Below are 106850 nucleotides of genomic sequence, written 5' to 3' on the forward strand. Positions count from 1 at the left end.
CCACATTTTCCTGGCTTCTTCTGAGCCCTCCAAACTGTTCCAGCCTCTGCCTGTTACCCAGTTCCAAAGTTTCTTCCACATTTTTGGGTATCTTTTCAGCAATGCCACACTCTACTGGTACCAATTTACTGTATTAGTCCATTTTCATAATGCTGATAAAAACATATATGAAACTGGGAAGAAAAAGAGGTTTAATTGGACTTACAGTTCCACATGAGTGGGGAGGCCTCAGAATCACGGTAGGAGGTGAAAGGCACTTCTTACGTGGCAGTGGCAAGAGAAAAAATGAGGATGAAGCAAAAGTGGAGACCCTTAATAAACCCATCAGATCTCATGAGACTTACAGACTATTATGAGAATAGCACAGGAAAGACCAGCCCCCATGATTCTGTTACCTCCTCCTGAGTTCCTCACACAACACATGGGAATTCCGGGAGATACAATTCAAGATTTGAGTGGGGACACAGCCAAACCATATCATGGCCAAATAATACTTTGAAATGTGGATTTCTTTCTTTTACTCTCTGTAGGGCTCCTCTCCCTTCCATCAAGAAGGGTCTTGGCTTCATTGCCTTGGGGAAGGAATGTAGCAAGGGAGAACACAGATAAAGCTTGAAAGTGGTTTTTTGCTCCTTGTTCCAAAAGCTTACACCCATAGGGAATCCAAGGGGTGGGGCACTGTGAAGGAAATTAAAAAAAAAAAGAACCTGTGTCATCCCCAGACTGGAAAGAGTTTTCCATGGGTAGGGGTAAAGAAGAAAAAACGAGAGGCCGTGGGTTCTAGGAGTGGAAAGGATTGTGCCTGGTTTTGCAACATGGTCACTACTTAGAAAAGAAAACCCTAGAGAGAAAATGGCTGTGTCTAAGTAGAAAGAATTAAAGGAGCCTCGTCAAAGGCTCCCACATCCTGGGCAGGCTAGAAAGGTAGCAGGAAGTTGGAGGACCCAAACGGAACATACGCAGGAGAAGAACACATCCTAGCAGTAACCTGTGTGGACCAGAGCCCAGAGGATCATCCCAATCCGCCTTCCCTCCCATAATCCCCTAACCCCAGCCCTCCAGCCCCACCACTCAAATTCTTAGCACTTGGGAGGCTCCTGAAAATTTAGAAAGGTGTGAGACTGTTTTTCCACCAGCTGAGTTGGGGGAAAAAGGCTCAAAGTCAGAAAGCAAGCTGAGTTATGGAGAATAAAGTCATGCTTTTCATAGACCTGAGTTTACAGCCATGATTCAAGGCAGAGAAGGCAGTGTGTGGCACAGGGGAGAAGGATGTAGGTGGCTTTTGGGCTGGAGGAGGTTGGAGTCTGATTGTGGAGAGTCAGTTTGAGTTCTCCTGGATTAGCCAAACTCCCACCACAGGGAGGGAGTTGAAGACTTGGTTCTCTGCCTGAGCAAAACCTGTATGTTCTCAGAAAAAAAAGAAATGTGTTATTGCTGATCAACAAGATACTAACAATAAAGCACTTTGTTAAACACCTTCATACATGTTTGTTGATATGGTGAATCCTGTAGTGAGAATTGCTAAGATACAGTGTTTACTTAATAAATAAGCAGAGGGAGATTTGGAACTTTGCCTATAAAGGGTGAAATAGATTCATCTGGATAGATTTAATGTTCATGATAATCAACCAAATGAGAAAGCTTATTTTGGCAATGAGTGCAAGGTATTTTTATTGCTCTCCTTTGGTTCTTATTCCTTATTGCCTTTGCAAAATAAATAATGCTGCTTCATGCAAAATAAACTTCAAGCATGCTTTAACCTGATTTGTGTGGATGAGTCAAGATTTCCCCAAGAAGCTATCCTGCAGCAGTCTCTTCTTCCACTAATTTATTTTTGTAAAAAAATTAATAGACTTTCTTTTCTTTTTTAGCAGTTTAGGCTTACAGAAAAACTTAGCAAAAAATACAGAGCTCCCATATATACCTCTGCTCCCTACCTCGCCCCCCAATTTCTCTTATTACATCTTGCATTAGTGTGGTACAATTGTTAAAAAATTGATGAGCCAATACTGATCATTATTATTAACTAAAGTCCATAGTTTACATTAGGGTCCACTCTTTGTGATGTATATTCTATGGGTTTGAATAAATGTATGATGGCATGTCTCTACCATTACAGTATCGCACAGAGTAATTTCACCACCCTAAAAATCCTCTGTGCTCCACCTATTCGTTCCTCTCTCCCTTTCCCCGCTCCAACCCTGGCAGCCACTCCTATTTGCTTTTATTAATACAGCAAATGAAATGAGAATCCAATGAATACACATTTACATTGTATATCTAACCTTTTATACCAGTTTACATTGTCTCTATCTTTATCAGTAGGCAAGTTTATATTTTTCCATAGCTATAATAACTGTGCATATTATTTTCAATTCTAATTGTGTTCAACCAACATCACTTCATAGATCTATTCCTATGTACAAGCAGAGTCCACACACATATCATCTTTTATCTTGCATAATGTCTGAGGATGAATTACCTTATACTTGCTATGATTTTTCAGCATAAATTGGTGATTTCGGAATAAATCACCTACAGTTATGAGATGTTTGCTCAAGTTCTAGCTCTTCAACATAAACAACTGACATTGCCATACAATTTGATTCTTGTGAACTAAATGGTGTCATACAGAGAGGGTCATTTTTCTTCGAAGAACAAGTTTTTGGAGATCTCTCATAATTCAAGATTCATTTTTCCATAGGAATAAATAAAGAGTATGAGAGATGCATTCTGGGGGTACAAAAATCTATAACTATTGCAGCACATTTTTGTTTTAACGCTGTTTTTCATTTTTTTGCACTCTTTTAAATTTTTCCTATAGGACAGTCTCCTAAATTAATAGTATAGTAATAATTAGCATTATTCATACCATTTTCTCATATCTAAATTTCATGCTGGACTTTCTCATTTATGGTTGTATTTTTTCAGTCCATTTTTAGCAACATCATCACTTGAATGACATTTTTATAAGATTTGTGAAATCATTTAAATTATAGTAACAGTCGCTATTAGAATAACAATATAATAAATACTAACCTCACTCATAGAATTTCAGATGTCTTGGAATAACCATGGTTCTCCTGACATGGAGAATGAAGAGGATTACAGTCTGCTAACTGAAGGGGCACTCTCATATGCTAGGCAGCAAAAGAGAACAGTTTACAAGTCACTTCCTTACAGTGAGACTTAATATTTTTATATCATGCTGCATTACATTACTTTAAATAGAGTATTTAAAGTATTTCCACAGCAGAATGCATGCAGCCTTCAGCTGGCCCCGCTGAACTGCATGCACCTTAAAAACAACTAGAAGAAGGCCGGGCAAGGTGGCTCACGCCTGTAATCTCAGCACTTTAGGAGGCCGAGGCAGGCAGATCACCTGAGGTCAGGAGTTCGAGGTCAGCCTGACCAACATGGAGAAACTCCATCTCTACTAAATACACAAAATTAGCTGAACATGGTGGCGCATGTCTGAATCCCAGCTACTCGGCCAGCCGAGGCAGGAGAATCACTTGAATCCAGGAGGCGGAGGTTGCGGTGAGCTGAGTTCGTGCTGTTGCACTCCAGCCTGGGCAACAAGAATAAAACTCCGTCTCAAAAAAAAAAACTAGAAGTTTCCTTATCATCCAAATAAACCAAAAATCTCTTTTGGAACATAAGTTTGAGGTTTTCTTTTCTTTCAACATAAAAAACTTCCAAGGAGCTGGACAACAGTAATTCATTTAAAGAGGTTTCATTCTGACTATGCAAGCCACAGTCTGATTCTTGGCTCCTGACTTTCCTTTCCTTGTGAAGTGACTGCAGATTGTAGGCAAGGCTGCGGCCCTGGTCTAGCATTTCCCACGCAGGATTTACAGCCTCGCTGCTGAAGGGATGCCCAGTGAGAGGCTTTGAAACAGCTTGTTTAGGTAAATGTAGATGCTGCCGCGTCCCAGTTAGCCAGCCTTAGCCGTGACTCTGCAGTCCCTGATAGAGCTGCACTGATAGACGTTCCTCAGGTCAGACCTGCAGACCATCCTACAACAGCTGCTCCATGGAGATTAAAGCTATATAAGCTAGTTTTTTGGTTTTTGTTTTTTTTTTCACTGTTGAGTTGTAGGAATTCCTTATACATGTAGGAGATTAACCCCTTATCAAATAGTTTGCAAATATTTCCTCCCACTTCATGGGTTGCCTTTTCACTCTGCTGATTTTCTTTGCTGCGCAGAAGCTTTTTAGTTCATTGTAGTTTCACTTACTTATTTTTTAGTTTTGTTGCCTATGCTTTTGATGTTATATTGTGAAGATGTGGAAGCACCCTAAATGTTCATCTGCAGATGAACAAATAAATAAAATGTGGTATATATATACAACAGAATATTCTTCAGCCTTAACAAAGAAGGAAATCCTGCCACATGCGACAATATGGACGAAGCTTAAGGACATCGTGCTGAGTGAAATAAGCCAGTCACAGAAAGACAAATACTGTATTATTCCACTTACATGAGGTATCTAAAACAGTCAACTTCATAGAATCAAAGAGTGGAACGGTAGTTGCCAGCCACTGGGGGGAGAAGAAAATGGGAAGTTACTAACAACAGGCATCAAGTTTCAGTGAAGCCAGATGAATAAACTCTAGAAATCTGCCACATTGTACCTATACAATAGTTCCTCCTTAACTGCAGTTTTGCTTTTAGAGGTTTCAGTTACCCAAGGTCAATCACAGTCTGAAAGTGAGTAGCATACAATGCAATATTTTGACACAGAGAGAGAGAGAAACCACGTTCACATTAACTTTTATTACAGTATATTATCATAATTGTTCTATTTTATTATTAGCTATCATTGTTCATCTCTTACAGTGCCTTATTTATAAATTAAAGTTTATCATGGGCATGGCGTCCTAATTAGGGAAAAGGAGTCAGGCTTATAGGACCAGGGGAAAGCTAAGAGATATAGCAAATAAGCTATATGTCTGCCTTTCTTCATGGTCCAGAACATATAAACAAAAACAGGGAGCAGATAAGCTACAGGGCTGCTTTTCTTTATATCCCAGGACATATGGCCCTCCTGCACAGATAGCATACAGAACTCTCAAACTTCCTGCTTACCATCAAATGCTTCAATTTATCAAACACCCCAACTGGCAGAAGAATGCAAGTTAAGCTCCCTGTTGCCTTGGTGTTATCGATCAGCCCCAGTTCCATTCTATAAAATCCTCAGCAAGCCTTTTGACATGGTTTGGCTATGTTCCCACCCAAATCTCATCTTGAACTGTAGTTCCCATAATCCCCATGTGTGGTGGGAGGGACCCGGTGGGAGGGACCCAGTGGGAGGTAATTGAATCATGGGGGCGGTTACCCTCATGCTGATCTTGTGATAGTGAGTGAGTTCTCACGAGATCTGATGGTTTTATAAGGGGCTTTTCCTTTTTTGCTTGGCACTTTTGGGTTCTGCCACACTGTGAAGAAGCACATGTTTGCTTCCCCTTCTGCTCTGATTGTAAGTTTCCTGAGGCCTCCCCAGCCCTGAATAACTGAGTCAATTAAACCTCTTTCCTTCATAAATTACCCAGTCTTGGGTATGTCTTCATTAGAAGCATGAGAACGGACTAATACACCTTTGTTTCCTTGCAGTCTGCTCCTCTTTTGCTGGTTCTGCCTGCTGCCTCCTGGCAATGTATTTTCATACTTCTCTTAATAAATCTGCCTTATCTACAACTGTCTTGGTAAATTCTTTTATCCCCTACTGATATGGGAGTGCTGGGAAGGGAAGAGCGTGGTCCCTTTAAATGATATGAAAGTGAAGAAGGGAAACTGGCGCAGGCCATGCAGGAGAGGGACCACCCGGACCCTGATCGCATAAGGCTGCTCTCGAGCAAGGCGTTGAGCCCTCTGGATGTTGGCAAGGCCATTTCCAAGGCCTGTGCAGCAGGTGGCGCTGGTGGGCTCTTCTGTATCACTGGAATAATCTATGCTATTTTGCTTTGCATTTGGTTGATCATATATATACAGACAACTATTGGAGGGGATTCACGGTGAGGTCTGGGGAGTGTTACTCATTCGGTAATAGTACTGCCCACCCCCACTCCAGATCCTGGAAAATGGGGCAATACCCATGAGCTGAAAAGATAGAAGAGAGATCTTACCACATTACCCTTGGAAAACTTGGCCCTGGGCCTGTCCCTACAATATGGGTTAATGTGGTATCCCCCTAAAGGCAAAAATTCTATGCAAAATTTGTCATGGTTAAGTTCCCAACTTATTTCTTATTCTGGGGATTATATAAATGGTGAAAAAATGATGTAAATAGATGGGAGGTTAATTCTATGAAAAGATTTGAGTTTGTGGGACACAGTAAGATGACAAGGATGTTAAATTTGGTGCCCTATACAAAATTGAAAGTAAAATACTAAAATTAGAAAAAAAGGAAAATTGTTGTACATAGTTATATGATCAATGTTAAAGTATAACCTTACACTTATAAGAGACTGCTGTGCCAGTTCTAAGCCTATAACCAATTGTGCTGCTATAATTGTCCCTATGACCTTTTCCTCAAGACCACACAATGGTCCCGTCTAGCACCCGTAACCACAAGAGCCACCAAGTCTAATATAAGACCTTGTTATGTTAACCACTAAGCTTGCTTATCTAGTTCCATAGAAAGAAGATCAAAATTCTCCAAAAGGGTAACCAAGGAAAGAGGAACAAACTGACCATCCATGAAGAGAACTGTTCTTGATGAACTTCTGAGAATATCCTGATAATCTATATATAATTATGTAATCGCCTGATGCTCTGCTGATGGACAATTGTTCTATAAGATACTATATAAGCCTGTAGTAAAAATCATTCAGGGCTGTCAGCCTTTTGCTGGGCTGCAGTCTTGTCTGTGTCCTCTTGCATGTTGTGTCTGGTGTCTTTATTGTCTCTCGCCACCTTGCCTCTCCCCTTTGGGGTACCTTGGCCATGCCAGGGCTGGACCCCGGCAGGAAACACCAGGCAGAGCAGGGCGTGATCCCTGGCTAGGGCTCTACCCTCACGGACCTAGGTGAGGACAGGCACTTCTGCCTTTCCATCCAAATGTTGCATTTTCCAAGTCCGCCCTGGACCTATAAAAGCCTGAGACCCTAGCAAGGCAGAGACACAAGCAGCTGGATGTCGTGAGGAACAAGCAGGAAGAAGACACAAGCATCTGGTTGTCGAGAGCATGCTGGTGGAAGAGCATGTCGACAGGCACTGGCAAGCCATTGACCAGCAGAAGGACGCGGAATTTGGCCGGAGCAGTCAGAGGCGGCCCGAATCCAGGGAAAAACCATCTCCCTTCTGGCTGCCTCATCTGCTGAGAGCTACTACCACTCAATAAAACCTTGCGTTCATTCTCAAGCCCACGTGTGATCGATTCTTCTGGTATAGCAAGGCAAGAACCCAGGGATACAGAAGTCCCTCTGTCCTTGTGATAAGGAAGGGGGTCTGATTGAGCTGATTAACACAAGCCATCTATGGACAGCTAAACAAAAAGAGCAGCCTGTAACACATGCCCACTGGGGCTTCAGCTATAAACATACCCCTAGACACTGCCGTGGGGTTAGAGCCCAACAGCCTGCCCATCTGTATGCTCCCCTAAAGGTTTGAGCAGTGGGGCACTGAAGAAGCAAGCCACACCCCCATTGCATGCCCTGCGAGGGGGACAAGAGGCCCTTTCCTGTTTCACTACCACTGGCTCAGGTAGTCATTGCCACCCCACAACAATAGGTAGGTAGGTAGTAGGAAGAAACATAGTACAGTCATGTGCTGCACAACAACATTTTGGTCAATAACAGACTACATATACGACAGTGGTCTCATTGTATTTCTACACTGCCTTTTCTATGTTTAGCTCCACAAATACTTTACATTGTGTTAAAATTGCCTACAATATTCAGTACAGTAACAAAATTCAGTACAGTAACTATACAGGCTTGTAGTTGAGGAGCAATAGGCTGTACCCCCTAGGTTTGTGCAAGCACACTCTATGATGTTCAAGAATGACAAAATCACCTAGTGACACATTTCTCAGAGCATATCCCTGTCACCAAGTGACACATGATGTATACATAGGGTTCTGTACTATTCGAGGTTTCAGGCTCCCCTCGGGGTCTTGGAAGGTATCCCCTGCGGACAAGGAGGGACTACTAAAATTAGCAATAATGTATTGTATACTTACAAAATCTGTTAAGGGGGTAGATCTCTTGTTTAGTGTTCTTACCACAATAAATAAAATAAAATAAATAACTATGTAGATTAACACAGGAACATGAACACAGGAAAATACAGACACCTTGCATTGAACACCTGACTTGGCAGATGAAGGCTAATAAAGGAAGATCTTAAAAAAGGAATGACTCCCACACCTTGGAATTATTCAGCAGAGAGTCTGAACTTAGAGAGCCCCCGTGTGCCTCTTGTGTGAAAAGTCCTCACCACGGTCCACAGCCCTGGCTCCTGGCTATTTCTCTGACTGCCATCTGTCACTGTCCACTAGCTCACTTTACTCCAGAGGGAAAAGGAAAGAGAACTCAAGGATTTTGTCAATATTAAAGGGACAAATAAAAGAAGCCATACAAGATCATACTTCTTATAACTTACTTACCTGGTGAACTCACACTGGTTCTTTGATACTTGCTACTCAAGGTGGTGGGGTCCACACACCCAGCAGGCAGCCTGTTAGGAGCTGACTTGTATCTCCACAAAATTCATGTGTTGAAGTCTTAACCCCCAGTACCTTAGAATGTGACTGTATTTGGAGACAGGGCTTTTAAAGAAATAATTGAGTTAAAATGAGGTCATTAGGTGAGCCCTAATTCAATATGATTGATGTCCTTTAAAGAAGAGGAAATTTGAACACAGATGCACGAGCAAAAAACGAAACAAAGGCACAGAGATTGCCAAGGACAGAGATCTCAGAAGGAAAGAACCCCACCAACACCTTGATGTCAGACTTGCAGCCTCCAGAGCTGTGAGATCATAAATGTCTGTTGTTTAAGCCACCTAGGCTATGGCACTTTATGATGGCAGCCCTAGCAAATTAATCCATGGCTGTAGCATCACCTGGGAGCTCCTTAGAAATGCTCAATCTCAAGCCCCAATTCAGATCTACTAAATCTCCAGGAGATGAAACCCCAGAACTTGTGTTCTAGCAAATCCTTTGAGTGATTCTTGTGCAAGTAAATTTTGAGCAGCACTCATCTGAGTGGTGGTTCTTGGCTGCACATTAGGGTCACCTGGGCAACTTTTGAAATAAGCCTTACCTTGAGATTGATTCACTTGGTCAAGGGTTGCCTGGTCAGGGGTTGCAAGGGTGGACTAGACTTAAGTATTTTGTTTGTTTGTGTGTTTGTTTGTTTGGTTTGAGATAGAGTCTCACTCTTCAGCCTAGTCTGGAGTGCAGTGGTGTAATCTCAGCTCACTGCAACCTCTGCCTCCCAGGTTCAAGTGATTCTCCTGCCTCAGTCTCCCCAGTAGCTGGGATTATGGGCACTCGCCACCATGTCCAGCTAATTTGTGTACTTTTTAGTAGAGACGGGGTTTCACCATGTTGGCCAGGCCAGTCTTGAACTCCTGACCTCAGGTGATCCACCTGCCTCGGTCTCCCAAAGTGCCGGGATTACAGATGTGAGTCACCACGCCCAGCCAGCTTAAGTATTTTTTAAAGCTCCTCTGTTGACTCTAAGTTGCAGGCAGGGTTGCCATACCCTGATTTAGTGCCTGCTGGCATAGTGTAGAAACCTACAGAAGAGATGACTGATCGCAGGTACTTTGGGGGTAAACTGAGGCAGTTTACTACCTCCCTAGCCTAAGGAGCTTCTTTAGTAATGTGTGCCTTCAAGAACAAACTGGATATTTTTCTCTAGAGGTAACGAAGCATTCTTCCTCCACCTGCAAATCCTCAGCTTCCTTCTGTGACTTGGGAAGCACCAACGCTGAGGAGGTAAAGGCATTGTCACAAATCAGAGCAGCCTGACTCATCAGATTGGGAGAGGAATTTAGGAATTCTGGATCTGGCACTGCTGTCCTTTTGCCTCATGTGGAACTGGGCAAATGCAATGCCCCTCCCGAATAGTATAAGGATGTATGGTGCTATTTCTCCTAAGGGGTTAGTAAAGCTTATATTCTAAGCTTCTGGGGCTCCTCATTTAGGATTTTATAAACATCCATGCTGAGGTGTAAATGCCTGATAAGGATTAATAAGGTACCTTTTCTGCTGTGTTTGCATTTAAAAAAGAGATAAACCTTTAGGTGGTGGGGAAACAACTCTGGAGGTGGAATTTTTATGAGTTAGCAAACTGGCAAGAGAGATAGGGTTTTGACAGAAAAATAAAAATAGCAATGATAACAATCATTGAGTGTATACCCTGTGCCAGAAATGCCTGTACTCAGAAGCGTTTCATCCATTGTCTCGCTTAATCTTCACAAGCATGCTGGAGGCAAAATCAGAGAAAACCTTTTTTTTTCAGATGGATCTCGCTCTGTTGCCCAGGCTGGAGTTCAGTGGCACGATCTTGGCTCACTGCAACTTCTGCCTCCTGGGTTCAAGCTGTTCTGCCTCAGCCTCTGCGGAAGCTGAGATTACAGTTGTGTGCCACCACTCCTGGTTAATTTTTGTATTTTAGTAGAGGCATTTAAAAAAGAGATAGACCTTTAGATGGTGGGGAAACAACTCTGGAGGTGGAGTTTTTATGTGTTAGCAAACTAGCAAGAGAGATAGGGTTTTGACAGAAAAAAAAATAGCAATGATAACAATCATTGAGTGTATACCCTGTGCCAGAAATGCCTGTACTCAGAAGCGTTTCACCCATTGTCTCGCTTAATCTTCACAAGCACGCTGGAGGCAAGATCAGAGAAAACTTTTTTTTTTTTAAGATGGATCTCACTCTGTTGCCCAGGCTGGAGTTCAGTGGCATGATCTCAGCTCACTGCAACCTCTGCCTCCCGGGTTCAAGCTATTCTGCCTCAGCCTCTGGGGCAGCTGGGATTACCCACTCCTGGTTAATTTTTGTATTTTAGTAGAGATGAGGTTTCACCATGTTGGCCAGGCTGGTCTTGAACTGACCTCAAGTGATCCACCCGGCTCAGTCTCTCAAAGTGCTGGGATTACAGGTGTGAGCCACCATGCCTAGCCAAGATCAGAGAACTTGAACCTACCACATCCACCTCACACTGTACTATGTACCTGAACATGACTTAACATTTTTCCACAGCCTTCACTAGGAAATTCTTCTCCAGGATGATGAAGTTGCAAATAACCTTTATTGTTACTATCCTGAAAGTATTCCACCAGTCTCATCAACTTTCCAAGACTCTGTTGGAAATCGTTTCCTTACAGAGTCTATCAATTCCTTGCCCAATCCTATTCAAGCTCTCCCAATGAAAGACCAGTCCTAGACCGGACCCCTCGAAATCTCATAAATATCCTACATTAACTAAATGCTACCAGGACTCCACTGAGACAGCGAGAGCCCTCTTACCTCAGTAAGCTACAAACTCAGCTTTACTTCATCCACAGGCTATGTGGTGGTGCATTGAGGAGCCAGCACTGACAGGGCTATTCTTCTTTCCATTTTACAGGTGAGAAAATTGAAGCCTAGAGAGGTTAGTTAATTTATCCAAATACACAAATCAAGTAAGTGGTAGGTCCTGCGTTCAAATCCTTTCTCATTCCAGAATGTACAATTCTAGTCACATGTCTACACTGCCTTCCCTGAACATCTGAAATCATATGATGCAGAGTCACTTCTTCTTTCCCCACCTATAGTCAACCATGGGGTAATAATCCCAGAGAAGCTGGAATTTGAAATGGCTGCCTGACTTAGGCCATGTTTTAAGTTTCCTGAAGCCAGGAGTGTGGTGTTTTCCAATGAGCCAAGCTCCGGGACATTCCTGCCTGCTGAGATCGTTATACAAAAAGAGGTATGCTAGCTGAGGTCTGTTATTGCTTTTCTTTGATGTCCACCTGCCTGAGTCACAGCCACCCTTGCCTTTCCACAGAGCAGCTGCCCACCCACCACCATTATGTCCCCGGTATCTGCAGGGGGGAACACTGAAGTCTACAGCTTCTTTCTGCTCCCCAACATACCAAGCCACCTTTCTCCATACCCAGCCCAATGCCTGCCCTGTCTTGCAATCCTGCCAAGGGTGCCCAGCATCCTGGAAGTCCTAGCAGACCACACCTTGGCAATAGAGAGCAGGCAGGCAGGCAGGCAGATGCATGCAGCTGGTGGGTGGGGAAGACACCTGGCAACCCCTTCCAGATGGAAAAGTAAAAGCAATCCAAACTATAACAGAATATGTGTCTTCAGGCTCCCTCCCCTTACTGCCTGTAACGTGTCTCTGCTACCAAGGGTGGCCATGGGCCAGCACTTCCTCAGACAGGCCCTTAGGAAGTAAAACCCTCTGGGAAGAAGGGCAAGAGTTACAGAAGGGAGAAGAAAGGCTAACCACTGAAGACAGCTTGGGACCCTTATGGGCCTGACTGTGATGAGATGCAGCAGGGACTCCGCTTAGGGGCTTGTTGGGCACCCCAAGCATGGAAATAAAGGAAAGATTTTGAGTCCCTTCAAAATACCTGGGAAATTCCAGGCACCTAGCTAGGCTCTGCAACCAGCAATTAAAAAGGTTAACAGGCCAGGCGTGGGGGCTCACTCCTGTAATCCCAGCACTTTGGGAGGCCAATGTGGGCAGATCACTTGAGGTCAGGAGTTCAAGACCAGCCTAGTCAACATGCTGAAACCCCATCTCTACTAAAAACACAAAAATTAGCTGGGCGTGGTGGCACGCACCTGTAGCCCAGCTACTCAGGAGGCTGAGGTAGAAGAATTGCTTGAACCTGGGCGGTGGAGATTGCAGTGAGCTGAGATCATGCCACTGCGCCCCAGCCTGGGTGACAGAGCGAGACTCTGTCTCAAAAAAAAAAAAAAGTAAACAATTCAGTAAGCAAGAAGATAATAATAACCAACCTGGCCACCAGGGTGAAACTCTGTCTCTACTAAATATACAAAAATTAGCCAGGCGTGATGGCTCATGCCTATAGTCACTAAGGCACGAGAATCGCTTGAACCTGGGAGGCAGAGCTTGCAGTGAGCCGAGATCGCACCACTGCTCCAGTCTGGGCAACAGAGTGAGACTCAGTCTCAAAAAAAAGGAAAAAAGAAATGTTTGGGTAAAAAATGTTTTAGTATATATTAACATGTCCATCTTTACACCAACAAAGTCATACAATGTAAGTTTTAATATTATTTTAGGGAAGAAATTAATTATCCAGGAAAGCAAAAGTGCCTTGGGTCCATTAAAGTCACAACGCAGTTTGTACCTGACATCTCCTTTTCAGTGTCTCAAAGGCATCTTCTAATCTATGTGTTCAGAATTGAACACATGCTTCTCCACACTCCTCTTCTGGTCCTCACTCAGTGTCCCCTACATCAGTGAAGGGCTCATTGTTGTGAAAATAAACAAAGACCACCAAATAGGAGCATGCACAGCCTACTTATTTAGAGCTGGCTAAAGCGAGGTAGTCAGCCACATTTGACAGAGACTCAAAGGCAGTTAGGGGAGAGGGGAAGCTTTACAGCAGCAGGGGTGTGGGGAGGCTTTGGATATGCTCTGATTGGAGGCTGCTTGCATGGGGAAGTTGAAGGGGGTTAACTAGAACTAGGGGGTCTTATGTGATTGGCTTAGGGAACGTATTTGGCTTTCTCTGGTTGGTCCTGAGGTAGAAGTGGGGGCAAAAACATAGGCACCAATAAAAGACCATTGAGCCAATTCTGACCATTCTGGCATTATTGTTGCAGAGGCTGTGGTTTAGCTTCCTGGCATGGTTGCTGCAGAGGTTGTGAGGCAGAATTCTGTTGCCATATGTGGCCTCGCTGTTGTTCATTTGTATATTCTGACTCTTTCTCCTTTTTTAAAAAACGTTTTAATTCCATAGGTTTTTGGGGAACAGGTGGTATTTGGTTACATGAATAAGTACTTCAGCGGTGATTTGTGAGATTTTGGTGGACACATCTCCCAAGCAGTATACTTTTATCCCTCACCCACTTCCCACACTTTCCCTGAGTTCCCAAAGTCCACTGTAGCATTCTTATGCCTTTGCATTCTCATAGCTTAGCTCCCACTTATGAGAACATACACTCCATTCCTGAGTTACTTCTTAGAATAATAGTCTCCAATCCCATCCAGGTTGCTGCAAATGCCATTACTTTATCCCTTTTTATGACTGAGTGTCAATCCATCGTATACATATACCACAGTTTCTTTATCCACTCATTGATTGGTGGGCATTTGGGTTGGTTCCACATTTTTGAAACTGCGAATTGTGCTGCTATAAATATGTGTGTCCAAGTATCTTTTTTGTATAACAACTTCTCTTCCTCTGGGTAGATAACCAGTAGTGGGATTGCTGGATCAAATGATAGTTCTACTTTTAGTTTTTTAAGGGATCTCCACACTGTTTTCCACAGTGGTTATGCTAGTTTGCTTTCCCATGAGCAGTGCAGACGTATTCCCTTTCCACTGCATCCACACAAACATCTGTTATTTTTTGATTATGGTCATTCTTGCAGGAGTAAGGTGGTATCGCATTGTGGTTTTGATTTGCATTTCCCTGATCATTAGTGATGTTGAGCATTTTTTCATATGTTTGTTGGGCATTGGTATATCTTCCTTTGAGAACTGTCTATTCATATCCTTAGCCCACCTTTTAATGGGATTTTTTTTTTTTTCTTACTGATTTGAGTTCGTTGTAGATTCTGGATATCAGTCCTCTGTCAGATGTATAGATTGTGAAGATTTTCTCCCACTCTGTGGGTTGTGGTTTACTCTGCTGACTGTTCCTTTTGCTGTGCAAAAGCTCTTTAGCTTAAGTCCCAGCTATTTATCTTTGTTTTTGTTGCATTTGCTTTTCTTCTGAGTTCTTGGTCATGAAATCCTTGCCAATGTCTAGAAGGGTTTTTCTGATGTTACCTTCTAGAATTTTTATAGTGTCAGGTCTTAGATTTAAGTCCTTGATCCATCTTGAGTTGATTTTGTATAAGGTGAGAGATGAGGATCCACTTTCATTCTTCTACGTGTGGCTTGCCAATTATCCCAGGATCACTTGTTGAATAGGGTGTCCTTTTCCCACTTCATGTTTTTGTTTGCTTTGCCAAATATCAGTTGGCTGTAAGTATTTGGGTTTATTTCTGGGTTCTCTATCTGTTCCATTGGTCTATGTGCCTATTTTTATAGTAGTACCATGCTGTTTGGTGACTATGGCCTTTTAGTATAGTTTGATATCAGATAATGTGATGCCTCCGGATTTGCTCTTTTTGCTTAGTCCTGCTTTGGGTATGCAGGCTCTTTTTTGGTTCCATGTGAACTTTAGGACTGCTTTTTCTAATTCTGTGGAGAATGATGGTGGTATTTTAATGGGAATAGTATTGAATTTGTAGATTTCTTTTGGCAGTATGGTCATTTTCACAATATTGATTCTACCCATCCATAAGCATGGGATGTGTTTCCATTTGTTTGACTCTCACTATCTCTCTCACCCTGTTCAGGCTGCTATAACAAAATACAATGAACTGAATAATTCACAAATGATAGAAATTTATTTCTCACAGTTCTACAGCCTGGGAAGTTCAAAATCAAGGCACTGGAAGATTTAATGTCAATTGATGGCTGCTTGCTCCTTCCAAGATGGCACCTTCTTGCTGCATCTTCACATGGCTAAAAATGGAAAAAGGGATGAGCTCCCTCAAGCCCTGTATTAAGGACACTAATCCTGTTGATGAGGGCATAGCCTTCATTACCTAATCACCTCCTAATGACCCCACCTCTTAATACTGTTGCATTGGAAATTAAGTTTCAACATGAATTTTGGAAGGATACAAACATTCAAATTACAGAATTCCGCCCCCAGTTCCCCCAAATTCATGTTTTTCTCACTTACAAAATGCATTCATTTCATTCCAATAGCCCCAAAAGTCTTAACTGAATCCAGCATCAACTTTAAAGTTTAAATCCAAAGTCTCACCTAAATATCATCTAAATCACAACTGCCCCTCCAGCTGTGAACCTGTGATATTGAACAAGTTATGTGCTTTCAAATTACAATAGTGGCCAGGCACGGAGACTCATGCCTGTAATCCCAGCGCTTTGGGAGGCCGAGGCAGGCGGATCACAAGGTCAGGAGTTTGAGACCAGCCTGGCTAACATGGTGAAACCCCCGCCTCTACTAAAAATACAAAAATTAGTGTGGCGTGGTGGTGGGTACCTGTAATCCCAGCTACTTGGGGGACAGAGAAACACTTGAACCCAGGAGGTGGAGGTTGCATCACGCCACTGCACTCCAGTTCGGGCGACAGAGCAAGACTCTGTCTCAAAAAAAAAAAAAAGAAAGAAAGAAAGAAAGAAAAAAAGACAATAGTGGTATCAGCATAGGATATACATTCTCATTCCAAAAGGGAGAAGTAGGAAGGGGGAGTAACAGGTCTCAAGTAAGTCCAAAACCCAAAAAGGCAAACATTAACTATTAAGGCTTGAGAATGATCTTCTTTGACTCCATGTCCCATCTGCTGAACACACTAGGGTTCACCCAGGTGGGCTCACCCCCATGGCTTTGCTGGGCATAACCCATGGTCAGCAGGGTTTGGAGTCATGTGACTGGCTCTCCCAGGTTGACGTTGCATGCTGGTGGCTCTACCAATCTGGGGTCACAAGGGTGGCCCTATTCTCATGGCTCTATTAGACATTGTCCTAATGCAGACTCTCTGCCAACTATATTGTACCTGGGCCCACTGGAGCCATATCTGGGGCAGCTGAGGGGCACTGCACCAGAATTTGTGGAGCAGAAATGTGAGGCAATACTAGGAAGTGGGCCCCAAGGTCCCACAGATGCCCTGGGCTCCTGCTTTAGAATCATTCTGTCCTCAAGGGCCTGGCACTCTGGGCTTGTGATGGGAGTGGCAGCCTTGAAGATCTCCAAAATACCTTTAGGGTCTTTCTTCTAGCCATACTAATCTCCTTACCAAACATTCTCTTGGTCACACTCTTGGTGTTCTCTCCCCACCATGCTTCTCATTCTTTACAACTTGACAAGGCTGAGAATTTTCCAAATCTTTAAGTTCTGCCTCTCTTTTAATTATAAATTCCATCTTTAATTCAATTCTCACTTCTCACATTTTATTACAAGCAGTAAAGAGAAGCCAAGCAGCTCCTTCAACACTTTGCTTAGAGATTTCTCCTGCAAATATCATATAAAGAGAAACCAGGACATGAATACAATGTAACCAAGGTTTTCTTTTTTTTCTCTCTCTCTCTTTTTGCCACTTATTACTTACTTCTTTAGTTTCCACTGCCTTATTCCTCATTTCCATCTGACACTTCACTAGAATGGCCTTTACTGTCCATGTTTCCTTTTTTTTTTTTTCTTGAGACAGGGTCTCACTCTGTTGCTTAGGTTAGAATGCAATGGCACAATCATGGCTCACTGCAACCTCAACTTCCCAGGCTCAAGTAATTCTCCTACCTTAGCCTCTGAGTAGCTGGGACTACAGGCATGCACCACCATGCTTGGCTAGTTTTTTAAAAAACATTTTTAAAAAATACATCTATCTTGGACTCCTGGGCTTAAGCTATCCTCCCACCTCAGCCCCTCAAAGTGCTGGGATTACAGCCGGAAGCCACCATGCCCAGGTTACTGTCCATATTTCTGCCAACTTTCTGGCTCATGACCACTTAAGTAATCTCTAAGAAGAATGAGGTTTTCAGCCAGGCGTGGTGGCTCACGCCTGTAATCCCAGCACTTTGAGAGGCCAAGGCCAGGGGATCACGAGGTCAGCAGATCAAGACCATCCTGGATAGCACAGTGAAACCCCATCTCTACTAAAAATACAAAAAATTAGCCAGGCGTGGTGGTACACACCTGTAATCCCAGCTACTTGGGAGGCTGAGGCAGGAGAATGGTGTGAACCCGGCTGGCGGAGCTTGCAATGAGCCGAGATCGTGCCACTGCACTCCAGCCTGGGCAACAGAGCGAGACTCCCTCGCAAAAAAAAAAAAAAAGATTGAGGGTTTCTCTGCAACTCTTCCGAGTTCTCACCAGAAATCACCCTTAATGCTCTACTGATGTCAATACAGGCTTTTTCTAGCCTGCTCCTTCAAACTGTTCCAGTCTCTGTCCATTACCAGTTCCAAAGCTGTTTTTACATTTTTAGGCATTTGTTACACAGTACTCCTCTCCTGGTACTAATTTTCTGCCTCAATTTTCTTGGGCTACTATAACAAAACACCAAAGACTGGCTAATTTATAAAGAACAGAAATGTATTTCTCACAGTTGAGGCTGGGAAGTCCAAGATCAAGGTGCCAATAGATTTGGTATCTGGTAAGGGCTTGTTCTTTGCTTCCAAGACGGCACCTTCTTACCGCATCCTCACATGGTAAAAAGAGAAAAAGGGATGAATTCACTCCCTCAAGCCTTTTACAAGGCACTAATCCAATGTATTAGGGCAGAGTCCTCCTGACCCAATCACCTCCTGAAAGCCCCACCTCTTAATACTACTGCACTGAGGATTAAGTTTCAACATGAATTTTGGAAGGACACATTCAAACCAGAGCACTCTCTATCCTGTTTCGTAAGCTAGAAATCCAGTAGTTACCTTGAATTCTTTCCTCTCCCACTCCCCATGTATAAACCCATCATCAAATCCCATAAATCTACCTTCTCAATTCTCTCTTGAGCCTGTCACTTCTTACCGCCTCCACCATGGTACCACCAAACTATTTTCACCTTTCAAATGACCTACTAAATAACTTAACTTGGCCCACCCAGCTCCACTGCCCCTTCCCAATTTATTTGTCATAACCAGTTCTTCAAAAGCCAACCCTGATCACATCATCCCTATGCTTAAATTACTTCAATAGCTTCTCTTTGGTTTTAGGATGAAGACTAAAATCCTTAACCCGTCCTCCAGTGCCCTACGTGCTCTGGTCTGGTTCTCGTCCTTCAGCCTCCTCTTGCTTCTCACAACCTCGTATTTCTTGCTGTTTGGGCCACACTGGCAATCTTTCAGTCCCTGATGCATCCTTCCATCCGCCTCAGGGGATTTACTGGAAGGCAGCTCCGGTGTCAAAGGAATAGCTGAAGCACCAGGGTAGGAGTCAGAACAGCGCCAGGGACACAGATAGTAGAAGAAAAATAAAGGCTCGTCAGGGCACCTATAATGGGAAATATCAGCTCCAATTACCCTCCCACGCCATCAGCCTTACCTCACTATGCTTAAGATCCACAGTCCCAGAAGACAGTTCAATGGGTGTGGCTGACTTAGGTTACATGTCCATACCTTGGCTAGGAAACCTCGAATAAAAATCCCCATAAAGCTTTAAACAATGAGGAGAAAGTAATTCTCCAAGAGAAAATGGGCAGTTCTTATTAGATGGAGGAAGAATGAATTCAGAGTGATCCAAAAATCAACAAATGTCCACTTAACATGTGTTCCCACTACCTGGAATGCCTTCCTGTATCCTCTTTGGTTAGTTAGTCCTACTCAATTTTCAGCATCCAACCCAGTTGTTCCTTCATTAGAGAAGCTTTCTCTCACCTTCCTGTGGGATCAAAGTTCTCTATTTTGTTATTTCATAACACTATTTCATAGCACTTGCTAGTGTTGTAATTTTACATTTATTGGTGAATATTCTAATGAAATCATCTCTCCCAATAAGCTAGAGAGTCCGTGAGAGCAGAACCTGTATCTGTTTGGTTCACTATGTTGTCTCCAGTGCCTAGCACAGGGCCTGGTAAAGCAAAGACACTCAACAGAATTTATTTAATGTAAGAATCAAGGCATATTTTCCCCACTGATATGAATTATGCCACTGTGCCCTTAGAAGGCTAACACAGGTAAATTTCTTATTTTTAATTTCAATAGTTTTGGGGGTACAGGTGGTTTTTGGTTACATAGATAAGTTATATAGTGGTGATTTCTGAGATTTTGGTGCACTTATCACCTGAGCAGTGTACACTGTACCCTTTATGTAATCTTTTATTCCTTACCCCCCTACCAGCCTTCCCTGAGTCCCAAAGTCCATTGTATCATTTTTATACCTTTGCATTCTCATAGCTTAGCTCTCACTTATTAAGTGAGAACATACAATGTTTGGTTTTTCCATTCCTGAGTTACTTCACTTAGAATAATGGCCTCCAACTCCATCCAACTTGCTGCAAATGCCATTGTTTTGTTTTATGGCTGAGTAGTATTCCATGGTGTATACATACCACATTCTCTTTATCCACTTGTTGGTTGATGGGCATTTAGGTTGGTTCCATATTTTTGCAATTGTGAATTGTGCTGCTTTAAACATGTGAAACACAGCTAAATTTATTTTCTTGTCTTGTCTTTTTTTGAGATGGAGTCTCGCTGTTTCACCCAGGCTGGAGTGCAGTGGTGCAATCTCGGCTCACTGCAACCTCTGCCTCCTGGGTTCAAGCAATTCTCCTGTCTCAGCCTCCTGAGTAGCTGGGATTACAGGTGTGTACCACCACACCAGGCTAATTTTTGTATTTTTAGTAGAGACAGGTTTCACCATGTTGGTCAGGCTGGTCCTGAACTCCTGACCTCGTGATCCGCCCGCCTCGGCCTCCCAAAGTGCTAGGATTACAGGCATGAGCCACTGTGCCCAGCCACAGCTAAATTTCTAAATAAAAATTTTTGTTTCAAATTTATACTTTATTATATACATTTTATCATCTAATCTTTACAAGAATATTCAGGAACCCATTTTCTACATAAAGAAACTGCAGCACAGGGAGCTAGGAAGTTTGTTTAAGATCACATACCTGGTAAATAATCCATGACAGAGACAAACTCAGGTTCTATCTGATTCCAAAACTCAAGTTCAAAACTATTATGTGGTATTACCCCTCTGTAACACAAAGACCTTAAAGGTAGAGCTCATTCATCTGTAAAATTGGCTTTCAAGTAAGTTCATTTTCATGCAAATCTAGATATGCCCCATAAAAGTTAGTTTAATTTGTAAAATACTGATCTATGGAGAGAATAAAACTCTGGGCAGGTGCAATTTTACAGAGAGTTTTAATGCTTACCAAACATCTTGCTTTTTCTCTCATTTATGGTACGTGACTCTGGCACGAATAAAGGAACAGAGATTGGTGACATCATCATTTAAGGTAACCTGTTCCCTAAATTTCAATTATAAATTGTATTTATAGATTATAAAAAGTATTTCAATTTTTCCAAAAGAACTTCACTTTTTCAGCGTTTTTTCTGAGTAATAAGGGGGATGCTGAAATGACACAAACAATGATTTCATTTCTCAGGACTTACTGGAGAAGGGATTGCGGCAGGATCAGCTACTGGGGAACATGGAACTCACTGGGAAAGGAAAAGCAAAACCCACAAATATAAGGAAGAGTATTTCTTCAGGTCAGCTACAGCAATGAGGCAGCCAAGATGCTTGTGAGGCAACAGTAAGGATAATAAGGCAGTCTCTCATTTTCTCATTTATTGCATGCTGGAGTCCTCAAATCTGCTAAAGATTCAGTGACAGGTAACAGCAACAATTGCTATTTAACGATCATGGTGGTTTTCCCTAAAGGTCTCATTTTGTGGGAGGGGAAGCAAGGAGGGTGAATGTAAACTGACGGTACCACAGCAGGGAACTAAGTCATCTAATACGTGTTCTAGATACATAACCAGGGTCTGACTGTTGTGGCTTTCTGTATTTAACGTGTAATAGGTTGTGACAACTCCCGGATCCTTTGAGAACACCGTGCTTTCAAAGCAGCTGGCTTGGTTTTAAAGACATCTGGATCATAATACACAATATGCACAGGAGCCCTGAAATAGGGGAAAAAGAAATCAACCTGAAATAAGATGAACAGAGAAGGCAACTAATGTTTCTCAAGCATCCACTGTATGTTATGTACTATGATATTATCCCATTTTATTTTCATGACCTCCACTACACAGATGAGGAAATCAAGACTCAGAGAAGTTAAATGAATGATCTATGGACAACTCCAGATTTGCATGTTTCTCAGATTCCAAAACCTTTTCTCTTTCCCCAGAAAGTAAATTCAGGAAGTTGCTCAGTCTTGAACTTGAGTTTTGGAATCAAACAAGCCTGAGTTTGTATCCCCTATGTATCATTTACCATAACATAATTTGGTAATGTTAAAACAAGCCAGATCGTTCTCTGGTAGACTTAAGAAAATAAAATTTTTGAAGTTGGCCCTCTCAGCACCTTACCACAAAATAATAATTTTGTCACCAGGATAAAACTTTGATAATGCACTTGATCATATTCTTCTCTTTTCTTTATTTTTTATTTTTTTGTATTGTATTTTTTTTTGAGACAGGGTCTCACTCTGTCACCCAGGCTAGAGTGCAGTGGTGCGATCTCTGCTCACTGCAACCTCCTCCTCCCGGACTCAAGTGATTTTTCTACCTCGGCCTCCCGAGTAGCTGGGACTACAGACGTGCACCACCACTCCCAGCTAATTTTTTTTGTATTTTTAGTAGAGACGGGGTTTCACCATGTTGCCCAGTCTGGTCTCAAACTCCTGTACTCAAGTGATCTGCCTGCTTTGGCCTCCCAAAGTGCTGGGATTACAGGTGTGAGCCAATGCACCCAGCCTCTTCTCTTCAATGAACAGAGAATGAGCTTCATTTCATCTGATGGCAAATTTATTTTTTTAAAGGATAAACACATTATAGCATTTTAAAAATGTCATTATATATGACTAGCATATTTCCTTTTCCCTGAGCTCAAGACTTCCACAACTTTTTCTGCCTCTCCTGGGTTTTACTAATGATGCTTTAAAAGAGGGATCAGATGTTATCTGTCAAGGTAACAAAATTAATTGAGGCTCAGGCAAGTTAAAAAGTCCTCCAAAAAATAAACAGAAATGAGAGGCAATGTTTTCTTTGTTAACTATATATTCTTATATATTTGAATTAGGCCATACAAGTACATGATGCAAAACACTGGAAAAATACAAAAGCCTATTTACTGAAAAATAAGTCTTCCTCCTATCCCAGTTCCCTAGGACCCCAAAGGCAACCATTGTTACTAGCTTCTTGTATACCCTCTGAGATACTCTAGGCATATGCAAACAAATATATGGCCCGTGTCTTTTCTTACACAAATTGCAACATATTACATGCTGTGCTCTAGAACTTGTTTCACTTAATAATATATGTTAGATAAATAATTCCATACACATACTTATCAGACTGTCTCCTAGATCTTAAATTTCTTTTTCTTTTTTCCTTTCTCTTTCTTAGAGCCAGGGTCTTACTCTGTTGCCTGGGCTGGAGTGCGGTGTTATAGATCATAGCTCACTGTAACTTCAAACTCCTGGGTTCAAGCAATGACTTCCTGCCTCAGCCTCCCAAGTTGCTAGAACTACAAGCACATGCCACCACACCTGGCTAATTTTTTGTATTTTTTGAAGAGATGGGGTCTCACTTTGTTGCCTAGGCTGGTGTCAAACTCCTGGGCTCAAGCGATCTTCCCACCTCTGCCTCCCAAAGTGTTAGGATTACAGGTATGAGCCACTATGCCTGGACAATTTTTTAAAGAATTTTTTGGTAGAGACGGGGGTCTCACTATGTTCCCCAGGGATTACAGGTGTGATCCACCTGCCCCATCCTAGATCTAAGTTGCAATACCTAGTCCACTAACCTTTTAACTGTAGCCTATGTTTAGGGTAAGAAGACCATAGATGTGTCAATAATAAATGTAATGTGTTAAGTAAGATGTTTTTGAAATTTTTTTTGTATTTCTACAACTCTTTCCATTTGCCTTATTAGGTCAACTTTCTCCCTCTCACCAGAACCCCAGCCTTTCCTGTCCCACTTTAGCCTGAAATTGACATACCTCTTATTTGGATTAGCTAGCTCCTGAATCCTGGGTGATGCTTTGGAATGAGTAGCAGCGTAAGATACTGGCCAGTGGGCATCGCGGTCAGGTAGGTAATCTTGATGAACAGACTTGGACTTCGCTAGAGCTATTGTTCGGGGGCTAGGTTTAGCTAGCATGGCAGCAGGAGTTACCTATAGTGGAAACAAAGAGACACAAACATATATCCCAAATTTTACATTTTTCTATGTCTACAGCTGTATCCCTACTTAAGTCATAATCATTTCTCTTCTAGATTACTGCAACAGACTCCTAACTGGTCTCTCTGCTTCCATCCTTGCTCCTATACAATGGGGCCTTCCATGACAGTTACTAAGGGAGAGAATGAACATGTAATGAGTGTGTTCTGTGAGCCAGACAGTGTTGTAAGCTTTACCTAAATCATTCCCACTTAATCATCACAACAACTTCATGAGCTAAGTACTTTCTAAAGCCCAAATCAGATCATGTCACTACCAGGCTTTAAACCCATCCTGGGCCGGGTGTGTTGGCTGATGCCTGTAATCCTAGCACTTTGGGAGGCCAGGGCTGGTGGATCATGAGGTCAGGAGTCCGAGACCAGCCTGACCAACATGGTGAAACCCCGTCTGTACTAAAAATTCAAAAATTAGCTGGGCATGGTGGCATGTGCCTGTAATCCCAGCTACTCAGGAGGCCGAGGCAGGAGAATCGCTTGAACCAGAGAGTCGGAGGTTGCAGTGAGCCAAGATCGCACCACTGCACTCCAGCCTGGCAACAGAGTGAGACTCTGTCTCAAATAAATAAATAAATAAATAAATAAACCCATCCTATTGCTTCCCATTTTGCTAAAAATAATACTTAGGCTCAGCCAAGCACAATGACTTCTGCCTATAATCAATCCCAGAACTTTGGGAGACTGAGGTGAGCAGATCATTTGAGCCCAGGAGTTCAAGACTAGCCTGGGCAAAATGGCAAAACCCCATCTCGAAAAAAAAAAAAAGAGAAAGAAAACAAAAATTAGCTGGTTTACATTCCCACCAACACTGTAAAAGCATTCCTATTTCTCCACAGCCTTGCCAGCATCTGTTGTTTCTTGACTTTTTAATAATCACCATTCTGACTGGTGTGAGATTGCAGTTTTGATTTGCATCTCTCTAATGATCAGTGATGTTGAGTTTTTTTTCATATGTTTGTTGGCCACATAAATGTCTTCTTTTGAGAAGTGTCTGCAGCACTATTCACAATAGCAAATACCTGGAACCAATCCAAATGCTCATCAATGATAGACTGGCTAAAGAAAATGTGGTACATACACACTATGGAATACTATGAAGCCATAAAAAAGAATGACATCATATCTTTTGCAAGGATATGGATGGAGCTAGAAGCCATCATCCTCAGCAAACTAACACAGGAACAGAAAACCAAACACTGCATGTTCTCACTCATAAGTAGGAGTTGAACAGTGAGAACACATGGACACAGAGAGGGGGACAACATACACCAGGGCCTGTCAGGGGCAGGAGGTGTGTAAGGGGAGGGAGAGCATTAGGACAAATAGCTAATGCATGTGGGGCTTAAAACCTAGGTGACAGGTCGATAGGTGCAGTGAACCACCATGGCACATGTATACCTATGTAACAAATCTGCACATTCCGCACATGTATCCTGGCACTTAAAATGAAAAAAATTTAAAAATAAGAAAAAATAATAATTGTGAGCAAAAAAAATTAGCTGGGCATGGTGGTGCATGTCTGTGGTCACAGCTACTCAGGAGGCTGAGGTGGGAGATCACTTGAGCCCAGCGAGGTTGAGGCTACAATAAGCTGTGATAGCACCACTGCTCTCCAGCCTGGGTGAGAGTCAGATCCGGTCTCAAAAAAAAAATATATATATATATACACATACATACATATACCCACTTAGTGTATTCTATTTTCATACGGCTATGAAGAAATATCTGAAATGGGGTAATTTCTTAAGAAAAAGAGGTTTAATGGGGAGTGGCTGGGAGGAGGCCTTACCATCATGGCGGAAGGCAAAGGAAGAGCAAAGGCACATCTTATATGGTGGCGGGCAAGAGAGCATGAGAGCCCAGTGAAGGGGGAAGCCCCTTATAAAACCATCAGATCTCATGAGAACTCACTCTCTATCAGGAAAACAGCATGGGGGAAACCAACCCAATGATTCAATTATCTCCACCTGGTCCTTCCCTTGACATGTGGGATTATTACAATTCAAGGTGAGGTTTGAGTGGGGACACAGAGCCAGACCATATCACTTAGGCTCCTTCTGTGACCTACAAGGCCCTACATGATCTGCCCTCTGACCTCATCTTCCTCCCCTCCTCCCTTTTATCCCTGTGATTCCAGCCACACAGCCCCCTGGACCAGCTCCTTCCATCTCCAGACCTTTGCACTTGCTAGTTCTCCTTAAAAAAAACTTCCCTCAGCCTTAGCTTGGCTGCCTCTCCCTCACTGAAGTCTCTAGACTCATATATCACATTTTTCAAGGAAGTCTTCCCTGACCAGCCAAGACAAGTCAGCCTAATTACCCTCTTCTGCAGGACTTACTTAATCTTCTTCATAGCACATGTCAACACCCACGTCAGCTCATTTATCACTTTGTTATTTCACTTTGTCTGTATTTCTCCCCATTAGAATATAAGCTGCTCAAGGGGAATTACTTGTTTGCTGAAAGCTAAAATTGGCTCTGGCACATAGTTGGTGCTGAATAAACATATATTGACTGACTCCTTTTGGTCTTACTTTGAAAACCACATCTACCAGATTGTCTTTCCGTTATGTTGCTTTATTGGTAAAATATCTAGGATGACATCTACTATTCTCTTTTAAATGCTCACTCAAAAGAATTAGAGTGGGGCTAGGCATGATGGCTCACACCTATAATCCTAGCACTTTGGGAGGTTGAGGCACAAGGATCACTTGAGCTCAGGGGTTCCAGACCGGCCTGGGCAACATAGTGAGACCCCTGTCTCTACAAAAAATTTTAAAAACTTGGGTGTGGTGGCACAAGCCTGTAGTCACAGCTGCTCAGGTGGCTGAGGTGGGAGGATCACTTAAGCCCAGCACGTTGAAGCTGCAGTGAGCTATGATCATGCCGCTGCACTTCAGCCTGGATGACAGAGCAAAACATTGTCTAAATACACACACACACACAACAAAATAATTAGGGTGGACAGCTAACATCACTCTCAGTAGTCTTGGAAGTGTTCTGCATTGCACTGGTGCAGATTTGTTTCAGGTTCTAAGACTATGATTTTCTGCAGTGGTGTTCCTTTTTTCTGAAGACCTTAAAAAATAAAACAAACCCAAGCAATCCTAGCAATTACAGAAAGATCTGCCTTACTTCCATTTTTACATACCAAAAAACTGAGAATAAAGACATTTGCCTGACAGTCACAAGTCACTTCAGTAAACTTAAGACACTCTTCCAAGGGTTTCTGATTCCCAGAATGGTTTTCTTTCCTAATAGAATTCCATATCAAATCCTCAGTTTCCTTGAAACAGGGTGAAACTGGTCCCACCTCTTCTGGCAACAGGATCATTAGATATTTTTTGAAAACCCAACTGGAATAGGGCACCAAGTTGGCACTGCAATTGACGGTGGGGAATGTCAAGGATGAAGAAGGAGGGAAGCCATCGAAGGTTCCAGGCTCTGTGCTGAGTGCCATGACTTACCTGTTACTGCTCAACACAGCAGACGTATCAGTGAGGATGGCTATCTCTAGAATTCCCTAGCTCACCTTGTTCTACCCAACTTCAAGTGCATCCCAAGTTTAGTATTTTGGCATGTAATCTTCCCTTTACTGGAATATTCTTCTAGATCTTCACTTGGTTAACTCCTTATCAGTCAGGTTTCAGCTCAAATGTTCCTTCCTTAGAGAGACCTTCACTGACTACCACAGGCAAAGTATCTTACCACCCCACCCCATAGTCATTCATTTTCTATGTCATTTTCTTCATAGCATTTAGCATGATCTGACATTATCTATTGACTAATTTATTGTTTGTCTCCCCTGATTAGCATAGAGCTCCAAGTTATTCACTGGGATCACTGCCTTGCTCACAGTACGCATCCAAATATTTGTTGAATGAATAAGGCTCAGGAAGGTTGTCCCAACATCATAGAGCTTGGAGTGACGAGGCTGCGATTTGAACCCAGCTCCAAAACTGAACTCCAAAGCCCATGCTCTTGGTGCTCTACTCTGTTCCCCTTCTCCCTATCATGTAGCTAGGTCTCTCTTCCCACCACAGACCACTCTTCCCAGATTCTCTTTTCCAGTGACTTTGGGCTATGCCCTGTAGAGGTAAAATAGCACCCTAGGAGCAGCCAGAAAGGGAGCTGAAGGATACCAAGGCAGTGATGGCTTACAGGACGGATGGGCAGTTCACTTCTTCGTCTTTCATAGCACAGACCCTCTAACTTGATCCTTGGGTGGGCGAGGTCTACAATTCTTGGAGTTGCAATCGCACTCAGGGTAGAAAGTGAAATCTTGGTTTGCATCTAGAGGAAAAAATAAAACAGTACTTGTAAGCATCAAATACTAAACACTATCTAGTTCAAGATTACGAAGTATGATTTGACCTCTGGGCCAGACTTCTCAACACTCCAGTAGAAAGGGTGAGAATCTTGCAGTAACCTATAGTCACAGTTGAAAGGATCAATTTCTATCTTTCTCTAACTAGGTTGCATGGATTCCAACGTGGCTTTTCAAGAACTTAACTGTTAAACTAAAGACATTGAGGCAATAGCAAATAATGTTACATACTGATTCAGAGATAAATGGTAATGCTGATTTGTGGACTGATAAACTCAGCCAGGAGGCCAGGCCCAGCCCCACCAAATGAGAATACTATAAAGCAGTGGTCCCCAACCTTTTGGACACCAGGGAGGGACCAGTTTCATGGAAGACAATTTTTCCATGGACAGTGTTGGAAAAAGGATGGTTTGGGGATAAAACTGTTCCAACTTGGATAATCAGCCATTACATTATCATAAGGAGAGCACAACCTAGACCCTTTGCATGCACAGTTAACAATAGGGTTCATGCTCCTATGAGAATCTAATGCCACTGCTGATCTGACAGGAGGTGGAACTCAGGTAGTAATGAGTAAACCCTCCTGCTCACCTCCTGCTGTGCTGCCTGATTCCTAACAGGCCATGGACTGGTATTGGTCCACAGCCTGGGGATTGGGGATCCCTGCTATAAAGGGTGACTTAGCTTTGTTCTTAATTATTTTTGCCCTTTGGGAATTGGGGCTTATATTATCACAAATCACCATGCTTAAAGTGAATTTAAGTGTCTCCCTTCTAATTGGACTAGATAAGAAAAAGAAGCCAAAGCTAATAAGAAGAAAAGCAGAACCACACATCTCCCCACTAGACTCCCAAGTTATTCTTCACTATCTGAATTGTGGAAATTTGTCCAAATTACATGGTCTTCTATTTAAATTACTTGTATTCAAAATCAAAGCTTACCATAAAACTTTGAAGGAAAATATAATCAATAACTGGAAATAAAATGGGGCTTTAACTGCGGGTTAAAATTCCTTCCTGTGCTGTTTAATTGATGATGATGATGATGGTGATACTAACAGTGATGGTGTTTCACATGTTTCGTGTATTAGTCTTGTGTATTAGTCAAATTTTACATGTTTTGTGTATTAGTCATATTCCTTCTTGTGCTATTTAATTGATGATGAAGATTATGATGATGATAATACACATGTTTTGTGTATTAGTCTATCCTTGTATTGCTATAAAGACCTACCTGAGATGGGGTAATTTGTAAAGAAAAGAGGGCTTGTTGGCTCATGGTTCTGCAGGATGTACAGGTAGCATGGCTGGGGAGGCCTCAGGAAATTTACAATCCTGGTGGAAGGGCAAAGGGGAAACACATCTTACATGGTGGGAACAGGAGAGAGCAAAGGGGAAGGTGCAACACACTTTTAACAACCAAGTCTCCTGAGAACTCACTATCACAAGAACAGCAAGGGGGAAATCCACCCTCATGATCCAATTACCTCCCACTAGGCCCCTCCTCCAATACTGGGGATTATAATTATACATGAGATTTGGGTGGGGACACAAATCAAAATGAATCATTTATTCCTCATCTCGGGCATCATTTTTATTTCTAATTCTCTAAGACAGAAACCAAGGTATTATGAGATTCATTAATTCATTTAAGTTTACGTAGTAAGAGGTAGAGAACATTCAAACTGAAGATCCTACCTCTTTGTACAACACAACAAAGTACTAATTAAGCATTTTAAGCATTTTTAAGCATGAATAAAGCTTTCCTCTCAGGCTCTGGGAAAATGAAAGAAATATATGGCAACCATTGCTTTCAATTAAAGCTTACGATCTAAAAAGACTTAATCATTTACTTATTCAATTTATTAAACAAACATTTCTTAGTCAATTATAGTATGTAAGATACAACAAGGAATAATAAGATACAGTTCCTTTCCTTAATGTAATTTTCAACTTAGAAAGAACCATAAGACTGGGTGTGGTGGATCATGCCTATGACATCAGCAGTTTGGGAGGCTGAGGCAAGGAGGATGGATTGAGCCCAAGAGTCTTTTCAAATAACTATAGATATTCTTCCTTGATACTATGACTTGAAAAATGCTAGTTTCTTAAATGGTAGCTGCAAAAAGTACCACTTGAAACTATGTGAATGAACTTTTTATACTCCATTACCTTACAATCTATTTGCTTATCTTGCACATTGAATGAACCTTTTAGCCATGCATAATTTTGCACTTAATATCTAGTTTTCACACCAGGGATGCAAGAGGTGGTTTAACACACACAAGTCAATAAATGTGATACATCACACAATGAGAATTAAAAACAAAATCACATGATCATCTCAATAGATGCAGAAAAAGCATTTGACAAACTCTCCAAAATCCAGCAAACTCTCAGCAAAATCGGCAAACAAGGGACATAACTTAATGTAGTAAGAGCCCTCTATGACAAACCCACAGCCAACATAATCCTGAATGGGGAAAAGTTGAAAGCTCTCTGAGAACGGAAACAAGACAAGGAGGCCCACTCTCACCACTCCTCTTCAACATAGTCCTGGAAGTCCCAGCCAAAGCAATCAGGCAAGAGAAAGAAATAAAGGATATCCAAATCAGTAAAGGGGAAGTCAAACTGTTACTGTTTGCACGACATGATCATTTACCTTGAAAACCCTAAAGACTCCTCCAGAAAGCTCCTAGAACTACTAAAAGAATTTGGCAAAGTTTCCAGATATAAGATTAATGTATACCAATCAGTAGTAGCTCTTCTATGCACCAACAGTGACCAACCAGAGAAACAAATCACGAACTCCACCACTTTTACAATGGCTGCAAAAAACAAAAGTAAATAAAATAAAAAATAAAAACACACACACACAAAAACAACAAAAAAACCCAAACAACAACAACAACAACAACAACAAACCCTTAGAAATATACTTAACCAAGGAGTCAAAAGACCTCTACAAGGAAAACTACAAAACACTACTGAAAGAAATCATAGATGATACAAACAAATGGAAACACATCCCATGCTCATGGATGGGTAGAATCAATATTGTGAAAACGACCATACCGCCAAAAGCAGTCTACAAATTCAATGCAATCCCCATCAAAATACCACCAGCATTCTTCACAAAATTAGAAAAAACAATTCTAAAATTCATATGGAACCAAAAAGAGCCTGAATAGCCAAAGCAAGACTAAGCAAAAAGAACAAATCTGGAGGCCTCACACTACCTGATTTCAAACTATACTATAAGGCCATAGTCACCAAAACAGTACAGTGCTAGTATAAAAATAGGCACACAGGCCGGGCACAGTGGCTCACACCTGTAATCCCAGCACTTTGGAAGGCCGAGGTGGTCGGATCACTTGAGGTCAGGAGTTCGAGACCAGCCTGGCCAACACGGTGAAACTCTGTCTCAACTAAAAATACAAAAATTAGCCAGGTGTGGTGGTGGGTGCCTGTAATCCCAACTACTCGGGAGGCTGAAGCAGGAGAATCACTTGAACCTGGGAGGCAGAGATTGTAGTGAGCTGAGATTGTGCCACTGCACTCCAGCCTGGGCGACAGAGCAAGACTCCGTTTCAAAAAAAGAAAAAAAAGAAAAAAAAAAAATAGGCACATAGACCAATGGAAAAGAGTAGAGAACCCAGAAATAAGCCCAAATACTTGCAGCCAACTGATCTTTGACAAAGCAAACAAAAGCATAAAGTGGGGAAAGGACACCCTATTCAACAAATGGTACTGGGATAATTGGCTAGCCAAAAGTAGGAGAATGAAACTGGGTCCTCATCTCTCACCTTATACAAAAATCAACTCAAGATGGATTAAGGACTTAAACCTAAGACCTGAAACTATAAAATTTCTAGAAGATGGCCAGACACGGTGGCTCACCCCTGTAATCCTAGCACTTTGGGATGCTGACATGGGCGGATCACCTGAGGTTGGGAGTTTGAGACCAGCCTAACCCATATGGAGAAACCCCATCTCTACTAAAAATACAAAATTAGCCTGGTGTGGTGGTGCATGCCTGTAATCCCAGTTACTTGGGAGGCTGAGGAAGGAGAATCGCTTGAACCTGGAAGGCAGAGGTTGCAGTGAGCCAAGATCGCACCATTGCACTCCAGTCTGGGCAACAAGAGCGAAACTCCGTCTCAAAAAAAAAGAAAAATTCTAGAAGATGACACTGGAAAAACCCTTCTAGACATTGGCTTAGGCAGGGATTTCATGACCAAGAACTCAAAAGCAAATGCAATAAAAACAAAGATAAATAGCTGGGACTTAATTAAACTAAAGAGCTTTTGCACAGCAAAAGAGCAGTCAGCAGAGTAAAGAGACAACCCACAGAGTGGGAGAAAATCTTCACAATCTATACATCTGACAAAGGACTAATATCCAGAATCTACAACGAACTCAAATCAGTAAGAATTAAACAAACAATCCCATTAAAAGGTGGGTTAAGGACATGAACAGATAATTCTCAAAAGAAGATATACAAATGACCAACAAACATATGAAAAAATGCTCAACATTGCTAATGACCAAGGAAATGCAAATCAAAACTACAATGCGATACCAGCTTACTCCTGAAAAAATGGCCATAATCAAAAAATCAAAAAACAGCAGATGTTGGTGTGGATGCAGTGATCAGGGAACACTTCTACATTGCTGGTGGGAATGTAAACCAGTACAGCCACTGTGGAAAACAGTGTGGACATTTCTTAAAGAACTAAAAGTAGAACTACCATTTGATCCAGCAATCCCACTGCTGGGTATTTACCCAGAGGAAAAGAAGTCCTTATTTGAAAAAGATACTTGCACATGCACGTTTTCAGCAGCACGATTCAGAATTGAAAAATCATGGAACCAACCCAAATGCCCATCAATCAATGAGTGGATGAAGAAACTGTGGTATATGTATAGGATGGAATACTACTCAGCCATAAAAAGGAATGAATTGACAGCATTTGCAGTGACCTGGATGAAACTGGAGACTATTATTCTAAGTAAAGTAACTCAAGAATGAAAAACCAAACATTGTATGTTCTCACTGATACGTAGGAGCTAAGCTATGAGGACACAAAGGCATAAGAATGATACAATGGACTTTGGGGACTTGGGGGGAACAGTGGGAGGGGGGTGATGGATAAAAGACTACAAATATGGTGCAGTGTATACTGCTCGGGTGATGGGTGCACCAAAATCTCACAAATCACCACTAAAGAACTTACTCATGTAACCAAATACCACCTGTACCTCAATAACTTATGGAAAAATCACAAAAAAAGAAAAATGTTGAATGAAGAAATCAATCAATCAATCAGTCAATCAATGGACCAAGGAAGAATGGATAAAGCACAATTGTTTTATGCACTGTAAAATGAGTAAGTTGAATGAAAATAAAGTGTAAAAGGTAAATTTATAAAATAAACATTTTAGGGGCAGCTATGTAAAAAAGAATATTTAGGGCTCTTAAAATTAATTGTTACAAACTGCTGGAATTATAAATAAAATAATAAAACTTGCAAGCCAAGCCTAAGAAAAATCAACTTTTAAATTTGAAAATTTAAAAATAAGACTATTGATTATTTATAGCATACCTCTAAACAGTCTTTTCTGCATATAAAAGTATATGGAAAAGCTTACATCATTGGGTGTGGCAGTTTTTTTTAAGTGCCTACAAATTCTTTGACACTTCTCTCATTTGAGAGGTGGGGTTTGTGTTCCTGATCCCTTGAATCTGGCCAGACTTGTAACTACATCAATAAACAGAGCATGTCTACTATAACGTTATGTGACTTCTAAGGTCAAGCCATAAAAACCATGCAGCTTCCACTTGTTCTCTTGAAATATTCACCCTCGAGATACTCCATATTAGTATATTCCTTCTCAGAACAGCTCTCATGACAAGGTCTAAGCCACATGGAGAGACCATATGAAGGAACTCCTATAGATATTCTCAACTGAGTCTATCTAGCTTTTAGGTTATCCCAGCCTGGGCACCACACACAGGTATTATTGTGGACTGACTGTTTGTGTCCCTCTGAAATTCACATGTTGAAGCCCAAATCCCCAGTGATTGAATTAGGAGGTGGGGTGCTTTGGGTAGTAATTAGATTTGGATGAAGTCATGAGACTGGAGCCCCCATAATAGGGTTAGTGTCATTATAAGAAAAGGAAGAGAGACCAGAGATCTTTCTCTCTTTCTCTCTGAGAACCTACAAAGAAGAGGTCATGTGAGTATACAGCAAAATCGTGGTTGTCTGCAAGTCAAGGAGTGGGCCCTCACCAAGAAGAGAATATGCCAGTATCTTAATCTTGGACTTCCCAGGCTCCAGAACTGTTAGTAATAAATGTCTTTTGTTTAATTTACTTAGACGATGGTTTTAGGTTACAGCAGCCCAAGCTGACTAAGACAAGTGTAAAGGAGCCTCCAGATGATTCCAGTCCCCCACCATTTCAGACACCCAAGGCATTACAGATTTCCCAGCTGAGGCCCTAGACATCATGGAGCAGAGAAGAGCCATACCTGCTTGCCCAGTCAGAATTTCTCAGTCATAAAATCCTTGAGCATAATAAAATCATTGTTGTTTTATGCCACTAAGTTTGGGGATGGTTTGGCATAAAGCAACAGACACCTAGATGAGAACTTTAAGGCTGGGTTCTCTGTATTGGTTTTAGATTATCTGGAGTTTGTTTTCCAAACTGATTAGATTTAAAGGCATTAATGATCCTATTGCTAGTGGTGAAAAAAAATACACTGTAGTCCATGGCATGCAGTGGCAAAACAGAAAGAAAGGCTTTGGGTGATGAAGCAGCTGCTGCAAGCAAACATTTTAGTGAAATAAATAAGTACAGTAGGATTGCTTGGTTGCTTCTAAGTGAACTGAAGAACCTGAGAAAAGAAAATGGTAATCTCAGGCCTTTAAAATACAACTGTAGGACAGGCACAGTGGCTCACACCTGTAATCCCAGCATTTTGGGAGGTCAAGGTGGGAGAATCACTTGAGCCTAGGAGTTCAAGACCAGCCTGAACAACATAAGGAAACTTTGTCTCTACAAAAAATGTAAAAATCAGCTGATTGTGGTGGCATGCACCTGTGGTCCCAACTTTTCAGGCCAGGGTAGGAGGATCACTTGAGCCTGGAAGGTCAAAGCTGCAGTGAGCTGTGATCACATGACTGCATTCCAGCCTGGGTGACAGAGTGGGACCTTGTCTTAAAAAAATTAAAAAATAAAATTCCACGGTAATGTCCACATACAGAATCAGAAAGCTTCTATGACTTCCCTAAAATTTTGAAAGCCTTGTCTTCTAACTGCATAGGGCTGAACATTCTGAAAACCAGACCCAGAATCTATTTTGTGAGTGGGTGAATTACAGTGAAAATTGAATTTCCAAATTTGAACGGTCTTTTATGTTAAAGTTAAGGGCAATGATTGGAAAAGAGTGGGGCCTTGAACATTGGAATGGGGATATATGGGCAGATTCCAGTGAAGCTGGGGACTTTAAACACCAAAATACTGCTGAGCCTCCCTTGCTATTAGAATCAATCTTTCCTCCATCTGAAGAGGTTAGACCCTCCTTGCCTAAAGACCCCATAGAGGCTTCCCCTATCATAGACATATTCCAGGGAACTGCTGACTTGCCCCTATTATAGCTCATTGCTTCTAGATGTATAACCAGACTCAAGTCCCAGCTGCCATAACAGGCTTCCACAGGCTTCTCCACCAGTTCCCACAATTGCTGAAGGGCTAATCCCTATAATAAATCCTGTATTCTACATCACCCATAGTGGTTCTGCTTCTCTGACCCAATCCTGACTGATACCTTAGGCATGGAGGAAAGAGTCAGAAAAGTTCATTTGATAAGAGGGAAAAATAAGTAGGAAGAAAGGAAAACATATCTAGAAAAAGAGGGTAGGTAGCATGTTACAAGTCAATCAGAAACTGTTTCTTCCACATGGGCACACTTACTTTTTTTGAAGGATGATAGTTTGGGTCTGTGCCTTTGGCTACTGAGAGTTGTAATATCCGGGGAGAAGGATCAGAGATTCGAAGAGAATCTCTTGCTGAGTTATCACTGAAGGGTCTATATGCAAATGGAAACATGAAATATTACAGCTATTGGATGGAGAAACAACAATTGGATTTTCCATTGCTACGATCAACTTCTAATCAATTATATACACTGCTTCTATCTTAGCAACATCTATCCCACAGTCATGCTCTTTCTATCAGATTAGTGTTTCTTAAAATTTTTTTACTCTGATCCACAGTAAGAAGTACATTTTTGCCAGCACAGTGGCTCATGTCTGTAATCCCAACAGACATCCCAACATGTTTGTAATCCCTCTGCCTTGAGAGGTGGAGGTGGGAGGATTGTTTGAGGCCTAGAGTTTGAGACCAGTCAGGCAAACACGGTGAGATCCTGTCTCTACAAAAATTAAAAAATTAGCCAGGTGTGGTGGCATGTACCTGTAGTCCCAGCTACTTGCAAGGCTGAGGCGGGAGGATCACTTGAGCCCAAGAGGTCAAGGCTACAGTGAGCCAAGATTGCACTGCTGCACTCCAGCCTGGGTGACAAAGAGAGACCCCAGTCTCAAAAAAAAAAAAAGTATATTTTATATTGTGATACAGTACATGCAAATGTGTGTTTGTGTATCTGAAACGAAAATTATTATGAAATAATACCCTACACAATGCATTCCAATTTTAAAATTTTAATTTAATTTCATTATGAAAGAAACTGGAACTGATTTTATGATCTGTTATGAATGAGTTGTGACCTGCATTATGAAAAACACTTCATTTTATACCAATTCCTCCTCTTAAATCTCTGAAATAAAAATTCCAGTCACCCTCTGCAATGGTCAGTCTCCTCTGCAGTATGATTTGAGATAGTGCTGGTCATAATTGCCAGCCACTTGGCCAATTTTCATAGGCTGTTCCCCACATATTTCTTTCCCTAATCAAAAACCTACCAATTAAATGACAAACTTACAAGCCTAATATGGAAAATGTATTTTCTCAAATAAAAACATGATTACTCTCCAGGGGTAGGCTATTAGTTTGGGTTTTGTTTTTTGATGAGATACAATCAACATACCATAAAATTTACCCTTTTAAAGTATACAATTCAGTGGTTTCTAAAATATTCACAAAGATATGCAACCATCACCACTATCTAATTTCAGAATCCTGGGAACCAATAATCTACTTTCAGTCTCTATGGATTTGGATCTATGGATTGGCCTATTCTGGAATTTCTTTTTTTTTTTTCAGATGGAGTCTTGTTCCGTCACCCAGGCTGGAGTGCAGTAGCACTATCTGGGCTCACTGCAACCTCCGCCTCCTGGGTTCAAGAGATTCTTCTGCCTCAGCCTCCCAAGTAGCTCGGATTACAGGCACACACCACCATGCCTGGCTAATTTTTGTATTTTTTAGTAGAGATGGGGTTTCACCATGTTGGCCAGGCTGTTCTCGAACTCCTGACCTCAAGTGATCTGCCCACCTCAGCCTCCCAAAGTGCTGGAATTACAGGTGTGAGCCACTGCACCAGGCCAGGAATTTCAAACAAATAGACTCATACAAATATGTAGCCTTTTGTGTCTGCCTTCCTTCACTTAGCATGTTTAGAAGATTCATATATCAATACTTTCTTTTTTATGGCTGAATAATATTCCATTTTATGATTGCCACATTTTGTTTATCTATTCATCATCCATTGATGAACATTTGAATTGCTGCCAGTTTTTGGCTATTATGAATAATGCTGCTAGGAATATTTGTGTACCAGTTTTGTGTGAACGTATGTTTTTAATTATCTTGAGTACATGTCTAGGAGTCTAATTGCTGACTCATATAGTAACTCCATATTTAACATTTTGAGGCACTGAAAAACTGTTTTCTTTATCAGTTGCAGTATTCCACATTCCCACCAGAAATGTATAAGGGTTTCAATTTTTCCACATCCTCAACGATATGTTATTGTTTTGTTGATTTATTATTTCTTATCATCATCCTTGACATTCTTGTAAGTGTGAAGTGGTATCTCATTGTGATTTTAATTTGCATTTCCAGGAAGGCAAATGATGCTCAGCATCTTTTCATATGCTTCTTGTCTATTTGTATATCTTTTCTGGGTAAATGTCTATTTAAATCCTTTGCCCATTTAAAAAATTGGGTTGTCTTTTATCATACAGTTTTCAGGATTATTTTTATATATTTTGAATATTAGTCCCTGATCAGATATATAGTTTTCAAAAATTTTCTCCTATTTTGTGGGTTGTCTTTTCACTCTCTTGGTAGTGTCCTTTAATGCATAAAAGTTACTTTTGGCTGGGTGCCATGGCTCACGCCTGTAATCCAGACATCTTGGGAGGCCGAGGCGGGCAAATCACAAGGTCAGGAGATCAAGACCATTCTGGCTAACATGGTGAAACCCCATCTCTACTGAAAATGCAAAAAAAAAAAAAAAAAAAAATTAGCCAGGCGTGGTGGCAGGCACCTGTAGTCCCAGCTACTTGGGAGGCTGAGGCAAAAGAACGGTGTGAACACGGGAGGGGAGCTTGTAGTGAGCCAAGATCGCGCCACTGCACTCCAGCCTGGGTGACAGAGCAAGACTCTGTCTCAAAAAAAAAAAAAAAGAAAAAAAAGTTACTGCTTTAGGCAGTTGTCTTTTATGTCAGGTTGAAGAAAAAGAGGTACAAACAAAAATATATACATATTTTCATTTTAATGTAATTATAATGTACTATATAAAATGTGCTACATTCTATATTTACCTATGAAGTTAACTCTTTTTGTGCCCTTTATTTGGATCTGAGTTACTGTCAAATGTCTTTTTTTGTTTTTTTTGAGACATGGTCTCACTCTGTCACCCAGGCAGGAATGCAGTAACACAGTCAATGCAGCTTCAACCTCCCAGGCTCAAGCAATTTCTTCTGCCTCAGCCTCCCGAGTAGCTGGGACCACAGGCATTCACCTCTACACCCCACTAAATTTTTTATTTTTAGTAGAGATGAGATCTCACTATACTGCCTAGGCTAACTGTCCTTTCACTTTAGCCTGAAGGACTTTCTTTATTATTTCTCATAAAGCAGGTCTGCCGGCAATGAATTCTCTCAATATTTGCTTATCTGGGAATGCTGTAATTTCCCCTTCAGTTATGAAGGATAATTTTGCTAAAAAATTCTTTTATTAGCTTACAGTCTTTTTCCTTCAGTGCTTTATTTTATTTATGTATTTATTCTGAGACAGAGTCTCACTCTCTAGCTCAGGCTGGAGTGTAGTGGCGCAATCTCTGTTCACTGCAACCTCCACCTCCCTTTTTAATGGACTAACTCTTTTATGATATAAAATGACCTTTCTCTGTCTCTAGTAACAATGTTTGTCGTAAAGTCTATATTGTCTGATATCAGTTTGGCCAATCCAGGTCTTTTTTGGTTGGTGTGCACGGTATATCTTTTTCCATTTTTTTACTTTCAGCCTATTTGTGTCTATTTTTTTACTTTCAGTCTATTCTTGTGACTCAGCCTCCTGAGTAGCTGGGATTACAGGCATGAGCTACCACTTCTGGCTAATTTTTGTATTTTTTGTAAAGATGAGGTTTTACCATGTTGGCCAGGCTGGTCACAAACTCCTGACTTCAGATGATCCACCCACCTTGGTCTCCCAAAGTACTGGGATTACAGGTGTGAGCCACCACACCTGGTCAATCCTTCAGTGCTTTAAATATGGCATACCACTGCCTTCTGGCCTTCATGGTTTCTGATAAGAAATCACTTTTTAACTTTATTGCAAATCATTTGTATACAATGAGTTGTTTTTCTCTTGCTGCTTTCAAGATTTTGTCTTTGGCTATCAACAGTTTGATCATGATGTGTCAAGTTCTGAATCTCTTTGAGTTTATCCTATTTGGAGTGTGTTGAGTTTCATGGATGTGTAATATTTTTCATCAAATTTAGGAGATTTTGGGCCATTATTTCTTCAAATATTTCTCCCACCCCTTGATCTCTCTCCTCTGCTATGGGATTTCCATTACGGCTACGTTGATACTCTTCAAAGTGTCACACAGTCTCGGAAGATGTGTTCATTTTACTACATTCTTTTTCTTTTCTGTTTCTCAGACTTGATAATCTCAATTGACCTGTGTTCAAGTTTGCTGATTATTTCTTCTACTTGCTCAAATATGCAGTTGAGCTCCTTTAGTTAATCAACTAAAAGATATGTCACAAAGCCCAGGCTCATATCTGTCATCTATTGGACAGCCCTGTGTGTCTTCACTAAGCACTTGCTTTTTTCCTTCACATAATTATAACAAGCTTGGTGATCTGTTTCCAATTCACAGAAGATTTAAAAAGTGGTTGGTTAGAGACTATTCCCTTGACAAAAAGAGAAATGACAGAAATAACTATGAGAAGCAAACATCTCATAATTTGAAAGCACGGAAGTCAGACCATTTAGCCTAAGGAAAATCTTGGCTTTATACTTAAACAGCTCCTGAGATGTTTTCTATATTAAAGTATTATAAAATAGTTGATGTTCATAATAAAGAGCTTAAGCCAATGAACAACGGTTACATGTATGTTCAAGCAGCAGAAAAGTCTACTTAGAAAAGCAGGGAAGGCCGGGCGCGGTGGCTCAAGCCTGTAATCCCAGCACTTTGGGAGGCCGAGACGGGCGGATCACGAGGTCAGGAGATCGAGACCATCCTGGCTAACACGGTGAAACCCCGTCTCTACTAAAAATACAAAAACTAGCCGGGCAAGGTGGCGGGCGCCTGTAGTCCCAGCTACTCGGGAGGCTGAGGCAGGAGAATGGCGTAAACCCGAGAGGCGGAGCTTGCAGTGAGCTGAGATCTGGCCACTGCACTCCAGGCGACAGAGCGAGACTTCGCCTCACAAAAAAAAAAAAAAAAAAAAAAGAAAAGCAGGGAAATATAAACTTAAAAAAATACAAAATGTTTTAACACTAAAGGGCATTTTATTTACATGTAACATCAAACTGAGGTCTCTCAAGAAGTGGCAATAAAGTATTCCTTTGTTTATAACAATAGACACATTACCAAATTTATGTGTATACATAACTACCAAATTTTATGTATTTGGTATGCAGCAGATTTTATTGAACGAATTGATAAATAAGTAATTGAGGAAACTTTGTGGGAAGAATTGTGCCTTCTTTAACAGTATTCTATGACGGAAAAGACTCAAGCTGTCTAGTTCAACCTTTCTCTGAATGCAGGAAGCTTTTCTAAAATCCATGTAAAGTCACAATTCCAGTGTGGCTTGAAAACTTTCAGGGATTAGGGTGGAATGCCTGTTCACCTTCCGTTACTGGACAGTTTCCATTATCTGATAGCTAGTCAGAAAGATTTTCCTATACTAAGCTGACGTCTGCTGCCCTGTCAAAGTTCTACTTCTAGTTCTAGGATTAACATAAAGTAATTTCACGTTCACTTCTTCTTCCTCTTCCAGTTGCCAACCCTTTAAATATTTTAACACAGCTGTCGCCACTTTCTTATTCTCTTTTTTAAACTAAACATGTCATTTCTCTTAACTATTTTTCACACAACATGGTTTCCAGAAGCCCAATATCTCATTTCCCACCTTCTGAACAGTCTCAAGTTTATTATCATTTCTTAAGGTATAACATCCACAACTGCACATACATGCCCAGTGTGTTCTGACTAAAGTAGCACACAGTAGCACTATCAGCTCTCCATAACTGTGCACTGTATATCTTCCACTAATGCAACCTAACATTGAATTAGTTTTTCCAACAACCATATCACAATCTTAGCTCCCATGGAAAATGTACCACCTAGTGGTCTTATAAAGACTAGAAGAAATTCAGCCTTCAAAGCAAAAGGAAGAAAAAGTATCCTCAAAGTCAGAGAGATATAGGAGAACAAATTCCACAAACTGCAAAAACCTGTGGTGTTTTAGTTGCATATTTCCTTTCAACTGGCTAACAATGGTAAGGTTGAGTATAAATTTTAGTTTCACCACAATTTGAGCCAAATGTAATTACTGAAGATGATCTTCTCATTACCTACAATTGCTGCAAATATTTGATTCTTTTACCTGATGCTTTGGAACACAAGTGGACTTTTAGCTCATGAAATTGCACACACTAAAACTAGAAAAAAAATACTGAGACATCTGGCCAAATTAGATTAGGATTTACAGAGATTCTCAAGATACTCTACCTATTTAGTAGACACTGTCTTTTGAATCCACTGGGCTGTGACAGCCTCTGGATCCTTTTGGAGGGTTGTCTAAACAACGCAGGAGGAGTGATCTCCCAAATTACAGACTCTCTTCCACAGCTGTAGTAATATTGAGCCCTGCAAGTTGTAGAAGAGAAAAGAAGTAAATGAAACAAGCATGATTTCAAATTATCATAGTATTTTCCAACATTGATCCCCAGGCCTAGGGGAGCAGGTATGACGGTTTATTATTGATGAGCTGTTTTCCACGTGAGGAGAAATTACTTTAGAAATAGTTATACCCATCTAGGTTTTTGTATTTTTTTTTTAGTAGAGACGGGGTTTCAACGTGTTAGCCAGGATGGTCTCGATCTCCCGACCTTGTGATCCACCCGCCTCCGCCTCCCAAAGTGCTGGGATTACAGGTGAGAGCCACCGTGCCTGGCCGACATCTTCTTTTTTTTCATTGAGAGAGGGTCATACTCGGCTCACTGCAGCCTCAACCTCCTGGGCTCAAGTGATCCTCCCACCTCAGCCTCCCAAGTAGCTGGGATCACAGGCATGTGCCTCTATGCCTAGCAACTTTTAAAAATTCTTTTGTAGAGATGGGGTTTCACTATGTTCTCCAGGCTGGTCTTGAACTTCTGGGCTCAAGCAATACTCCTGTCTCAGCCTCCCAAAGTGCTAGAATTAAAGGCATGAGCCACCATGCCTGGCAATTACATTTTCCAAATAGACCAAAAGATACACAGATGAAGAGAAAATTTGCTTTTAAAACCAAATACTTCCTTTAGCATCTATATATAAATAAAAAGTTTTACATTTCTATTTTATAGGATGAATTGTATTGATACTTGTTAGATAACTGAGTTTAGGAATACATTCTACTTGATGATGTGCATAGAATAATCATTACTGGGGCTTGTTAACTATGATTTTTTAGGATAAGTAATAATATTGTTCTTCTTTTGTCTATTTATTTATTATTTTTAGAAGCAGGATCTTGCTCTGTTGCCCAGGTTGAAGTGCAGTGGCACAATCATGGCTCATGGCAGCCTCAAACTCCTGGGCTCAAGCAATGCTCCTGCCTCAGCCTCCTGGATAGGTGGGACTACAAGTTTGCATCACCATGCTGGGCTTTCTTTTTATATTTGTAGTGATGGGGGCTTGCTATATTATCTAGGCTAGCCTTGCATGCCTGTGCTCAAGTGATGCTCCCGTCTCAGCCTCCCAGAGTGCTGGGATTACAGGCATGAGCCACCACACCCAGCCACCATTGCTCTTCTTATCCACTGTACCCTTCAATCTTTCCTTAACAAAATATATCATCAGTGGAAAAGGAAGTGACATTGACTACCCCCAGACCTGATGTTAACTCAAATTGCAGTCCCACTTTTGCTTCTATTATAAGGACCTCTGTTTCTTTAGGACATTCACAGATACAGATCTGCATCCCTCTGCCCAAGCCTCTGTCTGCTGGTTGCAGCTGTAAATATCGTTTACATCTAGGCTGACTTGTAAGCCTTAATCTGCATGTGAGTCTTTATCCCCCTTGCTTGTGACCACCCAGTCTTGAGGCCTGTCTACACCATCACACACATCTTTTGGGTGGGCTGGAGGCTGCCCAGCCCTGACTCCATTGCCTGATTGCACTGACTCACCTATACACACACACACACACACACACACACACACACACACGCACGGCCTAGCTTAAACAGGCAGGAAATCTCCAGCCCTTACCTGGGATTAGACTTTTGCAGGAAATGGCAGTTCAGTTTGGGAATTAGAGATACAGAAGGAAGTGTGATTTTGAACAATGGGGCACACTGCGGAGACCTTAGACTCAAGCAAGGGGGGGCCACAGTGGTTGGGAAGAAGGTGATTATGCAGCCAATGAGCGGCACAAAGGCAAGATGTGCTTGGAGAGTAGACCTGAGGGGAGAGGCCCAAGAAGTGAGTGAGAAATACAAAAAAAAAAAAAAAAAAAGAAGACACCAAAGACAAATCTGCTACTCAACATACTCTCAGGTGGGAATGGCAACCAACAAATGCCAGGAAAATCTGTACTGACTGTAATACTTATGCCTTATGCTGCCAACACCTAAAAGTACATAGGTGTTCTATAAAATGGAGAAAATAAACAATGTATGGTTTTATGAAGGCTAAACAAGAGAAGTGTATGTTATTTTATAATTCACAAAGCACTATTCAAATGATTCTATTAATCAACTTTTATATTAATTTTTAATTTCATATTTGCATATCTCTTCCTTATAGATGCTGCATATTAACAGAATGTACTGCTGCTGCCCTTGTGTGCCTCTCCTCCTCCCAGAGTCATCCACACATCCAAGTTTCACAGTGCTGGCAACGGAGCAGGTACTCAATTTTTTTTTTTTTTTTTTTTTGGAGATAGTGTCTTATTCCATCACCCAGGCTGGAGTACAATGGTGCGAACTCGGCTCACTGCAACCTCTGCCTCCTGGGTTCAAGCAATTCTCCTGCCTCAGCCTCCCAAGTAGCTAGAATTATAGGTGTGCACCATCACCCCCAGCTAATTTTTGTATTTTTAGTATAGACAGGGTTTTGCCACATTGACTAGCCTGGTCTCGAACTCCTGACCTCAGGTGATCTGCCCATCTCGGCCTCCCAAAGTGCTGGGATTACAGGTGTGAGTCACCACTCCCAGCTTCAAATATTATTTTAATATAGAGTATGTTGCATTTTTCTCATTGTAAAAGGGACAAATATTCAGTATAGAAAACTTGTAAAATAAAGTTTAAGAGAGAGAAACAAAAAGCATACAGTAGTCCATCATTCAGAGATAGTAATGGGTAATATCTTGTAATAATTTGAGTCTTTTTTCCCTCTATTTATACACTCAAAAAATACTTATTGAGCACCAGGTGCTGTGTTAGGAGCACTCACTAGGAGACAGTGGAGAATAGGATAATCACTGCTTTCTTGCAGCTTGTTCCCTATGTCAAGCGGAGAATACCAAATGTAAAATACAGCCAAGCACTGTGTAATGACCTTTTGGTCAACAATGAACCACCTATACGACAATTATACTGAATTGTACTGGAGCTGAAAAATTCCTATTGCTTTGTGATGTTGTAGCCATCATAACATCACAGCACAATGTATGACTCACATGTTTATGGTTATGCTGCTGTAAACAAACCCATCAGCACATACAATTCTGTACAGTACATAATACTTTTTTTTTACTTCCCTGTAAAATCCAGTTTTAAACAGTACATAATACTTGAGAGTGATGATAAACAACTATGTTACTGGTTTATGTATTTACTATATGTTACGGGTTTATGTATTTTTATTGTTATTTTAGAGTGTACTCTTTCTACTTATAAAAAAAACAGCCTCAGACAGGTCCTTCAGGAGGTATTTCAGAAAAAGGCATTTTGGCCGGGCGCGGTGGCTCAAGCCTGTAATCCCAGCACTTTGGGAGGCCGAGACAGGTGGATCACGAGGTCAGGAGATCGAGACCATCCTGACTAACACGGTGAAACCCCGTCTCTACTAAAAAATACAAAATACTAGCCGGGCGAGGTGGTGGGCGCCTGTAGTCCCAGCTACTCGGGAGGCTGAGGCAGGAGAATGGCGTAAACCCGGGAGGCGGAGCTTGCAGTGAGCTGAGATCCGGCCACTGCACTCCAGCCTGGGCGACAGAGCGAGACTCCGTCTCAAAAAAAAAAAAAAAAAAAAAAAAAAAAAGGCATTTTGTCATAGGAGATGACAGCTCCATGCATGTTTTGCTCGTAAAGACCTTCCAGTGAGACAAGATGTGGAGGTAGACGATAGTGATATGAATGATCCTGACCCTCTGTAGGCCTAGGCTAATGTTTGTTTGTACCTTCCTTTTCTGTCACCCAGGTTGGAGAGCAGTGTGATCATAGCTCACTGCAGCCTCAAACTCCTGGGCTTAAGCAATCTTCCTGTCTCAGCCTCCTGAGTAGCTAGGACTACAGGCATGTGCCACTATGCCCAGATAATTTTTTTTATTTTTTTAGAGATGGGGGTCTTACTATGTTGCCCAGGTTGGTCTTGAACTCTTGGCCTCAAATTATCCTCCCATTTTGGCCTCCCAAAGCATTGGGATTACTGGTGCTAGCCACCATGCCCAGGTGGGTGGATTGCTTCAGCCCAGGAGTTTGAGACCAGCCTGGGCAATGTGGCAAAGCCCCGTCTCTACCAAAACAATCCAAAGCAATTAACCAGGTGTGGTGGCGCACAGCTGTAGTCCCAGCTACTTGGGAGGCTGAGGTGGGAGGATCGCGTGAGCCCAGGAGGCTGAGGTTACAGTGAGCAGTATGACTGTGCTCCAGTAAGGGCAACAGAGCAAGACCTTCTCTGAAAAAAAAAAAAAAAGTTTTAAAGTTTAAAATATTTTAAAATAGAAAAAAAAGCTTATATTATAAGGATATATATCAAGCAGAGTCCATTGGATTAAAAAAAAAATAAGGATATAAAGAAAAAATATTTCTGGATAGCTGTATAATGTGTTTGTGTTTTAAGCTAAGTGTTATTATAAAAGAGTCAAAAAGGTTTTTTTTGTTTTTTGTTTTTTTAAGTTAAAAAGCTTATAAAGGCCAGGCACAGTAGCTCACACCTGTAATCCCAGCACTTTGGGAGGCTGAGGCGGGGGATCACCTGAGCTCAGGAGTTCCAGACCAGCCTGGCCAACATGAGGAAACCCTGACTCTACTAAAAACACAAAAGTTAACCGGGTGTGGTGGCGCATGCCTATAGTCCCAGCTACTTGACGGGCTGAGGCAGGAGAATCACTTGAACCCGGGAGGACGAGGTTGCAGTGAGCCAAGATTGCGCCACTGCACTCCAGCCTTGGTGACAGAGCAAGAGCCTGTCTCAGAAATTAATTAATTAATTAATTAACTAATAAAAATTTTTTTAAAAAGCTTATTGTGAGCTAAAGTGAATATATTATTAAAGACAAAATTTTTTCATAAACAGTATAACTTCAGTGTACAGTGTTTATAAAGTCTACAGTAGCATGCAGTCATGTCCTGGACCTTCACGTTCACTCACCACATACTCGTTGACCCACCCAGAACAACTTCCAGTCCTGCAAGCTCCATTCTTAGTGAATGTCCTATTCAGGTGTACCATTTCTTATCTTTTATACCATAGTTTTCTGTGCCTTTTCTATGTATAGATATGTTTAGATACACAAATACTTACCATTGTGTTATAATTGCCTATGGTATTCTGTAACATGCTGCACAGCTTTGTAGCCCAAGAGCACCAGGCTACACCACATAGCTCAGGTGAGTAGTAGGCTATACCCTCTAGGTTTGTGTGAGTGCACTTTATGATGTTTGTACAACAACTAAATCTCCTACAATGCATTTCTTAGAACATATCCCTGTCATTAAAGCAACACATAACTGTAAATAGTTGTGGTGAATACTGTGAAGGCATCAACTATTCAGCAGAGATAGAGGCTTCCTGGGTAGGTTTGTGAGAATGTTGAAAGTTGTGCTGAAGAGAATAGTCACGGAGGGTCTCTGTGAAAAGCTGAGACCTAGGCTGAGACTTAAAGGATTAAAACATCTTAGTGACTTAAAAATGGGGAAAGCATTCTAGGCAGAGGAGAAAATGTGAAAAAGGCCTTGAGATGGGAAATATCTTGGTATGCTTAAGGAATAAACATTTTAAAATAAAAGTAGGATCACAGTATATATACAGTTTTATGTTCAAATTTTTCACTTAGTATTACAGCAGAAATCCTTGGGTCATGAAATACAAATGATAGTATTTTTAAAGTAAATACTTTGGTAAATTAAAATGCTTACAAGAGACTTCCACTTCCAGGCATAATAGAATAATAGGGACTGGGTTTATCCCTAGAATAAAGATATCTCCAGTAACTTTTTTTTTGAGACAGGGTCTCACTCTATCACCCAGGCTGGAGTGCAGCAAGGCAATCATGGCCTCGACCTCCCAGGTTCAAGTGATCTTCCCGCCTTAGCCTCCTAAGTAGCCGAGACCACAAGTGCTCACCACCATACCCAGCTAATTGTTTGTATTTTTAGTAGAGATGGGGTTTCACCATGTTGGCCAGGCTGGTCTCAAACTCCTGACCTCAAGTGATCCACCCACCTGGGCCTCCCAAAAGTGGTGGAATTACAGGCATGAGCCACCACACCCAGCCACCAGTCCCGTTTTTTTTTTGTTTTTGTTTTTTGTTTTTTTTAAATTAAAAGCAAGCCTCAAAAATGGACAAAGGATTTGGATGAACATTTCTCCAAAGAAGGTATTCAAATGCCAGTAAACAAATGAAAAAATGTTCAACATCAAAAATCATTAAGGAAATGCAAATCAAAACCACAATGAGTACTGCTTCACACATAGGAGGACGGCTGTATCAAAAAGATAATAACAAGTGTTGGTAAGGATGTGGAGATATTGGAACTCTCATTCATTACTGGTGGGATTATAAAATGACACAGTCACTTTGGAAAACAGTCTAGCAGTTCATCAAAGAGTTAAATATAGGGTTATCATGTGAAACAGCAATTCAACTCCTGCTATACATTCAAGAGGAATGAAACATAAATTCACACAAAAGCTTGTACACAAATGATCATAGCAGCATTACTTTTGCCAAAATGTAAAAAGAGGCCAATGTCTAACAACTGATGAATTGATAAATAAAATGTGGCAAAGCCATACAATTAAAGATCACTTAGCCATAAAAACAAATGTACTTATACATGCTACAACACAGATGAATCTTGAAAATATTGTGCTAAGCAAATATACCAATATACCACTACACTCCAGCCTGGGTGACAGAGTGACGCTTCATCTCAATTAAAAAAATATATATTATTAAAGAAAGTCCTCAAGGAAGAAGAAAAATACAAAATGAAATGTATAGATTTAATAGATCTACACAAAGGAACGCAGAGTATGGGAAATGGTAAGAACGCAGGTAAATATAAAACACTTTTTCTTATTTTAAAAATCTCCTTAAAAGATTTGACCATTTAAAGCAAAAATAACAATAATATATTGTAAGATTTATAGAAGTAAAATGTATGATCACAGTGGCACAAAGGCCAGAAGTAGGGAAATGGTAATATACCATTATAAGAATCTTACACTAGGCCGGGCACGGTAACTGATGCCTGTAATCCTAGAACTTTGGGAGGTCAAAGCAGGTGAATCACAAGGTCAGGAGTCCAAGACCAGCCTGACCAACATGCTGAAATCCCGACTCTACTAAAAATACAAAAATTAGCCGGTGTGGTTGCGCATGCCTGTAATCCCAGCTACTTGGGAGGCTGAGGCAGGAGAATCACTTGAACCCAGGAGACAGAGGTTGCAGTGAGCCGAGATTGCGCCATTGCACTCCAGCCTGGATGACAGAGCAAAACTCCGCCTAAAAAAAAAAAAAAAAAAAAAAAAAATCTTACACGATACATTAAGTATTATAAATTAGGCCGGGCGCGGTGGCTCAAGCCTGTAATCCCAGCACTTTGGGAGGCCGAGACGGGTGGATCACGAGGTCAGGAGATTGAGACCATCCAGGCTAACACGGTGAAACCCCGTCTCTATTAAAAAATACAAAAAACTAGCCGGGCGTGGTGGTGGGCGCCTGTAGTCCCAGCTGCTCGGGAGGCTGAGGCAGGAGAATGGCCTGAACCCGGGAGGCGGAGCTTGCAGTGAGCCGAGATCTGGCCACTGCACTCGAGCATGGGCGACAGAGCGAGACTCCGTCTCAAAAAAAAAAAAAAAAAAAAGTATTATAAATTAAAGATAGATAGACTGTGATAAGTTGAAGAAGTACATTGTAAGTTCTAAAGTAACTACTAAAACACAAAGAACAACAAGAAGTTGAATCTCTGAATAGACCAATAGCAGGCTCTGAAACGGAGGCAGTAATCAATAGCCTACTAACCAAAAAAAGTCCAGGACCACATGGATTCACAGCTGAATTCTACCAGAGGTACAAGGAGGAGCTGGTACCATTCCTTCTGAAACTATTCCAATCAATAGAAAAAGAGGGAATCCTCCCTAACTCATTTTATGAGGCCAACATCATCCTGATACCAAAGCCTGGCAGAGACACAACAAAAAAAGAGAATTTTAGGCCAATATCCCTGATGGACATCGATGCAAAAATCCTCAATAAAATACTGGCAAACTGAATCCAGCAGCATATCAAAAAGCTTATCCACCATGATCAAGGGGGCTTCATCCCTGGGATGCAAGGCTGGTTCAACATACACAAATCAATAAACGTAATCCAGCATACAAACAGAACCAAAGACGAAAACCACATGATTATCTCAATAGATGCAGAAAAGGCCTTTGACAAAATTCAACAGCCCTTCATGCTAAAAACACTCAATAAATTTGGTATTGATGGAACGTATCTCAAAATAATAAGAGCTATTTATGACAAACCCACAGCCAATATCATACTGAATGGGCAAAAACTGGAAAAATTCCGTTTGAAAACTGGCACAAGACAGGGATGCCCTCTCTCACCACTCCTATTCAACATAGTGTTGGAAGTTCTGGCTAGGGCAATCAGGCAGGAGAAAGAAATAAAGGGTATTCAGTTAGGAAAAGAGGAAGTCAAATTGTCCCTGTTTGCAGATGACATAATTGTATATTTAGAAAACCCCATTGTCTCAGCCCAAAATCTCCTTAAGCTGATAAGCAACTTCAGCAAAGTCTCAGGATACAAAATCAATGTGCAAAAATCACAGGCATTCTTATACACCAATAACAGACAAACAGAGAGCCAAATCATGAGTGAACTCCCATTCACAATTGCTTCAAAGAGAACAAAATACCTGGCCAGGCGCAGTGGCTCACGCCTGTAATCCCAGCACTTTGGGAGGCCGAGGCAGGCGGATAGCGAGGTCAGGAGATCATCCTGGCTAACATGGTGAAACTCCCTCTCTACTAAAAAAATACAAAAAAAATTAGCCAGGCATGGTGGCGGGGGCCTGTAGTCTCAGCTACTTGAGAGGCTGAGGCAGGAGAATGGCGTGAGGCAGAGTTTGCAGTGAGCCAAGATCGTGCCACTGCACTCCAGCCTGGGCTACAGAGCAAGACTCTGACTCAAAAACAAAAACAAAAACAAAAACAAAACCTAGGAATCCAACTTACAAGGGATGTGAAGGACCTCTTCAAGGAGAACTACAAACCACTGCTCAATAAAATAAAAGAGGACACAAACAAATGGAAGAACATTCCATGCTCATGGATAGGAAGAATCAATATCGTGAAAATGGCCATACTGCCCAAGGTAATCTATAGATTCAATGCCATCCCCATTAAGCTACCAATGACTTTCTTCACAGAACTGGAAAAAACTACTTTCAAGTTCATATGGAACCAAAAAGGAGCCCACATTGCCAAGACAATCCTAAGCCAAAAGAACAAAGCTGGAGGCATCACGCTACCTGACTTCAAACTATACTACAAGGCTACAGTAACCAAAACAGCATGGTACTGGTACCAAAACAGAGATATAGACCAATGGAACAGAACAGAGTCCTCAGAAATAATACCACACATCTACAACCATCTGATCTTTGACAAACCTGACAAAAGCAAGAAATGGAGAAAGGATTCCCTATTTAATAAATGGTGCTGGGAAAACTGGCTAGCCATATGTAGAAAGCTGAAACTGATCCCTTCCTTACACCTTATACAAAAATTAATTCAAGATGGATTAGAGACTTAAATGTTAGACCTAAAACCATAAAAACCCTAGAAGAAAACCTAGGCAATACCATTCAGGACATAGGCATGGGTAAGGACTTCATGTCTAAACCACCAAAAGCAATGGCAACAAAAGCCAAAATTGACAAATGGGATCTAATTAAACTAAAGAGCTTCTGCACAGCAAAAGAAACTACCATCAGAGTGAATAGGCAACCTACAGAATGGGAGAAAATTTTTGCAATCTACTCATCTGACAAAAGGCTAATATCTGGAACCTACAAAGAACTCAAACAAATTTACAAGAATAAAACAAACAACCCCATCAAAAAGTGGGCAAAGGATATGAACGGTCACTTCTCAAAAGAAGACATTTATGCAGCCAATAGACACATGAAAAAATGCTCATCATCACTCACCACCAGAGAAATGCAAATCAAAACCACAATGAGATACCATCTCACACCACTCAGAATGGCGATCATTAAAATGTCAGGAAACAACAGGTGCTGGAGAGGATGTGGAGAAATAGGAACACTTTTACACTGTTGGTGGGACTGTAAACTAGTTCAACCATTGTGGAAGACAGTATGGCGATTCCTCCAGGATCTAGAACTAGAAATACCATTTGACTCAGCCATCCCACTACTGGGTATATACCCAAAGGATTATAAGTCATGCTGCTATAAAGACACATGCACACGTATGTTTACTGCAGCACTATTCACAATAGCAAAGACTTGGAATCAACCCAAATGTCCATCAGTGACAGACTGGATTAAGAAAATGTGGCACATATACACCATGGAATACTATGCAGCCATCAAAAAGGATGAGTTCATGTCCTTTGTAGGGACATGGATGCAGCTGGAAACCATCATTCTCAGCAAACAATCGCGAGAACAGAAAACCAAACACTGCATGTTCTCACTCATAGGTGGCAATTGAACAATGAGAACACTTGGACACAGGAAGGAAACATCACACACCGGGGCCTGTCGTGGGGTCGGGGGAGAGGGGAGAGATAGCATTGGGAGATATACCTAATGTAAATGATGAGTTAATGGGTGCAGCACACCAACATGGCACATGTATACATATGTAACAAACCTGCACATTGTGCACATGTACCCTAGATCTTAAAGCATAATAAAAAATTAATTAATTAATTAATTAATTAAAGATAGAAAGACTGTGATAAGTTGAAGATGTACATTACAAGTTGTAAAGTAACTACTAAAAAACAAACAAAAAATTTATAGTGAATAAGCCAACAAAGAAAATAAATTGGAATAATAAAACATCAATTAATTTAAAAGAAGGCAACAGGCCAGGCACAGTGGCTAATGCCTGTAATCCCAGCACTTTGGGAGGCCAAGGCAGGTGGATCATGAGGTCAGGAGTTCAAGACCAGCCTGGCCAACATGGTGAAACCCTGTTTCTACTAAAACTACAAAATTTAGCCAGGCACCTGTGGGCACCTGTAATCCCAGCTACTCGGGAGGCGAGGCAGGAGACTTGCTTGAACCCGGAAGGCGAAGGTTGCAGTGAGCCGAGATTGTGCCATGGCAGTCCAGCCTGAGCAACAAAAGCAAAACTCCATCTCGAATACATACATACATACATACATAAGAAGGCAACAAAGAGGGGAAAGGGGAACGAAAGAAAGATGGACTAAACAGAAAACAACAGCAAGTTGGTAGCTTTAAATCTGAACATATTAGTAATCACAGTAAATGTAAATGATCGAAATACCTCAATTTAAAAACAGAGATTATCAGATTGGATAAAAAACCAACAATTTGCCTATAACAAATGTACTTGTAAAGACACAAATAGGTTAAAAGCAAATGGATAAAAAAATATATGTCATGCTAACAATAATGAAGAGAAAGCTGACATAGATGTATTCACAACAGACAAAGTAGATTTCAGAGTAAAACATATGTTACCAATGATAAAAAGGGTCAATTTGTAATAATAAAGGAGTTCACTGTATCCCTTATTCAAAATGCTTGGGACTCGAAGTGTTTCAGATTTTTAATTTTTTGGATTGAGGAATAAATACATATATGCATAATGAAATATCTTGGAAAGAGTCCCAAGTCTAAACACAAAATTCATTTGTTTCAAATCTACCTAATACATATAGCCTGAGGGTAATTTTATAGTATATTTTAAATAATTTTCTACCTGAAACAAAGTTTGTATACACTGAACCATTTGATTAACTTTCATGGATCTCCTTGCATGGGACTGCAGAAAGGGGACTGCGTCTACTTTCCCTTATGGATGATGAATAAACTATGTGTTGTGTGCTTGTGTTTTGACCGTGACCCATCACACGATGTCAGGTGTGTAACTTTCCAGTCATGTCAACACGGAAAATGTTTTGGATTTGGAGCATTTTGGATTTCAGATTTTTTTATTAGGGATGCTCAACTGTAATTCTGAAGTTTTATGCATTTAATAACAGAGCTTAGAGTACATAAAGTAAAAACCAATAGAATTGCAAGGAGAAATAGACAAATCCACAATTATGGTCAGAAATTTCAATATTCCATCATGATAACTGATAGAACAAGTAAGTAAACAGAATATCAGTAAGGGTGTAGAAAACTTGGACAAGACTACCAACCAACTTGGCCTAAGTGACATTTATAGAACACTTTACCCATTAGAGCAAAATACACATTCTTTGCAAGTGCACATCGAACATTTATCAAGATAGATCATATTCTGGGACATAAAAGAAGTTTCAGAAGGACTAGAATAATGCAAAATATGTTCTTTACCCATAGTGGTATTAAATTAGAAATCAATAGGAAGACATCTGGAAAATCCCCCATATGTTTTGAAAACTAAATAATATACATCTGATATCCATGGCTGAAACATGATATCAAAAAGAGTATTAGAAAGTATTTTCAACTAAATGAAAATGAAAGCACAATATATCAACATTTGTGGAATGCATCTAAAACAACACTTAGAGGAAAATGCACCCCACTAATGACTATATTAGAAAAAATAAGAAAAGTCTCAAGTCAACGATCTCAGTTTCCACCATAAGAAACTAGAAAAAGAAAAGCACATAAAATAAAAAGCAGAAAAAAGGAAGCAATAAAGATCAGAGGAGAAATCAATGAAATAAAAAGCAGTAAAATAATGGAGAAAATCAATGGAACCAAAAACAGATCTCTAGCCAGAATATCAGCAAAAAAAGAGAGAAGCCACAACCTACTAATACCAGAAACGAGGGGTTGGGGGGATCATCACAGGAGGTTGGATAGCTATCAAAAGTAAGAAAATATATGAACAACTTTATGCCAATAAATTTTAAAACGGATGAAATTAATAAATGAGCTGGGTGCAGTGGCTCATGCTTGTAATCCCAGCATTTTGGGAGGCCGAGGTGGGTGGATCACTTGAGGTCAGGAGTTCAAGACCAGCCAGATCAACATGGTGAAACTCCCTCTCTACTAAAAATACAAAGAATTAGCCTGGCCATGGTGGTGCATGCCATGCCTGTAGTCCCAGCTACTTGGGAGGCTGAGGTGGGAGGTTCACCTGAGACTGGGAGGTGGAGATTGCAGTGAGCAGACATCATGCCACTGCACTCCAGTCTGGGTGACAGAGGGAGACTACGTCTCAAAAACAAACAAACAAAAAAAAATCCACAGATTGCGGCTTCAACGAAATTAAATTATCTGAAAGACACACACTGCCAATGCTGACTCAGAAAGAAATAGGTCATCTGAATAGCCCTGTATCTATAAAATAAATTTATAGTTTAAAAACCTTCTCACCAAAATACTCCAGGCCCACATGACTTCATTGGAGAATTCCACTATATAAATACCAATAAATACCAAGTCTATATACTCTCCAAGTGATTCTATGAGGACACCATTACCATAATACCAAAACCAGACAAGAACAATACAAGAAAACTACAAACCGACATCCCTCATAGACATAGATCCAAGAATTCTAAAGTTGTATTGCATCACATACATGTTCAATGTACATAATGTCTATGGATGCTCTGGTGCTATAATGGTAGAGCTGGGTAGTTGCAACAAAGACTGTGTGGCTAACTTTACTATCTGGCCCTGTCCAGAAAAAGTTTGTTAGCTTTTTATTAAAGTTATATATTGAAAGAGATAGAGAAATGGCCACCTTAAACTAGTATTTTATCTAAAACCAGACTTCAGGTAAATAATAGTATCTTCATCCTTTTCTTGTTACGTTAAGCTCCCTCACTGCCTGTACCTATCTCCTTCCCCTCCCCCAACAGTCTTTCCTCAGAGAGCTAACTTAGCAGAGAGCTTTAATCATTCAACCAGCAAGCACCGAAAACAAATTCGAGCATCAAAAGCCTCAACAGCAGGCCAGGCGCGGTGGCTCGCACCTGTAATCCCAGCACTTTGGGAGGCCGAGGCAGGCACATCCTATGAGGTCAGAAGTTCGAGACCAGCCTGGCCAACATGGTGAAACTCCGTCTCTACTAAAAATACGATAAAAAAAAAAAAAAAGAAAAAATATTAGCCAGGCATGGTGGCGTGTGCTTGTAGTCCTAGCTTCTCAGGAGGCTGAGGCAGGAGAATCTCTTGAACCCGGGAGGCAGAGGTTGCAGTGAGCCAAGATCACACCACTGCACTCCAGCTTCCAAAAAGAAAAAAAAAAGAAAAAAAAAAAAGCCTTAACAACACTCTTAGCTTTAGATGCAGTAATTAACTCATGCAATCAAGTCCATGTATATAATTTAAAATTCATGAGAATTTCATGCATGAACAAGTTCATTCACAACAATGTTACATATGCTATAAAAATTGGAAATATACTGTATCTCTAACAATAGAAGAATTACCTGCTTAATAAATTATCTACTCTTCCTTAAAAGTTTAGAAAGATTTTTAAGTGCAAAAAGCACTATATAAATTATATATTTATTATCTCTAACTCTTTAAGTAGGCTATACATGTAAATACATCCATAGTAAAAAAAAAAAAAAAAGACTAAAATATGACAAAATAGTTTCTCTGAGTTGTAAGCCTACAGTAGATTTTTGTTGTCTTTTAAAATATATTCTTATTCTACAGTACAGAATTAAGTAAAATAAAGATATAAGGGAAAAGTCTAAAATAATATGAAGCAAATGTGTTGCACACATACTGCAAATGGTATTCCAAATGGTTTTAGGTAGCACTTGAGTGAATTTAGAGGGAATGAGTGGTATTCTAAGAGTTTTACTAGACACATGTCGTTTAAATACAAATACTGAATAAATAATTTAATGGTACACAAATATGGCAGCTTGTGAAGATAATATATTGATGGCTCAAGTCTGGGGAACACATTTTAAAGGAGAGAAGATCAAGGATTTTACCAGAAAGAAACCACATATAAACACACACACACACGAAAGATTCCTTTTGCATTTTTTTTTTTAAAGGGCAAAAGATACATATATGCATAATTTTATTTATTTTTTCTGGAAGAAATCATAAGAAAATTTAGGATACTTTTAGGAAGATAGACTAGGGAAAGGAAAAATTCAGCTTTTTTCTCCTCCTTGATCCCTCCCAAGTAAATATAATCTCTTCCTTATTGAACTCCAAAGGCTTCTTAGTTATTACTTTAATCTACCTTGTATATCCCCCATAATAGATGATAAACTCCTTAAAAGCAGTAATAGTGTCTTACTTGCCTTTGCCCCGTGCTATAATTTGGATATGTTTGTTTGCCACCACCAAAGCTCATGCTGAAATTTAATTCCCAGGCCGGGTGCGGTGGCTCATGCCTATAATCCCAGCACTTTGGGAGGCCAAGGCAAGCAGATTACCTGAGGTCAGGAGTTCGAGACCAGCCTGGCCAACATGATGAAATCCCGCCTCTACTAAAAATACAAAAATTAGCTGGGCGAGGTGGTGGGCACCTGTAATCCCAGCTACTCGGGAGGCTGAAGCAGGAGAATCGCTTGAACCTAGAGGCGGAGGTTGCAGTGAGCCAAGATTGCGCCACTGCACTCCAGCCTGGGCGACAGAGCAAGACTCCATCTCAAAAAAAAAAAAAAAAAAAAAAAAAGAAGAAGACATTTGATTCCCAGTTTGTTGGTGTTGGGAGTTGAGGCCTAATGGGAGGTGTTGGGTCATGGGGACGGATGCTTCATGAATGGTTTGGTGCCATTCTCAGTAGTGAGTGAGTTCTCACTCTCTTGAGCCGGGATTAGTTTTGACAGGAATGTGCCCATGAGAATGGGTTGTTATGAAACCAGATGCCCCTTGGTTTTCCCTCTTTGTACACATCTGCTTTCCCTTTGATTTTCTTCTTCATGTTATGAAGTAGCATGAAAAGCCCTCACCAAAAGCCGAGCAGATGCCAGCGCCATGCTTCTTATACTTCTCTGTTTATAGAACCGTGAGCTAAAACCTGTTCTCTTTGTAAATTACCCAGCCTCAGGTATTCTGTTGTAGCAAAATATTTGCTGAATTAAATTTAATAGTAACATGCCACCAAACATAATGATAAAATGTCACCAAACATGCAAAGATCATTTCTGTATTTTCTAGAAAGAAGATAAAATTAATCATGTACAACTGGTATTCTTGTGTTAAAAAAAATGAAGTGATCTTCACTAAGAAATTTGAAAATATTATTGAATTCATCTTCTTGAATAAACTTTTACAAGTAAACAAATACACCAATGATTGTAGCCTGTAAATATCATTCTGAAGCAAATATCCACCTCAACATTAGATTAAAAAGCAGGTCTGGCGAGGCGCGATGGCTCATGTGTGTAATCCCAGCACTTTGAGAGGCCCAGGTGGGTGGCTCACTTGAAACCAGGAGTTTGAGTCTAGCCTGGCCAACATGGCAAGACTCCCTCTCTACTAAAAATACAAAAAGTAGCTGGGCATGGTGGTTCACACCTGTAATCCCAGCTACTGGGGACGCTGAGGCAAGAGAATTACTTGAACCCAGGAGGTGGAGGTTGCAGTAAGTCGAGATCAGGCCACTGCACTCCAGCCTGGGTAACAGAGCAAGACTCTGTCTCCAAAAAGATAAAAAGTAATTCAGTTTCAAATATGCTGGCCAGGTACAGTGGCTCACATCTGTAATTCCAGCACTTTGGAAGGCTAAGGAAGAAGGACTGCTTAAGCCCAGGAGTTCGAGACCAGCCTGGGCAACATAGCAAGACAACATCTCAATTAAAAAAAAAAAAAAAAAGATACAAACATGTTGAGTTGGAGATTCCTGTAGCACCTTCTTACAGGGGAAGTCAATAATTCTGAGACAGGAGAGAGGTTTAGGCTGGGAACAGGAGTTGGAGGTCACCACCACAAGAATGGAAGCAAAATTCCTATGAGGACAACTCCACCTTTGGGAAGAGTTTAGAGCAGGAAGAGAAAGAATCCAGGGACAAGACACTGGGCAACAATGGCAAAGAAACAGAAACCCACAAAGGATATTGAGAGGGCAAGGTGAAGAAGATGGGAGGGAAGTCAGGGCGGAGAGTATCACTGAAGCCAAGAGGAGGAGAACTTAGAGAAGGGAGTGGCCAGTCCTCGGCAAGAGTCGCAAGAGTTGCAACAGGTGATTTCAGTATCCCCTGAACTTCTACAGTGTCTTTAATTCTAAAATTGGAGACCCTAACTTGAAAAAATAATGGCTTCTGTAGAATTCTTCAAAGATATCTTGAAGAGATATCTTCCTAACTCTGGAAGTATCCTTGTATAACACCTTCACTTTATTATTTTTTTAATCCTCATAAACCAAAGCATTATAATATATTACAAGTCTGCAATAGTTAAATACTAGATTTTGCTCTGGAAAAGCTTACTTGTAGCATCAGATTGGAAACAGATATAGAATCCCTAATTCTCAGTGAATTCTGACTGCACATTGAACAATTTGTGGCTTTTAGATAAAAGTTCTATGCCCATTTTCCCTAAGAACTCGGGGTAAAGGCCGGGCGCAGTGCCTCACGCCTGTAATCCCAGCACTTTCAGAGGCCAGGGCAGACAGATCACAATGTCAGGAGTTCGAGACCAGTCTGGCCAACATAGTGAAGCCCTGTCTCTACTAAAAATACAAAAAATTAGCCTGGTGTGGTGTGTGACTATAATCCCAGCTACTTGGGAGGCTGAGGCAGGAGAATCATGTGAACCTGGGAGGTGGAGGTTGCAGTGAGCCAAGATCATGCCATTGCACTCCAGCCTGGGTGACAGTCTGAGATTCCATCTCAAAAACAAAAAACAACAACAAAAAAACCTTCTGATAAAGTAACATGATAACACACAGACACTAACCTGTTAGGTACATAGAGGTAGGAAACTTCCTTGGGCTGGGCAAGGTTCTCAAGTCTTTTGGTCAGCTGAGCCTTCAAAGCACCCTGGGAAACAGGGCGAATAGGATCTTGATTTCCCCAAAACAGTTTTCTGTTAAGAAACATACAAATAAAATGGTAAAAAAATTGATTACTAAGGAAAATCTAAAAATTGACTCTTTTTTTCTTTGAGACAGAGTCTCGCTCTGTTGCCCAGGCGGGAGTGGAGTGCAGCGGCTTGATCTCGGCTCACTGCAACCTCTGCCTCCCGGATTCAAGTGATTCTCATGCCTCAGCCTCCCGAGTAGCTAGGATTACAGGCACGCGCCACCACACCTGGCTAATTTTTTAGTAGAGACAGGGTTTCACCATGTTAGCCAGGCTGGTCTCAAACTCCTGACCTCAAGTGATCCACCTGCCTTGACCTCCCAAAGTGCTAGGATTACAGGCGTGAGCCACCGCGCCTGGCCAGAAATGGCTCTTGATGGCTTTTATACTGACTTTACTTCATTTTAAGAACTATATGACAGAATTTTATTATTTCCAAGGATCTGAAATGAATATATTTATGGAAGTTAAACTATTACTGTTTAACCTATTGTCTTAAAATGAGGTGACCAAAAATGAACCTACTAGAGATAGTTCTGTTTCTGCCATCAAGTAAACCTTGTGGTTTATACTCAGGTTGGCATAAAATGAGCATTCTAACTATCTACACTAGCCTCCTGTTTTGGGTGAAGTCCTGTACCGGGTGGTTAGAAAATAAAATAGTAACAGAATGGTATTAATAGCTATAATTTGTGGAATACTTAACCTTTGCCAGGCATTGTGCTAAGTACTTTACAGATATCAGTTCATTTAGTCTCAATGGCCCTGTGAAATTGGGAGGATTACTGAACATGGGATGAACAGAAAAGGAGAAATCATTAAGGAATTAACCTGAAAAGGCTTCATGGAAGAAAGAAAAAAGCACAGATTGCCAGAAATGAGGTACATTCCACGTTGGGATAACAATGGGAAATGGAAATGACCAAGGCTTGAACCAGGAATATTTAGGGGGAAGTAGAATGTCACATTGGGAGGTAATTAAGCAGCATTGCTGAAATGGGTAAGGAGGGCAGGAGAAGGCCTTGAGATGGAGGAGTAAGAAAAAGATACAGGCCAGGCATGGTAGCTCACGCCTGTAATCCCAGCACTTCGAGAGGCTGAGGCAGGAGGAAGGAGGATCACTTGAGCCCAGGAGTTAGAGACCAGCCTGGGCTACATGGTGAAACCTAGTCTCTACAAAAAAATATCAAAAAACTAGCTAGCAACGGTGGCAGCATCTGTAGTCCCAACTACTTTGGAAGACTGCTTGAGCCTGAGAGGTTGAGGCTGCAATAAGCCAAGATCAATCAAACCACTGCACTCCAGCCAGTGTGACAGAGCAAGATCCTGTCTCAAAAAAAAAAAAAAAAACCTCCGTACACTTGTTATGACTTCACACATAATTAAATTTGCCCAACTGATTGAGTCAACCCTTTAAAAAGACCCCTGGTTTTCTTTTTTCAGCTTTGCTTATATTTTTAGATATAATGTTTCTTTCTCTGCTCTGTAAACATCAGTCAGAATTATTATTAGAAACAATAATTAATATCCCTGCTCCCTACCTTCTGCTGATTCCATTTTCTTTTTGTTTCTTTTTTTTTTTTTGAGATGGAGTCTGGCTCTGTCTCCCAGGCTGGAGTGCAGTGGCGTGATCTCGGCTCGCTGCAAGTTCCGCTTCCTGGGTTCACGTCATTCTCTTGCCTCAGCCTCCCGAGTAGCTGGGACTACAGGTGCCTGCCACCATGCCCGGCTAATTTTTTTTGTATTTTTAGTAGACACGGGGTTTCACTGTCTTAGCCAGGATGGTCTTGATCTCCTGACCTCGTGATCCTCCCGCCTCGACCTCCCAATCCATTTTCTAAATATGGCTCAAATCTGTCCATCTCTCCTCATCCCCACTGTTCCTTCTTTTGTCCATACTCCCATTATGTCCACGCCTTTCTCTACGCCACTGCCTGACTGATCTTTCTAAACACAAACTTGATCAAGTCAAGAGTGTCTGCCTCTCCAGCCTATCTATTCTTTCAGATCATGTCTTAGTCTTCTGGGGATTTTTCCTTGCATAGTTTAGTGTTGTACAGAAGTGGTACTCAATACTGTTTGATGGCCTTTTGTCTCATCAAACTCTACTGGAGCCACCTGCAAAAATTTGGGCAGGGATCTTGCTCTCATCGAGTCTGTTCAAGCCAGCACGGCCTGATGTGGAAATATGGCCTCCATACATACTGTCAATGTTGCCGTCAGTATGCAAAGGATAGCGGTTTTGTTAAATTGACTAAGTGATCCTCCTTGAATGGATTATGTGAGGCAGCTACCCAGTGAAAGAAACCATGCTAATTCCTTGTACATGAGATAAATTTTTTTAAAAACCACAAGAAAGGCCGGGTGCAGTGGCTCACTCCTGTAATCCCAGCGCTTTGGGAAGCCAAAGGAGGCGGATTATTTGAGATCAGGAGCTCAAGACCAACCTGACCAACATGGTGAAACCCCGTCTCTACTAAAAATACAAAAATTAGCCGGGCATGGTGGCATGCACCTGTAATCCCAGTTACTCGGGAGGCTGAGGCAGGAGAATTGCTTGAATCTGGGAGGTGGAGGTTACAGTTAGCCAAGATAGTACCACTGCACTCCAGCCGGGGTGGCAGAGTGAGACACTGTCAAAAAAAAAAAAAAAAAAACTACAAGAAAAATCACATAGTGGTTCAATGAATGAATGAATGGTGGGACTCACCTGATGGTGACATGCAGCACATATTAGAGAGGAGAGAATAACCACAGGCAGAATAAAAAGCAAATGCCGATGTTTAGGCCTCAAGTGAAGAGGGCCAGAGGAGGGAGATCCACATAGGGAAGACAGTAACTAGGCTCCCAAAGAAAGAAGTAGTGGGCAGGCTGGGTGCAGTGACTCACACCTGTAATCCCAGCACTTTGGGAGGCCAAGGCGGGCAGATCACCTGAGGTCAGGAGTTCGAGACCAGCTTGGCCATCATGGTGAAACCTCTTCTTTACTAAAAATACAAAAATTAGCCAGGCGTGGTGGCACATGCCTATAATCCCAGCTACTTGGGAGGCTGAAGCAGGAGAATCCCTTGAACCCGGGAGTTGGAGGCTGCAGTGAGCCAAGATCACACCACTCCACTCCAGCCTGGGTGACAGAGCGAGATTCCATCTCAAAAAAAAGAAAGAAGTAGTGGGTAGAGGTGAGAGAACCACATAATAGAAGTCAAAGAGGGGAAGAGTTTGAGAGAAGGATGCATAAAATATATCAAACCAAATATATTTTGATAAACAATAAAATATATTAAAAAGCATCAAATATAACCTAGATATCATAAAAGGATGAGCTCTGAAAAAAATCAAAAGACAATAGGATTTGGCCAGGCCATTATCAGTGGTTATAACAGAGTGAAAAACATGTCTTTGGATAGGGGTAAATATAATAGCTCAGATGGAGAGAGGCTAGAAGAGTCAGGGATTAGGAAGCTGAGGTGATGTGTATATATATACTGGGTTTGCACCCAGTTTCAAATTCAGAGCAAAAATTACCTTAGAAACAACAATGAAATTAAGTGCATAAAATATGGTCCGAATGATGCCCTCCAAGAACTGAACCCTCATGAGATTATAGCTGCTTAAAAATTTTGGCCACAAGTAAATATATAAACTTACTATGTACCCACAATATATTTTTAAAAAAATAAAACAAAAATTTTGGCCACAAGAACTAGAAAACAGAGAAGGAAGGCATTGAGGATAATATACAAAGCAGGATATTTGGCTTAAAGTAAGTTAGAAGGAAAAGACCAGTGGGATGAGAAAGAGCAGAGACTCCACAGTCAAGAAAAATTTGGTGGCTGGGCGTGGTGGCTCACGCCTGTAATCCCAACACTTTGGGAGGCCGAGGCGGGTGGATCACCTGAGGTCAGGAGTTCGAGACTAGCCTGGCCAATGTGGTAAAACCCTGTCTCTACAAAAGTACAAAAATTAGCTGGGCATGATGGTGGATGCCTGTAATCCCAGCTACTCAGGAGGCTGAGGCGGAAGAATCACTTGAAACTAGGAGGTGGAGGTTGCAGTGAGCCAAGAACGCACTACTACACTCCAGCCTGGGTGACGAGAGGAAACTCCATCTCAAAAAGAAAGAAAAAAAGAAAAATTTGGAGGTAAACTTCATCAGGAAGCAGGGAGGCTAACCAACAGGCTAAAGTAGCGTATTGTATACAGATAATGTACCACTGTACTGCCAGCATTTTAGAAATTACCTGTTTAGCAGTTACATGGCTAGTAATATCAAGAAAATAAAAATGTAATCTTCTATGGTCCATATCTAGGACTTGACCAGAGTATAGGATCTTTATCCATACCACACCTGTCTGATGGATCCATGAAACAGAACCAAGTCTGACACCATCACAATTACCCACAGAATTCTAGAATAATGGAACTAGAAGGATTCTGGGGGGTTCAGTGTTCAATCACCCCATTCTGCACAGCTAAAACTCTAGTCTGTTTCAGATCCAGATTTAGAAAACACAAAACAGCTCTCATCAGTCCATTTCCAGAGTTGTACTGTTCTGAAATTCTTTTTTTTTTTTTTTTTTTTTTGAGACAGAGTCTCACTCTGTCGCCCAGGCTGGAGTGCAGTGGCCGGATCTCAGCTCACTGCAAGCTCCGCCTACCGGGTTCCCGCCATTCTCCTGCCTCAGCCTCCCGAGTAGCTGGGACTACAGGCGCCCGCCATCGCGCCGGGCTAATTTTTTGTATTTTTAGTAGAGACGGGGTTTTACCGTGGTCTCGATCTCCTGACCTTGTGATCCGCCCGCCTCGGCCTCCCAAAGTGCTGGGATTACAGGCGTGAGCCACCGCGCCCGGCCTGTTCTGAAATTCTTATAATCTCTCCCATCATAACAAATACTTATTTAGCTTTTATCTCTTTAAAATGCTTTATGGACTTTTTGAATTTAGAAATCAGTCTTCAAACTTTCTTTGCCAGTCTAGTCTAGCCAACCACAAATTCTTGTAATGCTTCCTCATAGGATCCATCTTTCTTTTAATAATTTTCTTCATTGGCCTTTGAGACTCTCTCTTTCTTGGTTCTCTTCTAGCAGCTTCCTCTGTTTCTTGTTTGTTTGTTTGTTTCTTTTTTTTTTTTTTTTTGAGACAGTCTCCCTCTGTCACCTCTGTCACCTGTGCTGGAGTGCAGTGACATGATCTCAGCTCACTGCAACCTCAGCCTCCCAGGCTTAAGCGATTCTGCTTCAGCCTCTCAAATAATTGGGACTACAGGTACGTGCCACCATGCCTGGCTAATTTTTGTATTTTTATTAGAGACAGGGTTTCATCACGTTGGCCAGGCTGGTCTCAAACTTCTGACCTCAAGTGATCCACCCGCCTTGCCTCTCAAAGTGCTGGAATTACAGGCATGAGCCACCACGCCTCGCCTCTCTCTGTTTCTTTAGGTAGCATTTCTTTCACAACTCAAACAATGGCACGTGCTCCAGGCTTCCAATCTCTTCAATATTATTATTATTATTATTATTATTATTATTAAGAGATGGAGTCTCTCAGTCACCCAGGCTGGATTGCAGTGGCGCAATCTCGGCTCACTGCAACTGCCACCTCCCAGGTTCAAGCAATCCTCCTGCTGCAACCTATCTCAAGTAGCTGGAATTACAGGTGCGTGCCACCACACCTGGCTAATTTTTGTATTTTTAGTAGAGATGGGGTTTCGCCATGTTAGCCAGGCTTTCTCAAACTCTTGACCTCAAGTGATCCACCCATCCCAACCTCCCAAAGTGCTGGGATTACAGGCGTGAGCCACTGCGCCCATCCTCAATATTATTTTATTAGTACTAAACGCAATTCCCGAATAAGTGTCTCCAGTTATTCTCAAGTAGTCTCCTGAGTGCTAAATCCATATTTCCAGATACTTATTGAATGTCTCAAAATCATCTGCATGATCTAATGTATCTTCCTCCCAAACCTATCCCCCTCTTGTATTTTCTCTCACAGTTATAATAGTATTCTCTACCTTATTTCTAAAGACACAAAACTAGAAATCATATTTTACTCCTTCCTCAGACTTCTACAATTCATTTGTCACTAGGTCCTGTCCATCTATGTTTTGACTCTAACCTTTGTCTCAATCTTTAAGGCCAATGTTTTCGGATAGGCTATCATTATTTCTCTCCTACATTATTTCAATAGCCCCAAATTATCTTCTTGCCTCTGGTATTCCATGCCATCAAAGGAACTGTGCCTTTCTAAAATAGACAGGGTGATATAATGGAAAGAAATGGGCTTTGTGGTCAACGGATGTAGATTCAAATCCAAGTTGAATTGGGTAAGTTACTTAACTTTTCTAAACTTTATTCCCTAATCAAATAATATCTCCAGTTTTTCTATTGGTTTCAAATAGGGTGGGTTGAGTGATTCAAAATTTTGACAGTTCTAGTAATATTCATTATCCGTGTATACCTCTACTCAATATATATGTGTGTGTTCCTATCCATGGGTAAGAGAGAATTTAATGCATACTATATTTTTAGTTTTAAGCCTTTTAAAACTTAGTCTTCAGAGTATAGCAAAGTTGCAAGATGCAGCATTAATATACAAAAGTCTACTGATTTTTTAATATGCTAACAAGGAACAATTGGACTTTGAAATAAAAAACAGAATGCTATTTACATTAGCATTGTGGAAAAAATTGAATACATAAGCATAATCCTAACAAAATACATATAAGATCTATAAGAGGAAAGCTACAAAACTCTGATGAAAGAATCAAAAAAGAGTTATAAATATTGATAGGTATTCAATATTCATGGATAGGAAGAATCAATATTAAGATATCAATTATTCCCAACTTGGTTTATACATTCAAAGCAATTCCAGTAAAAATCCCAGCAAGTTACTTCATGGATATTGACAAACTGATTCTATAGTTTATATAGAAAGACAAAAGACCCAGAATAGTCAACATAATATTCAAGAACAAAGTCAGAGGACTAACACTATCTTACTTCAAGACTTACAAAGCTATAGTAATCGAGGCAGTGTGGTATTGGTGAAAGAAGAGACAGATGAGTGGGATAAAATACAGATCCTATAAGTAGATCCACACAAATACAGCTAAAGGACTGAAGGCAATCCGATCAAGAAAGGATAGTCTCAGCCAGGTGTGGTGGCTCACACCTGTAATCCCAGCACTCTGGGAGGCTGAGGTGGGCAGATCACCCGAGGTCGGGAGTTCGAGACCAGCCCTAACCACATGGAGAAACCCCATCTCTACTGAAAATACAAAATTAGCCAGGCATGGTGGTGCCTGCCTGTAATCTACTACTCGGGAGGCTGAGGCAGGAGAATCGCTTGAACCCGGGAGGCGGAGGTTGCAGTGAGCCGAGATTGCGCCATTGCACTCCAGCCTGAACAAGCGTGAAATTCCATCTCCAAAAAAAAAAAGGAAATGATAGTCTTTTCAACAAATAGTGCTGGAACAACTGGACATCTACATGCAAAAGTAAATAATCTAGACACAGACCTTGCACTTTTCATAAACATTAACTCAAAATGTGTCTAGATATAAACATAAAATATAAAAATATAAAACTTTCAGGAGTTTTATAGAAAAACACACAGGAGAAAATCCAGGTAACTTTGGGTTTAGCAATGAGTTTAGAAACAACACCAAAAGCATGATTCACAAAAGAAAAAACCAGTAAATTGAACTTCATAAAAATTAAAATTTCTATTTTGTGAAACGCACCGCTAAGAGAATGAAAAGCTAAACTATAGACTGAGAGACAATATTTGCAAAACTAATATCTGATAAAGGATTGGCATCCAAAACATACAAAGAACACTTAAAACTCAACAATAACAAATAGCAAAAATGGGCAGATCTGAACAAACACCTCACACAAATAAGCAAATATGCTCAACATCAGTTCATTAGAGAATTGCAAATTAAAACAATGAGATACCACTACACACCTATTAGAATGGCTTAAATCCAAACACTGACAACACCAAATGCTGACAAAGATGTGGAGCGACAGGAACTCTCCTTCATTGCTTGTGAAAACGCAAAATGGTACAGTCATCTTACAAGAGCTTAGCAGTTTCTTACAGAGTTAAATATACTCTTACCATATTATGCAGCAATTTACCCAAATTACTAAAAACTTATATGTACCAAAAACCTTGCACATGAATGTTTATAGCAGCTTAATTCATAATTGCCAAATATTGGAAGCAACCAGGATGCCCTTAAATAGATGAATGGATATACCTATATCCATGGTATATATGGATATGATACACCTATACAACTAAATAGTACCACATCAATAGAATATAATCTTAAAAAGAAATGAGCTATCAAGCCAAAAAAAATGGAGGTATCTTAAATGCATATTACTAAGTAAAAGAAGCCAATCTGAACGATTTCATACTGTACACTTCCAACTATATGACTTTCTAGAAAAGACAAAACTATAGAGACAGTAAATAGATTAGCAGTGGCCAAGGGTTTGGAAAGGGAGGAAAGATGAAAAGAAACGAATAGTTGGAACACAGGTAATTTTTAGGGCCATGAAACTATCCTGTATGATACTATAATGGTGGATACATTATGCATTTATCAAACCCATAAAGCTGCACAACACAAAAAGTGAACCTTAATGTAAACCACAGACTTTAATCAGTAGCAATATATCAATATTGGCTCATCAATTTTAACAACTGTACCAAAATAACGCAAGATGTTAGTAGTAGGGAAAACTAGGGGGAACGGTGGTAAACATGGGAACTCTGTACTTTCTGCTCAATTTTTCTGTAAACCCAAAACTGCTCTAAAAATTAAAGTCTATTAACTTTGTTTAAGAAGCAATAGGACAGGCATGGTGGCTCACGTCTATAATCCCAACACTTTGGGAGGCCAAGATGGGAGGATCACTTGAGCACAGGAGTTTGAGGCCAGCCTGGGAAACATAAGGAGACCCCTGACTCCAAAAAAAAATTTAAAAATTAGCTGGGCACATGTGGTCCCAGATACTCAGGAGGCTGAGGTGGAAGAATCACTTCAGCCTGGGAGGTCAAGGCTGCAGTGAGCCAAGATTGCACCACTACGCTCCAGCCTGAGCAACACAGTGAGACCCTGCCTCAAAAAAAAAGCAGTAGGAGATCCAAAAAATATTCAAGCTTGACTCAGGAGCCAAAGAAGAAAAAGAGGAGTCCCTTGGCCAAGCATGAAAGGACCGAGGGTCCAGCTTGCTGGAGACCCAGAGGACAGGTGTGCTCTAATAAGAGGTTTAGAGGTATCAAGATTAGTGATAGCAGCCTTAGAGATACAGGCAGCAAAGCTGGACTTGGAGAATGCACAAAAAGTTTCAAAGGGGTGTGGAGTCACACCCTTGAGCAGTGGTTCTCAAGTCTGTCTGCCTATAGAATCATCTGGGGAGCTTTTAACTCCCAAAGTCTATGGCACACCCCGTATCGACTAAATCAGGATTTTTGGGGAAAGCACTCAGTCATTACTAAAGTTCCCCAGGTGATACCAATGTACAGCCAAATTTAAGAACCACTGACCAAGGGTTAGCTTTTTACATGCTGACTACAATGAGGTGATAATATTGGTTCAGAGGATCTAATTAAGTAGAGGTGGATGGATAAATAATACTTACCTATTTGATGTAATAAACACAATCATCACAAACAAGACCATATAATATTGCCTTACCTGTCTGGAGTTCCCCATTGCTTTTTAGGCTTTGAAAGATTTGGGGTTCTCTTCCTAGAAGAAACACTAACAAATATCAGCTGATTAATTCAAAGAGAATGCTTAAGAAATATGGTTACATTAGATGACTCCTACTCAAACAAATCCCATATGAGGGGGGAAAAAAAGAAGAATTAAAACCAATGCTATATTTGATATGATTTGAAGAGTACTGAAAGGCTCAAAGTATCCAAACATTCTTTGGACCCAACATTCTCACTTCTAGAATTACTAATATAACACATAATAAAATTAAGACAATAAATTATGCAACAAACAATGAACATATTGTCTCCAGAAGACCCGAGGTAAAATGCACTTTTTAACAGGAAAAACCTCAATCAGCCTATTAAGGTCATTTGTAGATGGCTTTGTAGCACTGGATTCTGAAGAGATTGTACAGACAAATTTCAGACAGAATATCTGGCTTTGGAAAAACTATGAAATAGGCAAAATACACTTTTGGTACCACTCAACCCCCTCTGTGCCTCACTCTGCTCCCTTGAACCTTCCCTAATTTTTCTTAATCCACTTGTAGCAGAGAGAGTTTGTGTCCTCCAAGTGTCTATGTGTTCCCCTATGTTTCTCAGCCTCCTTTGCAGTGTTTGGAGTGACATAACTGTCACGTCTAATTTCAGCAAGAGTACTGGGTATCACATATGAGCTAGTGTGTCTCTTCCACTTTTCTCTTTCCCTGTTGCAGGGACCTAGAAGTCACATATCCTAGATAGCAGAGCTACAAGGTTGAGAAGGGCCAATCAATTCACACTAGACTCTGGCAGGAGGGAGAAATAAACTTTTATTGTGTTAAGTCATTGAGAGTTCTGTATCTTGTTTGTTAATGTAGCATTGTCTATTCTATGCAGACTAATATACCACCTATGTTGTGGAGACTCATATTACAACTGTGTAATGGCCTTGGTTGGAGTCTGAAGGGCCCAATACATAACAAATCTTTTGGTCCTACCATCTTTAGAAACCAACTGAGGCCGGGCACGGTGGCTCAAGCCTGTAATCCCAGCACTTTGGGAGGCCGAGATGGGCGGATCACGAGGTCAGGAGATCAAGACCATCCTGGCTAACACGGTGAAACCCCGTCTCTACTAAAAATACAAAAACTAGCCGGGCGAGGTGGCGGGCGCCTGTAGTCCCAGCTACTCAGGAGGCTGAGGCAGGAGAATGGCGTAAACCCGGGAGGCGGAGCTTGCAGTGAGCTGAGATCTGGCCACTGCACTCCAGTCCGGGCGACAGAGCGAGACTCCGCCTCAAAAAAAAAAAAAGAAACCAACTGAAAAATAGGCACAGGAGTCAGACAAATAGAATAAAAATACTATCTGTTATTGACAAAACCATATTGAAATGAGTAGTTTGGATCCCTGACACCCCCAAATTGAACTGACATCCCAAAGCTGCAGGCCTCCTCCTGTAGGGGCTAAACTTGCTATGTGATAGAAAGTAGATCACAAAGATCCTTGTACAGATTGATGCACCATCTTACAGATCACTGTGGACAGGCAGGCCCCAAAGAAAAAGGGTCCTAGAAGGGACCAATGCTCTCTCCCAAACCTATCAAACAGATGTCACTCCTACTCCATGGAAAGTCTAACTAAAGAATGAGGCAAGAGGCCAGGAGAATTCCTCAACGGAAATGCTTCAATGTATAATGAGGGAGGTGATAAGGAAAAGCATCCCCCTAACACCTGCCTGAGCTCTTTAATAGGCTCCAAACTCTTTTAGAATAAGCCCTAGCCCTGGTGTCAGGTAGGATTCAGTCACTGACACAGCACATACAAGGCATTATGTGAAGAAATGGCCTTCCTAATTAAGTGGTGACTGATACACTGTGGCAGGAGGCAGCAGGGGAGAGTGGGCTCAATAGTCAGCAGCTCCCAAGATTGCACACTTGTATAACCTCTCAGCATTTTTTGTTTGCTTGTTTGTTTTGTTAGAGATAGGGTCTATGTTACCCAGGCTGGAGTGCAATGGCGTGATCACAGCTCCCTGCGGCCTCGGACTACTACCCAAACTCAGCCTCCTGAGTAGCTGGGACTACGGACACCATACCGGGCTAATTAGGCACAGCATATTTGCATAAAAGCAAACTTTTTAAAGGATACAGGGATAGATAATGCAGATGGAGATGGCACAATTTCCTCACATGACTCCAAATTAACAGAGCAAAGAGAAACAAGAAGCAGTAAGAAATAACAATAATGAAAAACTTTTTTGAAACCACACTCCTCACAGCCTTTTTAAATATAAAACTTTACGAGACACATACTATCCAGTCACAGGAAAGCTTGTTCACTCAGCATACATTATTTATTTTAAGTACTGTGGTATTTTGAGTGGATACTTGGTACTATTCAGTAGATGTTAATTCTACCTGCTCTACTCCTCAGCCACCTGACAACCTTGGGAAAGTGACTTAATTTTGCTGAATTTCATTTTCTCTCAGTAAAATCTAGTTGATATATCTGTCCTATCTACTTTTCAGAATTCTTATGAGAAAACCTATTTTTTAACTGAAAACCATTAAACAAAAATAAGGTAGTAGTATTTGCTGCCTGAATAAGGAAGGGGGGAAAAAACTGGAAAGCATGGTAAATACAGCCAGGTGTGGTGGTTCACGCCTGTAATGCCAGCACTTCAGGAAGCTGAGTTAGAAGGATCACCTGAGGTCAGGAAATTGGGACCAGCCTGGGCAACACAGTGAGATCTATCTTCACAATAAAATTTTAAAAATAAATGTTAAAACATAAAATACAAAATAAGTCTAAATAATAACCATACATGTAAATGAGCTAAACAATAACAATAAATATGAATGGTTTTGACCCACTTCTTTAAAAAGTGGATGAAAATAAAATCTGGTATTATTTACTTTTCATCTACATGAACCATTGATATGAACCCTTGGTGTTTCTCCCTAATGATTTTATAGGATGAGTATCTCTTATCCAAAATGCTTGGGACTAGAAGTATTTGGAATTTTGGATATTTTCAGATTTTGAAATATCTATATACATAATGAGGTATCTTGGGGATGAGACCCAAGTCTAAATACAACATTCATTTATGTTTTATATACATCTTACACACATGCCTGAAGGTAATTATATATATAATATTTTAAATAATTTTGTGTGTGAAACAAAGTTTGTGGTAAGTGTTTATGTGAGAAATTTTCCACTCGTGGTGTCATGTCCATGCTCAAAAAGTTTCAGCTTTTGGAGCATTTGGGATCTTAGATTTTCAGATTAGGGATGCTCAACCTGTATTCTGTCTCCTCTTCTAACTGTATCTTAGCCAAACAATGGGTAAGCGTTGGTTTTCAGGAGGCATTTATTGTTGTGCATTATATGCACATATGCACATATACATTTTTCTTTTCTTTTTTTCATAAAAGGCACTTTCTTGAAAAGTCATTAGCTACCGTACTTCAATTAGAGGCAAGGAAGATTGGGATACATTGAACTGGAGCTTCACAAAATCTGTGATTTGAGATTGTCAATGCAGAATCCCAAATCGCTTAAAAGTTCAGATCTACTAAGTAATGAATCAAGTACCTAGCAAACAAGTGAAAAACTCAGTGAATAGAAGTGTTCTCCAGCCAGGCACGGTGGCTTACCCCTGTAATCCCAGCACTTTGGGAGGCTGAGGTGGGTCGATCACAAGGTCGGGAGATCGAGACCATCCTGGCCAACATAGTGAAACCCCATCTCTACTAAAAATACAAAAATTAGCCAGGTGTGGTGGTGCATGCCCGTAATCCCAGCTACTCAGGAGGCTGAGGCAGGAGAATAATTTGAACCAGGGAGTCGGAGGTTGCAGTGGGCCGAGATCGTGCCACTGCACTCCAGCCTGGCGACAGAGCGAGACTGTCTCAAAAAAAAAAAAAAAAAAAAGAAAAAGGAAGTGTTCTCCTACATCTCAATCTTCTTTCCCACTGTTTAATAAGTCTAAATAATAGCCATACATATAAATGAGCTAATCAGTAACAATAAATATGAATGGTTTTTACCCATTTCTTTAAAAAGTAGATAAAAATAAAATCTGGTATTATTTACTTTTCACTTATATGAACCCTTCGTATTTCTCCCTAATGATTCTATAGGATGAATATCTCTTATCCAAAATGCTTGGGACCAGAAGTGTAACTTCTTAGTAATTCTGTCTTCCTTCATTCCTCTTCCCATAGGAACTGTGATTAGAAAAGGGCCTTATGGGCCAGGCGTGGTGGCTCACACCTGTAATCCCAACACTTTGGGAGGCTGAGGCAGATGGTTCACAAGGTCAGGAGTTTGAGACCAGCCTGACCAACATGGTGAAACCCCGTCTCTACTAAAAATACAAAAATTAGCTGGGCGTGATGGTGCATGCCTGTAATCCCAGCTACTCAGGGGGCTGAGGAAGGAGAATCACTTGAACCTGGGAGGCAGAGGTTGCGGTGAGCCGAGATGACGCCACTGCACTCCAGTCTGGGGAACAGAGTGAGACTGTGTCTCAAAAAAAAAAAAAAGAAAGAAAGAAAGAAAAGAAAAGGGCCTTATGACAAAGGGAAAGCCTAGGAATGTTCTTTTTGAAAACCCCAAGGTAGACCCACGTCAAATGAATCTGCCCCATCCAGACTGGCTGGCCTATTAGTTTAGGTCTGTGAAAACAGTACTATAATTACATCTTACCATTTCCTTACAAAGTCACAGGAAACAGGATTTGCTAAAAGAAAACAAAAGTAAAAGCAAAAATTAGATTCAACAGGAATCAAAAATATGATCAAGATAGCATCAGAAATTAAAAGAGAAAGGAGTTAGAAAAAGAAATATTTGGGGAAATGGCCAACTGAAATATATCATATTATGTACCAAAATAAACCACAGGTAAATCAAGGAGTTAAATATTTTAAAAACTGAATTAGAGGAAATAAGAGAATATTTACTTGATCCCTGGATTTTAATCTTCTAGAGTTAAAGGTGGCAAAACATATAAAGGACAATATAAATAGATTAAAATACTTAAAATTTCTGTGTCAAAAATTAAAACTTAAAGATGATAGAAAACTTTGAAGGAATATTTGGCAATAAATACGATAAAGGGTTAATAGTCTTAACATTTGAGGAGTAAAAATGTACAGATTATAAGAAAACACTAAGGTAAGTGTCAAAATTAAATAGACAAAGGATGAGAACAGAATTCACATATGAAGATATATAAAGGGCTAATAAACGTTAAGTAAAAGTTCATCAGCACTACAGGAAAGGTAAAAAAAAAAAAAAAGAGAGAGAGAGAACGCTCAAACTTGCTTGTAATCAAAACAATGCAAAAAATGAGATTTTTCTTTAAACTAGCAAATTGGCAAAATTTTTTTGCAAAGTATAAAGATATTGGAAGGGATGAAATGAGTCCTCTTGTGCACTGCTGGTAAAAGTCTAAATTAGTATATTTTATGAAAAATAATTTGATAGTGTAAGTCAGTAATGTTTACATGCCTTAGTCCAATTCTATTTATAGAAATGGACCCTAAAGAAATAGTTCCAAGAGTGGGCAAAGATTTATGCAGAAAAATCTTCATTGTGGTATCTTTAACAGTGGGAAATTAGGTAATACTGAAATGTTCAAAACAGAAGAAATAGTTAAGCTGATGAAAAATCTTGTTTAGAAGCTGTTTTGTTTTTTATTTTAATGTGGAAAGATGTAGGTGATCCCATAGGCCTTATAATGATGGATTACTCCAGAGTCTTTTCTTAGGAGTTTTTAATCCCATCTAAGAGTCTAGAATGTTTTTGGTAAAGAAAAGTGGGTGTGCTACAGCATCAGACAGACATGGCTCAAACCTCAGTTTTGTTGCTTACTCCACTGTACAATCTTGGGTAATTTCTCAGGGATTTAGGTCCCCCTTCTCAGATAGGAGGATTAATAGGTCTGTGTAAAGATTAGTGATAAACAGCTGGGCACAGTGGCTCAGGCCTGTAATCCCAGCACTTTGGGAGGCCGAGGCAGGCAGATCACCTGAGATCAGGAGTCCGAGATCAGCCTAGCCAACATGGTGAACTCCCATCTCTACTGAAAATACAAAAATTAGTCGTTCATAGTGGTGCATGCCTGTAATCCCAGCTACTCGGGAGGCTGAGGCAGGAGAATCGCTTGAACCTGGGAGGCAGATGTTGCAGTGAGCTGAGATCACGCCACTGCACTCCAGCCTGGGCGACAAGAGTGAAACAACTCCATCTCAGAAAAAAAAAAAAAAAAAAAAAGCATTAGTGATAAACAAAACAAGATTAGTGTATACATGTATATCACTTACATATATATGTAAAGAATCTTGCATATAGTAGATGAATGGTAGTTACAATTATTGGTTACAACTTCAGTGTATCAATGGCTTAAACAGAGCACTATAGGAAACACAATTAACTATTCAGCCAACTTGTGATTTGGCTCCTATAGGCAAGCATGGTGCCAGTATGGACAGAACACAAATGAGGAAGGTCTCTCGTCTCAAAAAGTTTACGCTCCAGTGGGAGGCAGGCTATGAATTTCAACAAAAAAGTTAATGGAACTTTTAAATTCAGATATTTTCTGTTGTTCAAGACCTAAGGTAAAAGGGAGAGTAGTCTACAAAAATCCCCCTCGTGGCCAGCCATGCTATCACCCATGCAAGTTGCAGCGCTTATTCTGTAGGCTTTTTATGTATTACCAACCTTGCCTTTCAGCTTTATGACCTGACACAGGTTGAAGTCAGTAAAAAACTGAATCAGTCCTAAAAGACCATCTATAAGTACTGATAATGTGAATGAATAACTCGCTATTGTTCTTTTGTGCTATAATTTCTCCCACAGGTAAAGCTTTAACTCTATTTTAGAAAACACACTTTTGATGTTATCTCATTAACTGGCAGGATGAAATAGCTCTCAGGTGGCTGTTGTTAGCTAATGTCCCAAGCAAAGCAGTGTTACAGTGGTTTCCAAATTTGTCCACAGATTAGAATCACCTGGAGATCTCTTACAAACTACAAGTCCCAGGCCACATCTCAGACCAATTTAGTCACAATCTCTGGGGAACGGACACAGGCATCAGCATTTTTTGAAGCAGACAAGTTTGGGAACTGCATTTAATGGCTGAGACCACTGGCTCTGGAATCAGAGTTCCCGGAACCAAATTTTGGCTCTAACCTGTGATCTAGGGCAAGTTTATTTAAGCTCTCTGCAACTCAGTATTTTCACCACTGAGTTCTTGCTTCAAAAAGTTGTTAGAGGAAAGTTACATAATGTGAAGAATGAACTCTGCATAGTGTCCAAAAACACAGTAAATACACAATAAATGGCATTATTTGTTAGGCAGGGATCTAGACCTGACATGGCGGCGCCACCTGGCGTAGCAGGCCCTTTGTTCCAGACTTCCCTTCCTCTTTGAACACACCCGCAGACTTGCATACATCAGAGGTTCCAGCTGGGCAACCACACTCCTCCATGACCTGCAGCTGACCTGCATTCCACAAGTTCGTAAACAGCAGTTTCGGTTAACAATTTCCAAAGACCCCTTCCTCATGACCCTTACTCGACTCCTGCCCTAATAGCTTCAAAACCCCCCAGGCCCTGTTTGTACAACTAGCTTCCCTACCTCTCGGGCTATAAAAAAGCCCCTACCCTCCTCCCTCAGCGCACCTTCCTCGGCCCGCACCTTAGGACCGAGAAACCTCTCCTGCGAGTCCTAATAAAGGCTATTCTCACTGCCATTTGCCTTGTGTGTTTGTTCCCGGTTCAGCTCCAGCCTCAGTTTACCTTTACATTTGGTGCCGAAACCTGGGAGGAGACCCCTCCCCCAGACCCCTGCTGGGTCGGGCAGGCTCCCTTCTCCCCGAGCCAGGACCTTCTTTCCAAGCCAGGAGCCGTTTCACCAAATCCAAGACTCAGTTTGATCACTGCTGGGTAAGTTTTCCCCTGTCCTGTAGGCCCCCTCTGGGAAGTCTCTCTCCGAAAGGCGTGGCCACGTCAGGGGCTCCCTCTGGTCAACTGTGACCTTGGCACCGGGGACAAGAAGACATCCAACCTCCCCGGAAGCCACCGTACCCCACAATCCGTGTGGCAGTGGGAGGATGCTCCCATTGCCTCCGGACTGCCCGTCTTAGGACCATGGGAACTACCCAGTCCAAACCAGACCGAAAATCCCCTCTGGGGTGCCTCTTGGCGAATCTGCAGACTTTAAGTCTCAGCCCAGACATAAAACAAAAGTGGTTCATTTTCTTCTGCACAGTAGCATGGCCGCAGTATAAACTGGATAATCAGTCTCAGTGGCCTGCAGAAGGCACTCTAGACTTTAACATCCTCACGGATCTGACCAACTTCTGCAAGAGACTAGGCAAATGGCACGAGATACCCTATGTTCAAGCCTTTTGGGACTTGTGTTCTCGCCCAGATCTCTGCGCCCAATGCTCGTTAGCTCAGGTCCTACTCGCAAAGTCTCTTCCCTCGAGCAAGGAGAGGGATGATTCCTCCTCTTTTTCTAAGCCTCCTGACACCCTATCCCGGCCACCCCTCCAGTCTTCTGACCAACCTCCTCCTTACCCTGACCCGCCATTATCCCCGTCCTCGTCAAATGCCTCCCCTCCCTTCCACCCCTCATGTGCCCTTACCAAACCCGACAGATTCTGTCTCCCCTACCTCCACCTCCTCCCCTTCCTTGCCTGTCTCAGCCCATACTCGGTCCAGGACCGACCTCCTGTGTCCCTTGCGAGAGGCGGCAGGCGCCGAAGGAGTAGTCCGGGTCCATGTGCCATTTTCATTGGCAGATTTGTCTAAGGGTGAGGAGCGTGCAGGCTCCTTTTCAGCCAATCCTACTTGTTATATCAAAGAGTTCAGGTATCTATGCCAGGCATATGATCTCACCTGGCATGACCTCCATGTCGTTATGACCTCAACCCTGTCTCCTGAGGAGCAGGAGTGCATCCTAGCGGCAGCTAGGCAGCACGCTAACCAGGTTCATTTAACTGACCCCCCCATGCCAGTCGGCACCGAGGCAGTGCCCTTGGCTGAGCCCGACGGGGACTACCAGGTAGGGCAGGCAGGTCGCTGCCACCGAGACATGATGGTTCAGTGCCTTCTTGCCGGCATGCAGGCAGCCTCTAACAAATCAGTCAACTTTAACAAACTAAAAGAGGTTGTCCAAGGTGCAGATGAAAATCCGGCCGTTTTTCTTAACCGGCTGACTGAGGCACTTATTCAGTACACCCGCCTCAGTACACCCGCCTCAACCCTGCCTGCCCCGCAGGAGGAACCGTCTTGGCCTCATTTCATTTCTCAGTCGGCCCCTGATATCCAAAAAAAATTTTAAAAGGCAGAGGAAGGCCCTCAAACTCCCATCCAGGATTTAATCAAACTGGACTTCAAGGTCTACAACTCCAGGGAGGAAGCAGCTGAGGCCCAACGACAGGCCAGGCTAAAACAGAAGGTACAACTCCAAACCCAGGCCTTGGTAGCAGCCCTGAGGCCGGCCGGCTCCAGGAGCTCCCAGAAAAGAGATACTACCCGAGCGCCACCTGCTGCCTGCTTCAAGTGCAGCAACGATGGCCACTGGGCCAGGCAGTGCCATAACCCAAAGGAGCCAACTCGCCCCTGTCCGAACTGTCGGCAGATGGGCCACTGGAAGTCAGACTGCCCCGACCTAAGGATGGTCGCTGCGCCTCCACATGACGACCCTCCTCTAGGTATTGGAGGCGCCTTCCAGCTCCTTGACACCAACGAAGATTGAAGACGCCCAGACTCGGGGACCCCTCTCACTCTCGCCGAGCCCAGGGTTATGCTCCAGGTAGTGGGTAAGTCCATATCCTTCCTTATGGACACAGGGGCTACCTACTCTGTTTTGCCTTCCTTCAGTGGCCCCAGCCACCCCTCCACTGTCACAGTCATGGGAATTGATGGCACTCCCTCCACCTACCACCAGACTCCTCCTCTGTCTTGCCGCCTGGATGGCTCCCTCTTCTTGCACTCATTTCTTATCATTCCTTCATGCCCAGTCCCCTTGTTAGGATGAGATCTCCTCTCCAAGCTAAGGGCCTCAGTTCACTTCCGACCCAACCCCTCCCCACACCTCACGTTCCTCTTCCCCCTTCTCTCACCTGACAAACCCCACCAGGCTGACCCCCCACTCCCATTTCCAGTCCTCATTAACCCTAAGGTGTGGGACACCTCCACCCCGATCACTGCCCAGCACCACACTCCGGTCTGCATCCGGCTAAAAGACCCTTCCAAGTTCCCCTCTAGACCCCAGTTCCCTATCTCCCTTGAACACTGACAAGGACTAAAACCCATCATTACATGCCTGCTCTGGCAGCATATTCTAGTTCCTGCGAACTCACCATGTAATACTCCTATCCCGCCTGTATGGAAAAGCTCTGGGGCCTATCACCTCATATGGGACATACGCCTCAGCAATGAGGCACTAGTCCCTACCTTTCCAGTTGTTCCTAATCCATATACACTCCTCTCACGCATTCCCCCTGACACCACTCATTTCACTGTCCTTGACCTGAAGGATGCCTTCTTTACCATCCCTCTACACCCAGACTGCCACTTTCTGTTTGCCTTCACATGGGAGGACCCAGACAGTCATGTTTCTTCCCAGCTGACCTGGACTGTCTTGCCTCAAAGGTTCCGAGATAGCTCCCCTTTTTTCAGACAGGCACTGGCACGGGACATCCTCCTCTGCCCCCTAACCCATAGCACCCTTCTACAATACGTAGATGATCTATTACTATGTAGTCCTTCCTGGGAGTGCTCCCTTGCAGACACTGCTACACTTTCAAATTTTCTAGGCGACTGAGGTTATTGGGTTACCCCAGCTAAGGCTCAACTTTGCACCCCTACTGTCACCTACCTAGGTATACTCCTCACACCCACTACAAAAAGCCTCACGGCAGATAGAATGAGCCTCATCAAAACTCTCCAGCCTCCTCAGGATGTGGAAGAGATCTTGTCCTTCCTAGGACTGGTGGGGTATTTCAGGCATTGGATTCCCAACTTCGGGGTCTTAGCCAACCCCTCTACCAGGCTGCCAAGGAGACACCCACCAGACTGCTGTCTGACCCCTCTTTGGTTGCCAACTCTTTCAAGAAGCTTCAGGACTGTCTCCTTTCTGCCCCTGCTCTCTCTGTCCCCAACCCCCTTCGGCCCTTTCATCTATTCACCGAGGCGCGCCAGAAGGTAGCCACCAGCCTCCTAGCCCAGCCGGGTGGATCCACATACCAGGCTGTGGCCTATCTCTCCAAGCAGTTAGACCCCACAGTCCAGGGCTGGCAACCTTGTCTGCGAGCCCTGGCGGCTGCCACAGAACTTACCCAAGAGGCCCTCAAGCTTACCCTAGGGCATCCTCTCACATACTCTTCTCACCGACTGTCAGAGCTCATCACACACAAGTGTCTCAGCCATCTCACCCCGTCCCGGCTTCAACAGTTCCACCTGCTATTCATTGAAAACCCTCACATCACTCTCACCACCTCACCCCCTGTAAATCCTGCTACCCTCTTGCCCACTCTAGGATACGATTCCGCCCCCACACATTCCTGCCCAGAAGTTCTCACCACCCTGCCACCTGTCCGCCTCGGTCTTTCCGAACGGCCGTTAGAACACCCAGACCGTACCCTGTTCGTAGACGGGAGTTCTGTCTTAACCCCCAATAGATGCTGACAGGCAGCATACACTGTCGTAACAGCAACCCAAACGGTTGAAACCAGGCCCTTGCCTCTAGGGCAAGTGCTCCCAGAAGGCTGACCTCACTGCCCTTACTCGTGCCTTATTCTCTCCGAAGGGCAGAGGGTTAATATCTATACAGACTCTAAATATGCTTACCTTATTGCACATACTCACTCTATTCTCTGGCAAGAGCGCAGGTTTCTTACCACCAAAGGGACGCCAGTAGTCAATGGACCACATATAAAGAGGTTGCTTGATGCTCTCCAGGCCCCCAAAGAGGTAGCCATCATCCACTGCAAAAGCCACCAGCATTCTAAGGACCCTGTGTCGCAAGGTAACAGCCTAGCTGACTCCACTGCATGGGCCACTGCCCTCACTTCCTCCCCTCCCTGAGCACCTTTACTCTTTCTTTCCCCCACATATTCCCCCGACTACTCTTCCCAGGAACTTCAAAGCCTGATGGCCCACCCCAGTGTTACCCGAAACAAGGATGGGTGGGTGTTCATTGACAGTCAAATAGTGCTCCCTCAGACTCAGGCAGTACATATACTGACCCACATACATCTCCACATAGGACCCAAGGCTATGTATAACTTCCTAGAACCCATCTTTCACCTTCCCTCACTGCAGGCCCAAATTAAGAAAGTACATCAGCAATGTGCCACCTGTTCGGCCACTAACCCCCAAGGTAGGCTCAGACACCCAGGGCCTACTCATCAGCTAAGAGGCCACCAGCCAGGAGAAGATTGGCAACTTGATTTTACCCACATGCCCCGACATAAAAAATTTCACTACCTGCTGACCTTAGTTGACACCTTCTCAGGATAGATTGAGGCTTTCCCCACCACTTGAGAGACTGCAGAAGTCGCGGCAACTATTTTCCTAGAGCACATCGTCCCCAGGTTCGGTCTCCCCCGAACCATCCAATCAATGGTCCAGCTTTCATTTCCAAACTCACCCAGCAGGTGGCAGCCGCACTCCAGATTACCTGGAAGCTCCACATTCCCTACCATCCGCAGTCATCTGGTAAGGTAGAACGCCCAAACGGCCTCCTTAAACTGCATCTAACCAAACTCTCTCTAGAAACCCGCCTCTTGTGGATAACTCTCCTTCCCTTAGCTCTTACTTGTCTCAGGGCAGCTCCACGGGCTCCCTCCTACCTCCCTTACTTAACCCGCCTTCGGAAGCTTCTAAGAAAACACGCGGACAGGTGTCTCCCCACACCCGCTTCCCTAAACCCTAAAAATCCCGCCGTTGTAGGACCAGGAGATCTGGTACTGGTCAAGCAACTGCAGCCCCGAGCCTTATCTCCCCGGTGGGAAGGACCATATACCGTAATCTTTACCACGCCCATTGCTGCCAAGCTCCTCGGCCTTCCCTCCTGGTATCATCTGTCCCAGCTAAAAAAAAGCACCCACCCAGCATGATTCCAGGTGGATGGCTCAGGCTGTTGCCCCTACTAAACTATGACTTACGCGTGCCAGTAACAACCCTCTGCCTAACTTTCCTCAGCTATCCAGTTCTCCTGAGCCTAGGTAAGACTCCTGCCCGAACTCCCCCCATCAACCCATTCCGCTGGAGATTCTATCTGTCGGAGACCTGGACCCAAAACAATCGCTTAAGTTCCCACATCTTAGCCACAGTTGACTGCCGGCCCCAAGGGTGCCAGAGTCAAGTTACCTTTAACTTCTCCACCTTTAACAGTTGCCCTGACTGGTGGAACTCAGTCATATGCTTTCTCTATGATCAGGTAGAATATAACTATCTCAATTACTGGGTAGAAACCAACGGCAGTTGTCCATATCATTATTGTAACATGCATTTTACTTACCTCAACATGTCATACACCAAGTGGCAGCAACCGGCATCAACAGTTCGGTTAGACAGATCATATGGACAAGGAGAAGTGCCTACATTTTTCCTTACCATTCCTGACCCGTAGGACCCACGGTGGGCATCAGGTATAGAGGCTTGCCTTTACCGGCACGGCTACGAGTCTTATCCCGTAACCTGATTCAAGATTTATAGAGCCTACGTCAGGGTCACAAGCAGCCTTGTCAGCCTGGCTTCTGACATCAAACAACAAGAAGAGGTCATCTCAGCTCTAGCCAACCCAGACAACACAGCCAACTCAGACAACAAGCCTCAGGGCAGCGGTAACCCTTTTTCTTGGCTAACCCTAGTCAGAGAAGGGGCCCAGGTAGTACATATGGCCGGGGTGCACAACATCTCCCGTTGTTTCTTGTGTGCAGCATTGAATAAGCCCCCACTGGTTACGGTACATTTACCTAGCCCTTTTTACTCCTCTAACCTAACCCCCTCCTTTCCCCTTCCTGGCCAAACCCTGGGGGAAGTTCCTTTGTTCCAAGACCTGCTTAAACAACAACTCCCCTTTTGCTACTCCACCCCTAATGCTTCCTGGTGCAACCGGACAGGATCGGCGCCTCCAAATCTCACTGGCCCCCAAGGCGGGTATTTTTGGTGCAACTTCACCCTGTCAAAAACTCTCAAGGCTTCCAACACTACCCTATGCGTTCCCATCTCCCTAGTCCCCAGCCTCACCCTGTGCAGTGAAGCCAAACTATCCTCTCTTCTGTCCCTTGCCTGCCCCCTCCAGGCAAGGGCAGTATTCCTTCCGCTAATGATTGGAGTCTCTTTAGCTGCATCCCTCGTGGCCTCTGGCCTTGGAACTGGAGCCTTAACTCATTCTGTCCGATCCTCTCAAGACCTTACGGCCTGATTATAGGTAGCAATCGAAGCTTCGGCAGAATCCCTGGCTTCCCTCCAACGACAGATCACCTCAGTTGCCCAGGTGGCAGCCCAGAATTGCAGGGCACTTGACCTCCTTACGGCTGACAAAGGCAGGACCTGTATGTTCCTTAATGAAGAATGCTGCTACTACATCAGTGAGTCAGGACTAGTAGAAACCAACCTCCTCACTCTAGAAAAAGTCCAAGAAGGACTCCACAAAAAAACCTCAGGATTAGAGTCCCCACTTGGGTGGTGGGAGTCGTCCATGGCCGGGTAGGTCCTACCCTTCCTAAGCCCCTTACTAATCACTGGCTTCTTACTACTCATAGCTCCCTGTATCCTCTGCTTCATCCAGGACCACATGAAAGAAGTCTTCCGGGTCACTTTCAATCAGATGCTGCTCCACCCCATACCCGAGTTCTGACCTCCGAAGAACCCCACGATGACCCATACCAGCAGGAAGCAGCCAGATGAACACGTTGCCCCTTTTTTCTTATTAGAAAGAGGTCAGAATGTTAGGCAAGGATCTAGACCCGACATAGCAGCGCCACCAGCGTAGCAGGCCCTTTGTTCGAGACTTCCCTTCCTCTTTGAACACACCCACAGACTTGCATATATCAGAGGTTCCGGGGGCAACCACACACAAGTTCGTAAACAGCAGTTTCGGTTAACAATTTCCAAAGACCCCTTCCTCATGACCCTTACTCGACTCCTGCCCTAGTAGTTTCAAGACCCCCCAGGCCCTGTTTGTACAACTAGCTTCCCTACCTCTCGGGCTATAAAAAAGCCCCTACCCTCCTCCCTCAGCGCGACTTCCTCGGCCCGCACCTTTGGACCGAGGAACCTCGCCTGCGAATCCTAATAAAGGCTATTCTCACTGCCATTTGCCTTGTGTCTTTGTTCCCGGTTTGGCTCCAGCCTCAGTTTACCTTTACATTATTAATTCTAAGAATTTAGGAATTAAGATTCTGCTTACATTTCTGTGAATTAAAAAAATGTGGCTGGATGTGGTGGCTTACACCTGTAATCCCAACACTTTGGGAGGCTGAGGTGGGTGGATCACCTGAGATCAGGAGTTCAAGACCAGCCTGGCCAACATGGCGAAACCCCATCTCTACTAAAAATAACAAAAATTAGCTGGGCGTAGTGGCGGGCGCCTGTAATCCCAGCGACTCAAGAGGCTGACGGAGGAGAATCGCTTGAACCCAAGAGAAGGAAGTTGCAGTGAGCCGAGATCGTGCCATTGCACTCCAACCTGGGCAACAAGAGCAAAACTCTATCTCAAACAAACATAAACAAAAATGTTTAAGTAATTGTTAAGGAAGTGTTTACTATTAAGGGTTCCAATTGCTTTTTTTTTTTTTTTTTTGAGACAGGGTCTCTCTGTCACCCAGGCTGGAGTGCAGTAGCGCAATCATCACTCACTGCAACCTCCACCTCCCCAGTTCAAGCGATTCTCATGCCTCAGTCTCCCAAGTAGCTGGGACTACGGGTATGTGCCACCACGCCAGGCTAATTTTATTTTTTGTAGACAGGGTCTCACTATGGTGCCCAGGCTGGTCTTGAACTCCTGGGCTCCAGCAATCCTGCTACCTTGGCCTCCCAAAGTGCTAGGCATGAGTCACCACGCCTAGCCACGAAAATTATTAAAACGTTAAACCTACTTTGTAAACATGTACTCACATGTATTTTCATTGGTTTATGTGTTTCTACCCTCCATTTCTAGAAGGATTCGAGGTTGCTTACATAAACAGACTACAATAGGATATGTCTGTTTTTAGAAGAAAAACTCAAAGAAAGAGAAAAATAGTGTCAGGAGAAGGGAAAGAAAAATAAGGGAAGCATATATAATAAAGTCTAGAATAGTTGTATCTGAGCATTCTACCAAGGTAAGAAAGACACCAGCTGTTCCCAACATTGGAATCTTTCAGGAGGAGGGTGGCGGAGGGGCTTTCTTGTATTTGCTTTCTTTCTCATAGATTAGTCAATCACATACAAATGTCAACAGACATTTGTAGCCTGGCCGCAGACTGTAGGATTTACACTGACACGGCTGCGCCAGGCGGGTCTGCGTGGACAGTGCAGTCCTCAGTGGCACAGGTCGGGCTTGATGGACCCAGGCGTGCTGGCCACCACCTTGCAGACAGTCGTCTCGGGGACACAGAAGCTAGGCCTGCGATGGCCTTTCCTGTTGAGATGCTGTCCTTGCTGAGCCTTCTGGTCAGTGTTGTAGGGGATGGGGTAGTTGTGCAGATCCACAAGCTGGGCTGGAACTGCTCCACAGTCTCCCTCCCGCCCTCGGGCCAGGTGGCGCACCAGACTGCGGAGCCACAGCACGTGCCACCGGCGTCCAGGTCACCAGGGGGCGCAGGTTGGCAGCGGCTGGAGGGCAGCGGGGCTCGGCCTAGCGGCGCCCAGCAACTGGAACTGCCACACATGTTGAAATCTTTAAAAAAAATCTTTCCGATGATGTCTTAACTGGTGTTATACAGGGAGCAACATAAATTACAAGACGACAGTGGAAAGCCAAATAGAACCCGATTTTTTTTACGTTTTTTTCTCCTTCGAAGTTTACTCCTGATTTGTGTTGCATGAAACCAAGTTAAAAAAGTAAGAAAGTAGCGGGGCTCGGTGGCTGACGCCTGTAATCCCAGCACTTTGGGAGGCCGAGGCGGGCGGATCACGAGGTCAGGCGATCGAGACCATCCTGGTTAACACGGTGAAACCCCGTCTCTACGAAAAATACAAAAAATTAGCTGGGCGTGGTGGCGGGCGCCTGTAGTCCCAGCTACTCGGGAGGCTGAGGCAGGAGAATGGCATGAACTCGGGAGTGGTGCCTGCAGTGAGCCGAGATGGTGCCACTGCACTCCAGCCTGGGCGACAGAGCAAGACTCATCTCAAAAAACAAAACAAAAAAAAAAAAAAAAAGAAAGTTTCCAGTTAAGTATTATAAATGACTGAATATAAGGCATGATTTTCCCCAAAAATTTATTCTTCAGTAAAGTCTACCTTATATGCAAGCTCTTAAAAGAACCCATCTTAAGAGGTACTTTCTCAATTGCTTTTTTTTCCTCAACAAAGAACTGGGCAAGGAAAACGTATTGGGCCCGGGAACGGTGGCTCACACCTGTAATCCCAGCACTTTGGGAGGCCAAGGCGGGCGGATCACTTGAGCTCAGGAATTCGAGACCAGCCTGGCCAACATGGTGAAACCCCATCTCTACAAAAAATACAAATATTAGCCAGGTGTGGTGCCAGGCACCTGTAATCCCAGCTACTCTGGAGGCTGAGGCACGAGAATCACTTAAGCCCAGGAAGCAGAGGTTGAAGTGAGCCTAGGTAGGGCCATAGCACTCCAGCCTGGGTGACAGAGCGAGACTCCATGCCTCTCTCTCTCTCTCACACACACACGTGCACATACACACACACAATATATGCTAGAATGGGAAAAATACAGAGTTCTCCCTACCAAAATTAGTAGGTTAAGCGGGGGAAAGGAATAAGAAATTCAAAACAGATGACCATCCTGGCTAACACGGTGAAACCTCGTCTCTACTAAAAAATACAAAAAACTAGCCGGGCGAGGTGGTGGGCGCCTGTAGTCCCAGCTACTCGGGAGGCTTAGGCAGGAGAATGGCGTAAAACCCGGGAGGCTGAGCTTACAGTGAGCTGAGATCCGGCCACTGCACTCCAGCCCAGGCAACAGAGCCAGACTCCATCTCAAAAAAAAAAAAAAAAAAAAAATTCAAAACAGGTTTAGTAATTATTCTTGGGAATATAATTGAAGGGGTGGCCTACCCTCCATACCCACGGGGCGTTTCTCGTTAGGTGGAACGAGAAACTTGAGAAAAGAAATGAGACACAGAGATAAAGTATAGAGAAAGAAAAAGTGGGCCCAGGGGACCGGCGCATACAGAGGACCCGCACCTGCACCGGTCTCTGAGTTCCCTCAGTATTTATTGATCATTATCTTTACCATCTCAGAAAAGGGGAAGTGGCAGGACAATAGGATCATAGTAGGGAGAAGGTCAGCAGAAAGACATATGAATAAAGATCTCTGTAACATGAATAAGTTTAAGGAAAAGTGCTGTGCCTTGATATGCATATGCAAACATTTCCATAAACCTTTTTAGTGCATAAAGAGCAGCATAGAACATACAATCGGGTTTTACACAGAGGCGTTCCATTGTCCAGGGACGGGCAGGAGACAGATGCCTTTTTCTATCTCAACTGCCAAGAGGCCTTCTTTCCTCTTTTACTAATCCTCCTCAGCACAAACCCTTCACCCTTCACGGGTGTCAGGCTGGGGGACGATCAGGTCTTTCCCTCCCCACAAGGTCATATTTCAGACTATCACATGGGGAGAAACCTTGGACAATACCTAGCTTCCCTAGGCAGAGGTCCTGGCGACTTTCCACGGTGTATGTGTCCCTCAGTACTTGAGATTAAGAGAATGGTGATGACTTTTAACAAGCATACTGCCTTCAGGCACTTATTTAACAAAGCACATCCTGCACAGCTCCAAATCCGTTAAACCTTGAGTCACCACAGCACATGTCTCCTGCAAGGACAAGGTTGGGGGTAGGGTCACAGATTAACAGCATCTCAAAAACGGAACAAAATGGAGTCTCTTATGTCTACTTCTTTCTATATAGACACAGTAACAGTCTGATCTCTCTTTCTTTTCCCCACATATAATCTCATAATCCTAAATGCTGGGTATTGCTCTAAAGCTTTAAACATTATTTTATTTATTTTTTTTGGACAGAATCTCACTGTGACCCAGGCTGGAGTGCAGTGGTGCGATTGGCTCACTGCAACCTCTGTCTCCCAGGTTCAAGTGGTTCTCATGCCTCAGCTTCTCAAGTAGCTAGGACTACAGGTGCACACCACCACACCTGGCTAATCTTTGTATTTTTAGTATAGAAGGAGTTTCACCATGTTGGCCAGGCTTGTCTCGAACTCCTGGCCCCAAGTGACCACCGGCCTCTGCCTCTCAAAGTGCTGGGATTACAGGTGTGAACCACCATGCCCAGCCCTAAACCTTATTTTAAAAAGCAAAACATGGCTGGGCGTGGTGGCTCACGCCTGTAATCCAGCACTTTGGGAGGCCAAGGCAGGTGGATCATGAGGTCAGCAGATTGAGACCATACTCGCTAACACAGTGAAACCCCGTCTCTACTAAAAATACAAAAAATTAGCCAGGCATGGTGGCGGGCGCCTGTAGTCCCCAGCTACTTGGGAGGCTGAGGCAGGAGAATGGTGTGAACTGGGTAGGCGGAGCTTGCAGTTAGCTGAGATGGCACCACTGCACTCCAGCCTGGGCGACAGTGTGAGACTCCATCTCAAAAAAAAAAAAAAAGCAAAACATAAACACAAAACACAATAAACCACACATAATAAACCACATAGTGATTATATTGTAAAGGTAAAAGGACACCTACAGGATGATTTTTTTTTTTATAGTTCCTACTTTTACATGACATGAATGAGTTCTGATGGCCTGTGATAATTTCCAGCGACAGCATCAAACACAGGTTCAAAGGGACCCTGTCTTACTCCTAATAAAATAATGGAATCTAATAAAATAATGGTATCTAGGCAATGAACAAAACTGGTTGTTAAAACCATTAGGTGAAAGGTGTATGGGAACTAACGTTGAGGGATCAGGGCTGACCTCATCTGAACTCACTCATCAATCTTACATTCCCTACAAGTGGGAGAGCCAGAAGCATGCACCTTACTCAAAGTGTGATGTTAGAGGAAGAGCATGTTCAGAACCACCTATCAAAGAGCCTTGCCAAAAATAATTTATTCTGAGTTGAGGAGAGCTTCATACTCTGTAACTGTGATTCGCAAGAAGTAGGGGAGCTAGAGAAACGAGTTAAAAACATCACAAAGAATGCATCAAATTCAGAATATGGGCTATTTTACCGAATTTTCCTGACAAATAGATGGTGTTTCAAAAAGGGAGAGAGGACAAGGTCTATTGATGAAGAATAACAGAGACATAGAGACTGTAGGGGAGAAAACCTAAGTTATTTTCTTCCCCTTTTTGAGATCTTAGTTGAGACACTCTCCAAAAAAAAAAAACAAAAAGTTTAATTTACAAAAGAAAAACAAGCAGAAGTTTATGAACATGAGCTGTACCCATCGGGCGGGAGAGGTCTCAGTTCAAAAGTATTTCTCTCTCAAGGCAGTGGCTTAGGGGCTTTGCTTAAATCATATTTTAACAAAGAGCCATACATGCTATACAGTGACCAGAGAAAGGAGAAAGCAGTTTTGGTCTTTTTAAAGTCGGGAAAATGTGGCAAGATAGTAAAATCTGTTTCCAGATTTCTCTGTTGCCTGCTGGTGCCTTCTGTAGTAAGGAAGGGTTGACGTCCCCGCCGCCAGGCAAATGGAGCATGAGGCAGAGCATTCCTCTCTGTTTTCATTGTCTTCTACTTAACATTCATTAGTATTTTGGTTTCCTTCAAGACAAAACTGCCAAATGCAATGTGAGGCTCTTGTTTAAGTCCTAATTTGAACAAATCAACTGTAAAAATACATTTTTGAGACTATTAAGGAAACACGTATTTAGTGGGCATTAAAGAATAATTGTGGCAGGGCATGATGCCTCATGCCTGTAATCTTAGCGCTTTGGGAGGCTGAGGTGGGAGGATCGTTTGAGATCAGGAGTTCAAGACCAGCCTGGGCAACCTAGGAAGACTCCATCTCTATAGAAAAAGAAAGAATAATTGTAAATTTTGTTTGGTGTAATTATGACATGATAATTATGTGGCTTTTTAAAAATCCTTAGCAATTAGAGATGCATACTGAGGTATTTATGGGTAAAATGACATGGTATCTGGCAGTTTCTTTAAAACAAATTTATCCTATAGGATGCCCAACATTTAGGGTTGGGGGGTGCCTAGATTAAACAAGATTCAAAAACAGTGTTAATTATTGAAACTACGTAATGGGTACATAGGGGTTTATTATAATATTCTCTATTTTGTGTATGTTAAGAAATTTCCATAATAAAAAAATTTTTATGTTTTCTATCTCAAATAACTTAGAAATAAAAATAATGTGCCCTCAAAAGTGTGTTAAATTACTCAAAAAATGACTCTAGTGATGTCAAATATGCATGTGAAAAAATTAATAAAACTGTTTTCCATGAAATATGACATTAGGGATAAATATTTCTAAATTATACCATTTATGTTAATATGTTACTTTTATTTTTTAATTTAAATTTTTGTAATACAATTATAAACATTTGTCTATTTTAGTTCTATTTTTAAAGTTTACATATTCAAATGGCAAAAGCATTTAAATGTCTTTATATTCAAGAATATATAGTAATTGCACTTTGGCAACATCTTGTTACATCAGATTAAGCAGTTGTATTAAAATATAGACTCTCAACATTTGTTCATAGTGATTGGCCAGTCCTGCCACCTCATTTCACTAGAAAGGAAACAGACACACAGCTATGATATAACCAAAAGTAAATCCCAAGTTTCCTAACTCCTAGTCCAGTGTTCTTCACAACAGAATCAAGTTTCCTCTTCTACTAAATGTATGCTGCAACATACATTTGAAACATACGTTGAAATGCAACATACATTGAAATCCCCAGGGTGCAACTGGAGCCATGACTCCTGGGTACAGGGTACAGCAGTGTTCAAACATTGACATTTCTTTGGGGGCAGTAGGGAGGAGTTGACACATCCAATCCATCCTCATTGGCTGATTTTCCTGGAGTACAATTCCAGTATCACTCTCTGTCCCCAAAATGTTTCCCAGCCCGCTCTTCCAGAGAAAATAGCAGAAGTGCTTCTTTTCTTCCATTTAAGGGGCCTGACCTATCTTATCACTAGTTCACAGTCTTTGGATGAACCAATATGGCTTTTGTCTGTCTGTCTTTTCTTTGTTTCTCTTTCCCTTTCCCTCCCTCCCTCCCCCTTCCCTCCTTCCTTCTTTCTCTTTCTTTCTCTCTTTCTCGCTTTCTCTTTCTTTCTTTCTCTCTTGCTCTCTCTCTCTTTCTTTTTCATTCACCACTGATCAGGAGGTATTATATGTTTTTTTTGGTTTTGTTTCGTTTTTTTTTTTTGAGAAAGAGTCTCGCTGTCGCCCAGGCTGGAGTGTAGTGGTGCCATCTCAGCTCACTGAAACCTCTGCCCACCGGGTTCAAGCGATTCTCGTGCCTCAGCCTCCCCAGTAGCTGGGATTACAGGCGCACGCCACCACGCTCAGCTAATTTTTGTATTTTTAGCAGAGGCGGGGTTTTGGCATGGGTTGCCCTGGCTGGTCTTGAGCTCCTGACCTCAGGTGACCCAACTGCCTCAGCCTCCCAAAGTGCTGGGATTACAGGCGTGAGCCACCATGCCTGGCCCATGATATGGCTGTGAATGCCGGTCCTCCATTATATGCATGGAGACAAAATACCAAGTCTCACATTCCTCATCTGTAAAATGCAGACGCATTTAGTACTTACTTCAAAGGGTTGTCTTAAGGATAAAATGAGATTACATTAAATATTTAAAACACTCAATGAACATAAGCTACTATTAATATGAGCTCAGTAACTCTTGAGTGAATCTAGAAAGTGTTCAGGAATGGCCATATGAATGACTTCTCTTTTTTTTGAGACGGAGTCTCGCTCTGTCGCCCAGGCTGGAGTGCAGTGGTGTGATCTCGGTTCACTGCAAGCTCCGCCTCCCAGGTTCATGCCATTCTGCCTCAGCCTCCCGAGTAGCTGGGACTACAGGCACTCACCACCACGCCCGGCTAATTTTTTTGTATTTTTAGTAGAGACGGGGTTTCACCGTGTTCGCCAGGATGGTCTCAATCTCCTGACCTCGTGATCTGCCTGCCTCAGCCTCCCAAAGTGCTGGGATTACAGGCGTGAGCCACCGCGTCCGGCCATGAATGACTTTTATGCTGAGTTTACCCATTCATTTTAAGCTTTGGAATAGAGAAGGATAAAGAAACTTAAATCCCTGTCCAAGGTCACGCAGCTTACCTTTCAGGTGGAAAGACAGACAACAAGCAAGTAACTAACTTCAGATAGTGGTAAGCGCTGAGAAGGAAATAAATCAGTGTGATGTGGCTGGTAAGGCAGAAGGAGGGGGTGCCTACTTTAGGGAGATAAGTCAGGGCCTTCCTGAAGTAGCATGGTCACGAGACTCTCTCTAAAATGTATTCAGACTCTGCTTTAGAAAACACTACTTTAAGGCAGGCACGGTGGCTCATACCTGTAACATCAGCACTTTGGGAGGCTGAGGCAGGCAGATCACTTGAGGTCAGGAGTTTGAGACCAGCCTGGCCAACATGGTGAAACTCCGTCTCTACTAAAAATATAAAAATTTGCCAGGTGTGGTGGTACAGGCCTGTAATCCCAGCTACTCGGGAGGCTGAGGCAGGAGAATCGCTTGAACCTGGGAGGCAGAGGTTGCAGTGCGCTGAGATTGCGCCATTGCACTCCAGCTTGAGCAACAAGATCAAAACTCCATCTCAAAAAAATAAATAAGTAAAAAATAAAAAGAGGTTATTGCTGCCACTTAATTCAGAAAAATGAAGTGCTTGTCCTGTAGGATACTCCAGTACATTTTACTGTGTATGCTATGGATGTGTTATTGTTGTGGATGTGTTCAGCCTCCCAACCACATAAATAGTTCTTCAAGGAAGGAATCCATGTCTTATTCATCTACAGCTCAGTACCTACACCACGAACATAGCATGTGCTCAATAAAGTTCAGCAATAGCAGTGATGATTAGATGATACTATTGTTAGGTGACAGAATAATAGAACCGATTCTATAAATTTTTAAAATTTGGCACACAACCAAAATGCCATGTCTTACTCATCTTTGCACTCCATAGGACACAGAAGAGTGACTTAGTAGTCACTCAATAAATGTTGGGTGAAAAAAAATCTTATTGAGTGAGTAGAGGCACAGGGATGTGCTAATTGTCGCCCAATGTTTACACTACTTTTTGTAAATATTATATAAAATACTTAGTGTTTGTTGAGCTTTACTAAAGGAATTAACGTGAAGACTTATTGGAATTGACAAGGAAAATCTAGAAGACAAATTGAGAAGGTAGAAGGCTTTAGTCTTTTCTTATGTTTTGTTTTTTTCAGATAGAGTCTCACTCTGTTGCTCAGGCTGGAGTGCAGTGGCATGATCTTGGCTCACTGCAACCTCCACCTCCCGGGTTCAAGCGATTCTCCTGCCTCAGCCTCCAGAGTAGCTGGGATTACAGGCCTGTGCCACCATGCATGGCTCATTTTTGTATTTTTAGCAGAGCTGAGGTTTCACTATGTTGGCTAGGCTGGTCTTGAACTGCAACCTCAGGTGATCTGCCTGCCTGGAGATCGAGACCATCCTGGCTAACATGGTAAAACCCCATCTCTACTAAAAATACAAAAAATTAGCCAGTTGCGGCGGTGTGTGCCTGTAGTCCCAGCTGCTGGGGAGGCTGAGGCAGGAGAATGGCAAGAACCCGGGAGGCGCAGCTTGCAGTGAGCCGAGATTGCACCACTGCACTCCAGCCTCGGCGACAGAGCAAGACTCTGTCTCAAAAAAAAAGAAATCCAGGTAAGAAGTGACCACAACTAGACAACTGGAGTGAGTGTGTTAGCAGGAGAAATGAATAAATTCAGGAAATATTCTTGAGATAAAACACAGAACTTTCACTGGGTGCATTGTACTTGAAGGTGAGGCAAGAAGAATCGAAGAAGAGTAGATTTTCTTTAGCTTGAGCAACTTCACGATATTTTCTCAGATGGGGGAAACTGAAGGAAGAACAAGGCTGGAAGGGAAATCAAGACCTTCGTTTGAAAGTATAGTCAATTTGAGAAGCATATGATATATTCAAATGGAGATGTCCAGGAGGCAGTTGAATATATAAGTGTCAGACTCGGAGAAGAGAGAATACAAAAATTTAGAAGGCAGCAGCATAGAAATGCTAAACTCTTGCGTGTGGTTATGACCACCTAGGGGTAAAAGTATAAATATTTTTTAAAGGGGTCAGGATAGAGCCTGTTAGAATTCAAGAATTCAGAGAGGGTTTAGCAAAGGAGCCTGAGAAGGAGCAACCAGTCAGGTGGATGCTAAACTAGGAGACTATGGTGTCACAGAGGCCACAAGAAGGGAGTAGCCAGTTGTGTTAGATGCTGCCAAGAGGTTTAATGAGATAATAATACTAACACATTGGCCGGGCGTGGTGGCTCATGCCTGTAATCCCAACACTTTGTGAGGCTGAGGTGAGCGGATCACCTAAGGTAAGGAGTTCAAGACCAGCCTGGCCAACATGGTGAAACCCGTCTCTACTAAAAATACAAAAATCAGCCAGGCATGGTGGCGCACACCTGTAATCCCAGCTACACTGGAGGCTGAGACAGGAAAATCGCTTGAACCCAGGAGGTGGACGTTGCAGTGAGCCAAGATTGCACCACTGCACTCCAGCCTGGGCAACACAGCAAGAGTCCATCTCAAAATAGTAACAATAATAATAATAACACTACAACACTACTACTACTACTACTAGCTAACATCTACTGAGCACTTACAATGTGCTACATCTGTTCTAAGACCTTTATGGGTATTAACTCTCTGAATCTCTCTGACAATGCTAAGGATAGAGAAGAAACCACTGGATTTGGTAACACCGAGGTCAAATGAAAAGATCTTTCATTCAACAACAATTAATTCCTGATTTGTTCCAGGCAATCTTGAGGCACTGAGGATGAAAGACAAAGGTCCTGCCTCCATAAGAGCTTAATGTAAACAAGTAAAGAAATAGAACAAATAGATATATCATACAGTCAGATAAGTGTCTCAAAGAAAACGAGCAGGCCAAATAATGCTCTTTTTGGTACCCCATGAAAAGGAGATGACAAGTATTTGAAAGAAGAGTGCCCTGGCAGAGGAAAAAGCAAGTGAAATGATCCTGAGCTCAGAGCAAGGATGCCCATGTGCCTGCAGAGCAAAAACCGACAGGGGAGTAGTAGAACATGATGTCATGGACATATCAGGTCAAGTTCAAGGTGAGGTTAGTGACAGGCTCAGATCAAGTGGGGCCTTGTAGGCCTGCTAAGGACTTTAGAGCAGGGGTTTCCAACCTCTGGGCTGTGGACTGGTTTGGTCTGTGGCCTGTTAGGAGCCAGGCTGCACAGCAGGAGGTGAGTGGCAGGCGAGCAGGTGTTACAGCCTGAACTCCGCCTCCTGTCAGATCAGTGGTGGCATTACATTCTCATAGAAATACAAACCCTATCGTGAACTGCGCATGCGCATGTAAGGGATCTAGCTTACGTGGTCCTTATGAGAATCTAACTAACGCCTGATAGATTGATCTGAAGTGGAACAGTTACCCCGACCCCATGAAAAAATTGCCTTCCACAAAACCCATCCCTGGTGCCAAAAAGGTTGGGGATCCCTGTCTCAGAGGACATACTACCTGAGGTGAGAACCCATTCTGGAGAGCAAGAGAATTGCATATAATTTATGTTCTAAGGGACTTCTGTGACCATTGTAGGTACAATGAACCAGGGATGGGGCAAGACAAGAACCCAGCTGGAGGCTACTGCAGTGGACCTGTAGCAGGACTAGCCACAGACAAAACCCCTCAGACACCAAGTTAAAGAAGGAACGGCTTTAATTCGGCCAGGAGCATTGGCAAGACTCATGTCTCAAAAGCCAAGCTCTCCGAGTGAGCAATTCCTGCCCCTCTTAAGGGCTTACAACTCTAACGGGGTCCGCGTGAGAGGGTCGTCATCACTTGAGCAAGCACGGGGTACGTGACTGGGGACTGCAAGCACCAGTAATTAGAACGGCACAGAACAGGACTGGGATTTTCATAGTGCTTTTCCATACAATGTCTGTAATCTATAGATAACATAACCGATTAGGTCAGGGGTCGATCTTTAACTACCAGGCCCAGGGTGTGGCGCCGGGCTGTCTGCCTGTGGATTTCATTTCTGCCTTTTAGTTTTTACTTCTTTCTATGGAGGCAGAAATGGGGCATAAGACAATATGAGGGGTGGTCTCCTCCCTTAGACCAGGCAAGAGATGATAGTGGCTTACAAAGATGATGACATTTTAAATGTTAAGGAACAGTCATAGTCAAGATATAGCTCAAAGTTACAATTTGCTAGTGGTTTAAAGTCTGAGTGTAAGAGAAAAACAGGCGTCAAGAATGATGCCAAGGTTTTTGGGCACCTGGATAAATGAACGGTGGTGCCATTTGCTGAAATGGGAAACAACAAGGGAAGAGCACGTATGGGTGTTGCAGGAAGACTTCAGTGGTGAGCACATTATGGTTTTTTTGGTTGTTGTTTGTTGTTGTTTTTGAGATGGCGTTTCACTCGTTGCCCAGGCTAGACTGCAATGATGCAATCTCGACTCACTGCAACCTCTACCTCCTGGGTTCAAGCAATTCTCCTGCCTTAGCCTCCCGAGTAGCTGGGATTACAGGCATGTGCCACCACGCCTGGCTATTGTTTTTGTATTTTTAGTAGAGATGGGGTTTCACCATGTTGGCGAGGCTGGTCTCGAACTCCTGACCTCAGGTGATCCACCCACCTCAGCCTCCCAAAGTGCTGGGATTACAGGCCTAAGCCACCACGCCCAGCCCACATTATGTTTTACATGCCAAATTGATATTCAAGCAGGGATGATAAATCAACGACTGGTTATAAAACTCGAGTTTAGGGGAAAAACTGAGGCTAGAGATAATTTGGGAAGTTACCAGAATATAGTTAAGGCCATGGAACTGATGACCTCACCCAAGGAATAAGGAAAGTTCTAGAAGAATGAATCTGAGAGGACTAAGCCATTGGTCACTTCAACCTAAAGGCTGGGAAGAGGAGGATTCAGCAAAGGAAACTGACTAAAGAACAATCAGTGAGGTAGGACCACAGAGGTAGAGGCATCCCAGAAGTCAAGTAAAGAAGACTTCTAAGAAAATAGGAGGTTAATGTGTCAGATAAGTAAGATGAAGATGAAGAATTAGCCATTGAATTTGACAAGGCAGAGATCATTGTGACCTCAGCAAAAGCCACCGCAGCTAAGTGCAGGGGATGAAAATGTAAGTGGTTCTCAAGAGAAGGGGAAAAAGGGGGAAAGAGGACATGTAGATAATGACTTGCAGGTAATTCAATTGCAAAATTTTTCCTCTAAAGCAGAGCAAGGAAATCATGATACCTGGATGGGCACATGGGATTCAGGGAAGGTTTGGGGTTTTTTTAAAGATAAGAGTTATTGTGCATTTTGCTGTTGTCGTTGTTGTTGTTTGGTTAGTTGGTTTTTGTTTTTGTTCTTGAGACAGGGTCTTGTTCTGTTGCCCAGGCTGGAGTGCAGTGGCATGATCATATCTCACTGTATCCTCGAACTGCTGAGACTGAGGTGATCTGTGATACTCCTGCCTCAGTCTCCCAGTAACTGGGACTACAGGTATGTGCCACCATGCATGGTTAATAACTTTTTTTTTTTTTTTTTTTTTTGTAGAAACGAGGTCTCACTATGTTGCTCAGGCTGATTTTGAATTCCAGCCTCAAGTGATCCTTCCACCTCAGCCTCTCAAAGTGCTGGGATTACAGGTGTGAACCACCACACCCAGTGCATTGCACATGTCTGTATGCTGATGGGAATGATCCAGTAGAGGAAGAAAATAATGATGCAGGAGAGAGAGGCTAATTTTAGGAGCAAAGAGCTTAAAGAAGTTAGATGAGATTGAAAGATGGGATTGAAATCCAACATATAGATTGATGGAATGGCCTTTAATAGGAGCAAGGACAGTTCATCCATTATTAACAGGAAAAAAAGCAGAGTACATACATATAGATGCTGATATTTTGGTAGATTTCATAGTGGAAAGATATGAAGATCTTTCGGAATTTCCTCTATTCTCAGTGAAGAAAAAAAGTGAAATCATCAGCTAAGAGCAAGGAGAAAAGGATGCAGAAGGTTGAGGAATGAGAGCACTCACGCACTCACCATCATTTCTGAGACAGTTGGAAAATAAATTGACTGGGGAAATACAGCATGACTGGCAAGCAGCACTGAGAGCCCACTTGAAGTTCAAGGGCATGGATTTAAAAGTCAGTTAGCATAGTTGGCATAGTTATTTGCCTTTCTCTTGCCATTATCTGTTATTCCAAGTGCAGGCAAGAGTTGGATTTAACAAGGCAAGAATGACAGAGGGAGAGAGAATCAAGGGAGTGATTCCATTGTTGGTCCATGGAATATAAGGCGAGGAGAGACGGCAGGACATAAGATAGTGATATATAATGAAAAGTTAGTAGGATCAATGTATTAGAAGTGCCTTAAGCTGAAAATTTGATAGGGGGTTCATGGAGGAGTGAACTGGAAAGCTAAGACATGGTTAGAGATCAGAGTGCTTGAAATAGTCTGGAAATGGTACAGCAGTTAACAATGGCTTTGACAGTGGGTGCCTACAATGGGGTGAAGGACAAGATCTTTCCAAGTGAGGAGGTCAAAGAACTGAGAAGCCAAATGGATCATCCAGGTGGATATGAAATCTCCATGCATGACGATAGTAGTGGTGGCAGAGAGAAAAGCAGTAAACCAGAGCAGTTTTGGGAGAGTAGAGAAAAGAAGCCTAACCAAATGTGTTGAGAATGGGAGGTGAAGAAATTGAGTCAGTGAGTATAGACAACTCTTTTGACAAGTTCTGCAATGAAGAACAACAGAGAAATGGTGGTGATGCTGGTGGAAGGGGAGAGTTTGAAAAATGACATGGGGTCAAGAGTTATTTCAAGATGGAAGATTCTAGAGTATGAGTATGCTCATGGAACTGATTAATTAGGGAGAAATTGATGCTGTAGGAGAGAGAGGATAACTGCAGGAAGAAAGTTCTTCAGGAAATGAGAGTGGTATCTAAAGCATAAGTGAAGGATTTTGCTTTTCATTTAAAAAAAAAAAAAGGCTGTAATCCCAGCACTTTGGGAGGCCGAGACGGGCGGATCACGAGGTCAGGAGATCGAGACTATCCTGGCTAATACGGTGAAACCCCGTCTCTACTAAAAAATACAAAAAACTAGCCGGGCGAGGTGGCGGGCGCCTGTAGTCCCAGCTACTCGGGAGGCTGAGGCAAGAGAATGGCGTAAACCCGGGGGAGCGGAGCTTGCAGTGAGCTGAGATCTGGCCACTGCACTCCAGCCTGGGCGACAGAGTGAGACTCCGTCTCAAATAAATAAATAAATAAATAAATAAATAAATAATAAAAAATAAAAAAAAATTTTTTAAAAAGGCACAATTCTTCCCTGAAATATGAGAAAAGGCAGAATTCATGGGTACAGATGCAGGTAAAGCAATAGATCCATTGTAAGAAAATAAGGGATTTCGTGATTGATCACTTCTATTTTCTCAATAAAGAATGAGGCAGTCTTCAGCTGGGTGGGGGGTCAAAGGTGTGAACTTTAGAGGAGAGTAAGGCAGTTAGTCATCTTCAGAGACTGGGAAAACTAACTTACTAAGGGAATAAAGTGAGCTTGCCAGGCAGTGCCAAGTGACCAATTGAGATGGAATTGAAATAAACCAGACAGTATGACTGTGCAATTTTGCACAGCAAGAGTCAACTGCTGAGGTGTAAGAAGAGAGTAGATCGATGGCTGGGTTTAATCAGGGTTGGGGTTTTGTCAGAAGTATCGTGGACAACCAGAGAGCCAATGGGATGTTGGAAGAGGTAAGGGAGTAATTGCAATGGCAGATCATGGAATCCAGGCTGGGTAAGGAGGAGTCAGTGAGAACATGAGATAAAAATTGGTTTCCCAAAAGATTGGCGGTCCAATGAGGACAAATAATTGCTTGGATTGGGTCATTAGTGAGGGGTTATAAATGAGCTGGTGGGGTCAGAGGAAGGATGTTTATACCCAAGTCCCATCTGCTCTGTTACCTTGTGAAGGTGGTGGGGACTGAGCATATCGTGAGCACTTTGTAGATGCATACTCTTTGAATACTTGCTCAGCGAATGCTTTGTTTTCAACACTGACGAAAATATCCTCCCTTCAGGGATCACTCTTTTTAGTTAAGGAGAAAGATGAATGGTGAAATACAAGATCTTAAATGCTCTAATAAGGGTAACATTCAAAGTGCAACCCAGAGGAATGCAATGACTAACTGTAGAGGCGAATGAAAAAGGGCTTCAAAAGGAAGTAACAGCTCATTAGGTGGCAGTGGAAGAGAAGAGATTCAGTTTCTCTCATTATCAGGTGTCAGTTTCCCATCTGAGTCCCTTGAAATGCAAGGGCTGATGACTGCGAAGCAACAGGTAAATGACACGAGTTCCTTTCAATATGGCAAACTCTTGCATGCAAACCTCCACCTTAGGACCCCCGGTTCTAGATGGGGCGTGGTTGCTCAGCGCGTGGGGAATAAGGGGAAGGGAGGAGCAGGAGACCAGATGAGGGAAGGGGAACACCTACCTCCCAGGAAAGACAGCTGAGGCCGTGGCGGGGCTCTGGTGATCAGAGATGGGGAGATCATTACTGCGGCACTGGGAAGTAATTCGGTTTCCTTGGCCTCGCGGGGCTTGCGGGGCTTGCGGGGCTCACGGGCTTGGCGGAGCTGTCGGGGCTCACCGGCCTTGCGAACTTTGGGGGCCGCATGGTGTTCATGGAGTTCGTAGGGTGCATAGGAGTCCCGGGGCTCATGGGGCGCATAGGGCGCGTGGGGCTCATAGGACTCGTGGGGCTCATCACATTCCTCGGACTCGTCTTGCTCCCTGACCTCCTCTGGCTCCTCGGGATTCTCGTGTTTCTCTGGATCCTCCGACTCTCCAAGCTCGCTGTGAGTGTCGAGAATCCTGAGCACAATGGGCTTCTGGAAGACTTCGGAGCAAGTGGATATTTCTGTTGAGACCTGCCCATCGGTCACTTCGGACGGCGCAGATGAACCTAGAAACTCTTGGTTCTCCATTCGCGCCAGAAGCTTCTGTCGCGCGCGGCGCTCACCCTCGCGGCTGGTTGCCTAGGCGCAGTTTGCTCTCTGCGCGATACTACAGGGCCGCTCGCTCCCAGCCCCGCCCCGAGCCCCGCCCCAGCCCTACACAGCCCCGCCCTAGTTCCGCACAGCCCCGCCCCGGCCGGACTCAGCCCATCTCCCGTCGCCTTCCTGAGCGTTGTATGGTTGCCAAGGGGACGCACAGCTCTCCGGGACCTTCTGGACGCATCCCGGGGCGGAGAAAAGCCAGAGACGCGTCGGTGGAGATAGGAGACGAGATGCTGACCCTGTTGCCGGTGTCCGGCGCGAGGATTCTCGCCTGCTGTCGTTCGGGGAGGCCCTGGGGTAGAACACGTCAGTTTCTTTTTTTTCTTTCTTTTTTTTTTTTTGAGACGGAGTCTCGCTCTGTCGCCCAGGCTGGAGTGCAGTGACCGGATCTCAGCTCACTGTAAGCTCCGCCTCCCAGGTTCACGCCATTCTCCTGCCTCAGACTCCCGAGTAGCTGGGACTACAGGCGCCCGCCACCTCGCCCGGCTAATTTTTTGTATTTTTTGTAGAGACAGGGTTTTGCTATGTTGCCCAGGGTGGTCTCAAACTCCTGAGCTCAAGCGATCCACCAACCATGGCCTCCCAGAGTGCTGGGATTACAGGCATGAGTCACTACACCCGGCACAGGCAGCTTTTTGACATGACTCATTTCTGAAGGAGTCTGCTTATTGGGAAAGATTAGTAATGATCACACAGAATGAATTCTTTTCCAAGTCTGTCTTAGTTCATTTCATGTTGCTATAATAGAATACCTGAGACTGGGTCATTTATAAAGAACTTATTTCTTATAGTTCTGGAGACTGGGGCATCCAAGTGCATGGCTCTGGCATCTGGTGAGGCTTTCTTGATGCATCATAACATGGTGGAAGGGCAAATGAACATGAAAGACAGAGAGGCACCAGGGGCTGGACTCACTTTATAACAACCCACTCCCACCATAATAACATCATGATAATGTCATGGCAGGCCACCCAGGCCTATCATCATCTCTCTGGATTCTACAATGACCTCTGAACTGGTGGAACTTCTGACTTTTACTTTTGATCACCTCCAATCATGACACTACAAACCATTTTTTAAAATCCTCAAGCTTTGCATTATAAGGTGTTCCATACTCTGGTCCTTTTTTCTCTCTCTAGTCTACTTTGAGCCACTCCACTACATTCCGGCCTCCCTGCTCTTCTCTAAAGTGTCAAGCTCTTCCCCATTTCAGTCTCTTCTCACACCTGTTCCCACTGCCTGGCGCCCATTTCTTCCCACTCTTTACATAGTGGCTTTTTTCTAGCCTCTAGGGCTCAGTTTAAATTACCCATTCGAAGAGGTCTTTCCAGCCCATATTAATTTTTAAAATGTTCCCACCATTATTTTCTATTTCAGTTCCTTGCTTCAACATAATTTGTAATTATTTCATCTGCTTTTTTATTTTTGTATACTTCCCCAGTTAGAATGTAACCTCTTTAAAGACAGTGGCATTCTCTGTCCTGGTCACTGGTATATCCCCTGTGCCAAGCACAGTGAACGACTGTGAATAGCTGTCATCATTTTGTTTTCCTGCCTAGAATCCCTTCCCTCTTCTTCGGAAGGCAGAACCCCTCCTTTCTGCAAGGAACTCATTCAATACAGTTTAAGGGGCTGATCCTTCCTTCTAACCCAGGTCTGACCAATTCAGCCACAGTAATTGATTCAGGGATGAATATGCAACCCCAGAAGAGCCAATTGGTATCCCTCCATGAGATTTAATGGAAGTCTGCTGAGAAAGGGAGGGTCCATCTTACTCTGAGATCATGAGCTATAAGAATGGCTTGTGTTGACAGCAGTCATCTTGCTACTCTAAGGAGGGAATCTGAGAATCAAACCAAGCAGAAGTTGGCAGGGCCAGGATACGGAGAGACAGTCTTCTCTTTGAACTTCTGAACTCCTGAATCCCCCATGCCCAGATTTTTTCCAGGATGATGAGGAAAAAAAAATTCTTTTTTGTGGGGGCACACACAAATTCGAGTTGAATTTCATTAAAAAATTTTTTGTAGAGATAGCGTCTTTCCATGTTGCCCAGGTTGCTCTCTAACTCCTGGCCTCCAGCAGTCCTCCTGCTTCTGCCTTCCAAAGTGCTGGGATTACGGGCCTGAGCCACTGTGCCCAGCCATTTTTTTTTTTTTTTTTAACAAGGTCTCACTTCCATCGCCCAAGCTGAAGTGCAGTGGTGCAATCACTGCTCACTGCAGCCTTGACTTCCCCAGGCTCAAGTGATCCTCCCATCTTAGCCTCCCGAGTAGCTGGGACTACAGGCATGTGCCATCACATCTGGCTAGTTTTTTGTTTGTTTCTGGTGTGTATTTTTTGAAGAGATGGGGTTTCACCAAGTTGCCCAGGCTGGTCTCAAACTTCTGGGCTCAAGTGATCTGGCTACTTTGGTCTCCCAAAGTGCTGGGATTACAGGCGTGATCCACTGCACCCAGCCTGAATTTCCTTTTAACTGAATTTATTTTTAACTGAAAGAGTTCTGGCACATGGTGCTCCCAAAATGTTTACTGAATGAAAAGGTAGATCCACTCTTGGTGTGCTAAGTAAACCTACTTTCTAACATGACTCAGCTTCTCAAGCCTGGAAGGCTTATAAGCCCAGAAGGCTGGCAACAGACATCAGATTGTGGTAAATTCTCCAAGGTTGTATGCCACCCCATTAGGCCCATTGGGCAGGCTACCAGCCAGGCAGCCTCTCTGACAATACACCAATCTGTCTTGTTGTCTAGTGCCATTTCTGTTAGAAAGCCCCATGACACAAACCCTCATCGTTAGCCTGAGAGCATCTCAAGTACAGAGTCCCTGCCTGAGAGCATCTCAAGTGCAGAATCCCTGCTTTGTTCACCCTGGTGTCAAGCAATGACTGCCATGTTGGCACTCTGTAACTGTCCACTGAAAGAAAAACTCCAGCCACAATACTTGTTGCCAAAATGCAGAATCTAAAATCAGAATCTGAGAATAAAAAGACCAAACAGCCCGGGCACGGTGGCTCAAGCCTGTAATCCCAGCACTCTGGGAGGCCGAGACCAGCAGATCACGAGGTCAGGAGATCGAGATCATCCTGGCTAACACGGTGAAACCCCGTCTCTACTAAAAAATACAAAAAACTAGCCGGGCGAGGTGGCGGGCGCCTGTAGTCCCAGCTACTCGGGAGGCTGAGGCAGGAGAATGGCGTGAACCTGGGAGGCGGAGCTTGCAATGAGCTGAGATCCGGCCACTGCACTCCAGCCTGGGCGACAGAGCCAGACTCTGTCTCAAAAAAAAAAAAGGCCAAACAGGGAAGAACAGAGATATTGTTCCCCATCCTGAAAGCTTTTGGCCTTTTCTTTGAAATAAGCATCAAGAAACTTGTCTATGTCCCTGATCACCTTAGAAAACTTAGGGAAGGGACAAATACATAGAATCAGAGTTTAGGGCTGGAAGTGGTCTGCATCTCACTTGATCTTTTTACAAGGACAAGACCAAGACAGTCAAGGAATTTGTCCAGGAGTCCATTCGCGGTAATCCTTGGGGCAGAGGTTAAAATCCAACATTTCTGACAATTCCGAATTATTGTGTGATCCACCCTCCATAGGCCAGACAAGAAGAAGGTTTAACATTAGACACCTGAGTGGCTGCTGTAATAAGATACCATTAAACATGACAGCACAGCAGTGATGTGAGAGAGGTAATGATCTTAAAGGCTCACTCTCCGATGTCTCATCTCTCAGAAGGCAATCATCATTTTGCGCATGCATACATAAATTAAATTGTGTTCTATTTTAACCTAAAACTAGAGACAG

At 42.6% G+C, this 106850-nt stretch overlaps 1 protein-coding gene across 1 annotated transcript; it reads right to left on the reverse strand.

The window, feature by feature from the left end:
* Positions 1–21094: 21094 nt before the first annotated feature.
* On the reverse strand, positions 21095–103088 carry THEGL (theg spermatid protein like). Its single transcript, XM_033214587.1, has 9 exons — positions 102484–103088; positions 75291–75324; positions 70567–70632; positions 60724–60852; positions 42677–42814; positions 36439–36553; positions 28294–28425; positions 23896–24071; positions 21095–21851 (listed from the first exon to the last, which is right to left on the reverse strand). Exons 1-9 carry the CDS (start codon positions 102974–102976, stop codon positions 21737–21739), a joined length of 1398 nt encoding a protein of 465 aa, XP_033070478.1. The 5' UTR covers positions 102977–103088; the 3' UTR covers positions 21095–21736.
* Between the last annotated feature and the right edge of the window lie 3762 nt (positions 103089–106850).

This window comes from Trachypithecus francoisi, unplaced genomic scaffold (assembly GCF_009764315.1).
Source record: "Trachypithecus francoisi isolate TF-2019V2 unplaced genomic scaffold, Tfra_2.0 Lachesis_group1, whole genome shotgun sequence".
NCBI classification, from domain to species: domain Eukaryota; kingdom Metazoa; phylum Chordata; class Mammalia; order Primates; family Cercopithecidae; genus Trachypithecus; species Trachypithecus francoisi.

Coding starts and splice junctions, on each gene's coding strand:
- THEGL (XM_033214587.1), bottom strand. CDS start 102,976: ATGGAGAACCAAGAGTTTCTAGGTTCATCTGCGCCGTCCGAAGTGACC. Junction 60,853..70,566: donor CAATGGGGAACTCCAGACAG/GTAAGGCAATAT, acceptor GTTTCTTAACAG/AAAACTGTTTTGGGGAAATC. Junction 24,072..28,293: donor GTGAACTGCCCATCCGTCCT/GTAAGCCATCAC, acceptor TTTCCACTATAG/GTAACTCCTGCTGCCATGCT.